At 34.8% G+C, this 144,179-nt stretch overlaps 1 long non-coding RNA gene across 1 annotated transcript; it reads left to right on the top strand.

Annotated features, from left to right (window-relative positions):
- Window positions 1–56,419: 56,419 nt before the first annotated feature.
- LOC129459703 (uncharacterized) lies at window positions 56,420–122,937 on the top strand. Its single transcript, XR_008650031.2, has 3 exons — window positions 56,420–56,523; window positions 99,525–99,615; window positions 122,889–122,937. It is a non-coding gene; the product is annotated as an uncharacterized lncRNA (long non-coding RNA).
- The last annotated feature ends 21,242 nt before the right edge of the window (window positions 122,938–144,179 follow it).

Below are 144,179 nucleotides of genomic sequence, written 5' to 3'. Positions count from 1 at the left end.
CACCACATAAACAGAATTAAAAGCAAAATCCAAAATTATATCAGTAAACACAGAAAAAGCTTTGGGTAAGATCCAACATCCCTTTATGATAAAAACCCTCAACAAAGAAGGCGTTGAAGCAACATACTGAAAATAATAAAATCCATGTAAGAGAAATATACACCCAGTATCACACTGATAGTGCAAAAACAGCAAACATGCTGCTTAAGAACTGGAACAAGACAAGAATGCCCATTCACCACTCCTGTTTAAAGCTAGCTTATTTATTAAAGATTTTACTTAATTTACATAAACTTGAAAGAGCATTTGACTAGTCTTTTCTTTCTTCCTGATGAAGTATTTGATTCAAGTACTTTTACTTTCTTAAGCCAATTAGTTGGAGCTCTTTTATATATTTTTAGTAGTGAAACATTCTGTACACAACACATAGATACACAGACATATTAGGTATGATGATGAAAATATATCTTACAGATTCATAAAAACCTTTTTTTCTACCTTACACTTTCAAATTTTTGATAACCTATTTTGCTACCCTACGCAATTGTCAGCTAAATAGACTTAAATTTGCATATTAAAAGAAACAACTCAGGTGAAAATGGAATAGCAAAATTTACTTCATAAGATACAGAGAAAAAATGTCTAGTGTGTTAGGAATTAAAATGGATTTAATTGCCCATTAAACATTAAATTATAGAAATTATAAAGGCCTTTTAAATACACACACACACACACACACACACAAAGATCCTATAGCTTTTATTTCAGAACTTTAACCATGAGATATATACAAATTCACTGGCTTGTAAAAAGAACCTGTTGGATCTAAACAGTGGATTTTATCTTAATAGAAAAATAGCAGCAGATTTAAAGCAGGCAGAAAAGAACAATAGAGAAAAAGAAAACTTAGAAACGCTATAGCTTGCAGGTCGACCTTAGGGGTCTTTTTCTTTAATGTACATGTGCATAAAGACCACATTACTTCCATTTTACATAAACTCTGGTTAGTAGAGGTGTCATAAAGTCTAACGGGTGCTTGAAAAGGTAATTCTCCTTGTTTTCTCCTCATACCTATATTACTTATTTCCCACTTTTTTTCTTAAAAGGAGAAACTGAGCTGTTGCCTAGGGTTTTTGTGTGGTAGATTGATGTGTGCTGCTTGTGGGCAAGACTCCACAGTGTGTCACCACTGTGTGGTATCCGTCCTCTTACATGTCTCAGTTTATCTCTCCAAAGGTCTATGACCTCTGAGAGGGCCCAAAACGCTGAGTGATCAGCCCTTCTATGCATTTCCTGGATGAGCCTTTTTTAAAAAATTAATTTTTGTTGGAAATTTCCCTGCAGGGCTACTGCTCATTGTGGGGGATCAACCTTGCAGACACTACCATGAGGCCTCCAGTCACCCAGGAGCACCTTTCAGCTGGGAGGAGCAAATGTCCTTTCTCTCTGGAGCTGAGAAAGCTCAGTCTTTTACCTATGAAAACAACAGTTCATTCGGTTTCTCATGCAAATATTCACGGACAACCCAAATTGAGATTAATTTTGAGAGAAAAAGCAATACTGAATACCCCTTAGAATGCATCTCTGAATTAGAATTAGGATCCTTAAACAACTTCTTAGGAGAGGAATACTACTACTACTAATAAAACAGCCAAGGCTACTTCTTGTCAACTGTGCTCAGTCACCCCTACTTTGTAGCTCTTGTCTGCCATTACACATGCCAAGGTCAAATCCTCTCACAGTACAAGGTAATCTCTGGTACCTCCACAGCCAAAAAGGTCAGGTAATGCAAAACAGGAAAACAGAGCTGTAGACCTAAGAAGAATTTGCCTATGACTCTTGAAACTCCACAAAAAACAGAATACCTCAAAAGGGGTGAGTGACACCTTTGTGCCATTAAAATTCTTTAATGGGGTTTGAGTCAATAGAAGCTTTCTATAGACTTGTTCCTTGTTGTCTTCTGCCATGATTGTGAGGTCCCCCAGCCACATGGAACTAGAAGTCCATTAAATCTCTTTCTTTTGTAAATTGCCCAGTCTCGATTAGGTCTTTATCAGCAGCATGAAAATGGACGAATACACCATCTTGGAATCAGTGAACAGCCCTCACCAGACAACAAATATGCAATAGCCTTTATCTTGGAACTCTAAGCTTCCAGAACTGTGAGACAATGCATTTCTGTTCTTTATGAATTTCTCAGCTTTTGATATTTTGTTATAGCAGCATAAAATGGAATAAGGGAACACTGCTTCACATATATATATACGTATATATATATATATACGTATACGTATATATATATACGTATATATATATATATATATATATACACACATACTTTTCAAAGGAGCTGTCACCTCATTATTTCAGCAGATTCTATTATTAGTATACAAAAACTAGGACAGGAAAACAAGGGAACCGAGACAGAGGCAAATGAATGTTATCCAAGCACTCATTATGTGATGATGGTGCCACTGCCGCTAGAGGTAAAGGAAAAAAAGTGCACCTAAAAGGCAAAAAATATTTGAACATAACTTATTAAAAAATGTCATAACTACAACAAGGTATGTAGATTATTTACAAAGGGCCTTTCAATAAAATACTACTAATGATGATGAAAAGTTAAAGAACACTATTATAGAATACAGTCAACTGTATTCATTATAGATTTATAATCTCCAAAAATGCATTACCCTAAATTTATCTTTATTCCTTTGGATGCATTAATCTCGAATTATGCCAATTTTAAAACATGTAATGGGCATTCTAACTTTTATTTATTTTATTAAATGTTATTTTTGGAAAACTAAAATGCTGTGTTTAAAGATACAGATGTTAAAAATGCTGTTAACTGTAAATATTAATTCCAATCAAGGTTTGTAAATCAAACCATAGTGAATATATTTTTAAATAAAAATTCTGATAATTAGAAACTTTTAAATTGAAAACAGGTTTTATGTTTTCTCAAGCATTGAACATTTCACTCCATAAGTTAACTGGGAAAGAGACAATATCAAATTACACAAAGATAACATTGCTTGGTTCAATACTTTCAGGTGTGAAAAATGGATGCTGACATCCCACCTCTAATTTGTGGTTATCACAAGGGTCTAGTTATAAGAACATTTGCCATATATTGTCTTAAAGTTTTGAGACCCTAGGGACTCTTCAGAACAAGGATGCTAGCAGTAATTGGATTCAGGACTCCTTGTGCAATACTGTTTAGAGAGACATAAAGATTCTTCAGTCAAAATGTTGAAAAATGTCTGTTTCAAGTGAAAGTTAAGGTCATGTACAAAGGCTTAAAATTTTCTGCAAAAGAAATAATTTTCCTTATACAAGGATTATGATTTCTAAGAATCCTATGGTAAAAAACAGGCTTGCAAGAATAATCATAAGGGACTACAAGGAAACAAAGTACTAAGAACAGAGACCCATACTTTAAGACAATGTTAAGGGTTGGTTTATTTTTGTAAGCTTTCTTTGTTTTACCAGTGCCTTTTTTATAAAGAATATTACATTTACATATTAGAATTCTATCTTTTCACAATTTCAACACTATAGTTTTATATAGTATGCCAAAATTAACTACAATAGGATATACAAACACATATATACACGTACTTGCATACAAAAATAGAAAGTTGCGTAGCGTATATATGTGGTACATATGCATAGAGATGCCTAATATATACATGAAGTATATATTCATGTGTGTGCATGTGTATACATATACATATATATTATACACAATGCTCTTATTGAAGTATATGTATTCAAAAATTCTCAACAATTCCTTTACAAACTTTCATAAAGTCCTGACTTAAAAGGCTCTCGATGTTTATTTTTATATAGAATTAGCAGAAGATAGTTTCCTTTACAGGATTCTACTTTAACCAACTTTGTTCTGCCTAGGTGGGTTAGATATTAACATGTATAGTCACTCATCTGCGTGGATGCAGTAATTTATCTCACTGGTGCATAAACCATCTTTAGTATCTACATTTTTTCAAGTTACCTTTCTAACAGTAACCTTAAAGTTTTTTTAGAATCTTGTGATTTTAATTATATCTTAGATTGATTGTGGCATAAACAATGGTCTGAGAAAAGGCGAATGTATGGAATAAAATGGATTCTAAAATAAATGGAAAAAATCTGGCATACTCTCACCTAGTGGGGGTAGATGATCATCTGCAAGAATACCACACATTTATTTTCTGGTGGAAGTCTGAATTAATAAGCCTGTATTACAAATACTGTAAAATACATACTAATATAAATCTCTTGTAATTAGACCAAGGATGGGAGAGTGCGGATTCAGAATCACTATCACCCCTCAGACACTATGCAAACTTAGGCAAGCCCCTTGGAAACCTTGAGATTGAAGTCCACATCACAAACAAAATAGTTAAACAGTTGATCTCTGTATAACAGGATATTGTAGTTAACCTGTTCTAAAAATTTTTAATTACATTGGTTATGAAGCCTAATATTTGTTTTTTAGCATTTAAATTTTATTAATCTACTTTCTTTCTAAACTTAGTAGTTATCTGGCTTACTATTTTGACAAATTGTCGATCTGCATGTGCTTTTAAACACGCTTGTAATTTTCTCACCCTGTATCATAAAATTCCTTAGTCTTAGAAATTTTATCTAATTTCATGGCTATTTTCAAAGACTTAAAGTATACATTAAGAAAAACTGGAGTTCTGAAACTTTTAAAGATTCCACAATTTGTGACATATATATTTATCACCATCATCATCATACCAAACGCATGTGTGTAAAGTGTTATAGTTTGTATATAGATATGTACATACAAATATAGTATGCAGAAATTCTTCTTATGTATTAAGCATGCATTAACTTTTTTAGTCCTCATAACAAACCATTGTGGTAGATAATATTGATATTCATTTTTTAGAGATGAGAACAGTAAAGTCCCAAAGGTTGAAATATTTGTTCAAGATGATGCAGCTGTCAAATGGCAGCTATTCATTTTGAGTCTTTATTAATTTATGGAAACATCATTCTAAGAAGGAAAAGCATTCATTATTATCATGAAATTGAAAGCAATGCCATTGACCCACTGTGTCACTACTGGTAAATCACAAGTCTGTCTAGATTTCAGTTTTCTAAGCTATAAAATGCAAAAAAAAAAAAAACAAACCCAAAAAGCATTAAATCATTGTAAATAATCCCTTAGCTCTTAGGTCAATCATTTTAGATTTTGTTTATTATTTTAAATCCTGGTTAGTAAAACCTGCTTACAACAACTTGTACTAGTCATCTTTTCTCCTTATCTAAGCCTTTAAGGGGTAGTCAAATTAATAAATATGAATTTAATGCTCTCAATTTACCATACATTTATATGCTCACATATCCGTTCACTTATTTTTTAACCTTCGCTTACTTATTAAATATTCACTCTGATTCAGTGTCTTTGCTCTTCACTGGGGTATATGGAGATGGCACTATCTACTTGGAAATCACCATGTATGGAGGCGGCAACAGTAATGAAATAATCACAGCAGTAATTTCACAATTGTAAGTTGATAAATGCTGTGAGAACAAAGTTTAGAGTGTTAGGAGAGTACTTTAAAGCTGGGGGAATAATTATGGCTATGTATGTGCAGGAATATGTGTATAAGCTGTGCAGTGCTGGTTCTAAGGAAAATCACTATAATACTTAGATATACTATACAATAATATACATTTTATGTATAGAGGCAACATCTCTTTCATTTAACCACTCCATTTTGGTACCAAAAGATTAATATTCAAATGTCTAAAACCATCAGCAGTCAGGATGGGCTAGACTATGCAATGGTAGCAAACAACTCAATATCTTATTGATACATGAGACTAAATATTTATTATTTCTTCACATTAAATGTCCATCAAGGAGCAGGTTGGAATCTGCTTATTGTCACTCAAGAATGCAGGCTCATAAAGTCTCATTCTCAATATGAGTATTCCTGGTCACCATGACAGATGGAATAAAATGTGTCAAATAATGCATCAGATCTTAAAGCATTTACCTAATATAGCAGACACTACTTCCCCCTTATTTCATTGATCAAATAAAGTCACTTCTTCAGAACTACCATTATATTAGGAGAGAAAGTACAATCCTACCATGTAACCAGAAGGAGAATCTGAGTGCTTAATGAAATACCTGAGAAGTACCATAAAATCAATTCCAGGAATATTCATCTTTGCTTTCCAAGTTTAATAAGGGATCTTTTTGAATATTGGCTAATATTTACACTACTAAAAGTCTCACTGAATTGAGGGTACATGGTAAATATAGAATTTTTGAACAGGAGGTGACCTCAGGGATCCCCTAGTCTTGCATCCTTCCTTTGAGGGAGAAAACTGAATTGCTAATGAGTTAACATATATCCAGGGCTTATTATGTGGGCTTAGAGATATTTAATTAATGAATGGCCCAAAGTTACAGAAATATATAATATCAGATCCAGAACTCTTAACCCTGCACCCCAGCCTGATCTCCCAGGGTTCTTTCCACTGTGCTATTGTGTGCCATCTAATCTAATAAAATGGATTATCTTATTCCTGGTAGAGGTTAGATGAGCAAACGGTATTAAAATGAACCATACAAGTAATACCAAAACCTTACTTTAGCAATTAACAAAGATTAGATGTTTAGAAAATGAGGCTCAGATCATGTTTTTTAAAAAGATTCATGGTATATTCCAATGAGAAAAGTGTTCAAATACACTTATTTGAATGGTTTTGCTAAGAAAGATACTAAAATTCTGGTCCCACAGAATGCTTCAGAGTGGAATAAAAATTTACAAAATGCTTAAAAAAAGAAAAACAAACAAACAAACAAAAAACACAGCTGATATGGGAGCTTTGAATAGTGATAAAATAAACCTGAAGGAGGGTGTGAATATCTCACTAGTGACATTAGCATGGGTTCTGTTATGAAAAGTGGTTGAATTTTGTTTATAAAAGAATAATTCCTATTTTTATTTCTTTGGATACCTAAGTTCCATTATTTAAAATGCCTTTTTATCCACCTGATGAATATTTTATTCATTCTTAAGTCCCAAATCACACATCACTTTCTTTGAGAAGTCTTCCCTGACTCCCTTAAGTTGTAATAATCACTCACTCTCTGTGCAATATCTGTATGCTTTTCCTGCTTTGCATTTATCATGCTTAACTGTCGCTGTTTATTTATGTCTCTGCCTCTTACTGAATGACAAGTTCTCCTAATACAGAGACTATGCCTTATTCCTCTCTAAGTCCCCAGTATGTGCCATGGTGCATAGAACATAAAACATTTCCAATTTAAGCTAAACTATTTATTATATCTTGTGAGTAATGTTTTTAATAGCAAAACATAGGTAATTGTTTGATAAGAAAAATATATTAAAAGCTGGAAAAAAGTTGTGACTCAAAATAGGGAGAAACTTGTTCAGAAAATTGTTACAAATGTATTCCAAAGGATACTATTGCATCAGATGTATTAAATTTATAATCAGAACTACAATATTTTTTATTTTTGGGGAGGTTGTTTTAGAGGTAGGAGCAACTATCAAGATTAAAATGTAGATAGCTAATTTGTATTTTGTTGTATAAGATTTACTGATTGAAAGTATTCACCAGTGGTGTACTTCAAACGCTTTCAAACCCATCATGAGTAAAGCACAACCATTCTTGTCATTACTTCAACAACTCCACTACTCCTAAGAAGAGTACAATTATATGTAATTTTTCTGCATAAAGGCTTTTCTAGGCTCACCTCTTAGATGAATTTTTCATTTCTCTTAATTACTGTTACCTCAAAATTGAAAAATATGACAGTTTAGTCAACCACTGATTGTAATATGTAAATTGGAGTTTTAACTTAATCAGTGTTATATATGCAGAACTGAGAAGAATAAGGATGAACTAACTTACCATAATTGCTCGGTTTCATAAACAATCTTATTGAATAGTAAGTTAATTCAATTTGACATTCTTGGCCTGGAGGTTAAAGTGGAGGGGAAAAGTAAATTTGCCTGCTCAGAGTTAAGATGGTACATGGATAAATGTTACACCACAAAGAAATGTGCAATTTATTTAGTTTTTATGTCACCTCATTTTTTCACTGTAAATAATATGTAGCATGTTTTTCACCCTATTTTAAAAGACTTCTATGTAAAATTAGAACTGGTGTTGGAAAACTTTATTTTTAAAACATTTCAAAGACTAGTAGGTCCATTTGGAGTACAGTTATAATGATGTAATTTTGAAGTAGATGGCTCTGAAAGAAAGTTTTCTTCTCTGGACTTAGTTACATGATATCCTCACTGAAATGAGTATTGCTTCAGAATATTGTTCAGGAAATAGCAATGATCAAAATGCACTCAGGGTAAAACTTTTGAGTTTAAATCTTTCATTTTAGTGTCCTGATAGAAAGAATCAAATAATTCAGTTGGCTTATTTTGAAATGAGCTAATTGCTTTATAAAAGCTCACTTTCATTTTAAGAAAAACCCTTAAATGTTAGCAACACTAAAATAAATATGCCACTCCTGTCGAAGAGTCATGAGTGAAACTGTTGGTAAAAGAGGGGAGAACCTAAGCTATTAGTTTTCATGAAAAACAAAGTATTGGCCAGAAATTAAACTATAGTTTAATGCAGATAAAATTATTTTGTTCAGCCATGTCTGCTAGAAGAAGAATAATGTATGTAAAATAAAATAAAACTCATCTGCTTCCAATAGGCTGTCTTCAATGTCCCTGAGGAAGGCAGATGCATCTGCACCTGTCAAATGCATTAACTTTATCACAAACTGAGCTTTGGCCCAAACTCCATTTAGTTGCCTGAAATGGTGACTGTATGTGAATCACAGAGGCTAATTTGGATCTCCAATCCCTGGCAGAAAATAAAATCAAGTTGAATGGCTTCTTTGACCCATTTCCTGTAGGTCTTCACCCCAATTTGGACCTCTAGATCTTACCATTTTAAAGACAAAGGAAGATGAAGAAAGAAGCCTTCTCAAGAGGAAAAAGAACATTTTTATCCCTAGGGATTGGGGCAGAAGATTTAGTAGTTAAAAGTGTTCAGAGATAAAATCTATTTATTAAAAATTACCAAATGGGTATATATTTATTCATTTCTCTGCATGATATTAAACTTCCCTTGGATTAAGATAGGCTACCTGAGAATCAGGTTTTTGAATCACTCCTTTTCATCTAATTATTTTTAAAAAATGTTCTTTGATGTGAGTACCTTAATCTCTGTTGAAGGATATAACAATCTATGTTTATTCTTAGCATGTGGTTAAAATATTGCTCAGAATATATTCTTTATGGGGGCAAAAGAAAATAACACTTGTCTATTTATATCATTTGTGCTTTTCTAGAACATCAGATTTATATTCACCTCATGCACAGTGTGAATTTTGTCTTTGCTATAAAGTTTGGAGGCAAGTTTTTGGCCTCTACATAAAAAACTAGAATTTAAGGATATACTACCCTTATTCCCTAAGTCTTTATATTTTTGTTTAAATTTTCTTGTATAATTTAATGTACTTTATGTTGCTGTAATGAATCTTTTAACATAACACCAAATTATTTCTGAACAAAAGATGTGTTTGCGTGTCTAAAATATTTTATGCAATTAAGAATCATGATATTTTCAATTTCATATTCTTAAACTAATGTTTTAGTTTTTGTGACTGCACAGAAATTACTTTTGACTAAATCTTAGTAACTGTATAATTTATAAATTAATCCATTTCTTTTTGATTAACAGACAAGAAGTTTGTTCCTATGCAAACGATTTGGAAAGAAATATAAATGTGAGAAAGAAATAAAGTTTTATAAAAGAAACATTAAAAGGAAAATAAATTATAGAAAAAATATAAATGTAAGGTCATTTACTTAATAAAAATGGGAGACTATCTTTAGATAATACATGTCTTGTGCAGGCTAGTTGCTTGTCTTGGAGAAATAGAGTATAATTTTTAATTTCCCAAAACAATAAAATCAGGCTTATGGAGGTATAAACTGGATAAAATAACAGTATTTAAAACTGTATTGCTCAATGACTTATGGCAAATGTATGAAGTCATACAACCATCATAAAAATGAAAATACAAAACAATTCTGTTGTCATAATAAAGTCCCCTCATGCCCTTCATTATCACTTCCCTCATCCCAGGCAACAGCCTATGGCCATGACTGATTTGATACTTGACCCTATAGTTAAATCTTTTTCATAATATCACATAAATAGAATAAGATAGTACCTAGCTTTTTGTGTCCGATTTTTCTAACATAATAAAATGCTTTTGAAATTTAACCATGAGTTTGCAGGTAGCAATAATTCTTTCTCTTACGGAGTAGATTATTCTATTTTACTCATCCATTTATTCCCATGTATCCATCCAAACTTAAAGTTGATATTATTCCTATATTTGAAATATTATTAATAATGTTACTATGCACATTCACAGTCTTGTCAGTACATGTTTTCATGCCTCTTAACTGATAACTAGCAATGCAAGTATTGGGTTATATAGCAAAAAGCATGTTTAATTACATAAGGAAATGAAAAACTGGTTTTCAAAGTAGCATTCACAACAGTTTCAGTTATCCTACATTATCACCAACAGTTAGTACTATACATTTTAAACTTGAACCATTATGTTAAGAATCTGGTAGTATCTCACTATGATTCTAATTTAGGTTACCGTATTGACTATGATTAGAGCATATCTTAATGTGATCATTTGCCGTATTTTTCTGGTGAATGTTCAAATCTTTTGCCCAGGCTAATTAACCATGTATCCTGCCACATTGCTAAACTCACTTATTTAGTGCTAGTAGCTTTTCTTGTTGTTGGTAATTTGGTATGTTTTATGCAGATTTTCATCCTTTCTGCAAATAAAGAGAGTTTTGTTTCTTTTCAATCTGAAGAACTTTTATTTCCTTTATTGTCATGTTATATTGGCTAGGGCAATGTTTAATAGAAGTGGGAGCAAATATCTCTCTCTTGTTCCAAGTTGTAGGGCAAAGGCACTCACTTTTTCATAATGAATTATGATGTTTGCTACATAATTATTAATTATAATTTTTGGTAGTGAACTGTTATTACGTTAAGTTCTCCTCTGTGTTGAGTTTGCTGAACACTTTTGTCCCTGAATCAATATTGTACTACATCAAAGGCTTTTGCTCCATGCATTGTGATAATCATGATTTTTCCTCTTTAGTCCTAATACATACAGGAAATTAAATTAACTGATTTCAAATGTCCACATACTCTTGCATTCCTAAGACAACATGTTTGGCGATAATATACTATCCTTCCTATATTACTAGATTTGATTAGTTAATATCTGGTTAAGCTTTTCTTTAGTTTATATTCACAAATAATATTGGTCAGTAGATTTATTTTACATTATGTCTGTGTCCAGTTACGATTTCAGGTATTGCTGGCTGCATAAATCACATAGGAAATGTTCCCTCATTGTGCATTTCTGAAAGAGTTAATACAGAAATAGTGTTAAATGTTTAACAAAATTCATGAATGAAACTAATTGGACCTGGATTTTTCAGGGCTTTTAAAGTTTTGCTTTTGTTTTCTATCTTTTTAGGGGTTAAAGAGATTAAATTAAACTTAATGTAATAGATATACAGCTCTTCACATTATCTGTCCCTCCTTGAGTGAGTTTTGATAACTTATAACTTTAAAGGAGTGTAGATAATGTAAATATTACTGACATAATAAAGTCGTTGTTTTCCTTTTAATACTCTTACTGTCTCTATGATCTGTAGCAATCTTCCTTCTTTTTTTCTGACATTAATTGTTATTTTCTTTTCTTTTTTTAAACTAATCTGTCTAGTATTTTACTGGTTATATTGATTTATTCAAAGAACCAATATATTATTTTGTTGAATTCCTTTAATCATTTTTATTTTCTGTGTCATTAAATTTGCCCCTTATGTTCATTATTTCCCTTGTCTCCATTGTGCTTAGTTTGCTGTTTTCTTTCTAGTTTTTTTCAGGTGGATGTTTGAGTCATTAATATGAAAATTATCTTACTTTTCTTACTTAAATATTTGATTTAATAAATTTATCTCTAAGCATTAGTTTAGCTGCATCCCACGAATTTTGATGTTTTCATTTTTGTTTAGTTCAAAATACATTTAAATATGTTTTTGCAATTCCTCTTTTGATTGGTGGATTATTTAGAAGTGTTTTTAACTGACAAATAGAGCCAATTATCATCATTCATGTTCATCATGTTTTCTAAAGTCACAGTGAACACTGAATTAGTGAATACAGAATCATTACTCCTAGAGGAAATATTTGAAGTGTATGGGGTGTGTGTGTGTCACATATCTCACCTAGATTATAATCTTATATGCTAAAAACAATTCATCTTGCTTCTGTATTATTTTTTTAAAAGAGTCAATCAGGTTGAGTCAGGTGCGAGAGCTGGGATTCAAACCTTGTCCAAATGCCCCCAGAGACAGATCTAGCCTTTTTTCAAAGAGCCCAAACAAGAAGACAGAGTATTACCTTATTCAGTCTCAGCAAGGAATGTGTGCATCCTAGCAGTGCGTGCAAATTTTCAGAGCTCTATGTTAACAGATGCCCCGTCAAATGCTGGCAGTATTGATTTGAGATTTCCAAGGAAATTTTAGCAAGAAGGCAAATTTGCAAATACGAAATCTGCAAATAACAAGGATCAACTTTTGGAGAGTTTACTATTGTGTTTAATTTACTTCCAGGTATTTCAAGTTGTTTCCTTTTTTAATATGTATGTATGTATTTATTTATTTTTGTAAATAAACAAGTTCTTAAGTGGTGATTTCTAAGAGTCTGGTGCACCTTTCACCTGAGCAGTGTACACTGTACTTTTTTTTTTTTTATTGTACTTTAAGTTTTAGGGTACATGTGCACAATGTGCAGGTTTGTTACATATGTATCCATATGCCATGTTGGTGTGCTGCACCCATTAACTCGTCATTTAGCATTAGGTATATCTCCTAATGCTATCCTTCCCCCCTCCCCCCACCCCACAACAGTCCCCAGAGTGTGATGTTCCCCTTCCTGTGTCCATGTGTTCTCATTGTTCAATTCCCACCTATGAGTGAGAACATGCGGTGTTTGGTTTTTTTGTCCTTGGGATAGTTTACTGAGAATGATTTCCAGTTTCATCCATGTCCCTAGAAAGGACATGAACTCATCATTTTTTATGGCTGCATAGTATTCCATGGTGTATATGTGCCACATTTTCTTAATCCAGTCTATCGTTGTTGACATTTGGGTTGGTTCCAAGTCTTTGCTATTGTGAATAGTGCCGCAATAAACATACATGTGCATGTGTCTTTATAGCAGAATGATTCAGAGTCCTTTGGGTATATACCCAGTAATGGGATGGCTGGGTCAAATGGTATTTCTAGTTCTAGATCCCTGAGGAATCGCCACACTGACTTCCACAATTGTTGAACTAGTTTACAGTCCCACCAACAGTGTAAAAGTGTTCCTATTTCTCCACACCCTCTCCAGCACCTCTTGTTTCCTGACTTTTTAATGATGGCCATTCTAACTGGTGTGAGATGGTATCTCATTGTGGTTTTGATTTGCATTTCTCTGATGGCCAGTGATGATGAGCATTTTATCATGTGTTTTTTGGCTGCATAAATGTCTTCTTTTGAGAAGTATCTGTTCATGTCCTTCACCCTATTATCCCTCACCTGCCTCCCACCCCTTTCCCCCAAGTCCCCAAAGCCCATTGTATCATTCTTATGCCTTTGTGTCCTCATAGCTTAGCTCCCACTTATGTGTGAGAACATACAATGTTTGGTTTTCCATTCCTGACTTACTTAACAGAATAATATTCTCCAGTTCCATCCAGGTTGTGGCAAATGCGATTATTTTGCTCCTTTTTATGGCTGAGTAGTATTCCATGGTGTGTGTGTTTGTGTGTGTATGTGTGCATACGTGTATATATATATATATATATATATATATATATATTTTCTTTATCCACTTGTTGATCGATGGGAATTTAGGCTGATTTTATATTTTTGCAATTGGGAATTGTGCTGCTATAAACATGAACGTGCAGGGAAAATACTTTGTAATATTTCAGTTTCTTTAAATGAATCAACATTTTTTGTGGTCTGGTACATTATACCTCTTCGTAAATATTCTCCATGCATTTGAAAAGAAAGTTCAATTTTATCTTGTTTATTGGAGTGTTCTATATCAATTAAGGAAGTAGTTTGATAGTGTGTATCTGTTTCTTTTATTATATGTAAAGTTTCCTGGTCTGTATGTGAGTTTTTTCGTTTTCTGAGATAGTGGTGTTGAAATATCTGATTCAGTTCTACCAGCTTTTGCTTTATGTATTTTGACAGACTGTCTTTAAGTCCATGTAAAATTAGGATGGCTATATCTTCTTGCTTAATTGCTCTCTTTTCTTATTTAAGGTTCCTTTTTATCCCTGAGGTACTTACTTGCTCTAAATTCTAAAGTGTCTAATATTAATACAGCCACTCCAGTTTCCAGGTATTTTTATACTTGATCATACATACAATTTTTTTCCATGTATGTCTTATATATAAACATATATCACCAATAATGTATATATAATGTATTAAATATCTATATATACATTAAATATATATATTTAATACATTAAATATATATATTTAATACATTATATATACATTATTAAATATATATTAAATATATATATTTAATACATTATATATACATTATTGGTGATATATGTTTATATATAATGTATTAAATATATATTTAAATATGTGTATATATTTAAAATGCACAATTGGTGATTTTGACATATGTATGAACTCATAAAAACATCAATAAAATCAAGACAATAAGCATCTATCACTCCCAAGAGTTTTCCCACCCTGCTATTTAATCTCCTCTTCCTCCTCTGCACATTCATATTCTCCCATTCCAAGCAACAACTTATCTGCTTTCTGTCACTATAGATTAGTTAGTATTTTCTAGAATGTTACATAAGTGGATTCATGCACAATATTATCTTTTCTAGCTGTCTTTCACTCTGCAATTATTTTACTATTTATCCATGTGGCTGTGTATATTTAGTGCTACATATCATTCCATTATATAGATACACTGTAATTTGCTTAATTGTTAATTTGTTTCATTATTAATGTTGAAGGCCATTAGGGTTGTTTCAAATTTAGAGCTATTACTAATAAAGCTGCTATGAATATTTATATGCATGTCATTTTGTAGACATACATTTTAGGTTTCTTAGTTAAATCTCAAGGATTGGAATGCCTGTTTTTTTTTGTGGTAGGTTATGCTTAAAATACTGCGAATCTGTTTTATGTTTGGACCATTTGCCATCCTTTGCTGTAGGAAAGTTTCACTTGATCCACACAATAACCAACATGTTGTATTTTCAACTTTTTAAAAAAATAACCATTCTAGAGAACTTTTACATTTCCACCTTCATCAGCAACGTTGAGCATTCTTTAAAATGCCCATTTGCCACCTACATACTCTTCCTTGGTAAATCATCTGTTCAAAACATTTTCTCAGTTTTTATTGAGTTGGTTGTCTACTCATATATTTTTCCAAACCTTTAGTCTACATTTTCACTTTCATAGAAATGTCATTTAAAAGCAAGTTTTAAAATTTTATGATGTCCAATTTACTGATTATGAAAAAGGGCATTCTTTTTGTGTTTTCACTGAGAAATATTTGCACACTTAAGGTAACTAAGATTGTTGACATTTACATTTTCAGGAATGATCCATTGCAAGTTAATTTTGTTGGGAAATAAATGTTGTTTGGTATTTGTTTCCTTCTTTTCCTCTCTCTCTCCCTCTCTCCTTCCATCCTTCCTTTCTTTTTTTATGTATATCCATTTTTTTCCAGCACCATTTGTAGAAAAAATCATTCTTTCACTATTAAATTGGCTACTTGCAATTTTGAAAAAATAAGTTGATGATGTATGTCTGCATCTATTTTTTGATTTTCTGCTCTGTTTCATTGATCTGTATGCCTTTATCTCAATAAAACACTGCTCTGATTACTTTTGTAATATTCATTTAGTAATTCTAATTTATCTTTTCATATAAATTTTAGAATAAGCATGTCTATTTCTGTAAAAATAAGGCTCTTAATATATTTGTTTGGATGCATTCAATATATGAATTAGTATTTGAATAAAATACTGTCTCTTAATCAGTGAAGACGGTATGCTTCTTTATTTATGATATTTATTTTTTCCAGTAGTGTTTTGAACTGTTTACTGTCCAAATATTGCACATATTTTGTTAGTGTTATATTTTTGATGGTCTTGAATATGTTATTTTAAAAATGTCTAGTTCTGATTTTGTATGGCTACTGTATAGACATTTAATTGATGTTTGTGTATTGGCAACATATTCTGCAAATTTTCTGAATAATTTTATTACTTATATAGTAGCTTTTTATAAGTTTTAAGGGGTTTTTACATAGATGATGATATTATTTTCAAATGAAAAACATTTTTTCTTTTTAATTTGTTTGAAGCTTATTTATTTTAATTTTTATTGGATAGAATCTGCAATAAATTGCTGAATAAAAATGGTAACAATTGATATGCTTTCCCTTTCCCTAATCTTAAAGGGAAAGCAGATAGTCTTTCACTGTTATTACAATTATATATGTAGATTTTTCATGGATGCCCTTTATCAGTTTAAGAAAATTCTTTTATATTTGTTTACTGAGATTACTACAGATGCTGGGTTTTGTAAAACAAACAAGCAAACAAAAGAAAAAATTGCAGTAGTTGATAAAATGATAAAGTTCTTTTAAACTCCAAAATTATGAAATTTTTCAGATGTTGAACTGATATGCCATCTTGTGATAAAGTATCCTTTTTATACATTGTTGCATCCTATTATTTAACATGTAAGTAGAATTTTTGCACCTATTCATAATAGATTTTTTTCTTTTCTTGTGAGTGTTTTTGGTATCAAGATAATGCTATTCTCATAAAAAGTATTTGGGAATTAGTATTATGATCATCTGTATCTTCCTGAGCAGTCACCAGTAGATAGTTCTTTCACAGTTTGTCAATTTCATGTAAGTTGTAAAATGTATTGGCACAATTTTCTCAATAATAACCTTTATAAAATTTTTATTATGTGTAACATAAATAATGATTTCTGATCTCTTTTCTGATACTGAATATTTTTCCTGATTACTTTGGCTAGATAGTTATCAATTTTATAGATGATTTCAAATAATACATTTTTGGGTTCATTGATTTTCTCTATTCATTTATTGTTTTTTATTTCAGTAATTTCTGTTGTTACACAAATTATTATTTTTTGTTGTCTTATTAAAGATTAATTTGGTCTTTTTGTTTTCTAAAGAGAGGACAAGCTCATTTATTTGAGAGCTCTCATTTTTCCTAAAATAAGTGTATAGTGCTATAAGCATTTTTCAAAGTATCACTTTATCTGTTTGCTACAAAATTTGATTTTTTTTTCATTTTTACTAAGTTCAATATAGTTTCTACCCCTTTCTTGATTTCCTTTTAGACACAGGAAGTATTTAAAAATTATGTAATTTCCAAATATTTGGGGAATTTTAAAAAATATATTTCTGTTACTGGTTTTCATATAATTCACTTGTTATCTGAAACCATACTTCCTTCTTTTATATGATTTAAAACTTTTAAAATTTATTTATACTAGTTCTAAGTCCTAGAGTATGACTTATATTTGTAAATGTTCCATGCGTACCAGAAAAACGATGCATATTTTGGTAGTGTTTTATAGATATCAACCAGGTGAAGTTGGCTGCTGATGTTGATTATGTCTTCCATATGCTTACACTGTTTCTTTCTACTTATTCTGTCAATTATCAAGAAGGTGTTATTGATATCTCTGACTATAACTGAATTTTTCTATTTCTCTTCTCAGGTTTATTAGTTTTCGAAGTAGTTTATCATGTGCATAAATGTTTAAAATTGTAATGTCTTTTTGGTGATTGTCACATTCATCAGCATAAATTTATCTTCTTTAACCCTGATAATATTTTTGATTGGAAATATCCTTCATGTGGTATTAATACAGCCAATCTGAATTTCTTTTGACTAGTGTAAATATGGCTTATCTATGCGTAAACTTTTATTTTAACCTACTTGTCTTTATATTTAAATTGGTCCTGTGTAGATAACATGTGTTTGAACCTTGCCTTTTTGTCCCCCAATCTGAAAATATATATTATCGGAATGTTTCAACTATTTTTAAACCTACTATCTTGCTACTAGTTTTCTATTTGTCTTATTTGTTTTCTTTTTTAAAATCTTTTGCTGCCTCATTTTGGATTATTTGGGTAATTTAATGATTCTATTTTGTCATTTGTATTAGTATAACGTATGGCTTTATTATTGTGTGTGTTTGTGACCCATATTATGTTAATGTTCTCCAGCTAAAGAACACCAGAAACATACCTGTGATGGTTAATTTTATGTGTCAACTTGACTGGGACACAAGGTACACAGAAAAAAACAGTACTTTCTTCTGTGATTCACCCAGTAATATCACCCAGTGCTTCTGGGTGTTATTAACATTTGAATTGGTAGACTCAGTAAAGCAGATACTCTTCACCAATATAGATAAGCCTCATCCAATCTGTTGAAGGCCTAAACAGAATAAAAGTTAGTAAGGAAGAATTTACTTTTTGCTGAATGTTTTTGAGCTGAAATATTAGTCTTCTTCTGAACTTGGATTGGCACATACACTATCAGCTGTCCCAGTTTTCAGACATTAAGGCTTAGACTGTAACTACACTACTGGCTCTTGTAGGTCTCTAGCTTGGAGACAGCAGATTGTGGGTTCTCAGTCTTCATAGTTGCATGAGTAAATTTGGTTCTCTGGAGAACACTAACCAACATAGTGGAACTCTTGATTTCACCAATGGGGGAAAAAATACATCATGGGGAACAATGGAGCATCCCAACAAGAGGGTATTAGAAATAATTCATCACATAATTTGAGCTTGTATTAATTGATTCTGGGAAGGATTTACTAAAGCTGGGATTTGCTATGGATTGAAGCTTACAGGAAATGGAGGAATTCTATGCTTGGGTATCTTAACTTCATATTTAAGGTAAAAGAAGTTAAGTAAAGTTTAAAGATGTAAATTGGTAAAGAAACAGTAGTTATTTATATTAACTAGACTAAGATGTTAAATTATTTTTGTTGTTTGGACAGTGTTTATGTTTATTGTATGTGTGTTCGGGACTATGAGTCCCAGTCTGGTTCTTAGATTTCAAATGTTATATTTCTATTTCTCTATTTTCCATTTCTGAATTCAGCATTTTGCTATTTTACCTATAAGACATTTATTGCAGTATAGTACCGTTTTCCCTCTTACCCTTTTTTATTATTCATACAACTTACTTCTATATGGTTTAAACTCTACACTATATTATTATCATTTTTCTTTTAGATATTCAATTGTTATTTAAAGAGACTTTATAAATATATGTATAAATACATATATTTACCATTTCTTGTGTTCTTCATTTCTTTGTATAGATTTCCATCTAGTTTCATTTTCCATATTCTTGAAATACCTCTTTTAACATGTTTTGCAGTGCATATATATTGATAATAGCTTTTTTTAAGGTTTGATATATCTAAGAGAGTTCTGACATTTTTCTTCATTTTTAAAAGACATTTTTGGGCTAATGAATTTTAGGTTTTGGTTTTATTTTTTTTCTTCTTTCAGTCCAGAAGTACCCAGCTATTTGGTTAAGCATTATTCTGAGTATCTGTGACTGTGTTGAGTCAGTACACTCTGTAAAGTAGATTATTATGATGATGAGTGATAGGGTAGTTTTCTGTGTGTTCATAGTGCTTGGAGTTGAGCTCTTTGGATATATTCATTTATAATTTTTTCCATCTTTTCTATTGGTTCAAGGGGTCCATGTTCAGGTTTGTTACACGGGTAAATTGCGTATCGTGAGCTATCTATTATTTTAATCAAGTTCAGAAATTTTATCTTCTATAGTATCTGCGCTGCTGTTAAACCCATTCAATGCATGTTCCATCTTAGAAGTTGTTATTTTTCACCTCCAGAAATTCAACTGGGAACTTTTTTAGAGCTCCCTATTCTGTACTTAATATACCCAAGCTTTTCTTTAGTTTTTTGGATTTATAGGAAATGGTTATAATGACTGTGATATTGTCCTTGTCTATTAAGTTTATCATTGATATTGTTACAGTAATAAACAGTAATAAGGCATGAGCAGGGCAGGCAAGGGCTCCCCCATCAGGAAAGTCAGGAGACCATTCGGTGATGGTCAGGTGGTTGTTAAACTGCCCTTCTAGAATAAAAATTGGTTGCAACCATTGCTATGGAAAAGCAGTCTCCCAATAGAAAGAAACACCAGAACCTGGTGATCAGCAGCTTCCCAATAAGATCTCAGGAGCTGGGCTAGTGGGCTTAAGCATGAGCACCATGAGGCAAAATGGTGGAGTTTAGCTGCTATATGATCTTCCTCTAGGAACACTCAACTGGTAAGGGAAAAACGCCTCAAGTGAGAATGCATACAACTTCAGTAAACACACTGTACATGCTGCCCCTCCCAAGTGCTGGCAGGCCGCTGTGCAGGCAGACAGCCCACCCCAACAGAAGAATCAGGGGATAAGAGATGCAACCCTCTGGAGCATGCCAACACATACAACCCTCATTCAAAGGTCAAACCACACATGTGAATCTTTCAAGTTGCCCACTTGGCCCTCTTCCAAGTGTACTTTACTTCCTTTTGTTCTTTGTCTAAAACTTACTAATAAACGTTCACTTCTGTTCTAAAACTTGCCTCACTCTCTTACTCTGCCTTATGCCCCCCACTTGGTCAAATTTTTTCTTCTGTGGAGGCAAGAATTGAGGTTGTTGCAGATCCCCATACAGATTTGCTGCTGCTAAAAACATCATTTTGTGATGTTTCAATCGTCTCCTACATATCGTTTTTTTTCCTAGCTTGTTGTATATGTGCCAATTTTTGATCGTATGTTAGACATGACAAGTTTTATCTTGTGTATTGTGTATTTTTTATTCTTTTAAATAGCCTTGATCTGTGCACTAATTTTTACTGTTATTTGGAATCAAATCAGCTTTTCCTATTTGAGTTTTCCTTTAAACGGTTTCAGACAGGACCAGAGTAATCTTTATTTTAGATCGGTTTTGTCCTATTATTGAATATCATCTGAATACAATACCTCATGCTCTATAAATTAAGAGTTTTTTTCATTATAGAATATAAAAACACAAAGTATTCCTGCCCTTTTGAAAGTTTAACTGATAGTTCCTTCTGCTTCCTTTTTTTCTTTATACACATTGCTGTGGTTTTGCTCAACTGAAGATATATGACAAAGCTTGTGCAGATGGACAGAGCTCTCTTTCTTTGCAATTCTCTCCTCTTTGGTACTCTGTCTTGCACTCTCTAGCTGCCTTAGCTTCGCTAGAATCTGAGTTCTGTCTCCCCACTCAGGAAAACCACTGGGCTCTGCTTTGTTCACACCTTCATGCTCCGTGGCAGGAGTCCCTAAACTCCAGGCTGCGGACCATTACCTATCTGTGGCCTGTTGGGAAATGGCTTCACAACAGGAGGCGAGCGGTGGGCAAGTAAGCGTTATCGCCTAAGCTCTGCCTCCTGTCAGATCAGCTGTGTCATTAGATTCTCATAGGAGCGGGAACCCTACTGTGAACTGCACATGTGAGGGATCTAGGTTGCAGTGCTCCTTATGAGAATCGAATTAATGCCTGATGATCTAAGGTGGAAGAGTTTCCTCCTGAAACCATCCCCCACCACAACGTTGTCCGTGGAAAAAGTTGTCTTTCATGAAACCAGTCCCTGGTGCCAAAAAGTTTGGGGACCACTGCTCAGTGGCATGGGGGTTTTTCAGGGAGGAGAGGGTATATTATGGGGCTAAGATCATTTGTTTTCCCATTTTTAGCCATACTGTCATGGGCTGACTTTTATCTGGCATCTGAAAACCCTTGTTCCATGTATTTTGTATTTTCTTAGTTGCATCAGAAAGGTTGGTAAACACAGTACATGTTATGAATCTTGGCCCAAAGCTCAAGTTCTCTCCTATTTTTCTCTCCTTTTCTGCTCTTTACATATCAATTGGAATAATGTAAATTAATTTGGATTTAATTTAACTGCTGTGTCTCATCTTGTGCTAAACCCTTCAAAGGAATTTCTAACCTCTGATGTGTGTTTTCACTTGTATCATTTCCTTATGCTCTTCTTTTTACACTCTTAAATGTTTACTAAATTCCTCATTTGTTCAGGCACATTCTCCACATTTCCTACTAGATTTTCCAAGATGTTATTTATTTTCATTCCTAATTTAGAGTTCTGATGTCTGTATCATTCTAGGTTTTGTTTTCTCATAGCTGTTTATTTCTTGGATTGTTTCTTCATTTTCTTTTCCTTCTTGTTTTTTCTTCAGTATTTCTATAATGCTTTATGCTGAGTGTGAAAAAGAACCACAGAGAATAAGGTAAATAGGATTTGAGCTAAGAAATAAATATGCCACTTTTTTTTTTTTCTGGCACTTAGTGATAGTGATAGGGTTTATATCTATCTATTCCATAGATGGAATTGTATAGCATTTTATTATTACCTGTATCAGAATACATAGTTTTAAATTTCTTGGGTGGGAGGCTTCTGTTATTTTGAGTGTAAGGTGATTCAAGGAATGTCCAAAGCCTTTTTTTTTTTTTCCAGGGGCTCTGTTCCATCTTCAGCTTTCAGCAGAACCTACAAACTTACCCCAGGTGAGAAGGGTCTATGCTCTTGCTCCTCCTGCAGAAGGTTGCTGTTATTTGTTATTTGGCATCAGTCTCCTGATGCACAGAGGAAGGTTTTTTGGTTTCATTGGTCCCAACTTTGTGTAGAATAAAGTCTGTGCCCCCAAGCCTTGGAAGTGGATCTTTCTCAGCATTCCTGCTTCTTGTACCATGAAAAGCATATATTACCTTATATTTGTGGTTCATCTTGAATGGGAGATAATGTTCTGCCTTTCCTGCAATGACTGTAGGTTTCCACAGAGATACACCCACTATATCTTTTGCATAATCTATGATTATGCAAGATTGTCTTTTAAAAATTCCAGTTCTGTATGAATTATAGGGGTAACTGAGGAAATTTACATGTAGATATTTTTATTGTGTATTTTATCAATTTGAATTTTCCTGTATGCATAAATCGTTTATTAGTTATGCAGAAGACTGGCTTTGTTGTTATTAAATACAAACTAAAATAAATAGAAGTAAATATGATCTGTGGAACTCACTTTAAAAGATCCCAACAAAGAAAAATAAATGTACACCTACAATATATGTACATATATACATACGTGTGTGTGTGTGTGTATATATATATATAGAGAGAGAGAGAGGAAATAAATATGGCAAAAAGTTAGTAACCATTGAATCTATATGAAGATTACTCAAGATTTAATGTCCTGTTCTTTCAATTATTTGAAAGTCAAAGTTTTAAAACAGTTTTGAAAAATATAATACCTAGCTTCCCCTGGAGAATAATAAATACTTCATGAACTATAAGGTATTCTAAGTCAAACACACATAATAGGCATTTGTCACAAACAGTCATACAAAACTGTAGAAATACAAGTTTGTAAAGAGCATTGATATATATATATATATTAACTTATGGCATCAATTTATATTTACAAAACTTGAATTATTAAAATATAAATGTTCTGTCTTTTCTGTATACTACATAATAGTTCATTATAACTGATCTAACACTGTTTTACAAGACTAACAAAAATAATAAAATTATTTATTTAAAATAATAAAATAACATTATGAGAATAATGTCTCTCCCAAAACAAAGTGTTATAATTTTTTTGTCTAAAAATCCTAGAAACTATTATTATCATATCAATAGCCATCACCTACTATGTGCAAGAAACACAAGTAAGTAGGCATTTAAAAGGTTATACACATAAATAAGTCACACTTTGTTCTGAAAGAGATGAGTAGTTTATTTTTAGTTCAATATCTTGGTGAATTTCTTAATCCATTTGCAATGTTTGGTTATAAATTTAAAACTGATTATTTTCTACAATGGGCAAATTATATGTTTAGAAATATGCAGCTCTGCTTCTTTGTAACTAAATATATTTTTGTTTTGTGATCAGCCAAAGGGAAGAAAGTATTTGATCTATTATTAAGTTGACATTGTGTTCTTCAAGGAAAAAACAACTCTCATGTTTAATGAGTCATTTTACATTCCAGCTGTCATTTATGTGAACTAGTTTTATCTGCTATTTTAGTATTAACATAAGAAGTCTACTAAGCACAGAGAATATATGTTACTCTCAGACTAACTAAAATACATTTTAAATGCTCTCTGTAAAGATTGATTTTATTAAAATTACATGAGTATATAAGATCTAAATATTTAAGGACATTTTTAATCTGTGCATTTAAATGTTGATTAGTAATGACATATGTGATTGGTTGTTTATCTGTGATAATGTAACAGTAAGGGAGAAATTCTAACACTTTTCACTCAGAAATCTGATGTTTATAATATATTATTACATAATTATGGCATAATATCCTAAGCAGCAAATTTGGAGTATTTCAGAGAATTTTGTCAAACAGGATTAATAACTAGTATCTAATAACGAGATACAGTTTATGCTTCATTGAAACTCCTTTAAAATTGCACGGAAAAGATTAGTAAATGAATGAAATGTAAGCACATCTCTTTCACCAAAGATTTTAAAGTCTTAGTAATAAAATTACTGTATAAGTACTCTATTAGTTTGTTTTCACACTACTATAAAAAACTGAGACTGGGTAATTTACAAAGGAAAGAGGTTTAGTTGACTCACAGTTCCATATGGCTGGGAGGTCTCAGGAAAGCTACAAACATGGTGGAAGGTGAAGGAGAAACAAGTACCTCTTCACATGGTGGTAAGAGAAAGAGAGAGAGAGAGCACAGGGGAAACTGCCACTTTTAAATAATCAGAAATCACAGGAAATCCCTTACTATCATGAGAATAGCATGGGGGCAACTGCCCTCATGATTTAATCACCTCCCTCCAAGTCTCTCTCTTGACACGTGGGGATTACAATTCAAGATGATATTTGGGTGGGGACACAGAGCCAAACCATATCAAATGTCGTGGTACATTAAGGTTCATTTCTACCTGAAGTCTACCCCAATTATGTCCTGGTGAAAAAAATTTAAAATAAAATATTATTATTAATTGCATTTGGTTTAAAATTGTTTGAGAATGAATGAACAGGTATTATTTCCTGTAAATGAAAGACACGATTTTAGTCTTTACTAAGTAAATGTACATTTTGTTGTCGTAAATGCAGAAATTTAAATATATAGTATACATATATATACACACGTATTTATATAGCAAGAATGAGGAGGGAATTAGAACAAAATTAAAAGAAAGAGTAAATGGGATAATGTCATTAGAAAATGTCTGTAAGCTCTGTATAAAATTAAAGGATAAAATTTTTAAAATTGTTTTAACTATTAATGTTTTATATATTCCTAAATTACAGGATTCATTCACATGTTAATATTTATTATAGAAGATAGATTCTAAATTCAGTTATTCCTTTCATTTCATAATGCTTTTTCCTCCATAAGTTTTATATAAAATTAAATAAATATCTTAATTTACTAATTATATAGAGTGAATTTTTTTTTAAAAAAAACAAAAGAATGAATAGGAAGATATTAGATATAGAATTTACTGAGTGATAATGTCAGAGGCTTTTGACCCAGAGCAATTCCATCTTGAATATGGGCTGGGTAAAATAAGGCTGAGACATGCTGGGTGGCATTCCTAAAAGATTAGACATTCTAAGTCATAGAATAAGAGGGGAGGTTGGCAAAAGATACACGTCATAAAGACCTTGTGATAAAACAGGTTGTAGTAAAGAAGCAGGTTCAAACTCACAGAAACTAAGATGGCAACGAGAGTGACCTCTGGTCATCCTCACTACTACACTCCCACCAGTACCATGACAGTTTACAAATGTCATGGCAACGTCAGAAGTTACCCTATATGGTCTAAAAAAGGATGCATGAATAGTTCACCCCTTGTTTAACATGTCATTAAGAAATAACTATAAAAATGGGCAACCAGCAGCCCTTGAGGCTGCTCTGCCTCTGGAGTAGTGATTCTTTTGTTCCTTTACTTTTTAAATAAACTTGTTTTCACTTTACTGTATGGACTTGCCATAAATTCTTTCTTGTGCGAGATCCAAGGACCCTCTGTTAGGGTCTGCATCAGGACCCCTTTCTGAAAAGCATAACAAGCTGCCCCCACCTCATCCTGTGGTATAGGACTAAAATTTAAATTTAAAATTAATTTTCAATTAATTTTTAAATTAAATTTTAATTTTAGTTCTAAAAATTTAATTTATTTAATTTAATAATTAGTCTTGTGGCATAAGACTAATTTTTATTTTCTTATTTTTTTGTTTATTCCACATTGTTTTATTTTTAAAATAGTGTACATGTATTAATTTATTTAAAATATTGAATTCTATTTTTAAAGTTCAATTTATTAAGAATTATGTGATATACATAGATTACCGTATTGTCAAGAATAAATATAACATAAAGAAATTTTTAATTAAGTCAAGAACAGAAAGTAGCAATTGTTAAAATAAATAAAAGTGAAAGATCTGGGTATGTACTTTGGATACATATATGAGAAAAAGAACAGGGGAAACATTAGAAGACGTTGGGTAATATAATTTGCATCACTGTGAAAGGGTATTTTTCACACAAATATAAAATATCTTAACTGTCTTGTCACTTTTTATGTGTCAGCCACATTTTAAATCCCAAAGATACAAAGAGACTGAAACATGAAATCAATTTAAAGCAATTCTTAGCTTAATAGGGCAGATCTTTTGCATAAGAGGAAGTGATTTATGATAGACCCATGTACATATAAAACACAATTAGAAAATCTTGATTAACAATAAAATATAAATATTTTTAAAATCTAAAGTTATTAGAGAGATGCTGAATCAACAAAGAGTGAAGGCATCTAGATTCTGAAGGGGAGAGAAAACTACAGAGGGGTGAGCTCACAACTTCTGCTATTATTTTTCTTAGGATACTTGTCACTTTGAGGCACAGAAGAAAAATGTAAAAAAAAAAAAAAGACAATTCTATATGTTATTTAGGCAGAGGGACACTACTGGAGGACAGAGAAACCATGGAGCTGGAACAAGTATCATGGAATTGAAGAAAACAGAGTCGGAAAATTGAGGGTCAAGATTCCATTGAGAAGGGAAGGGCACAGAACTTGGACTGACATACAGACAATTCTCCCCTCAACATGTATGAAGTGTGAAGCTGCCGGAACTCAGGGGCTAAAAAAAGTGAGCCTAAACAGCCTTTACAAAGCAGAAAGGAGTTTTGTCACTCTCAGTTTTCTGAGGCAAGAAGGCTAAGAGTTCAGAGGAGAAATTCTCAGTTGGAAGTGTTGGTGGTTGGGTAGATAGATTGCTAAAAATTTGAATGCACCCACCACTCAGCTGGGAGCCCAGCTACATTAAAATTACCAGCCAACATTCTATTGGCCTAGCAGAGGAAAGAGTGAGCCTCTCTGAAGGAAAATAACAGTAACATTTTATGGAGCTTCTGTAATTATCTTATAGACCATGTTTTGCACTCAATAAAAAAGAAAAAATTACTAGGCATGCTAAAATACTGCACCGTATACAACGGCTTTGAGAGACAGAGTCCTGATTTGTGATGTTTGCTAAATTGTGTAGTGTTAGTAATTTTACTTTAACCGATTTAATGTTATGAACATGAGTTCACTTAATGCAAAATTAGGAAAAGATGATCATTACTGGCTTTCAAATGGGTATAAATCAGTTTTGAACATTACTGAATGTGACACAACTTGAAGACAGATATACAACAACAGACACCCCAGTATCTATTCATTGAAGCCTCCTGCCAAAACATTAAAAATAAGAGTTATTAACCGTTGAAGAAAATGGGGGAAAATGGATAAAATACATAAGAGAAAAATGGATATTCTACATCTGAAAAACAAATTAACTAAAAATAAGAAATTAATATTTGGTTTTAACAGAAGAAAAAAACAAAAAGTAAGATATGATTATAAAATTATAAGTCATGTTAATAGACAATATTCAAATAGAAGTACATAGAGAAGAAAAGATAGAAATATACAGATAAGAATATAAATGAAAGGTCTTCCCCATGTATAATTGATGCCCCATAAAATGTAAAGTCCTATAGAAGTGTGGCAATAATAAAAAGTTAGTAGCCATATTGTTAAAAAATATTAAAAATATAAATCTATAGATTCAAGGAGGATTTTGACCTCTAGCAAGGGAAATTATAAAGAACCACATACAGCAGCGCATTACAGTAAAACTGTGAAGAGGGACATAGGAATGAGACAATTTTAAAATAACAAAAGAAGGGAAGAGAATATTTATCTTAACAAGAATAACAAAAATACTGACAAATGATTCTCGACACAAGCAATGGAAGCCAGTCATTGGATATTATTTGCTAATATATATTTAAGGTGTTTTGCTTATTTCTTCATCCATACCTACAGGTTACAACTTTTCCTTGATTCATGCTTAGATTCTGCAAGTCTAGGTTAAGTGTCTCTCTTTGCAATCTTATAAACAGATTTATAATGGCTAATATCAACGCAACTTCTATCATTCTCTTCTGCCATCTAAATCTTGGGGAAAAAATAATGTCAGCTAAATTCTCACTCTAGATTGTCACCTTGGATGTCCCTACAAGCAATTGGAACTCATTATCTTTGGCTCTAAACTCAGTTACTCATTCTTTGTCTTTCCTCATATTCTACAATTTCAACATAAGTTATTCTTGTTAAATTCTAAATGAATTTCAGGTCTCCAAGAAGCCTGGCTTTTTAACTCCTAGAAGAATTTCTCAGGCATCAGTTTCCTTCATTTATATGCTAATCCTACCCTGTTCTGTTCTGTCACAACAGTGTTAACTATTTGTGGGACTATAAAATATATAACCACTAGAACATAAGCCCATACACTAGAGGTTAATTGCTATTGTGATCAACATTATATTTCTAAAACTTAGCACAGTGCCTGTTGCATTACTAGTTCTCAATAAACATTTAATTAATGAATTAATAATTTTTAGCTTCTGCATATGTTCTTACAACAACTCTTGTCACCTAAATTAACCCGCATCTGTGGCTTCCTTGCAATGGGGAAAAACCTAACTACATATGAGATACTTGCAATTCCTAACAAATATTATATTTTCCTTTACCTCTAAGCCTTTGCTCCTAATGTTTCCTCTCCTTGAAATGTTCTTCATCTGCTTTCTTATTTAACTCAATCTTGTTTATTCTTTAAACGTAGTTTAGGTTACAACTTTTCCTTGATTCATGCTTAGATTCTGCAAGTCTAGGTCAAGTGTCTCTCTTTGCAATCTTATAAACAGATATATAATGGCTAATATCAACCCAACTTCTATCATAAACCATTATCTAAGGTACTATAAATATGTTAATGGTAGAAATCATTTTAATTTTGTGTAAGATATATAATTTGTGGCCACTAAATATTTGTTGAGTAAAGAAGGTAAGTGACAAACCTTGGCTCTAATTCAAGGAATCTCCATTACCTGTTCTTTTCACTGAAAAACAAGTGTCAAGTGTTTAAGAAATCAAATTTCTCCATTAATCTTACCTTTTAAAATTCATGTTACTGTTTTAGTAATTATTTTAGTAGATGGATTATTTTTTCAATATTACATTATTAAGCAATTGAATATTTGCTAAACATGGATTCTGAGGCCTGAAAGATACTAGTATAGCCCTAAGGGGAAACAAAAAGTTGTATATAAAAACCTGCTAATCACATAAATGATGCTGATTGGTAAATGAATATAATATAGTATAGTAACAGAAGTATATATTGACTCCAGTGTTAATATGGATGAAGGAAAAATCAACTCTACTGGTAAGGAGAGTTAAACAGAAGCTTTTGGTGGGGAGCAATGGTGAGTTTGATAGTTAAGAATTAATTGTTTTCAAAGAAGTAAGATAAGGAAATTAAATGCTTGGGGAGCATATGTTTAAATTAATGGAGAGAAAAAAACCTCAGCACATTTAGAACATTATGTGTCTCTCAATACTGTTTGAGTATAGCATGTAATGGAGGAGAAATTTGGGAGTGAATGTGAAGATGAGGCAAGCAGCAGATACCCTTGGGATCATGTGTTATGTTATACTAAGAGTTTCTGACTTTTCTGTGCAGATCATAGAAGATCTTTCCTAAATTTTAAGTAAGTGAGTGATATAACCAATGATGCAGAAAGAGCACCCTGTTAAAAATTTCTACACTTTGGAGAGCAAAGACTAGAATAGAAAGAACAATTTAGAAGCAGTTCTAAGGATGAAGGTGGAATGAACTGAAGTAAATGCAGTGAGTATGAAAATAGTTTCATTCTGAGGAAAAAAATAGGTAATAGAATTAGGCAAGACATAGTTGTCTATTACATATGGGGAGCAATAACACATAATTGTGGAAAAAAATTCCTAGTCTAAACAGCCAGCATAACAATTCTGCCATTATCAGCAAAAGATAGAACAAAACAAAGTGGAATATACAAATCTTAATTTTATGTAAAGAAGTTATCTGCTAGTAGTAATGAATAAACAACAATCATCATAATTTCATAATGTTGCTTAATATTGTTTGTTGTAGCTTTTAGGCTCCCATGATTTTTTAAGCCATTACAGATAAAATAAAAATGAAAGTAATTCATTGTGAGAGTCTAAGAATGCTACTGATATCATCATGAAATTTAACTAGAAATGTGTAACTTGTTGATATAGTTTGGCTATATCCCCACTGAAATCGCATCTTGAATTGTAGTTCCCATAATACCCACATGACATGTGAGGGACCCACTGTGAGGTAATTGAATCATGGTGTCAGTTACCTCCATGCTATTGCCATGATAGTGAATGAGTTCTCACGTGATCTGATGATTTTATGAGGGGCTTTTCTCCCTTTGCTCAGCACTTCTCCTTCCTTCCACCCTGTGAAAAGGTGCCTTTCTTCCCCTTCCCCTTCCGCCATCATTGTAAGTTTCCTGAGGCCTCCCACCCATGTGGAACTGTGAGTCAATTAAACCTCTTTTCCTTGTAAATTACCCAGTCTCAGGTGTTTCTACAGAGAAGTGTGAGAACGGGCTAATACACTTGTCAAAGGTATTTTAATATAATGTGTGTGACAAAAGAACCAATATTCACAAAATGTGGTTGTAGTTTTCTGTTTTTGTCTTTTTCATTTGAATTATCCTATATCAAATTCGTTAAGACAGAATTTACAAAAATATAGCAATATTTGTCCCAGAAAATGAGGGGAAAATAGTATCTTCACAGTTATTAGGACCAGAGTTTGTTTTTCCTAAAGGGTAATAAATGGCTGTTTACATCTGGAGATAAAATTCTTTGTCTTTTTCCCTTCCTCCCTCTCTCCCTCCCTCCCTCCCTCCCTTCCTTCCTTCCTTGCTTCCTTCCTTCCTTCCTTCCTTCTTTATTCTCTCTCTCAGGTTTTAGGAGTGTTTTTCTCATTGTGCTTTCATGTAAAAGCTATTAAGTAAACTTAAAGTGACAAAGGAAATTGGAAAGTCAATCAAGTCAATATTGTTGGTTAACTTGCTGAAGAGTAATACATGTAATACCAAATAACAAACGTCACAAGTCCTTCTTCTGTAAGGACTGATGCAAATTTTTTCTTGCATGCTGGTTGCTAAGCAACAGGCTTGAAAATGTTTATGTTAACCATAGATACAATGCTGTGCAGTCTAAAAAGCATAGGCATTTCCCCCATTATTTTTGAGCTATCATATCATATTATGCAAACCATGCTCTTAAAATAACAATGTTCTGTATAAATGAAAATTCTATGTATGATATTCAAACACATATAATTTAAAACTTCTTTCAAATCAATAACTATTGTGGCCACACAATTATAGTTAAAAATAAAAATATGTAATTAATTTCGATGGAGGTGGTAAAAACACTTATTTTTTATATATGTGAAAAGCAGTCAGAAATATGCATGAAAAAACTCAGTCACATCACAAGGATAATGTAGGAATTATACTATAATTTGTTCAAAAAATTAGAAGATACTGGATATTATTAAGTAAAACTGACTTAAGTTATAGTATTTTATATGTTCATGATTTATTACAGTTAATACATTTCATGACCTTCCCTCTATATGGAATTATCATATCAATGTGTAATTACCCAAGGGATCAGGGGATAGAACTCTAAGAAAAAAAAAAAGTAAGATGCACAAATTAGGGGATTTGAAAAAAAGGAGATGAGGGTTGTTTATGGCATTATAGATATAAGATCTCCAAATCAAAATTTCAGGGTTATAAATCACAGCAGAATGAGCTAGGGAGATTATACAAAAAATAAGTCTACAGTTTTAAGAATGAGCTGTCTTTGATACCTCTGTACATTCTGAAGGATAAGAAACATGACTGACATATTTTTTTCTACGATATGATATCCTGAGAAACAGGATGTTAAGAAAAATAAATAAATTCTAATCTCACCCAACCATTGTGAAGTTTAATATGAAATGCGGATTGGGATGTAGGCTATGGAACCTAAACCATGAGCAACATTTCTTATGATTCCAAATTTTGAATAAAATTTGTTATTATTATGACATGACTCTTGGAAAACTGGAGTCTGGAGTTGTGTTGAACCATAGGTTCAAGTTTGTTTAAGTATTTCAATAAGTAGCAATTTTAATATTTTTATAATACCTATTAATATATGTTATGAAAAGAATAAAGAGTAAAGATGATGTATCACCTGTTTGGAAAAGTAATACTGGATAAAAAGAAAAGTTGCATGAAAACACACACACACACACACAAAACAAAAAGAAGGCCAGGCATGGTGGCTCACTCCTGTAATCCCAGCAATTTGGGAGGCCGAGAAGGGCAGATCACGAGGTCAGGAGATTGAGACCATCCTGGTCAACATGGTGAAACCCCATCTCTACTAAAAATGCAAAAATTAGCAGAGCACGGTGGCGCGTGCCTGTAGTCCCAGCTACTCGGGAGGCTGAGGCAGGAGAATGGCTGGAACCCAGGAGGCAGAGGTTGCAGTAAGCTGAGATGGCGCCATTACACTCCAGCCTGGGGACAGAGCGAGACTCCATGTCAAAAAGAAAAAAAAAAAAAGAAAAGAAAGAAATATTTTTTAAAAGTCTATGCCAACACTACTTTAATTGAAGTGGAATATCTAGTATATACATTGTAAGAGATGACAGTAATATAAATGTATAACAAAGTGTTAAGTTCCCACTGTATTTTGTGCTACTTGTTGTGTAATTAATGTTAGTTGTTATGTTTATTATCCAGCATACTCGTCATTGTTAATTATGTTTATTTATTTGGAATTTAAATTTTGAAATAATAGAAGAACCTATATCAATTAAGATGACTGCATAGCCCTAGAACAAAACCTTAAATAGAAACATTTTGTAACTTTATCTAACAAGTAATCTAGATATAAATATTTCCAATAAGGATGCAGTAACTCTTTGGTTAGTAATCAGGCTTTTACTGTACTTCTAAAAAATGATGTTAGCTTTTTGTTTTTAGGTTTGCCATCTCATAGCCTAAAGATGGCTGCTAAAACTTCAATTATCACATCTTCACAAAAACTGCATTTAAGCAAGAAAAAGAAAAGGGAATGTTCTCTTTATTTATTTTTCATCAGGAGTGAGAAGCCTCCTCAATATCCCACCTATCAGACTTTTTTGACTCACGGATTAGAATCCGGTCACACTTTCACTCCGTACTAGGAACTTATAGAGGACATAACATGACTAAGACTGTTTTAGACAAATAATAATACATCCCTGGGGGGTTGGTGAAGAGGCTTGTGTTAATTAAGCATATTGCTACTTGAACAAAATTTGGTTTAATAAACTGAGGAAGACAAATTGTTAGCCAACAAATAGTGCCTTGAACTGCTTTCAAGTAACTGGCACTTTGTCAGGGAGTGGGGAAAGAAATAATTTGTGTTTTTGTAATGAGCAGATAGTAATATAAATTACTGCAGAAGAGTTGACTGCTAATTTCTGAGTAAATATAGTATCAACATTCACTCAAAAATATTTGAGTAAATATAATTTTTATTTGTATATTATTGTATTCTTTTAAGTCTAGCTAATGTTAATGTCATATTAATTTTAATGTAGAATTATAATTTCGAACAGTGAATTATCATTTTAAATGAAAAAAGGGCTAGATATTTTACAATATAATAGTGACTTAAAAATTCAAAAAAAAGTTCTTAAAGTGAGGTATGCATTTAACATGAAGAAAAATATTAATTAGAGCTAAAAATGAACATTTCTAAGAATACAATGTTTATGGTTTTGATTCTGTGTGTTACTAGTAAAAGCTCATAGAGCCTTTGCTGATAAATCATTCATTACAGTTATTAAACCCAAACCCTAGCATAAATGCATGTGATTATGTATAAAACATCTGATGATATTGAATATATTAAATATATTAACATGGAATACTGTAGAGAAGCACAGAGGGATATTCCTAAATGCAAGCTATTTCATTTGCTTAAATAAATAGAATTTTTAATGCAGTAGAACCACAGATGATTACTAGAGTAAATTTCACATTTCTTTCTAGATAGTAAAATTTTTGCAGGAAATAAAGTTTCCCTCCTGATCCATATCAATTTTTAAAGGTAGACAATTCAGTTTGCTATGAAATATATCCCATGAACCATAACAAAATTCAATTTACCAGGAAAATCTATTTAAATTAAAATAAAAATGAATCTTCACATAATCCCTTACTTGTACCATAATGATGGAAAATGAACAGGTGTGTAAAATGAACACTTATCCTGGTTATTTTAATTTATATTTGATAGAAATTATCTTCCATAGAGAATAAAAAGTATATGGAAAGGTTATATTACTTACTTCTTGTGACCAGTAAACTTATTCAGTCTATCATAGAGAAACAGAAGGCTATCCATATTTTCTCAGTCATAGAAAATGCAACTGCATAATGATTTTCTTTAAAACCAAGTCTGAAATATATAAAATCTTTCCAATTTTCATACAATTGTCTTAAACAATTTTTTCAAAGTTGCTGAAAGTGCCAGCTTTCCGATAATCATATACACATTTGTATATAGTAAAAATTGACATGGTCTTTCTAAAATTAATATTGAAAAGCAAATAGATAAAAATAGGGAAATATTAAAAAAGAAAAGGATGTAATTACACTATCAGATGTCAAATGTTATAAAGTTACAGCATTTGATGATTTTGAGCAGGAAAATGATTGAAACTGACTTATAATGGTAAAAGGATCACTGTGACTTTTTGTCTCCTTAGTTTTACCTGACAACGTGCTTTGTTGTCCAGCCTATATCTCTTTCTGGCAGTGTTTCTGCTGGTGTAACATTCCCAGAAAATGTGTTGTTCTCCGTGTAATTCATAAGGATTTTAGAATAAAGTTCTTCAGAAATCCTTCCTAGATAAATTCATCTTTATTCCTGGCATCTGCTAAGATGGTTAATAAAATTGCTGCATTTCAGGCTTATTCTGGTCAGTCAAAAATGTTCTAGCCAAACCCTTGGCCTGCTCTCCAGAACATGCTTTTCCGAAGGTGAAGTTTTAAAATTTTAGATTCCTTTGCAATCTGGCTCGACCAGGAACTTCCCAAATTATTGAATGTTTGCTCCTTTTTTCTTAGGAATTCATCTTGTAATTTATTTATTTCCCCTCAAGTTTCATTAAAAGCAGCAGAAAAAGAAAAACAAGCTGCAGCTTCAACAACTGCCTAGAAGTATCCTCAACTAAATATCCAGTTTAGTCTCTTACAAGTTCTGCTTTACACCCAACAGTTAAAAAAAAATCAGCCAAGTTTATGTCACATTATGACAAGGACTACCATTCCTCCAGTCTCCAATAACAGCTTTCTAATTTTGTCCTGAATTCTCATGAGAGTGATCTTTAACATTCGTGTATCTACCAAGCATGTCTTCAGGGTAATTTAGGCTTTTCTATATGGCTATCATGTGCATCAACGTTCTTACAGTCTCTCCCTATTATTCAATTCTAACACCATTTCCAAATTTATAAGTATATATTTGTTACCTTACTTACTAGTTCCAGAATCTTAGTTTCCTAGGGAAGCCGTAATGAATTAACACAAGCTTGGTGGGAAAAAAAAAAGATGCTCTAACAATTTTGGAGATCAGAAATCCCAAATCAAGGTGTCAGGAGGGCTGGTCCCTTCTGGAGGTTCTGAGGGACAATCTTTCCCATGTCTCTCTCTTACATTCCAGTGGCTGACATCAAGTCTTGGTGTACCTTGCCTTGTTGATGCATCAGTTCAATCTCTGACTCTGCCTTTACATGGCTCTGCACTGTCTCTCTGTGTTTCAAATTTTCTTCTCCTTTTCCATTTAAGTACAGGGATCATTGGCTATACTCCCTATCCTTAATCTGGGACATTCTTAATTATATCAGCAAAGATCACATTTCCCAATAAGGTCACACTGACAGGTACTAGGGGTTAAGATTTGGACATACCGTTTTGGGGCAACTATTCAACTCATTCTACTGGCCAACATCATGTTCCTTCTGACTGACAACTTTGTATTTTGAACATTTTTTCAAGGTCATTCTGTTGGTAATAAATTTTATCTTTTTTTTGTTTGAAATAGCCTTTATTTATCTTTTTCTTTTGAAGTATAATTTTCCTGGATAAAGAATTTTACCTTGGAGAGTATTTAAAATTCTGTAAAAGTTTTAGCACTTTAAATATTTTACTCTGTACTCTTTCTGTTTTTATAATTTCTATCAAGCAGCTTCTTCTAATTTTTATCTTCATTCCATTAGAAGTAAAGTTTGTTAGTTTTCCTTTTGACTTCTTTCAAGAATATCTCATTGTCTTTGTTTTTTTGCAGTTTGTATATGACATGTTTTGGTGTAGATTTTTACCAACTTTTCAATTTTACTTTTTTTGCCCTCTAATTTGTATTTTGTTCCCTGAGCTTCCTGGATCTCTGACTTGAAGTATTTCATTAATTTTTGAAAGTTATGAGCCATTATAACTTCAATTATTTCTTCTGTCTTATTCTTTTTATATTCTAACAATTATGTATTATATCCTTTGATATTGTCCTTTCAACCTTGGATTTTTTTTTTTTTTTTTATCTTTCAGTGTTAAAAGTTAGTACTAACCCATATTTAAGCTCAATGATTATTTATTTGTCCATACCCAATATGACCCCATTATAAATGTTCATTTCCACTATATTTTTTTATTTCTACCATTTCCTTTTAATTCTCCCTTTGAATTGCCTTCTTTCTGATTAAATTACCTGTGTGTTTCCTATGGTTTAAATGTTTTTGTACTGGCCAGAATTCCATTTGTTGGAAACTTAATTACCAGTGCAACAGTGTTGAGAGTTGGGACCTAATGACAGGTATTTAGCTCATGAGGGATCCTCCATCATTATTGGATTAATGCCACTATCAAAAAAAAAAAAGGCTTGTGGCCAGGCGTGGTGGCTCATGCCTGTAATCCTAGTACTTTGGGAGGCCGAGGCGGGTAGATTACCTGAGGTCAGGAGTTCCAGACCAGCCTGGGCAATGTAGTGAAACCCCATCTCTTCTAAAAAATACAAAAATTAGCCAGGCGTGGTGGCAGGCATCTGTAATCTCAGCTACTCATGAGGCTGACATAGGAGAATTGCTTAAACCTAGGAGGTGGAGGTTGCTGAGAATTGAGATCATACTATTGCACTCCAGAGGGGGCGACAAAAGCAAAACTCTGTTTCAAAAAAAAAAAAAAAAACAAGGCTTGTGGGTGTGGTTTCACTTCTCTTTTGTCATGTGTGAACCCAGAAAGAAGGCCAATACCAGATGCTGGCACCTTGATCTTGGATTTTTTTAGTTTCCAGAACGATGATAGAATAAACATATTTCACTTATAAACAACCCTGTCCTACGTATTCTGTTCTTGACACTGATGATCTAAGACACTGTTCTTGCATGTTATCTTATTTTTTCTTTTGAGTCAATGCCATACTAATTATAGTTGTTTTAAATTACCAGCCTGATAATTCTAATATTCCTATCATATATGTGTCTAGATATGGTACACCTAGATATCTGGGTCTAACTATCTCCCTTCAGATTATTATTTCTTTTCTTTGAGCATGGCTTGACTTTTTTTTGAAAACAGGACATGATGTGGCAGGTAATACCAACTGAGTTAATCAGACCTTTTATGTGAAGTTTTATGTTAATCTGGCTAGGGGTTGGACTGCCATTAATGTTGTAGTGAAAGATGCCAGAGGATTTCGATTCCTCTTGTGTTTATGTTTCTGTTTCCACTGTTGTCTTTGGGGTTCTTAAGTGCCACATCAGATAGAGTGTGAATCTTAATGCTGTTTCAGTTGTAATCATTATTATTATACTGGAGTCCTACTGGTGTGATCATTCAGTGTGGAGGAAGAAAACAGTTTCCTTATCTTGCTATTAATTCTTGATTTTTTTCAGTAGGCCTTTGCCCTTGGGCTTCAATCTTCAAATCTTCACAAGCGTGTCTTAGCATTTTTTTTTCTTTTTACTCCTTAGGTGATATAGGAAGTCTAATGGGATCTGGAGTAGGAAAAATGCCTTTTTGTTTAGTAGGCTAAGATTCTGGTAGTCTTTTCCCCTGTAGAGTATGCTTTTAGCAGAAGAACACTCTGTGTGTATTTCAAAGTGTTTTTTTTTTTTCTTTCTCTACTCCTGCCAAACCCTTAATGGGATCTTTCTTGGTTTTTCACTATGTGAATTTGGGTGGGTTTCTGGAGTTAACACCCATGAAAGCTGCCCTCTTCTAAGACTGTGGCCCTCAGGAATTTCTCACTCTCAAGCTAGTATACACTCATCTCTAAAAGTTCATCAAACTGACCATTTAAAAGTACCTACCAGTTTATGGCTCCAGTGGGTTTGCTTCAGGTAATCAGACATCATTGGTTTTCAGATTGTTCACTGTATTAGTCTGTTTTCACACTGCTATATAGATGCTAGCTGAGATTGGGTAATTTTTTTAAAAAAGAGGTTCAATTGACTCAGTACCACATGGCTGGGGAGGCCTCAGGAAACTTACAATAATGGCAGAAGGTGAGGGGGAAGCAGACACCTTCTTCACAAGGTAGCAGGAGAGAGAGTGAGTGAATGGGGAAGAGCCCCTTATAAAACCATCAAATCTCCTGAGAACTCTTTGACTATCAGGAGAACAGCATGGAGGAAACAACCCCTATAATCCAATTGCCTCCCACCAGGTCCCTCCCTCAACACATGGGGATTGATTAAAATTCAAGATAAGATTTGCATGGAGACACAAAGCCTAACCATATCATTCTACCCCAGGCCCCTCCCAAATTTCATGTCCCTTTCACATTTCAAAACCAATCATGTCTTCCCAACAGTCCCCAAAGCATTAATTCATTCCAGTGCTAACTCAAGAGTCCAAGTCCAAAGTCTCATCTGAGACAAGACAAATCCTTAGTGCCTGTGAGCCTGAAAAATCAAAAGCAAGTTAGTTACTTCCAAGATACATGCATTGGGGTACAAGCATTGGGTTAATGTTTCCACTCCAAATGAAAGAAATTGGCCAAAACGAGGCACCATAAGCCCTATGCAAGTCTGAAACTTGGCCAGCCGGTCATTAAATCTTAAAGCTCCCAAATCTTTTTTTAACACTGTATCTCACATCCAGGGCATGCTGATACAAGGAATGGGCTCCTACAGCCTTGGGCATCTCCATCCCTGTGGCTCTGCAGGGTACAGCTACTGTGGTTGCTTTCACAGGGAGGCATTGAGTGCCTGTGACTTTTCCAGGTGCACAGTGCAAGCTGTTGGTGAATATACTTTTCTGGGTTCTGGGGGACCATGGCCTTCTTCTCACACCTCCACTAGGCAGTGTCCCAGTGGGGACTCTATGTGGGAGCTCCAACCCCACATTTCCCTTTTGTACTGCCCTCACAGAGATTCTCCATGACGGCTCCACTCCTCTAGCAGACTTCTTCCTGGACATCCAGGTGTTTCCATACATCGTCTGAAATATAGGTGGAGATTCCCAAAGCTCAACTCTTGACATCTGTGCACATGCAGGCCCAACACCACATGAAAGCTGCCAAGGCTTAGGGCTTGTGCCATCTGAAGCAATGGCCTGAGCTGTAGCTTGGCCCTTTTTAGCCAAAACTGGGGCTGGAGTGGCTGGGAAGGAGGGGACCATTGTTCTGAGGCTGCAAAGAGCAGCAGGGCCCTGGGCTCAGCCCATTAAAGAATTTTTCCCTCCTAGGCCTCAGGGCTTGTGATGGTAGGAGCTGCCATGAAGGTCTCCGACATGCCGTGGAGACATTTCCTCATTGTCTTGGCTATTAACATGCAGTTTCTCATTATTTATGCAAATTTCTGCAGCTTGAATTTCTCCCTAGAAAAATGGGTATTTCTACTACAAGGTCACACTGCACATTTTCCAAACCTTTACATTCCGCTTCCCTTTTAAACATAAGTTCCAATTTTAAACCATCTCTTTGTGAACACATATAACTGAATGCTTTAAGAACAAGCCAGGTCTCATCTCAAATGTTTTGCTGCTTTGAAATTTCTTCTGTCGGATACTCTAAATTATCTCTCACGGATTCGAAGATCTCTAGGGCAGGGGCAGAATGTTGCCAGTCTCTTCGCTAAAGCATAGCAAGAGTGACCTTTGCTTCAGTCCCCAATAAGTTCCTCATCTCCATCTGAGACCACTTCAGCCTGGACTTTATTGTCCATATCACTATCAGCATTTTAGTTGGAACCATTCAACAAGTCTCTAGGAAGTCCCAAACTTTCCAACGTCTTCCTGTCTTCCTCTGAGCCCTCCAAACTGTTCCAACCTCTGCCTGTTACCCAGTTCCAAAGTTGCTTCCAGTTTTTCAGGTTATGTTTATAGCAACACCAGACTCTGCTGGTACCATTTTCCGTTTTCACACTGCTATAAAGATACTACCTGACACTGGGTAATTTGTAAAGGAAAGAGGTTTAGTTGACTCACAGTTCTGCATGGTTGCAAAGGCCTCAGGAATCTTGCCATTGTAATGAAAGGTGAAGGGGAAGCAAGCATCTTCTTCACAAAGTGGCAGGAAAGAGAAAGGAGAACAGGGAAACTGCTATTTTTAAACCCTCAGATCTCATGGGAACTCCCTCACAATCATGAGAACAGCAAGAGGGAAACTGCCCCCATGATCTAATTACTTCCCACCAGGTCCTTCCCTCAACATGTGGGGATTACTATTCGAGATGAGATTTAGGTGGGGACACAGAGCCAATCCACCTCATTTACCTTTTTCTTTTCTTTTGAGACAGGGTCTGGCTCTGTTGACCAGGCTGGAGTGCAGTGACATGATCATTCCCCAGCTCAGCCTCCCAAGTCACAAGGACTACAGGCGCATGCCACCATGCCTGGCATATTATTGTATTTTTTGTAGAGATGGGGTTTCACCATATTGTCCAGGCTGGTCTCAAACTCCTGGGCTCAAGTGATCTGCCCTCTTCAGTCTCTCAAAGTGCTGAGATTACAAGCATGAGCCACTGCACCTGGCCTGTTCACCTTTTTCTTGTTCCTGCAGAAGGGAGGGCCAACTTCTAAACTGTTCACATATTGGATCTTAAACCAAAAGTTTCTCTATTACTTTTAAAAGCCAAACCTCTTCTGATAGTTATCTCTTGATATTCTGTCCAGTTTTCACTTCATGTTCAATTCCTTTTAGCATTTCATTAATTGAAAATACGCAAATAGTACCATAATTCCCTAAAATCAATAGTCTTAGACGCATTATGAAGATTTATGATTTATTTATTTAAAAATTATGAAGAAAAATCAATGATATATTTTCATATGAGAGTAAACTAATAATACTACTAGGATGGGATTAAACACTTAAGAATTCAACTTGAAGAGGCTATCACAAATAAAAGACGAGTTAAGTGAATGTTAGTAAGAATAATTATTGCAATTGATTAGCACATTTAAAACTCATTTACATCAATGAATTTATAAAGATAAAATATATAAAAACTAGTCATAGTGAATGAATTCATTATTCGGGGAAGGTACACCCTGTTCAACAAATGGTGCTGTAATAATTGGAAAGCCACATGTAGAAGAATGAAACTGGACCCTCAGTTCTCACTATATACAAAAATCAACTCAAGTTGGATCAAGGACTTAAATCTAAGACCTGAAACCATAAAAATTCTAGAAGACAACATTAGAAAAACCCTTCTAGACATTGGCTTAGGCAAAGACTTCATGACTAAGAACCCAAAAGCAAATGCAACAAAGACAAAGATAAATAGATGGTACTTAATTAAACTAAAAACCTTCTGCACAGTAAAAGAAACCAGAGTAAACAGACAACCCACAGAGTAGGAGAACATTTTTGCAATCTACACATCTGACATATGACATCCAGAGTCTACAAGGAGGTCCAACAAATCAGCAAGAAAAAACAAACCCATTAAAAAGTGGGCCAAGAACATGAATAGACAATTCTCAAAAGAAGACATACAAATGGCCAATAAATATATGAAAAGATACTCAATATCACTAATAATCAGAAAAATGAAAATCAAAACCACAATGCAATACCACCTTACTCCTGCAAGAATGGCCATAATCAAAAAGTTAAAAAATAATAGATGTTGGCGTAGATGTGGTAAATAAGGGAATGCTTTTATACTGTTAGTGGGTATGTAAACTTGTACAACCACTATAGAAAAGAGTGTGGACATTCCTTAAAGAACTAAAAGCAGAACTACCGTTTGATCCAGCAATCCCACTTCTGGGTAACTACCCAGAGGAAAATCATTATACGAAAAAGATACTTGCACATGCATGTTTATAGCAGCACAATTTGAAATTGCAAAAATATGGAATCAGTGCAAATGCCCATCAATCAATAAGTGGATAAAGACATTGTAGTATATATACATGTAACATGGAATACTACTCAGCCATAAAGAAGAATGAAATAATGACACTCATAGAAACCTGGATGGAACTGGAGACCATTATTCTAAGTGAGGTAACTCAGGAATGGAAAACCAAACATCATGTGTTCTCACTCATAAGTTGGAGCTAAGCTGTGAGGATGCAAAGGCATAAGAATGACACAATGGACTTTAGGGACTCGAGGGAAAGGGTCGGGGGTTGGTGAGGGATAAAACACTAGACATTGGGTACAGTGTACACTGCTTGGGTGATAGGTGCACCAAAATCTCAGAAATCATCACTAAAGAAGTTATTCATGAGCCAGGCACAGTGGCTCACCCCTGTAATCCCAGCACTTTGGGAGGCCGAGGCAGGCAGGTCACAAGGTAAGGAGATCGAGACCATCCTGGCTAACACAGTGGAACCCTGTCTCTACTAAAAATACAAAACATTATCCAGACGTGGTGGCAGGAGCCTGTAGTCCCAGCTACTGAGGAGGCTAGGAAGGGAGAATGGCGTGAACCCAGGAGGCGGAGCTTGCAGTGAGCCAAGATCAAGATCGCGCCACTGCACTCCAGCCTGGGTAACAGAGGGACTTTGTCTCAAAAAAAAAAAAAAAAAAGTTGTTCATGCAACCAAACACCACCTGTTCTTCAAAAACCTTTTGAAATAAAACAGAAATAAAACCAAAAAAGTAAAAAAGTGAGAAATAAAAATCTTAACCATTTATCCTTTGTTTCTTAATAGTTATTACTACATATTTAAAGATAAATTTTCTTTTTGGAGTAATATTTTAGTTTAAAATATAAAGAATTTATGTGATCAAAAATACCATCATTTTGAAACCACTCATATATGAATGAATTTAGGCATCATCAATAAGTGTCTAATATTACAAAATAAAAAACAGGATCAGCCATTATGTCCTTCCGAATATAAGACCATAAGTCCCTCTATAAAGTACTCTTTTAAAAAATATGTAACCTGAATCTAATATTCTGTATATGTTATTACCAGTTTATAGAAAATACAGAGGACATAAAAATATGTTACTATACACTGTGAGAATGTAATCTGGAAAACTCAAACTACTGAAAACACTATTAAATTTAACCCATTTCTTCAAAAACAATAATTACAAAAAATGCAATGAATAAAATTATAGTATGCTTTAAAAATAAATTTAAAAAATGAGAGACTATTAAAAGATCATTTCTGAGCATTCTTTTTCTAGACCTAAATATAGAATATATTTTATGATTTGTGTTTTATCTTTGCTAATATCATTGTTTATAATTTTTGGGCAATTTTGAAGCTCTATGAATATGTCTATAAAAATGTGTATTGTATAGTTTTTTTTTTGTTTCTTTTTTAGACAGGGTTTCACTTTATTGCCCAGGCTGGAGTGCAGTGGTGAGATCATGGCTCACTGCAGCCTTGACCTCCTGACTCAAGCAATCTTTTCACTGCAGTCTCCTAAGTAGCTAAGACTACAGGTGTGCAACACTATACCCAGCTAATTTTTTTATTTTTTATTTTTCTTTTATTTACAGAGGTAGGGTTTCACCATGTTGCCCCGCCTGGTCTGGAATTCCTGAGCTCAAGCTCTTGGCCCACCCTGGCCTTCCAAAGTGCTCAAATTACAGGTGTGAGCTCCCACACCTGGCTTGTATAGTTGTAAGTCTATAAAACCAATCAAAGATGCCAGGAAATAAGACCAAAATCATATATAAAATTATAAGAGAGCTATACCAGATAATCCAAGCTTAAAAATTATAACAGGAGAGCATTTAGAGAATAATTTAATAAAACATATGCAATATTGATAGTGTTTAAAATATCAAACCCTTGAAACAGAACAGCACAATTGGATTACAGCATATAACATTTTCACTCTCATTCCACATTGCATTTAGATAACACCTCCTCAAAGTACCAAAATTAATAGCCTTATGTCTTTTGTATAGACCACACGAATATAGAAAAAATTGTAGAAGGTTTTAAGAGGAATATGCAATGATAATGATATGATGATTATGATGAGTTTTGCTTTCTGAGGTCATTTCAAATACATGAAATTTAGAATACTAAGCCAAATTTAAAAATTTAAAATTCTCATAATAACCTATTATATAAATTTGTTTTTCTTCATTTCAAATTAGTATCAGGTAAGAAAAATCAAAGAACTAAGATATTGTTAAGTTCTTCAATTTTATGTTATAAATAGCATGCAGTTCCATAATTAAACTTTATGAAGTTTTAGTGGAAAGATAGATTCTCTGAGCTCTCCTTCTCTTTCATAGCCTAAAGCTATTTTTCTGAAATAACCCAAGAGGGAGAAAAGTTTTTTCAAAATGGTGATTTTTGATGGAAAATCTTTTGATTATCATGTCTGGTTTTATTAACAGGAAGAAGTATCCTCCTTTATTAATTTAAGCCAAGAAAGTGTATCTTTCTCTAAAAGCAGTTATTCCCTCCTGTACAAAATTCATGGCTTATAATTGTATCAGTCAGCTTTTGCCATAACAATGTTGCATAAAATACATTCCAAAATTCAGAATAATACATCAATACGCATCTATTCCCATGTTCGTAGTTCTAAATGGAGCTATAAGTCATCACATTTAGGCAAGGGTCAGTTGTGAATCTCCTCTACAGACACAGATCAATGATGCTTGGCTTTTACTACACGTTTAATTAAATCTACTTTGCCTGTGTTAATATCAGCTGAAGGAGAACCAGTAAAGCAAGAAAGAAAGGCCACTCACATGAGCATATTTTAAACCCCCCATTCTATCATGCCTGTTAATATCCAATTGGCCAAAGCAAGTCACATGGTGTATGACATCTATTCAGGTAGAGGTTAAGAACTACAAAAATATAATTAAATCTATCACTTGTCCACTCTCTTAGTTACAGTCATACATGATTCTTCCTTACACAAAATTCATCTACTTGTTCCCAAAGGTTTACCAACTGGTACCCAGAATCTGATGATCTACATTTGGTCTGTAATCAGTTATTTTTATATAGGGACCTAGTAATGGAAAATACAAATTATTCTCTACCTATATGTCCAACACATGATTGTAGAATAGGAATAGGATAAGTGCAATAAACACTCTGATTTGAAAACAGAAAAAAAATGGGAAATATACTGAGGCCACTGATCCCCAGGAGTTCCAAACTCCTTCTGGGCAAACATTATATCCTCCTTATCTTAAGGTAGAAAATTTTCTTAGCCAAACCCTTGTTTCCACTTTCTGACAGAGGTTCTACTGTCAGAAGACCTTTTCATTTGCCTCGTTGGCACATTTAATTTGTTCCCTGCCTATAGTAAGTGGAGGACTTAAAGTCTTTTTTAACATCTTGAAAAACTAGCAACATTCTTACAAATACAGAACCCTCAATTTTTGTTTTAATGTATTCAATTCCAGTCAACTACAGGTACCTGTAGCCTTATTAAATCTTTTGGAGACATTATTTTTATCAAGCTTTTGAGAGATCAAATACTTCATATTAGGAGTCTGTTTACTCAGGTATAAGAATCTCATAAGTGCCACTTTACTTATCTCAGAAGACTTAAAAATGGTATAGCTGTCAAGCCCTTGGTTTTGTTTATTTATTTGTATAAGAAAATATTTTAATGGTCTTGTAGTTTTTTTGAGCTTTGCCCCAAGGTTTTTTGGTTTCGTTTTTGCTTTTTGCTTGGGAATTTTTCCTGATTAGAGAGGATGGAGATTAAAGACAGTATTACAGCTGACCCTTGAACAACATGGGTTGGAACTATGGGGGTCCACTTACACTTGAACTTTCTTCGGCTTCTGTCACACCTTGAGACATCAGTACCAACCACTCTTCCTCTGCTTTCTCCTCAGCCTACTCAATACGAAGATGATGAAGTTGAAGACCTTTATGATGATCCACTTCCACCTAATGAATAGTAAATATGTTTTCTCTTCCTTATGATTTTCTTAATAACATTTTTTTCTCTAGCTTGCTTTATTGTAAGAATACAGTATATAGCCCAGAAGCGTTGGCTCACGCCTGTAATCCCAGCACTTTGGGAGGCGGAGGAGGGAGGATAACCTGAAGTCAGGCGTTCGAGACCAGCCTGGCCAACATGGTGAAACCCTTTCCCTACTAAAAATACAAAAAAAAAAATTAGCCAGGCATGGTGGCGGGTGCCTGTAGTCCCAGCTACTCTGGAGGCTGAGGCGGAGAATGGCGTGAACCTGGGAGGCAGAGCTTGCAGTGAGCCAAGATCGTGCCACTGCACTCCAGCCTGGGCAACAGAGCTAGACTCTGTCTCAAAAAAAAAAAAAAAAATTAACCGGGTATGGTGGCGGGTGTCTAATCCCAGCTACTTGGGAGGCTGAGGCAGAAGAATCTCTTGAACCCAGGAGGAGGAGGTTCCAGTGAGCCGAGATCACACCACTGCACTCTAGCCTGGGCAGCGAGAGCAAAACTCCATCTCAAAAAAAAAAAAAGAATACAATATATAATACACGTAATATACAAAGTGTTTGTTAATAGACTCTTTGTTATTGGTAAGGCTTCAGATTGGTTCCCTTGATCTCTGCATTGTTTAAGGATCAACTGTATTTTCAAATCTAGCATGTCCCAGCATTTCTAAGCTCTCCATAATCCTTTTTAATTTTGCTTATAAACTAACCTGTCTTTTTTTTCCCCTAAGCCCCTATAATACTTTTCTCAACTCCTAATACACAATCTGAAAGCCCATGCCACGTATTTTACATTATTGTTATGGCAGCACTCCACTTCTAGGTGCCAATATATTGATTTGTTAGCTATTAACTCAATAATGCTTAGTAACTGTATACTCCAAACCTTAGTAATGAGAGGTGACAGCATACTGGCAGTCCTCCCAGCCCTAGCTCGCTCTCGGCGCCTCCTCTGCCTGGGCTCCCACTTTGGTGGCACTTGAGGAGCCCTTTAGCCCACCGCTGCACTGTGGGAGCCCCTTTCTGGCCAAGGCGGGAGCCGGCTCCCTCAGCTTGCAGGGAGGTGTGGAGGGAGAGGTGCGAGTGGGAATCGGGGCTGCGCGCCGTGCGTGCGGGCCAGCTGGAGTTCCGGGTGGGCGTGGCTTGGCGGCCACCCCACTGGGAGCAGCCAGCCCGCCCTGCCGGCCCTGGGTAATGAGAGGCTTAGCACCCAGGCCAGCGGCTGCAGAGGGTGTACTGGGTCTCCCAGCAGTGCCGACCCACCAGCACTGCGCTCGATTTCTCACCGGACCTTAGCTGCCTTCCCACGGGGCAGGGCTCGGGACCTGCAGCCCGCCATGCCTGAGCATCCCACCCCCTCCATGGGCTCTTGTGCGCCCAAGCCTCCCCGACGAGCGCCACCCCCTGCTCCACAGCGCCCAGTCCCATCAACCACCCAAGGGCTGAGGAGTGCGAGCGCACGGCGCGGGACTGGCAGGCAGCTCCACCTGCAGCCCCGGTGCAGGATCCACTGGGTGAAGCCAGCTGGGCTCCTGAGTCTGGTGGATGCAGGGTGACAGGCTAGTCAGAGAGGACACCGGTGGCAGCCAAAAGATCTTTATTGGAGAGGTAGAGGTCAGGTCGCGCGGGGGAGAGAGAGAAGAGAGAGAGGAGGAGAAGAGAAGAGAGAGAGCTGCTGGTGTGCTGGGTTTTATATCCCTTGGGCCTACTTGGGGTGGGCCCAAGGGAAGGTGGGAGATGCTTCTTCCTGACTGGTCCTCCTTTGGCGAGTTCAGACAGTGCCCGGTCAAGGAGGGGAGAAGAACCCGGAACCGGCACCATTAAGGTACCCCTGTTACCTAACATTCCTCCCTTTTTTGTTTCTTTAGAAGTGGGGAAATGGGCGTTGTAGTTCGTCTGACTACTTCCTGCTGAGCGGGGGCGTCGTGGGGGAGGGGTATGGGAGGACTGTGGGGGTTGTGTACGGGGCACAGCAGGAGTATAAGACCAAGCAGTAGGGCGCTGTATGTGAACATCTCCTCAGTTGTGAAGTCCATGAATGTTCCTTGTAGCCAGCCAAAGGGCAGGGAGGGGTCTGTGATGAGCTAGCAGTCTTTTTGGAGATCATCTAGGAACTGGTGGATCCGAGACATGGTGCTCAGAGTCTGTCTCTGGAGTCAGCCGCTTCTTCGCTGCTTGCTAGGAGTTGATAATGTCTAAGGAGAAGCTGGATAAAGGTTTGGTTAGAGATAGATGAGACTTGCTGTCTCATGAATTTGAGAAGGCACGGAAGGAGAGCACAAGAGGACCCATGAGAGGGCCTAGAATTGGGAGGATCCAGGCTAGGAGGCAGTCTTCAGGGTGTCCCACAATGATGGGGACGACTTTGCCCCTATTAGTTTCTTCCTAATGTTATGTAAGTTTTAATGTTTGTAAGAAGATGCAAGTACCGCCTTTTTCAGCGGTGGGTAAATCTAGAGCTCGGCGGTTTGAAGTGTTACCCCTGCTAGGGATGTGATTTGACGTTGTAAAGCAGCTAAGGACTGGGAATCTTGAGATCAGAAAACTGAGACAGGCTGTAACCTAGGGAGGCAGCCCCTAGTCCTGAGCCTAGTAGGGAGGTGGTGAGGGATAGCCGGAGAATGAATGGTAGGAAAACTGCTCTCTTGTGTCGGTGAATCTGTGAGGGGTCTAGGTCAGGGTGGTCAAAGTGGTATGCTGATGAGCCTTCAGAGAAGGGTAATAGGGTGAGTTGGGGAAAGAGAGTGACGGGAACACAGGGGCCACCAGTGGAAGAATTGATAGACTTGTGTGGGGAGCCATTGCACCAGCCTTCAGGGGCTGGGAAGTTTGGAGGAGCGGTGGTGTAGGTGTAGTTGGTGGGGGGCAGGCAGGCGCCGCTGGGAAGGGCGTCTGGTTGATCTGGGCCGGCGGCCGGAAGGCGGGGTGGAGGGTGGTGGTATGGGGGGGCTCGTCAGCTGGGTCGAAGTCGGGGGCAGAGGGAGGGGTTGGCAGTTTAAGAGCGGCAAGGAGCTGTTGGGGTTTGCAAGGGAGGCAGAGGTTAGATGTGTCCCATAGGAGGAAGAAGCCATGAATATATGGGATCTCTACCCATTTTCCTGTTTGCACGCAATAGTTGTAGAGATCGCGAAGAAGATCAGGATGGAGAAAGCCATAAGGAGGCCATTTGTTTTGGTTGTCTAGGGGATAGGTGGGCCAGTTTTGAGTGCAAAATTTAATTAGGTGTTTTGGTTTGATGTCTGAGGCAAGGCAAAGGGCCGACAAATTATTTAAAAGACATTGTAGGGGGGAGTCAGCCGGCAGGGATGCAGAGCCTCCCATAATGAGAGGAAGGAATAGACGGCGATGAGCTAGGCAGGGCGTCCCCTGCTGGCTGCTTGCCGCGGAGCGAGTCAGAGCCTCCGGATTGATTGTCACCGAAACGGAACGACTGAGGAGCCTCTGAGAGGCGGGAGGCCGTGGGTCACCTGGTACCAAGATTTTTAACGAGCGAAGGAGAGGGGCCCAGGCCAGAGACTCGAGGAGGAAAGGGAGAAAACTCCGTTCCCTGCACGCCAAGGCAGAAGTGAATGATAGGGGCCTACCACTGCCGTAAGGGCATGGAGCAAAATGTGTCCGTCACGGGAGCGGCTAGGGTCTGGCGATTTGCCTGAGAGGTAGGCCCGGGAGGGGAAAACTTACCGAGATGAGGCCGGTGGTGGGCGAAGAGCTTGGCGAACAGGAAAATGGGTGAAGGCTGGCCGGAGGTCTAGACTGAGCCTGGGAAGGGGATCGGGGTCCCACCTAAAGGTGGGGAATCCCGATCCCAGTCATGGCACCAAAATGAAGGACGACAGGCTAGTCAGAGATAACACCGGTGGCAGCCAAGAGATCTTTATTGGAGAGGTAGAGGTCAGGTCGCACGGGGGAGAGAGAGAAGAGAAGAGAAGAAAGAGAGGAGGAGAAGAGAAGAGAAGAGAGAGAGCTGCTGGTGTGCTGGGTTTTATATCCCTTGGGCCTACGTGGGGTGGGCCCAAGGGAAGGCAGGAGATGCTTCTTCCTGATTGGCCCTCCTTTAGCGGGTTCAGACAGTGCCTGGTCAAGGAGGGGAGAAGAACCTGGAACCGGCACCATTAAGGTACCCCTGTTACCTAACAGTGGAGATGTGGGAACCTTTATGTCTAGCTCAGGGATTGTAAACACACCAATCAGCACCCTTTGTCTAGCTCAAGGTTTGTGGATGCAACAATTGACACTCTGTGTCTGGCTGCTCTGGGGGGGCCTTGGAGAACCTTTGTGTCCATACTCTGTATCTAACTGATCTAATGGGGACGTGGAGAACTTTTATATCTAGCTCAGGGATGGTAAACATACCAGTCAGTGCCCTGTCAAAACAGACCACTCGGCTCTACCAATCAGCAGGATGTGGGTGGGGCCAGATAAAAGAATAAAAGCAGGCTGCTCAAGCCAGCAGTGGCAACCCGGTCGGGTCCCATTCCACACTGTAGAAGCTTTATTCTTTTGCTGTCTGCAATAAATCTTGCTACTGCTCACTCTTTGGGTCCACACTGCTTTTATGAGCTGTAACACTCACCGCGAAGGTCTGCAGCTTCACTCCTGAAGCCAGCAAGACCACGAGCCCACTGGGAGGAACAAACAACTACAAAGGTGCTGCCTTAAAAGCTGTAACACTCACCGCGAGGGTCCGCGGCTTCATTCTTGAAGTCAGTGAGACCAAGAACCCACCAATTCCAGACACAGTAACACAAGGTAACAATATTATTTATTTTCATTTTCATAGGTCTCCAGCTCTGTTGTGAATCAACAAATCTAGGCTGAGCTTGGTTGGAGGCTGTATTTCAAACTGTGGATCTGGAGGGGCTTTAGCTCTTCACTATGAATTGGGCTCAGGCTGAAATGCTAGGAGGCAAGCCTGTCTACTCAGACACACTCAGGCTCTCCTTTTCTATCACATCTCATAAAATCCCCTTCAGAACAACAATTCATGTGGTAAAGAACATGAATGCACAGAGGTATAAAATATTGGGAACCGTATTGCAATCTATCACAATAATATCACTAAATTTATAGTATTTTTTACATTAATTGCCATAAACTGATTTTAATTTAGTTCACTAAAAAATTATAAAGTTTTGATAATAATCAAACTTAGCTTTTAAAAAATATATAAACCAGGCTTCAAACTTATAAACCTGTTATAATTTGAAATATCATGAATAAATTGCTTACCAATTTACCAATGGAAATATTCTGTTATCACTTGCATAAACTCTTTAACCTTTGAACACTAATTTTAACGCAATTTGTTCTTAATACATATACAGAAATAGAGGAACCTCAAGGTTAATTCTGCCTGCAAAGAGACAAAATACAGCACAGATTTTAAACCAGATTTACTCACAGTTATAAACCTTAGTTTAGAACCAGTTTCTCCCTTGGGCACTCTTTTAAGGAAGGTCAGTGATGACATAAATCATCTCATTTTTGCTCACAGTCTCTTTCCCATTCACATTTTTTATAATTATTTGCTTACCCTTGCTTAATTTTCTCTTTAATCTTCTACCATTTACCTCAACAAATCATTCTATTTTCCCTTGAAGGCAGAGTCAGGGCAAATTGTCTTTATCCATCTTCCTTCTCCAAATTTCCAAATAAAGACTGGTACCCAGATTCTGGAAAGCATAACAGAGATAATCTGAAATAGATCTGACCTTGGTCTTCCATATTACCTTTGAGTTAGACCCTCTTGCCTTTCCAAGGGTAGATGACAGAGTATGGGAGTACTCATGAAATGTGACTGATCTTACAATTCCCACAGACAATATAATGTTTAATTATCTTCCCACTTACAAGTTAGAAAAATATACAGATTGTTCTCTCTCCATATGTGTTTACACCCCCACATCTGTAGCTGGCACAGCATTCACTCTGTTTAATGACCATTGCTCTTGATCTTTCTCTTCTACTGACACAACAAGCTGATCGCCCTTTTATAGCAACACTCTGTCAATCCTGGTAATCTAAATGGTTTGCCCAGCACAGATCTTGCTTGTAACTGTATCTAATTAATTATGAGGTCTCCAGGAATAAAATGAACAGGACATATCTTAGTCAACTTGGACTGCTATACAAAACACTATAGCCTGTGTGGCTAAACAATAGAAATGTATTTCTCAGTTTTTTGGCTCAAAATCTTAAATCAAGGTGCAATCATGGTTGGATTCTGGTGATGACCCTCTTCTTGGCTGGCAGATATTCCCCTTCTCACCGTGTCCTTACACAGCAAAGAGAGAAAGCTCTGGTATCTCTTCCACTTTCTGTAAGGTTACTAATCCCTTCATGAGAGTTCTACCCTGATAACTTCATCTAAATCTAACCACATCCTAAAGACCTCATCTCCCAATAACATCACATTGGGAGCTAGGGATTCAACATATGAACGTGAGGGGGGAACCGAAACAATCATTTCATAATAGATCTCAAACTAAGGCTTTGCTTGGACTATACCCCTGAAACAACATTATCATGATCAACAATAATTACAAATACCACATATCCAATATGCCCAAGAAAGGCAAAACTGAGCCACCTGCAGTTATAGATCTTTGATCAATTCCCAGACATGGGTCAGTTAAAAGAGCTAAAGCCTCTTCATTGAGTATAGGGCTAATACATTCAGGGAGACCTACAATAACTTGCAGAAATACAGTGTATATTTTTCTCTTTATCTCCCCAAAAGGAGCTCATATACATTAAACAGAATAATGGTGCTGTAGAGAAAGGAAAATGCTTAGTCATTCATGGATTATAGAATGCTAGGCCTGATCTATCAGAAATCCCTGTTAAGTCAAAAAGGTAGAATAGTTCTTTATGGGGATAAAGTGACAAAGTTTTGCTTCAGGTCTGCTTCAATCTAAGAGAATGTTTCAAAACACAATTTGGTTCTTTTCCCAGTTCTAAGGAGATTAGTTGGAATAGAAATATGTGACAAAACCCGAATACCTACATTTGCTATCAAACAATTTTAGGAGCTATTGAAGGATGATCAATAGCCAGACAATGGAATCTCACCCTCCCCTACCAAAATAGTAAGTTAAAACAGTACTAAAGACTACTTTCTTGGTAGATTCTAGTAGGCAGAAGCAGGCCAATGTTCCTACTGCAAAAAAAAAAAAAAAAAAAAAAAACAGGGAAATTTGTGTAAATTACAAAAAGCATATTTTCAAATGCATCGGATACCATGGAAGAAATCAAATTTAGATAAAAATTACAGTGAGAGAATAACTTTTCCTGAGTGACCTGATAAACTGTAGTCTTTTTTTAGACGCCTGTGGACATTTGCTGCCTCTGGGCACAGGCTGTGGATCTGGCTTAGCTCAAGTGGAGAGATTCTGCTGGCAGAAAGAGAACCCGTAAAGCTTTTAGTTGACATGCAATGCTAGAGTAACAAGGCAGAAAACTGTGAGGCCTTAAATGCTTGACCAATTCTCTCTACAGGATGTTTTCCAAGCTCTGGGACTATGTGGGAATCTGGGGAGTTAAGAAAAATGTTCTGAAATGCAGACCAAAATGCCCTGCACTCTACCATGCTTAAGAAACAAAGTCCTGCTGAGCGGAAGTAGCTGAATTCAGACACATGGTTTCAGTCTCTTCATGATATGTGTCTTTGAACTTTTAGGACAGAGAGAGTGTGAAGTTTGGCTAGGAAGTTCTAAAGGGCAGAACTTGATGCTTTATTTTTAAAACTTCAGAGCTATTCCTTTTTTTTATGGGCAAATATATCATGCTAATATTTCTAGCAATAATGAAAATAGACTTTGAATGGTTTTGAAATATTTTCCAGTAATTATGAAACTCTGACTTGTGGAAAGCATGTGTTGCTAAAGCAGTCACCTTGCATCTCCTTTGGAGACTGTTAGAAATGCATGTAAGCCATAGATACAAATCTCTGGTTTATGTGAAGACAGAGCTATTTTCTCCATCAGATTTGCAATATCCAGTGTTCACTTGACCTAGTGTGTTCTTTCCCTCACTTGTCTCTGTCCTTCTCTAGGATTTTTAGCTTACTTATTACCTGTTCAAACAAACTGGCCAGATTACTGGGAGTAGGCCACCCTTCATTTCCTGCTTATGCACTCTGTTTATTTCTAATAACTTATAAGAGTGTATAGGTAATGTATATATTCTGAATTCATTTTCTCTTGCAATTTTCCTCTCCAGAATATTAGCTTCAATAGAGCTAGGATAATTTTTGTCTTTCTTCTTTGGATGTGTCCCATAACCCCTAGCATAGCCAGGTACACAATAATCACTGAATAAATTTTTGTTGAGCTAAACTAACAAGTCAATATGGTATTATTGTAAAATATATGTTGTGACAGTCACTATGCTCATTTTCACTTTATTTTTGCCATACACATCTTCAATAATTTTGGCACTTGTCAATGTCACAAGTTGTATTATTCTGTCCATGAAAGAAAACACATATTCACAAGCACAATGTATTATACAACTTTTGACATGTTATTTTGTTAAATTATAATTCTATAAATAAATAGACCTTCCCCTGAATACAAATGGTTATTGAGCACTGAACTATTATTACAGTCTTATTAAATAAGCAAACACATTTCATATATGTTGTTTTAAATGATTTTTTGTTAAGATTAAAAACCTATATAAGTATCTTCCAATTTCTCATTGAATGGGAGATAATAGTGCATGGAATTCCAGTATGTTATTCATGCTTTGATGTCTGTTTACAGCCATCCCTTTGATAAAACAAGTCAGTGTTAAGCTTCAGTAGGCTGAAAAATTTAACGTGATTAGTTCTCATTAATGTCAGAGTTAAGCTTTTTCCTTATAATAAGGGCAGATCCATTCAAACAAGAATCTTGCAGAAACCAAGTATCTGTCACACAATGATTGTCGTTTCTTGCACCATTCATTTCAGGTTAGCTAATAGAATGTAAAAGGAAAAACTATACAAAAAATAAAGTTACAAATATCTATGTAAATATAACCAGTTTTATGAAATAGATGCATATACAAAAATGAAATTTGTCTAGTATATATATTTAACCATACTTTTTAATAGCATGAGTTTAATTCTGATATTAGAAATTATAGTCAATATAAGTGATTATGAAATTTGCAAAATAATATAAGCTAAATAATAATCTCCAATAAATTTAAAACCCATCGAAAATACCCATTATCATATTGGTATTTCTTTTCTTACCCCTAGTACTGGCATGCCCAAGAATGACCAAGACTAAATCATTCCCTCAGGATTCTTACAAGCATTTGCTAAAGGAAACCCTCCAGGAAAATAGAGAATTCTACAAAAAGGTAGGTTGAGGACCTTGAATTGTGATTTTGATATAGGAAATTCAATGACTCACAAGTTTTTTAAGCATTTAATAGGCCAAGTAAAATATTTAAAGTAAACACTGTTTTTCCATTATATGGGATAATTTAATGACTAAAATATTTTGCATATCTTGTTTCACAAATAAAATCACAATAAAAAGATTAGAATCTAAGCCTTCCTGGGAATTCCTAATTATTTTCAAAGTAGAGAAAATGTCGAAGAATTGCGTGTCAAAGCATATAAGAAGTTGACATATGTTGATAAATTAGCACCAAAAAAAGTTTAATTTAATAAAATTTTACCTCGTAATTACAAGGGCAAATTTTTAAAATAATTCTTACGAGCACCACGGGCCTTTTTTTTTTATTTATAGCCTAATATTTCAGGACTTGAATTATATTAAATGTTGTAACATTGATTGCAATTTATGTTCTATATTTCTTACGTATGTATTTATTATTTAATAATCTTTGGTTATTTTGTTATTTTTGTTGCAATTTTCTACTGGGATACAACAACTCTAGCTCCAGAGACTGTGAACTTTTATCACTAAATTATACTGCATTGCCTCTTTATAACGGACCATAAAGTAACATACCAGAGAAATTCTATAAGCAAAGTAATCAGTAAAGCTGTATTAAACACATTCATATAATAAAATGAGGAGTAGGAATGTTAAACAGGAGAAAATATGACACTACTGCAGTGAGCATTATATGTGAAAATAAGGTAATTCCATATTTACTAAAGACAGAATTAACTATAAATATATAATAACCTGACTGCAATAAGTAATCTATAACTACATAAATCTGATGTCTTTTAAGTTAGAAAGATTAGACAGAACAAAATTGGTATGCATCTTTCACACAGAAATAAACACTACTCTTAACCAATGACCTTCAAAATATATATATATATATAATATAGCAAACATAGCATCATACTGAATTTGATATTGCCTACCAAGAGAGAGTTATCAAATATGATGATTAGCTTCATGACTTCCACACTGAGTATTAGTCATTGGTAGAAGTAAGAATCAATTGAATTTATGAAGTTGAATATCGATTTCCTTTGGGACATGTTGACTACATTGGTGGACATGTAGGACAGTAGTTCAGAAAATAACTCTACTACGGTAAATATTTGAAAATAATAGAAAGTAAATTAAACAGTGGCTGTGGTTGAGATAACCGAATAAAAAAAGAGAGAGAGTGATCGGGCGCAGTGGCTCATGCCTGTAATCCCAGCACTTTGGGAGGCCAAGGCAGGTGGATCACAGGGTCAAGTGGTTGAGACCATCCTGGCCAACAAGGTGAAACTTCGTCTCTACTAAAAGTACAAAATTAGCCGGGCGTGGTAGCTGGTGCATGCCTGTAGTCCCAGCTACTCGGGAGGCTGAGGCAGGAGAATCGCTTGAACCTGGGAGGGGAAAGTTGCAGTGAGCTGAGATTGCACCACTGCACTCCAGCCTGGCAACAGAGTGAGACTTCATCTCAAAAACAAAAAATAAAAAACAAAAAAAAAAGAAAGAAAAAGAGAGAGAGCAGTGATCTCAAAATTAGGAGCAATATTTTATTTGGCCAAAGTAGTATTTTATTTTATTTATTTATTTATTTTTTATTATTATACTTTAGGTTTTAGGGTACATGTGCACAATGTTCAGGTTTGTTACATATGTATCCATGCACCATGTTGTTTTGCTGCACCCATTAACTCGTCATTTAGCATTAGGTATATCTCCTAATGCTGTCCCTCCCCCCTCCCCCACCCCACAACAGTCCCCGGAGTGTGATGTTCCCCTTCCTGTGTCCATGAGTTCTCATTGTTCAGTTCCCACCTATGAGTGAGAACATGCCGTGTTTGGTTTTTTGTCCTTGCGATAGTTTACTGAGAATGATGGTTTCCAGCTTCATCCATGTCTATACAAAGGACATGAACTCATCATTTTTTATGGCTGCATAGTATTCCATGGTGTATATGTGCCACATTTTCTTAATCCAGTCTATCGTTGTTGGACATTTGGGTTGGTTCCAAGTCTTTGCTATTGTGAATAGTGCCCCAATAAACATACGTGTGCATGTGTCTTTATAGCAGCATGGTTTATAGTCCTTTGTGTATATACCCAAAGTAGTATTTTAAAAATCAGCATGTGTGATTTTAGGTAAGATGTATATTCTCCAGTTAGGCAGGTTTCACCCTACTTACTGTATTTTATCACGAGTGCCCTCACTCAATTATATTACAGGCATGTCTCCTGAAGTCATTTCAGCTTTCAACCCTCATAAACGACCCAAAACAATAAGTAAGCTTAGGACTTGGCTTTGGGGAACTCAAAGAAATTCACTTGATTTGTGAATGCACTACACTTTACAGTAATCCATATCAAAATATTTGTGGTGAAGGACCAGGTTTCATTTTGTGTTTTATATATAAAACAAATATATACATAAAAAATACATAACATATATATATATATATATATATATATATATATATATACACAGTATACAGCCCAGGAGCAGTGGCTCATGCCTGTAATCCCAGCACTTTGGGAGGTTATGTATAGGTTATGTATTTGTTATGTATTTGTTATGTATATATTTTGTTTATTTGGTTATATATATATCTCAAAGTGCTGATTTAAATATACATTTAAGTAAATATATATTTAAATAAATATATAAATAATATATAGCATTACATATAATAAACTATATATGAATTAATATATATATTAAATTAATATATATTTAAATTAAAATATATGTATAAGTAATATGTGATGTATTATATATAATAAAAATATATATAAATTAAAATATATATTTAAAAAAACACTTTGAGGCTTGACACTTTAATAAGTGAATTTGTTTTCTAGGTCTGTCATAACAAGTTACCATGCACTGAGTAGCTTAAACAGCATAAATTTATTGTTTCACATTTCTGAAGTTCTAGAAATCCAAGAGGAAAGTGTCAACACAGTTGGTTCCTTCTATGAGGGCTGTGAGGAAGAATCTGTTCCATACCTCTCCCCTAGCTTTATGTAGCTTCCTGGCAGTCTTTAGTGTCTCTTGGTGTATAGAAACACAGCCAGGTATCTGCCTTCCTCTTCACGTGGCACTCTCCCTGTGTGTTTGTCTCTCTGCCCAAATTTACCCTTTTGAATAAGGACACCAGTCATACAGTATTGAGAGGCTCACCCTAATAACCTAATCTTAACTAGTTACATCTGCAAAAAACATTTTCCAGATAAGGTCACATTATGAGTTACTGGAGGGTTAGGACTTATGAGTTTATGGACACACAATTCTACTCATAACAATCATTATAATAATGTCATAGAAGTGTCCCTTTGCTTTAAACGTTTGAAAATGCTTTTTCTAGTTTCCATATTCATTTTATGGTACACCTGCAGTTAAGAATACACAGATTAGTTTCAAGGAATAAAACAGTGTTTGAAGAAAAAAAAGAGAAAGAGCCTAAAATTCAGATGGTTAGGAAAGATAAATTACAATAAATGTATATCAGAAAAAAAAAGTTTTGCTTTGGTATTTTCAGGATAGTTCTTCTCTTGTGACCCGAGTATCTTTTCCCAGGTATGCCCTTGCCTCTAATTTCTGTCAGAGGCAAATCTTGTAACCTGGTGTTCTAGGATTCTTTCAACCCTTTTGAAACTCTGCCTCCAGACTTCCTACTATAGTAGCCCTAGAGAAATCCTTGCTGCATTAGCTTCAGACAATTTCACTGCTCAGAAAAATGATGGGCTACTGTTTTGGCTTCTCAGTGTCCTTTCTCTCCCATATTCCCATACTTAAACATTAATGACAATAGCATCATCGTCTTCATTATGTGATATATCCTAAAGATATTTGACTGTCTTCCAACATATATGTTTTCAAGTATAGTGTATTAATAGAAAATGTGAGGTATATCAAGCCCAAGGGATAAGGAGACAATTGCCATTGAACTCATAGTTTATTACTCACAGTTCCCCAAAGGAAGGACATGCTGTGCCACTGGGATCAGACAGGGATGCACAAGGGCTGATCGCAAAGCAGTTAGAGAGGAGGAAACTGTGGGACAGAGCCTTTATCATGATTTTCATAGGAGGGAATGGGTGACACATGGTAAGCACGGTTACAACTGGCTAGTTTCAGGCTCTGCAGCATAGTAGCTGTCACTAGTTGTCTGGTACCTGACTCTAGGGTAACTAGGAGAAATATGCAGTGGCTGGCAGAGTAAAATCCAAGTAAGGAAAGTGGGTGAGAGTGTGGACTTCAGATTGATTGGTCTGTATTTGAAAAGTATGTCCCAGGGGAGGACACTTCCTGAGGAAAGGAGAGAAAGACATGAAGGACACCAGAGGCCAAGGCACAGTGATACAGGCATATTATCAGGTTGTTCAGAATAAGGTGTGTCTGGCATCTGCATGTAGTGCAGATGTTAAGGCATCAAGTTTACAGAAAGTAGAAACATGGTGAATATTAAAATCACACAAAAATCTTAGTTCCTCATCTGTTGTAGTCACATTCATATCTGGATATTCTGTAACCTTAAACTAAGTTTAAAAGTTAACTGTCACTGTTCTGTAAATAAAATGTTAAGACAAGTGTAGAAGGTACAAACAAATAATGGTCTAATACATTTTTCCAAAAGGAGTAGATTAAGTTATCACTGCTTTCTCCCATTACCCATTTCATGTCTCCTTTTTCTCACCTTACACTTTTTCTTTCTTTTTTTTATTATACTTTAAGTTCTAGGGTACATGTGCACAATATGCAGGTTTGTTGCATATGTATACATGTGCCATGTTGGTGTGCTGCACCTATTAACTCATCATTTACATTAGGTGTATCTCCTAATGCTATCCCTCCACCCTTCCCCCACCCCATGACAGGCCCTGGTGGGTGATTTTCCCCACCATGTGTCCAAGTATTCTCATTGTTCAATTCCCACCTATGAGTAGAATATGCAGTGTTTGGTTTTCTCTCCTTGTGATAGTTTACTCAGAATGATGGTTTCCAGCTTCATCCATGTCCCTACAAAGGATATGAACTCATCCCATTTTATGGCTGCATAGTATTCCATGGTGTATATGTACCACATTTCCTTAATCCCTTCTATCATTGATGGACAATTTGGGTTGGTTCCAATCTTTGCTATTGTGAATAGTGCTCCAATAAACATATGTGTGCATGTGTCTTTATAGCAGCATGATTTATAATCCTTTGGCTATATACCCAGTAATGGGATGGCTGGGTCAAATGGTATTTCTAGTTCTAGATCCTTGAGGAATCACCACACTGTCTTCCACAATGGTTGAACTAGTTTACAGTCCCACCAACAATGCAAAAGTGTTCCTATTGCTCCACATCCTCTCCAGCACCTGTTGTTTCCTGACTTTTTAATGATGGCCATAACTAACTGGTGTGAGATGATATCTCATTGTGTTTTTGATTTGCATTTCTCTGATGGCCAGTGATGATGAGCATTTTTTCATGTGTTTTTTGGCTGCATAAAGGTCTTCTTTTCAGAAGTGCCTGTTCATATCCTTTGCCCACATTTTGATGGCATTGTTTGGTTTTTTCTTGTAAATTTGGTTAAGTTCTTTGCAGATTCTGGATATTAGCCCTTTGTCAGATGAGTAGATTGCGAAAATTTTCTCCCATTCTGTAGGTTGCCTGTTCACTCTGATGGTAGTTTTTTTTTCTGTGCAGAAGCTCTTTAGTTTAATTAGATCCCATTTGTCAATTTTGGCTTTTGTTGCCATTGCTTTTGGTGTTTTAGACATGAAGTCCTTGCCCATGCCTATGTCCTGAATGGTATTGCCTAGGTTTTCTTCTAGGGTTTTTATGGTTTTAGGTCTAACATGTAAGTCTTTAATCCATCTTGAATTAATTTTTGTATAAGGTGTAAGGAAGGGATCCAGTTTCAACTTTCTACATATGACTAGCCTGCTTTCCCAGCACCATTTATTAAACAGGGAATCCTTTCCCCATTGCTGGTTTTTGTCAGGTTTGTCAAAGATCACATGGTAGCAGATGTGTGGTATTATTTCTGAGGGGTATGTTCTGTTCCATTGGTCTATATCTCTGTTTTGGTACCAGTACCATGCTGTTTTGGTTACTGTAGCCTTGTAGTGTAGTTTGAAGTCAGGTAGCATGATGCCTCCAGCTTTGTTCTTTTTGCTTAGGATTGTCTTGAGTATGTGGACTCTGTTTTGGTTCCATATGAACTTTAGTTTTTTTCCAATTCTGTGAAGAAAGTGATTGGTAGCTTGACGGGGATGACATTGAATGTATAAATTACCTTGGGCAGTTTGGCCATTTTCACGATATTGATTCTTCCTATCCATGAGCATGGAATGTTCTTCCATTTGTTTGTGTCCTCTTATTTCATTGAGCAGTGGTTTGTAATTCTCCTTGAAGAGTTCCTTCACATCCCTTGTAAGTTGGATTCCTAGGTATTTTATTCTCTTTGAAGCAATTGTGAATGGGAGTTCATTCATGATTTGGCTCTCTGTTTTTCTGTTATTGGTGTATAGGGATGCTTGTGATTTTTGCACATTGATTTTGTATCCTGAGACTTTGCTGAAGTTGCTTATCAGCTTAAGGAGATTTGGGGCTGAGAAGATGGGGTTTTCTAAATATACAACCATGTCATCTGCAAACAGGGACAATTTGATTTCCTCTTTTCATAATTGAACACCCTTTATTTCTTTCTCCTGCCTGATTGCCCTGGCCAGAACTTCCAACACTATGTTGAATAGGAGTGGTGAGAGAGGGCATCCCTGTCTTGTGCCAGTTTTCAAAGGGAACGCTTCCAGTTTTTGCCCATTCAATATGGTATTGGCTGTGGGTTTGTCATAAATAGCTCTTATTATTTTGAGATACGTTCCATCAATACCTAGTTTTTTGAGAGTTTTTAGTATGAAGGGCTGTTGAATTTTGCTAAAGGCCTTTTCTGCAACTATTGAGATAATCATGTGGTTTTTTTCTTTGGTTCTGTTTATATGATAGATTATGTTTATTGATTTGCATATGTTGAACCAGCCTTGCATCCCAGGGATGAAGCCAACTTGATCATGGTGGATAAGCTTTTTGATGTACTGCTGGGTTCGGTTTGCCAATATTTTATTGAGGATTTTTGCATCAGTGTTCATCAGGAATATTGGTCTAAAATTCTCTTTTCTTTTGTTGTGTCTCTACCAGGCTTGGGTATCAGGATGATGCTGGCCTCATAGAATGAGTTAGAGAGGATTCCCTCTTTTTCTATTGATTGGAATAGTTTCAGAAGGAATGGTACCAGCTCCTCTTTGTACCTCTGCTAGAATTCAGCTGTGAATCCGTCTTGTCCTGGACTTTTTTTTTTGTTTGGTAGGCTATTATTTATTGCTTCAATTTCGGAGCCTGTTATTGTTGTATTCAGGGATTCAGCTTCTTCCTGGTTTAGTCTTGGGAGGGTGTATGTGTTCAGGAATTTATCCATTTCTTCTAGATGTTCTAGTTTTTTTGCGTAGAGGTGTTTATAGTATTCTCTGATGGTAGTTTGTATTTCTGTGGGATCGGTGGTTATAAAAAAGTATTAACGTGCACTTTTTCTTGTCAGAAGTCTTTAGCTGACTAATTTGCTCAAACCCACACGTCCAAAGGTCTGGGTGTCAGTAGTTCTGCCATTATTGAGTTGGATATTTTAAATTAACTTTTATGTGTGGACATGGATATAATAAGAAGTATTCCAGAAATATAGCTCTTCCTGTTCTCATGGCTACTTACTTATTTTCTGAGATGCCAAAATGGCAAATCTCTTATTGAATGCCTACACAATATGACATTATGCTAGGTGCTGAATACATGAACTGGCTAAGACAACAGCAGTTTCTCATAGTTAAGTTGGCTATATCTATATAAAACATTTGTAATTAATAGAGTGGCTAGGATGACCATAATGACAAGAGCCAACAAGAAAAGAATAACAAATGCAGTAGGAGAAAAACTGTAATCTTAAATAACGTATCACATAACATATACTAGAAACATGCTCGTTTTTAGAGAGCAGCAAATGAATGAGGTCCTTCGGCTTTGAGCTACTCACTGTGTTCCAGCTTTACTAATATTTGATCATGCTGACTCCAGTATGGACAATATATTAGAAAAGAGAGACTGAAAACACTTATACACAGAGACTCACATGCCCTTGTTTATGAAGTTCTTAAATATTTACAAATTTTTCTTACCTAGCTTTACATATCCCTAGCGTAGTTTTCAATAACTTTTTGATCAGGATATACAGATACAGAGCTTCTAACAGAAGTGAAAGGATCAAGTGATCAGCCTCTATGTTATAGTCTGTAGATTCTAATGTCAAGTGTTTTCATCTTTGGATGTTTGTAAGGGAAGAAAAGAAGCAGAGCCACCAAAAGTAGGAAGTGACAACCTTCAATTATTTTTTTCAGTCACTCACAGTAGCAAATGTCTTGTCTTGTATAAGAACATGTATCAATATTGTAAAATATTTTATTTTTCTCATTTTTGTTGTCAATCCTGTCATCTTAGGCTCTCTGTCAGTAATTATCAGGATGAAGACTGATAGAGATGCCCTAGAAAATAACAATAATGGAGAAACTTGTCCTTGGAGAACACTGGACTTAGGATGAAAACTACCACCATCATAACAATAATTATATTGTAGTAATTATATGATAATTGAATAATTATTAATAAGGGATATTATACATTGAAATGACATGCCAGGTATCAGATATGGTTATTGCATTATTTAATCTTTACAGCAAGCTAATAGTTTCACTACCTTTTCAAGAGAGGACTGTAAGAAAGTATTGAGATTGAAAGGCATAGAGGGAAATATTAGCTATTTTAAATTGTATTTTAATAAGACACAATGAATAAGCACTTATTGTAAAACTAAGTCAATATATAGGACTCTGTATTTACTTATTGTAAAACTACGTCAATATATAGGACTCTGTAGGTTATTTGTAGCTTCAAATATTTCTCAATACAAAATTCCATGAACAGAAGTGTAATGTCTTGAACATGTTTAATGAATAAAATGTTTTGTGCATCACATAATTAGAAATAATTCATACATTAAACATCACATTAAAAGGTATCAATGGTAGAATCATTAGAAATGTCATGTGTGGCAGGCTGAAAAGTGACCCACAAAAAAATCGTATCCTGATTTGAGGGGAGCTATGAGTTTCCTTATATGGCAAAAAAACATGTATTTTTAGATGTGATTATGTTCAGGATCCTGAGATGGAGAGATATCCAAACAGGCCCTAAGTGCAATCACAATCAGATGTATCCTTGTAATAGAAAGTCAGGGGGATATTTACATAAACAGAGGAGAAAGAAATGTTAAGACGGAGCAGTAAGAGATTGTAAAATGTTGGCCTTGAAGATTGGAGTGATGTAACGAAAACTCAAGGAATGACCACAGCTACCAGAAGCTGAAAGAGGCAGGGAACTGATTATTCTCTACAGCATCCAGAGGTAGTGGCCCCATTGACACCTTTAATTTCAGCCCAGTGTTACTGAGGGTTGATGATAATATGCTTCAAGGTTTTAGACTACTCACATCTGAAGTATGAGTAGAAAGTTCCAAAAGAGTAAACTGAATTTAGAACATAGATGAAAGAATCTATGCAATGAAGGAAAAAAATACAGTTCTGTTTTCCTAAATGCTTTCATATTGATCTGGTGCAGTCAGTTCAGCATCACACTAGAGGTGACTGAAATCATGACTGTAAAATAATTATTATAGAGCCTGGCATAGTGTGTGCACTTAGTACTTAATAAAAGAAACATGTCGATACAGTGGAAAACAGCCTTTAAAAAATGCCAAAGACAGATGTAAGACAAAGTTCGCGAATGGCTGTGTTAGGAGGCCAGGGATGATAGAAGACAAGAACGATAGTTCCTTCTACTTTAATCAAGGCTGAAAAAGCAAATGAGCCAACTTAATTAATGTGACCCTGAGTGTGTTTTAGCACAAATGTAACAGGTTCGTCTTCTTCCTCTAACATTCTCTCCTGAGTACAGTGTCTCTCTGCTAGAAGTTGGGTCATAATTTGGACATAGAGAATTCAAGTTCTTAGAATACATCTTCTCATTGCATCTAGGTGCATTCTTCTTTCTCTAAAAATTGACTTTATTCCTATCACATGGATTCATTTAGTAAAATTATACATATGCTTCAAGGTGCAATTCAATATATTCCTTGACAATGATCTCCCATCATGTCATGGTCAATCATTTATTATGGAAATAATCTCAATGTGAAAATCATTAGTTAACATATCCATCTCCTTCAGCAAACTATGGTTCTGAGGAGATCATATACTATGTTTCATTCACTATGCTATGTCCAGAATTTTCCTCAGTATTTGGCACACAGTTGACGTATAATAAAGCAGGTCTTTGAATAATGTCATTTTGTTTAATGACTGTTTTCTTACAATGTGATGAAAACAAAACAAAACAAATTTTTGTCCAGAGCCACTCTCTGTGTGCATTTTGCATGTTCTCCCAATGTCAGTGGGGTTTTCTTCAAGTAATCAGTTTTCCTCCCACATCCCAAAGCTGTGCACGTTAGGTGAATTGGCGATGTTGCTATGTTTGAGTATTCGTTTATTGCCTACATTAAATGCTTTTATCTTTTGACTAAATTTTCAGAGACTATAACTAGCACAAACAACAACACTGAAAGATCATAGCCAAGAAGTATTCACTGTTTAATGAGTTCTTGCACTTTATCCTAATTTAAAATATAAGATACATACAAAATGTAAATGGTCTCATAACGCTCCTTCATATCACCTCTTGTAAAACCAGTTTTTTAATTTATTGCACAGTGGATGAAGAACAACTGGAAAACCTCTGCTCAATTTACAGTGTCTTGTATAACTTATAAATTTTGCAAAACTTTCAGCCACTTTACTCATGTTGACAATAGCTATAGTTGAGTTTTTAATTGTATTTAGAAAATGACCCAATGTAATCACATAACATGCTTGGAAGTCTATGTTTTATCTACCTCTCTTCCCAGGGGTTGCTAATTGGTGAGCAAATTCGCCAGAAGTTGTGATGAACTCAAATCAGCCAGTAGGGCATTGCAAATAATCCCATGGTGATGGAAGTGGATACAATGTTGGAGATAAAAATAAGGGAGATAGAAAGACAAAGCTCAATCAGTTTCAGTTTGGACCTCTCTAAATTTAATTTCTCGCAACTATAATATGACGTGGTGCCTAAAGCTATCATGAAGGCCACACAAAACTCTAGGATGTTTCCTGCAGCTTAAAGCTTTATGTTATGCGTTATCTTTTGTGGCAGAATTTGCTAATCACTGTTTTTAAGTAATGAGTGTGAGATAATTATGATAGCTTGAGAAGTGTAGTAAGTGTAACTACAGAAATTTTAACAAACTTATGGTGTTTTCTTAAAAATAAAGACCAGTAAACCATTTTATTGCTGAGTGCGGTAAATTTGGTCCAATAATAGTTTGTCCAGTTTTAAGGATGAAAGGAATGAGGTATGACCCATGACCTCAGTAAAAAAAAAAAAAAAAAGTGTGAAAAGGCCATAAAAATGACAAACATGCACACGTGTGTTTATTGCGGCACTATTCACAATAGCAAAGACTTGGAACCAACCCAAATGTCCATCAATGATAGACTGGATTAAGAAAAAGTGGCACATATACACCATGGAATACTATGCAGCCATACAAAACGATGAGTTAATGTCCTTTGTAGGGACATGGATGAAGCTGGAAACCATCATTCCCAGCAAACTATCGCAAGGACAAAAAAGCAAACACCACATGTTCTCATTCATAAGTGGGAATTGAACAATGAGAATACTTGGACACAGGGTGGGGAACATCACACACTGGGGCCTGTCGTGGGGTGGGGGAGGGGGGAGGGATAGCATTAGGAGATATACCTAATGTAAATGATGAGTTAATGGGTGCAGCACACCAACGTGGCTCTTGTATACATATGTAACAAACCTGCACGTTGTGCACGTGTACCCTAGAACTTAAAGTATAATAATAATAAAAAAAATAAAGTGGGTCTCCTGTAAACAACAGCAACAACAACAAAAGACAAACAAACCCATCCAAAGCAAAAGAAGTGATGTTAAAAAGCAATCAGTGAAGCCTTTTTATTTCACAATGTGTAAAACGTAAATAAAAATGACGAAATGTAAAACCAGTACCTGTATTTCAAAATATACATTTAGCTATATTTTCTATAATTCTAAAAGTCTACATTAATTTTTCTCTTCTTATTGTGTGTTCTTCTCCTTACTAAATACCTATACTGTGTTTCAGGGGTGGAGCCTTACCTAAATATTTATGGCAGCAGCCCAAATTTGGGCCATTTTTCCGGACTCCTCATCCTTCTCATTCATCTATTCTTTTCATAAATTATACTGCCTTAATTTGTATACTCCAAAAAATTGTTGATGTGAGTAATCAGTAGTTCTCATTGTATGTCCATGAGTAAATGTACTACATATATAATCCTTCATTGAGACATCTCTTCAAAACAAAACCTTATCCAAAAGTCAGGATTCGGGGTCTATAATAGGAAAGAATCCTTAAAATAGGTATACTTTTCAAACCCTTTTCATGTCACATTTTGCTTTTCTGGCAAGTTTTAAAGAAATTGGAAATATAACAATTTAGAGACTCAAGCTTTGCCACATATATTGGTGGATTGTGGGGCAATTTCTATGTTTATTTATCTGATTCACAGTTCTTATTCTGGATATCTAATATACAAACTCGCAATGATCACATACAACATATTTTCTGTCAGGGTGAATTATGAAAGATGTAAAATAATGCATTTTGGGTGCTAAAGTGCTACATCAGACACCTTAATTTGCTGTAAATAAGACCAAATTAGAGTTTAAAATGAGAACATTGCTACCTGATGCTTCTGGTAGCAATGCAGCATCCTAACAGCATGTAAGCCATCACAAGATTTAGAGCTCAACTCAATCAGTGGCAACAAAATTAGAAATAAATAGAGAAGGATCAATATAAAGTGTTGTCTGGAATAATGAAACAACCCTTGGCTGGAAAAATCTATTTTATTTTTCTTCTCTTAGTTTGGTGATCAGGAAATATCTGACTGAGCCCAGCAGAAACTGTTTACTTTGTTTATAAAGAAAAGGAAGAATCATTGTAAAATACTATATATTATATGTAAATATAAACAGAAACCTATATTATATATACGTACATATCTTCTTTTAAAATCAATTGACAGAACAATGGGACATTTCAGTAACACAGGTTTATCATTAAAATTATTCAAATTAATTAAAATTGATAAACCAGTTTTAAATAAATTTACCATTTGACATGTTATTGCCTAACTTCATTATTTTTCCTTGAATGTATTCCTTCAGGCTTAGGAGGTCATGATATTATTTTTGCAAACCTAACTTCTAATGCATTTTAGTGTCCATATATGTGATATATCATGGAAAGAGAACAGTAACAATCAAGATTGCTCATTGTACTTGGAAGTTTTGAGTACAAGATCTAACCTGTGAGCTGGGGAGCTTTGAGCTGCCTGATTAATATGATCAGGGGCCAGGATATGACAGTAATGTGACCTGTTAAAATCTTGGCTACAGCTTCATCCTGATGGTTCAGCATTGATGGTTAGTGGAAGAACCCGCATTGTTATGGTATTATTACAGGGCTGGAGTTTAATCCTTGTGGTTGCAACTATGTGGCGGAGCAATCCAAAGACAGACTTTACCATGCCAGCCTTTGTGTTTGGTGAAGCATCAGTCTTTCCCTTTAATGACAGAGCTAGAGATAGAGTCTTAGTATCCAAGCATTGCAACTGACGAGGTCGAGTTTTCTAAACCTAACTTAAGCCAGTTTCTGTAACATTTTGAGAAAGAGAAAATACTTTTCATATATATACATATATATAAAATGTATATATAATATATGTATATATAATATATATGTGTATATATATATGAAAGGTCACTATATGTGTATATGTATATATAATGTATATCTGTGTATTATATATATATATATATAAAACCGGTCACTTGGCAGATGATCAGTCTTAGGCTATTACCTCTTACACTTCAATATCTTTGTTTGAAAATGACTTATAATACCTTTGACTATTGAATAGTCAGTAAACTGTGAGCTTACTTGAAATTTTACCTATAAATTTGATCTATGGATAGAGAGACTTTTCTCTTGAAAATATTTTTTTTTTTTTTCAAGCTTGGGGTTACAGTATATCTACCAAAATCAAACATAACATTTAAATTCTATTGAGCATGGCCGGGCACCATGGCTCACGCCTGTGATCCCAGCACTTTGGGAGGCCAAGGCGGGTGGATCATGAGGTCAGGAGTTCAAGACCAGTCTGACCAATGTGGTGAAACCCTGTCTCTATGACAAATACAAAAATTAGCCCAGCACAGTGGCAGGTGCCTGTAATCTCAGCTACTCGGGAGGCTGAGCCCGAAGAATCACTTGAACCCAGGGGGCAGAAGTTGCAGTGAGCCGAGATCATGCCACTGCACTCAGGCCTGGGTGACAGAGTGAGACTCTGTCTTAAAAAATAAATAAATAAATAGATAAATAAATAAATTCTATTGAGCACAAAAAAACTACTAAGTGGAAATTTAAACACACACACACCAGAAAAAGCTTTGCAAGGAAAGGAAGGGTACCACCACCAATTAATATACATTTCCTTTAACAGATTTATAAAGCAAGAAGTTATCTTCTCACTGGAAGTGATCCTTTAGAAAAACATTAGTTGTTTTGATGCTCCATTTTTAAAAAATTCATATAAATGTATAATGACAACCTTTTTATTAATCATCCAATAAGTGCATTGTTTGTACATAGAATATATAAATATGTACAACTATTATGTATCTATAAAAATTAAAATTAAGTGTGATGCATATGCACGCACACCCATAGGAGCACAACCAAAATACCCCAAAAGTCATTCTATTGGTTCAAAGTATTTGAGTAAAATATTATCATATGTAGAGGGAGAAATTTAGAATTATTTTTCAATTTTTAAAAATGTTTGATTTTGTACTCTTTTTATATATAAAAGTGATGAGATAAAAGAAATATAATTCATTTTCTTCATTTTTAGTACACAATACAGAAAATTTTATAATACTTCACCTGTTGTTTCACTGCATTCTTACTGAAATTACATTAAAAATGTAAAACCTCAGATATTTTCATTTAAATATTATTATATTCAGAGTGATTGTACTGGAATGCCAACGATTCTAATGCCAGTTTTGGTTGGCATTCATTTAAAGTATGTGGTTTTATAAAACTGTTGTCATAGAAAAAAATTAACATAAAACATTTTAATGCTACAGTCTCATCTATCAATGGTTCCAGTTTATGCATGCAAATTCAAATGAGCTTATATTTTTGTTAATCTACTAAAGCCAGATGTTCAATAAGTCATTTCAGAAAATAAACAATTTGCTAATTTTGTAGCTAGAAGTAATGTAATCAACAAGGTTGAATTAATGCTTTTTGTAGGCTGCAATGTCTGTCATAAAAGAAGCATGCAGACATAATTACCACCTTAGACCTTTGTAAAGGTGAAGAAATGTTGCTGCTGTACCTCAGAGGTGGGTGATAATGAGAAACAGCTGATTCATTTTCTGTGCCTTTGAGATGGCCACCTGTGATATCACCTCTTTCTCAGGTATTCAGAATTAGGTCACAGTCTGTTATCAGATTTCTTAAACAGTATTTGCAGAAAATTTATTTCAAGAAATAAAACCTACACTACTCAAAAATTATTGTATAGGATATTCTGAAAACATGTAAAATGAAATTCAAAACTAGATATTTTTCTTAGCCAAAATAGTATACTTCAGTTGTATCTTTAAATCCTTACTTAGTTGGTTGGATTCTAGGTATTGGGAGAGGTCAAGCACTAACAAAATTAAAGTGAAGGGAAAAGGATAGTTTCTTGCTTTTATCTATATTTTTCTTTTTTTATATATATTTTTTGCCTCCTTCTTTTGTACAAGAAGGAATAGATGTGTGTTCTATCCTAATTGAAGATGTGAGAGTGAATTTAGCAACAGTAACGTGACTCAATTTTTTCCTTTTTAAGTACATTTTTCCCACCATAGATTAACTCTGCCTGTTTTGAATCTTATATAAATAAAATCATACTGCATGTACGCATGCACTCAGTTTCTGTTTTCTTTCAGATATTTGTGATATTTATTCATTTTGTCATACCTAGCAGTAGCTCAATCTTTTTTGTTGCTGTGTGGCATCCTTTTGTGATTTATCATAATTTATTTAATGTTTACTGCTGATAAATACTTGTTTTTTTAAGAATTGATAAGTGAGACCTAATAAAACTAAAAAGCTTTGGACAGCAAAATAAACTGTCAACGGAGTAAACATACAACCTACTGAATGGGAGAAAAATTTTTGAGAACATCTGACAAAGGTCTAATATCCAAAATCTATAAGGAGCTTAAACAAATTAACACACACAGAAGAAACAGCCCCATTAAAAAGTGGGCAAATGACACGAACAAACCCTTTTAAGAAGAAGACATAGATGCGGCCAACAAGCATATGAAAAAATACTCAACATCACTAATCATTAGAGAAACGCAAGCCAAAACAATAATGAGATACCATCTCACACAACTCAGAATGGTTATCATTAAAAAGTCAAAAAGTAACAGATGCTGGACGGGTTGCAGAGAAAAGGGAACATTTATACACTGATGGTGGGAATGTAAATTAGTTCAGCCATTGTGGAAAAAAGTTTGGCAATTTCTCAAAGAATTTAAATAATTACTATTCAACCCAGCAATCCCATTATTGGATATATACTTAAAAGAACACAAGTCATTCTACCATAAAGACACATGCAAGTATATGTTCATTGCTGCACTAGTCACAATAGCAAAGATATTGAGTCACCTAAAAGTTATCAACTGTAGACTGGATAAAGAAAATGGGGTACATGTGAAATACTATGAAGCCGTAAAAAAACAAGGTAATGTTCTTTGCAGTAACATTAATGGAGCTGGAGGACATTATCCTAAGTGAACTAATGCAAGAACCAAAAACCAAATACTGCATCTTCTCACTTATAAGTGGGAGCAAAACATCGAGTATACATGGACACAAATAAGGGAATAACAGACTCTGGGGCTTCCTTGAGGTTGAGGATGGTAGGAGGGTTAGATTAAAAAAAAAAACCTATTGGGTACTGTTCTTATTACTTGAGTGAAAAATAATCTGTACACCAAACCGCTGTGACATTGCAATTCTTCTATATAACAAACATGCATTTGTATCCCTGAACCTAAAATAAAAGTTAAAAATAAAATAAAATACTTGCTTTTTTTCTAGTTTATGCAATTATAAATAAAGCTGCAATTTATGTTTGGGGGCAGGACTTGTGGTGGATATATTCATTCATTTCTCTTGGGTATATACCTTGAAATGAAGTTACTTTGTTTAGCTTTAGTAGGTACCACCAGACAAGCTTCCAAGACTTGTTTTTCACCATGACTTATTCTAAGAATAAATTTTCTCTTATTCTATTTAAGTAAATGTCTTCAATTTCATTAATTATATCTTCTGTTGTTTCCAGAATGCTGATAATTTTAATGAATTCTTAATTATAGGTATTGTATTATTTTCAATTCTTTACAATTATTTTAATACTTTTTCTATAGATTGAATATCTCTATTGAAAATCTTCACATTTTGAAATTTTATCCTTTTCTCCTATTTTCTTGAATGTATTCTCAGTGTTTTAAAGTAATTTCGGCAACTCTTGTGGGAATCGTCTGTAGGTCTGTTTTCATAGTCTGTTTTTATTCCTTTTTGATCATGTGGTCATACTTTATTTCAAGTTTCTGAATTTTCAATAGAACCCATATTATTGTGGATGAAAACATTTTAGAAGGGCTAGGTGATATGACTTTTTATATGGGATTTATTTTTCTCTTGGCAGGTAGAGTACCAGTGGATCTCTTTGATACTATATTGGGTTGGTTTTAGATTATCACTGGATGATGAAACCAAAATTGATGTCTACAATTTTTTAAAAATTGAAACTATCTCTTACTATATTAAGGGAGAATAGTTTCTATTGGACACATAATTTCCAAATAGAGCTGAGAACTCATCTTCCATAGGGACTTTGGTGAGGGCAGAATTCATGGATTGGTAGACTTTCAGAAGCATGAGTGAGCTGACATCAACCACATAGGTTGTTATTTGAAAACAGGCTGTTTATCAGTTATCAAGCATATAGATGCATATTTATTGGAATCATCTGTTTATGATTAGCTGACTACCATAAATGAGAGATTTACATTGATTTATTGGCTTGTAAAAATGTGTTCACTGAGTTGCCACTGATCAATGAAACTCAGGTTTTGATAGCTATTTACAACCATGGCTACAGAATAATCAGTTTTTGCTTAAATTTGTGGGAAACATTTTCATTCTCAAGGGTTGGCTGGGTCTGGTTTATTTTAGTTTTGCTTTCACTTACATGGTATAGCTATAACTTCTGTGGTGTGCCTCTTACTTTTTAGAAATGATCCTGCATTCTACAAAGCTGTTTAAACTGCGTCAAGCTCCAACATCTGTTTCCTCAAGCCGGCAATACTACTGCTTTCGGCTTGTACTCTATTTCTATAAAAAATTAAGAAAAAAGTCCTCAGAGAAAACATAAGATGCGTATATAGCTTATCTTATATGCTTAATGTTTCTTAATGATTATCTATGCTCATATCCTTCCTCTATTGGTTATTCTCCAAAATTTCATATATATATATTGTCTCACTTTACAGTTATTTGCAGCAAAAAAGTCAGTTCAAAATAAGCTAATCTATCTTTGCTGAAACTGAAAGTCTTAGAAAAGAAAATTAATTTTAAAAATTAACTCAAGGGAGGCAGAGCAAAATGGCAGAATAGAAGCCTACACCATTTGTCTCTCCTGCCATGAGAACATCAAATTTTAACATCTATCTGCACACAGAAAGGCACCACCACAAGAACCAAAAATCAGGTGAGCAATCACTGTACCTGTTTTTAACTTTATATCACTGAAAAGGCTTGAAGAGAGTAGAAGAGTTAGTCTTGAATTGCCAATCCCACCCCTCCTCCATCTTCAGCTGTGCAACAAAGAGAGTCTGTGCACTTGAGGGAGGGAGAACACAGCATTTGGAGGACTTTACATTGAACTCAGTGCTGTTCTGTCATAGCAGAGAGGAGAGAAAAGCCATGCTGGGCCCTGTCTGTGCCCATACATGGAGGGAGCATTTGGACCAGCCCTAGAAAGGGGAATTGCATATCCCAGAGGTTAGAATTTTAGTTTCTCAGCAAACCTTACTACCATGAGCCAAAGTGTTCTGTGGTCCTACGTACACTTGAAAGATATTCTAGGACACAAGGACTGCAAGTCTTAGGCAAGTCCTAGTGTTTGGCTGGTCTTAGAGCCAGTGGACTTCGGCTTGTGACCTAGGGAGACACCTCCAGGACGGCTAAGGGACAACTTGTGTCACCCCTCTTCAGGCAGATCAGCTCGAGAAATGAAAGTGACTCCTTCATTTTGCCTAAGGAGAGGAGATCAAAGAGTAAAGAGGACTTTGTCTTGCATCCTGAGTACCAGCTCAGTGACAATAGGAAACACCACCTGGCAGAGTTGCGAGGCCACCATTCCATGCCCTAGCTTCCAGATGATATTTCTAGACACAGTCTGGGCCAAAAGGGAACCACTGCCTTGAAGGGAAAGACCTAGTCTTTGCAGGATTTGTCACCTGCTGATTAAAGAGCCTTTAGGCACTCAATAACTAGCAGTGATACCCAGGTAGTACGCTGTCGGCCTTGAGTGAGACTGAGATGTGCTGGTTTCAGGTGTGACCTAGCACATTCCCAGCTGTGTTAGCTGTGGAGAAAGACTCCTGTTTGAGAAAAGCAGAGGGAAAAGTCAAGGGGACTTTGTCTTGCACCTTAGGTACCAACTCAGTCGCAGTGGGGCAGAGCAAATAATAGGCACTTGGAGTCCTCAAGTCCAGGCCTAGGTTCTTGGGCAGCATTTCTAGACCTACCCTGGGCTAGAAAGGAGCCTACTCCCATGAAGGGTGAGTTCTAGGCCTGCCAGCGTTTACCACAACCTGACTCAAGAGCCCTTGGGCTTTAAGTGCACATTGGCGGTGGCCTAGAACAAACCCCCACAGGCTGGCAGTGGTGGTAAGCACAAGGAGAGGCTCCATTGCCTGTGAAAAGGAGAGGGAGAAGTGGGAAGGACTTTGTCTTGTGGTTTGAGTGCCAACTTAGCTGTGGTAGAATAGAACATCAGGTAATTTTGTATAGTGTTTGACTCCAATCCCTGGCTCCCAGACAGCATCTCTGGATCCGCCTGGGGCCCATGGGAACTCACCACCCCAAAGGGCAGGATACAAACCGTACTGGCTTCACCAACTACTGATCTTAGAACCCTACATCCTTGGGTGAATATAGGTGGTAGCCAGTAATGGTTACTGCAAGCCTCGTGTGAGATCCAGTGCAGTACTGGCTTCAGATCTGTATCAGTAGAGTCCCGTGGCAGTGGCTACAGGGGTGCTTTTATCATCACATCCCTAGTTCTAGATGACTCAGCGCAGAGAGAGAGACTCTATTTGATTGGGAGAAAGTAAGGGAAAAGAACAAGAATCTCTACCTCACAATCCAGATAATTTTTCCACATTTTATCCAAGACCACCAAGGTGGTACCTCTACAAGCCTGCGAAAACCACAACATTATTGGGCTTAGGGCCCAAGTTCCTTCAAATACTTGTAAAGTCTTCCCAATAAGTACAGACACAAACAAGCCTAGACTGAGAAGACTATAATAAATACCCAGCTCTTCAATGCCCAGACACAGTCACACATCTGCAAGTATAAGCACTATCCAGGAAAATATGACCTCACCAGGTGAACTAAATAAGGCACCAAAGAGCAATCCTGGAGAAACAGAGATATGTATCCTTTCAGGAAGAGAATTTATAATAGTCATTTCAAGGAAACTCAAAGAAATTCAAGATAACACAGAATAGTAATTCAGAATTTTATCAGATAAATTTATCAAAGACATTGAAATAAACGAAAAAGATCAAGCACAAAGCCTAGACATGAAAAATGCAACTGACATACTGAGGTGCATCAGAATCTCTTAATAGCAGAATTCATCAAGCAGAAGTAAGAATTAGTGAACTTGAAGACAGGATATTTGAAAATACACTGTGAGAGGAGAGAAAAAAAAAAAAGCACACATACAAGGTCTAGAAAATAGCCTTAGGAGAGCAAATATAAAAGTTATTGGCCTTAAACAGAAAGTAGAGAAAGAGACAGGGGTAGATAATGTATTCAAAGGGATAATATCAGATAATTTCCCAAACCTAGATAAAGATATCAACATTTAAGCACAAGAAGGTTATAAAACACTAAGCAGATTTAACCGAAAGAAGACTATCTCAAGGCATTTAGTAATAAAACTCCCAGTGGTCAAGGACAAAGGATTCTAAAAGCAGCAAGAGAAGTGAAACAATAACATACAATGGAGCTCCTATACATCTAGCAGCAGACTTTTAAGTGGAAATCTTACAGGCCAGGAGTAGCATAATATATTTAAAGCACTAAAGGAAAAAAAAAGGCTCTTACCCTAGAATAGTATATCCACCAAAAATAGCCTTCACACTTGAAGTAAAAACAAATACCTTCCCAGACAAACAAAGGTTGAGGTTGAGAGACTTCATTGACACCAGACCTGTCCTACAAGACATACTAAAAGGAGTTCTTCAATCTGAAAGAAAACAATATTAATAAGCAAGAGGAAATAATCTGAAGGTACGAAACTCATTGCTAATAGTAAGCACAAAGAAAAACAGGTTATTATAACACTGTAATTGTGTTATGTAAGCTACTCATATCTTAAGTAGAAAGACTAAATGATTAATAAAAAAATAATGACTACAACTTTTCAAGGCATAGACAGTACAATAAGACACAAAGAGATACAACAATAAATTAAAAAGCAGGGACAGAAAGTTAAAGTGTAGAGATTTTCTTAGTTTTCTTTTGGCCTGTTTATTAGTTTTTGTTTATACTATCAGTGTCAACTTGTCATCAGTATAAAATAATGGGTTATAAGACATTATTCTGAAATTGAAAAAATACAATAGATGTACAAAAAATAAAAAGCAAGAAATTATTAATGGCAATAAATCATACCACCAGAGGAAAACACCTCCACTAAAAGGAAGACAGGAAAAAATGAAAGCAGGAAACAAGGAAGAGAAGACCACAAAACAACCAGAAAACAAATAACAAAATGGCAGGAGTAAGTCCTACTTATTAATAATGCCATTGAATGTAACTGGACTAAACTAACCAATAAAAAGATAGAGAATAGCTGAATGGATGAAAAAACAAGACCCAATGATCCGTTACTTACAAGAAACACTTCATCTGTAAGATTCATGAAGGCTGAAATTAAAGGGTCAGAAAAAGATATACCATTCAAATGGAAACAAAAAAAGAGCAGAAGTAGCTATACTTATATCAGACAAAAGATGTTTCAAGATAAAAAAATGTAAGAAGAAACAAAAACGGTCATTATATAATGATAAAGCAGTCAATTCAGCAAGAGGATATAATGATTGTAATGATTATATAATGATATAATGATTGTAAATATATATATGTGTATATATGTGTATATATATGATTTATATATTTGTATTTGATTTATATATTTATATTTATATATTTGTATATGTATGATTGTAAATGTATATGTATATATATATGTAAATATATATATGTAAATATATATATAAATATATATATGTAAATATATATATAAATATATATATAAAATACTGGAGCATATAAAGCAAATATTATTAGAGATAAAGAGAGAGATTCACCTCAAAACCTCAATACAATGATAGCTGAAGACTTCAACACCTCATTGTCATCATTGGACAGATCCCCTAGGTATAAAATCAATAAAGAAAAAATGTACTTAATCTGCATTATAGAACAAATGGACGTAATAGATATTTATATAACATTTCATCTAATGGCTGCAGAATACTTTTTCTCCTCAGGCCATAAATCATTCTTAAGGATATATCATATGTTAGTTTACAAAATAAGTCCTAAAACATTTTAAAAAACTAAAATAATATCAAGCATATTCTCTGACCACAGTGAAAGAAAACTAGAAATCAATAACAAAAGGAATTTTGGAAACTATATATAGAAATTAACTAATATGCTCCTGAATGACCAGTGGGACAATGAAAAAATTAAGAAGAAAGTTGAAAAATGACTTGGGATAAGTATTAATGAACACACAACATAACAAAACATATGGGATATAGTGAAAGCAGTACTAACTGGAAGTTTATAGCTATAAGTGCCTACATCAAAAGAAGAAAATGTTCAAATAAATGATCTAATGGTGCATCTTAAAGAACTGAAAAAGCAAGAGCAAACTCAACCCAATATTAGTAGAAGAAAATACATAATGAAGATCAGAGCAAAATAAATGAAATGAAGAACACATACAAACAAAATATAAAGGTGCTTTTTTGAAAAGATAAACAGAACTGAAAAAACTCTATGCAGACTAACGATGAAAAAAGAGAAGACTCAAGTAATTAAAATCAGAGGTGAAAAAGGAGACCTTCAACTGATACTTCAGATATTAAAATGATCATTAGTGACTACTCTGAGCAATTATATGCCAATAAATTGGTAAATCCAGATGAAATAGATAAATTCCTATAAACTTACAACCTACCAAGATTAAACCAATAAGAAATCCAAAACATGAACAGATCAATAAAGAGTAATGAGATTGAAGCTGTAATGAAAACTCTCCCATTAAACAATATCTTGGGACCCAATGGCTTCACTGCTGAATTCTAACAAACATTTAAAGAAGAATTAGTATCAATCCTACTCAAACTATTCCAAAAATAGAAGTTCACAATACTTCCAGTCTCATTCTATGAGGTTAGTATTAGCCTGATATTAAAACCAAAGGCACATCAACAAAATAAAACTATAGGTTAATATCTCTGATGAATATTGATATAAAAATGCTCAACGAAACACTAGCTAATGAAATTCAACAATACATCAAAGAGATTATTCATCTTGGCCAAATGGGGTTCAGATAAATAACCCTGCGGTTTATCCTAGGGACACAAAGATGGTTCAACATATACAAATCAATCAATGTGATACATCATACCATCAGAGTAAAGGACAAAAACCATATGACCATTTCAATTGATGCTAAAAAAACATTTGATAACATTCAATATCCCTTTGTGTAAAAAGCCCTCAAAAAGCTGGGTATCGAAGGAACATACCTCACCATAATAAAAGACCCACAGCTAGTATCATACTAAATGGGAAAATTCTGCAAGCCATTACTCTAGATCTGGAATACAATAAGGATGCCCACTTTCAACATTGTTATTCAACATAGTACTGGAAGTTCTAGCTAGAGCAATCAGACAAAATAAATTTAAAAAAAAGTCATCCAAATTGAAAATGGAGTAGTCAAATTATATGTTTGCAGATGATATGATCTTCTATTTGGAAAAACCTAAAGACTCTACCAAAAAAATAAATAAATAAATAAAACTATTAGAATGGATAACAAATTCAGTGGCAGGATACAAAATCAACATACAAAAATCAGTTGTGTTTCTACATGCCAACAGTGAACAATGTGAAAATGAAATTGAAAAAGTAATAACATTATGAGGGAGAACAACACATACTGGGTCCTGCTGGTGGCAGTGATGTGGGGAAGGAGGGCATCAGGAAGAATAGCTAATGGATGCAAGACTTAATACCTAGGTGATGGGATGATCTGTACAGCAAACCACCATGGCACATGTTTACCTATATAACAAATCTGCACATCCTGCACATGTATGTACCACTGAACTTAAGAATAAAAGTTGAAGATTTAAAAAGTAATCTCATTTTCAATAACCACAAAAAAAGTACCTAGGAATCAACTTAACCAAAGAAGTGAAGGCTCTCTACAATGAAAACTATAAAACACTGATGAAATAAATCGAAGAAATACAAAAAAATGAAAAATATTCAATGTTCATGAGTTGGAAGAATCAATATTGTTAAAAATGTCCATACTAGCCAAGACAATCTACAGATCTAACATAATTCCTATCAAAATACCAATGACATTCTTAACAGACATAGAAAAAAAATCCTAAATCTATATGGAACCATAAAAGATGCAGAATAGCCAAAGTTCTTCTAAGCAAAATGTACAAAACTGAAGGAATCACATTACGTTCAAATTATGCTACAAAAGTATAATAACCAAAAACAGCATGGTACTGGCGTAAAAACAGACACATAGACCAAGGGAACAGAACAGAGAACCCAGAAACAAATTCACACACCTATAGTGAACTCATTTTCAACAAGGTGCCAGGAACATACACTGGGGAAAATACAGTTTCATCAACAAATGGTACAGGGAAAACTGAATAGCCATATGCAGAAGAATGAAACTAGACCCCTATTTCTGGCCATATAAAAAATCAAGTCAGAATGAATTAAAGGCTAAATCAAATTATGAAACTACTACAGGAAAACACTGGGGGAAACTCTCCATAACACTGGACTGGGCAGAGATTTCTTGACTAATATGCCACAATCACAGGCAACCAAAGCAAAAATGGACAAATGGAATCAGATCAAGTCAAAACCTTCTGCACAGTAAAGGAAACAGTAAACAAAGTGAAGAGACAACCCACAGAATGAGAGAAAATATTTGCAAACTGCTCATTTGACAAAGAATTAATAACCAGAATATATAAGGAGCTCTAACAACTCTACAGGAAAGAAATATCATAATCTGATTAAAAATAGGCAAAAGATCTGAGTAGAGATTTCTCAAAAAAAAGACAAGTGACAAACAGGTATATGAAAGATGCTCTATATCACTGACCATCAGAGAAATGCAAATCAAAACTACCATGAGATACCATGTCACCCCAGTTAAAATAGTTTATATACAAACAACAGGCAATAACAAATGCTGGAGAGGATATGGAGAAAAGAGAAACTTCCTACATTGTTGATATGAATGTAAATTAGTATGACCACTATGAAGAGCAGTTTAGAGGTTCTCATAAAATTAAAAATAGAGCTACCACTGCTGAGTATTTACCCAAAAGAAAGGAAATCAGTATATCAAAGAGATATCTGCACTCCTGTGTTTATTGAAGCACTCTTCACAATAGTGAAGACTTATAAGTAACCAACCTAAGTGTCCATCAACAGATGAATGGATAAAGAAAATGAGGTACATATAAACAATGGAGTACTATTCAGCCATAAAAAGAATGAGATCATTTCATTTGTAACAACATGGATGGAACTGGAGGTTATTATGTTAAGTAAAATAAGCCAAGCACAAAATGACAAACATCACATGTTCTCACTTATTTGTGGGATCTAAAAATCAAAACAATTGAACTCATGGAGATAGAGAGTAGAAGGAAGGTTAGCAGAGGCTGGGAAGGGTGACGGTGGGGAGTGGGAGGAGCTGAGGGTAGTTACTGGGTACAAAAATAGAAAGAGTAAATAAGATTTAGTATTTGACAGCACTACATGGTGAATACAGTCAATAATCATTTAATTATAGCATTTAAAACAACTTAAAGAGTATAATTGGATTGTTTGTAACACAAAGGATAAATGCTTGAGGAGACAGACATCCCATTTTCCATGATGTAATTATGTATTGCATGTCTGCATCAAAATATCTCATGTGCTTCATAAATATATGCAACTACTATGTACCCACAAAAATAAAAAATGAAACATTTAAGATGTAGAATTGATTTATATTACATGGCAGCATGCTTTCTCTAGAATTAACTGAGTTTGACTATGATATACAGAAATAGCAGCTACATATGAGTGAACAGATCCTTTGAGATACAAAGCCTACAACCATCAAATAAATGGTAATTGAACATAATTCAGACTCTCAGAGTAATAATTTATTATGTTAAATCAATATTGATTGATTGCACTAATGACCCCATTTAAGTGTTCGCACTGAATATGTCCTTTCTTTTGTAAGTAGAAAGTAGTCTACTTTCACTCTTTTTGTTAAACCGTATAACCTGCTTTGCACAATGAGACTGTAGCAATTTTAATACAAGCAAAATCTTGAAAATTATTTGCACATTTTCACTCTCTCTTTATCCTGTCTGAGAACCAGACAGGATAAACTGGAGGAGGACAATAAATTACATGGTGGAGCATCCCAATTGCAGCTATCTTAGGATAACAGGCCTCCAGCTAACCCACCTGCTCATTTCAAACACGTAAGTCTAGGAGGGATAAGCTGAGCTTCATCCACTTCAGTAGACCAACCTGGCTAACGCACAGACTCGTGAGAATAATAAACACCTGATATTTTAAGCCATTTTATATTAGGGTAAATTGTTACTCAGAAATAGCTAACTGATGCACAAAATGAAAATGTCTATAACATTTTCTGTAGAAGATATAGGAGTAAGTTTTTGTAAACATTAATCATCCCCTTTCAAACATATCTCTCTCTCACACACACACACACACACACATACACACACACACACACACACACATACACACACACACACACACACACGATTTCTTTCATTTTAAAAAACTTCCCACACAGAACTAAACTGCATAATGCAAAGGTTAGGACTTTTTTTCCAGTGAAATTCAGTAGCTTCAAGGTATAGAAAAGCCTAAAATGTAATATATTGAAATATATTGTTGAATTAATATTAATAGATGACATTTGTGTATATGGTGGACATCTCATCTTAAAAACGAAAATGGTTAAAACCAAGGATAAAGTGAGACAATTAGCATTCCTTGAAATATGTCTAGCAATCATAGTAACAAAACTAAATAGAAGGGCTAAATAGCAGAATTAATATGTTAGAAATAATGAGCTATAAACCTGAATTTTGTTCTTTTTTTTACTAAAAAGTAGTAAATGCAAGACAATGTGAGAGACAAATAAGAAAGGAAGGTTAAAATAGAAGATATAAAGATTAGCTGCAACAAGAACAGAAGAAAAAATGTTACCAAAGTAACAATAACAAATCTTTTTCCAGAGGTGAAAACAGATATAAGTAAATAAGATATCTAGAGTGTACCATCCAAGTAATAAACAGGATGAATATAAAGACCTAGGCATACGACTCTAAACATTTCAATGCCAACAGCAACAAATAATAATAAAAATGAACAAATAAATGAGCAAATACATATATACATGCGTATATGGTAAGTGGAGAATCTATGAAAGTATGGGAATAAAGTTAGCTATAGCCAACTCATGTGCAATACGACTTATAAAAAGCAATGATGAAATAATTACTTTTTCATTCATCAAGAAATTTAATGGACCAACCATAATTTTTTAATCGTGGTCCCAGTTGCTTGAAATACATTCATAAAGAAAACAGAAAAAATACCTCCACCTGCCTTCTTATTAATTTTGAACCCTAAATGTCAATGACTAAATGAACATTCAAGTGTCAGGGTAAAATGAAATATTTTTGACATACAATGCTTATGAAATTTATTGTGAACTCTAGTCATATGAAATATAAGAATGCTACATACCTAAAAAGCACTACATCCCAAACTCACTTATGAATATAAAAGCCTTAAATAAAATATTACCAAACCAAAGGCAATGACACCTTTAAAAATACTTTAAAATAGGGTTTATCTCAGAATTCATTGAAATGCATTATATGCATTAATAAATCTAGTGCATTTACTACAAAATGTTTTGATTTATATTGCTGCATAACAAATTATCTCAAGCTTAGCATCTTGAAACAATTTACTTCATTACCTCACAGTTTTACAGCTCAGAAGTTCAAGCATAGCTTAACCGATTCTTCTGGCAGGATCTTCCAAGGCAGTAATCAAGGTGTCTCATCTGAACTCCTGGGTGCCCTCCCAAGATCACAGGGTTGTTGGCATTATTCACTTCCTTTAGTTGTAGAATCGAGGTTCCCAGTTCCAAGAAGTTGTCTCTGTCCATTGAGAGTTCAAACCAGGCTGTTAGCTTCTTCATGTCCAGAAGAACATTTCTACTGTTCTAGTCTCAGATTTCTACTGTCTGATCTCTAGACCCTCTTCCAAATGGCTAACCTGATTACGTCAAACTCATCCAGTACAATTTCTCTTTTGATTAACTTAAAAGTAAACTGACTTAGGAACCTTAAATGCATCTTCGGTATCTCTTTATTTTTGCTATATTATGATACTTAATGTAATCATGGGAATAATATTACCTTCCCTTTGCTATATTCTAAAACGAAGTTACAAGTCATTCCTGCACTCAAGGATATTAAACATGGATACAGGTCATTGGGGATTATCTTAGAATTATTTCTCTAATTTATAGTAATATACATTAATAGATCTATTATTATCTTCATTTAGCCACTAATTTATCCATTATTATACATTAATATAGGTAGATAAAATTAGCATATGATTATTTCTGTAGGTTCTTAAAAGGCATTTGACAAAATATTACCCCCAATTCTGTTAAAAAGACAGTCAATAATTTGGTATCAGCTAATATATCCTTAGCATGTTAGAATTAATATATCTCAGCACTAAAGCCAGACACTAACTTAATGCATAAATGCTAAGAGCTTTTCCACCTGATCAGAAACAAACCAACAAAAAAGGATTTATCTTATCTTCATTACTACTTAACATTATGTTGGGAGAAAATTCTTCATGGTATCTCTAAAGATCTGTATCAATTTTTTTCCAGAATATATTCTCAAGTTTGTTTCTATGATAAACAGTTTGGAAGCAGGAATAATGTCACCCTACAGAGCAGAGGGTAGACTTGTTCACTGACCAGAATAATAAAGATAATATGTATATCTTATCCTGGAATAAAGGTTGGACAGGTTTGTTTGTATTCTCCTTGTAAATTTGGGGATGTCCTAAGTTGAGAGTTCATCATTTGTGACACAAAGCATTGTGGCTGCTCCAAATCACCCATGCGGAACATTGTAGGCTGCTCCAAATCACCCGTGTGGAACTCGGAGAACAATAACCAATAGAAATATGAAGCCCCTTCTGTCCGCTTTGGTGTAAATAATAAAATACTTTGTATTTGACCCAGAAGTCTCATGTTGTCTATTAGCAAAGTAGGAACTGTGGCATTCTAATTTGTTAGTTGGCAAGTAGTTAAAATATCAGATCCTTTGTCATTTTAGCCACATCAATTTGAAAATACTAGCCACATCAATTAGATGAGACAAAATCATTGAAACTGGAAAGAAAAACATAACATAAACTTTATTTAAATATAATCTGAATATACATCTAGGAATCTTCCCCAAAATCACTTTCACAATCCAAATAAGAAAGTGGCTGATTTCACAATCAACACACTAAAATAACATTCATCGATACAAACAGAAAACTAAAATGTGAGGAAGAAATACTAAAAGAGAAGATTTATCCTGCCATATGCAACGAGTTAACTTCCAAATTTATCTTTTTTTTGGATTAATTATGTAAATATATCAAGTAAAACAAACAAAAAAAGCTATTAAAAGAAGCTATGAGTGAGTTTCTCTCTAACTAGGGAGGAAGGAAACTTCTCTATCTGGACTAAAAGTCCAACAAAAATAGAAAATATGTAAGTTCAATTTTATGTTAAAAAATACTTGGCAAAAACAACCACAGGAAAAAATAACATTAAAATTTTGTTTTTCAGAATCTCAAATCAAGTGGAAAGATTATTTCAAGATTTTAATGAAATGATAACACTTGAACAAAGTTAAGCTCTTAAGGGACTGTTTGCTTGCAAATCAAAGCTTAGTGACCTCCCAGGTTCTCTAGTCTCAGTATTCAACAATTATATTTGTTTTCATAGGTACCTCTTGCTTTCACAGTCTAATATTGAATTGTTTTATTTGTATTTATATTTTATTGATTAATAGTCTTTAAGTTCAGCATTCATACAACTTTCGTGTATCCATCTTTCAACATTTATTTATTCTAATATTTTTGAAATATTCCATTAAGCTCATCCCCATTTCACCCCAAGTATTTTGGAAATATTTCTACAATTTCATTTATCTCACCCCATATCAAGAAAAATACATGTTTTATAGACTCCGTCTTTTTCTCTTACTTTGAAATTTTTCCCATGATATTTTTGATGTTTTCAAAAGATAGTAATCCAGGAACATATATTGAGTCATTATAGACAAGAAGGTTAAGATCACAGCTCTTTAGGGCCAAGCTCTGTGACATGATCAAGATACACATCAGTACATCTGCTATTGGAGAAATTATTTTTTCTTTCATTCAACTAATGTGTTTATATACTTTATGTTCCAAATTCTAAACAAGGCTCTCAGTATCCCAAACATGTCATTTGGCCTTAGTGCATAAACTCTTCACCAGGAAGCACTGTGTATTGCTATTTATGGAATGGCATATTTAACTGTAAGTTCTACATCAGTCATGTGTTTTTATGATAAAGTTTCAAATCATAGAAGTACCATGACAAACTCCTGCTGTGGTGTACTGTGTATTGCACCATACTGTGGACAAGTAGAAGGCTATTTTCTGGTATATGTTTATTTACACACACACATGCACACACACACAAATACAGAGACTTTTTTGAGAAGAACCAAATATTTAATGGCATATGTACTTGTTTTATTTGTTTTATTTCTTTTATAGCAACTTTTAAAAGTCATGTCATACGTTAGAGATTTTTCTTGAATTTTATTTTTCTTCGACTTTAGTGAAACGTGTCTTACGTGTTTATCTTCCTGAGACTTTAATCGTCACATTTTTATTTTTCTAGTCCTCAAGTTGTTCTGTGAGATTCATTCATTATTTTTTACTAGTTTACTTATTTTAAAATGGCAGTACCATAGACCCTTGTCATGATTTTCACCTCGAATGTGGCAAAGGCATTCTCAGAATAATCATTTTATGGTAAGGTAACTTTCAGTCTTCTTAATTTTATTTTCAAGATGAACACCTATTGATCTTCATTTTCTGGATTACAGTAGAAGACTAAAAAACAAAATGTGCCATGTAATCAAATAATATTAAACTGTTCTGACAGTTATTAGGAAAAAGATGTCTTGAATTCTTTTATTTCTAAAAAGACATAATCTTTAGTACATTTTTATTCTTTTTTTTTATTATACTATAGGTTTTAGGGTACATGTGCACAATGTGCAGGTTTGTTACATATGTATCCATGTGCCATGTTGTTTTGCTGCACCCATTAACTTGTCATTTAGCATTAGGTATATCCCCTAATGCTGTCCCTCCCCCCTCCCCCCACCCCACAACAGTCCCCGGAATGTGATGTTCCCCTTCCTGTGTCCATGAGTTCTCATTGTTCAATTCCCACCTATGAGTGAGAACATGCAGTGTTTGGCTTTTTGTCCTTGCGATAGTTTACTGAGAATGATGGTTTCCAGCTTCATCCATGTCCCTACAAAGGACATGAACTCATCATTTTTTATGGCTGCATAGTATTCCATGGTGTATATGTGCCACATTTTCTTAATCCAGTCTATCGTTGTTGGACATTTGGGTTGGTTCCAAGTCTTTGCTATTGTGAATAGTGCCGCAATAAACATACGTGTGCATGTGTCTTTATAGCAGCATGATTTATACTCCTTCGGGTATATACCCAGTAATGGGATGGCTGGGTCAAATGGTATTTCTAGTTCTAGATCCCTGAGGAACCGCCACACTGACTTCCACAATGGTTGAACTAGTTTACAGTCCCACCAACAGTGTAAAAGTGTTCCTATTTCTCCACATCCTCTCCAGCACCTCTTGTTTCCTGACTTTTTAATGATGGCCATTCTAACTGGTGTGAGATGGTATCTCACTGTGGTTTTGATTTGCATTTCTCTGATGGCCAGTGATGAGCATTTTTTCATGTGTTTTTTGGCTGCATAAATGTCTTCTTTTAAGAAGTGTCTGTTCATGTCCTTTGCCCACTTTTTGATGGGTTGTTTGTTTTTTTCTTATAAATTTGTTTGAGTTCATTGTAGATTGTGGATATTAGCCCTTTGTCAGATGAGTAGGTTGCAAAAATTTTCTCCCATTTTGTAGGTTGCCTGTTCACTCTGATGGTAGTTTCTTTTGCTGTGCAGAAGCTCTTTAGTGTAATTAGATCCCATTTGTCAATTTTGTCTTTTGTTGCCATTGCTTTTGGTGTTTTAGACATGAAGTCCTTGCCCACGCCTATGTCCTGAATGGTATTGCCTAGGTTTTCTTGTAGGATTTTAATGGTTTTAGGTCTAACATATAAGTCTTTAATCCATCTTGAATTAATTTTTGTATAAGGTGTAAGGAAGGGATCCAGTTTCAGCTTTTTACATATGGCTAGCTAGTTTTCCCAGCACCATTTATTAAATAGGGAATCCTTTCCCCATTTCTTGTTTTTGTCAGGTTTGTCAAAGATCAGATAGTTGTAGATATGTGGCATCATTTCTGAGAGCTCTGTGCTGTTCCATTGATCTATGTCTCTGTTGTGGTACCAGTACCATGCTGTTTTGGTTACTGTAGCCTTGTAGTATAGTTTGAAGTCAGGTAGCATGATGCCTCCAGCTTTGTTCTTTTGGCTCAGGATTGACTTGGCGATGCGGCCTTTTCTTGGTTCCATATGAACTTTAAAGTAGTTTTTTCCAATTCTGTGAAGAAAGTCATTGGTAGCTTGATGGGGATGGCATTGAATCTATAAATTACCTTGGGCAATATGGCCATTTTCACAATATTGATTCTTCCAACCCATGAGCATGGAATGTTCTTCCATTTGTTTGTATCCTCTTTTATTTCATTGAGCAGTGGTTTGTAGTTCTCCTTGAAGAGGTCCTTCACATCCCTTGTAGGTTGGATTCCTAGATATTTTATTCTCTTTGAAGCAATTGTGAATGGTAGTTCACTCATGATTTGGCTCTCTGTTTGTCTGTGGTTGGTGTACAAGAATGCTTGTGATTTTTGTAAATTGATTTTCTATCCTGAGACTTTGCTGAAGTTGCTAATCAGCTTAAGGAGATTTTGGGCTGAGATGATGGGGTTTTCTAGATATACAATCATGTCATCTGCAAACAGGGACAATTTGACTTCCTCTTTTCCTAATTGAATACCCTTTATTTTCTTCTCCTGCCTGATTGCTCTGGCCACAACTTCTAGCACTATGTTGAATAGGAGTGGTGAGAGAGGGCATCCCTGTCTTGTGCCAGTTTTCAAAGGGAATGCTTCCAGTTTTTGCCCGTTCAGTATGATATTGGCTGTGGGTTTGTCATAGATAGCTCTTATTATTCTGAGATACGTCCCATCAATACCTAATTTATTGAGAGTTTTTAGCATGAAGGATTGTTGAATTTTGTCAAAGGCCTTTTCTGCATCTATTGAGATAATCATGTGGTTTTTGTCTTTGGTTCTGTTTATATGCTGGATTACATTTATTGATTTGCGTATGTTGAACCAGCCTTGCATCCCAGGGATGAAGCCCACTTGATCATGGTGGATAAGCTTTTTGATGTGCTGCTGGATTCGGTTTGCCAGTATTTTATTGAGGATTTTTGCATCAATCTTCATCAAGGATATTGGTCTGAAATTCTCTTTTTTGGTTATGTCTCTGCCAGGCCTCGGTATCAGGACGATGCTGGCTTCATAAAATGTGTTAGGGAGGATTCCCTCTTTTTCTATTGATTGGAATAGTTTCAGAAGGAATGGTACCAGTTCCTCCTTGTACCTCTGGTAGAATTCGGCTGTGAATCCATCAGGTCCTGGACTCATTTTGGTTGGTAAACTATTGATTATTGCCACAATTTCAGAACCTGTTATTGGTCTATTCAGAGATTCAACTTCTTCCTGGTTTAGTCTTGGGAGGGTGTATTTGTCGAGGAATTTATCCATTTCTTCTAGATTTTCTAGTTTATTTGCATAGAGGTGTTCATAGTGTTCTCTGATGGTAGATTGTATTTCTGTGGGATTGGTGGTGATATCCCCTTTTTCATTTTTTATTGCATCTATTTGATTCTTCTCTGTTTTCTTCTTTATTAGTCTTACTAGTGGTCTATCAATTTTGTTGATCTTTTCAAAAAACCAGCTCCTGGATTCATTAATTTTTTGAAGGGTTTTTTGTGTCTCTATTTCCTTCAGTTCTGCTCTGATTTTAGTTATTTCTAGCCTTCTGCTAGCTTTTGAATATGTTTGCTCTTGCTTTTCTAGTTCTTTTAATTGTGATGTTAGCGTGTCAATTTTGGATCTCTCCTGCTTTCTCTTGTGGGCATTTAATGCTATAAATTTCCCTCTACACAATGCTTTGAATGTGTCCCAGAGATTCTGGTATGTTGTGTCTTTGTTCTCATTGGTTTCAAAGAACATCTTTATTTCTGCCTTCATTTCATTATGTACCCAGTAGTCATTCAGGAGCAGGTTGTTCAGTTTCCATGTAGTTGAGCAGTTTTGAGTGAGTTTCTTAATCCTGAGTTCTAGTTTGATTGCACTGTGGTCTGAGAGACAGTTTGTTATAGTTTCTGTTCTTTTACATTTGCTGAGGAGAGCTTTACTTTCAACTATGTGGTCAGTTTTGGAATAGGTGTGGTGTGGTGCTGAAAAAAATGTATATTCTGTTGATTTGGGATAGAGAGTTCTGTAGATGTCTATTAGGTCCACTTTGTGCAGAGCTGAGTTCAATTCCTGGATATCTTTGTTAAGTTTCTGTCTCGTTGATCTGTCTAATGTTGACAGTGGGGTGTTAAAATCTCCCATTATTATTGTGTGGGAGTTTAAGTCCCTTTGTTGGTCACTCAGGACTTGCTTTATGAATCTGGGTGCTCCTGTGTTGGGTGCATATATATTTAGGATAGTTAGCTCTTCTTGTTGAATTGATCCCTTTACCATTATGTAATGGCCTTCTTTTTCTCTTTTGATCTTTGTTGGTTTAAAGTCTATTTTATCAGAGACTAGGATTGCAACCCCTGCCTTTTTTTGTTTTCCATTTGCTTGATAGATCTTCCTCCATCCCTTTATTTTGAGTCTATGTGTGTCTCTGCATGTGAGATGGGTTTCCTGAATACAGCACACTGATGGGTCCTGACTCCTTATCCAGTTTGCCAGTGTGTGTCTTTTAATTGGAGCATTTAGCCCATTTACATTTAAAGTTAATATTGTTATGTGTGAATCTGATCCTGTCATTATGATGTTAGTTGGTTATTTTGCTCCTTAGTTGATGCAGTTTCTTCCTAGCCTCGATGCTCTTTACAATTTGGCATGTTTTTGCAGTGGCTGGTACCAGTTGTTCCTTTCCATGTTTAGTGCTTCCTTCAGGAGCTCTTTTAGGGCAAGCCTGGTGGTGACAAAATCACTCAGCCTTTGCTTGTCTGTAAAGTATTTTATTTCTCCTTCACTTATGAAGACTTAGTTTGGCTGGATATGATATTTTGGGTTGAAAATTCTTTTCTTTAAGAATGTTGAATATCGGCCCCCACTCTCTTCTGGCTTGTAGAGTTTCTGCCGAGAGATCAGCTGTTAGTCTGATGGGCTTCCCTTTGTGGGTAACCCGACCTTTCTCTCTGGCTGCTCTTAACATTTTTTCCTTCATTTCAACTTTGGTGAATCTGACAATTATGTGTCCTGGAGTTACTCTTCTCGAGGAATATCTTTGTGGCATTCTCTGTATTTCCTGAATCTGAATGTTGGCCTGCCTTGCTAGATTGGGGAAGTTCTCCTGGATAATATCTTGCAGAGTGTTTTCCAACTTGGTTCCATTCTCCCCGTCATTTTCAGGTACACAAATCAGATGTAGGTTTGGTCTTTTCACATAGTCCCAAATTTCTTGGAGGCTTTGTTCATTTCTTTTTATTCTTTTTTCTCTAAACTTCCCTTCTTGCTTCATTTCATTCATTTCATCTTCCATCAGCAATACCCTTTCTTCCAGTTGATCGCATCAGCTACTGAGGCTTCTGCAATCTTCGCGTAGTTCTCGATACTTGGCTTTCAGCTCCATCAGCTCCTTTAAGCCGTTCTCTCCATTGGTTATTCTAGTTATCCATTCGTCTAATTTTTTTTCAAAGTTTTTAACTTCTTTGCTATTGTTTTGAATTTCCTCCCGTAGCTCGGAGTAGTGTGATTGTCTGAAGCCTTCTTCTCTCAACTCGTCAAAGTCATCCTCTGTCCAGCTTTGTTCCGTTGCTGGTGAGGAATTGTGTTCCTTTGGAGGAGGAGAGGTGCTCTGCTTTTTAGAGTTTCCAGTTTTTCTGCTCTGTTTTTTCCCCATCTTTGTGGTTTTATCTACTTTTTGTCTTTGATAATGGTGATGTACAGATGGGTTTTTGGTGTGGATGTCCTTTCTGTTTGTTAGTTTTCCTTCTACCAGACAGGACCCTCAGCTGCAGGTCTGTTGGAGTTTACTAGAGGTCCACTCCAGACCCTGTTTGGCTGGGTGTCAGCAGCGGTGGCTGCAGAACAGCGGAGTTTCGTGAGAGCACAAATTCAGCTGTCTGATAGTTCCTCTGGAAGTTTTGTCTCAGAGGAGTACCCGGCTGAGTGAGTTGTCAATCTGTCCCTACTGGGGGATGCCTCCCAGTTAGGCTGCTTGGGGGTGAGGGACCCACTTTAGGAGGCAGTCTGTGGGTTCTCATATCTCCAGCTGCGTGCTGGGAGAACCACTACTCTCTTCAAAGCTGTCAGTCAGACAGGGACATGTAAGTCTGCAGAGGTTCCTGCTGAGTTTTTGTTCGTCTGTACCCTGCCCCCAGAGGTAGAGCCTACAGAGGCAGGCAGGCCTCCTTGAGCTGTGGTGGGCTCCACCCAGTTCCAGCTTCCTGGCTGCTTTGTTTACCTAAGCAAGCCAGGGCAATGGCGGGCGCCCCTCCCCCAGCCTCGCTGCCGCCTTGCAGTTTGATCTCAGACTGCTGTGCTAGCAATCAGTGAGACTCCACAGGCATAGGACCCTCCGAGCCAGGTGCGGGACACAATCTCCTAGTGTGCGGTTTTCCAGGCCCGTTGGAAAAGCGCAGTATTAAGGTGGGACTGACCCAATTTTCCAGGTGCCATCTGTTACCCCTTTCTTTGACTAGGAAAGGGAACTCCCTGACGCCTTGTGCTTCCCGAGTGAGGCAATGCCTCGCCCTGCTTCGGCTCGCGCACAGTGCACTTCACTGACTGCCCTGCACCCACTGTTTGGCACTCCCTAGTGAGGTGAAACCAGTACCTCAAACAGAAATGCAGAAATCACCCATCTTGTGTGTCGCTCAGGCTGGGAGCTGTAGACAGGAGCTGTTCCTATTTGGCCATCTTGGCTCCACCCCGTCCACATTTTTATTCTATTAACGGTATTCATCTATTTTACATTTTTAACAATACTTACATAGATTTGTAGAAGAAAAGTGAAATTTCTTTAGCATTATAAGTGAAAAATAGGTTGTGCTTATCCGTGAGGAAACCCACATTTATTGAACATCTACAATATTCCAGATATTGTCAGTAACTGGAGATAAGGAAGGGCCAAAAGTGCCTTTGATCAGCCTGGCATTAGATGGAAAAAATGGATCGGTTTAAATAAAATAGCATCAAAAGCAATTAACGTGGTATTCAGGGTGTCAAAATATACCAGATGTAGTGAGTTACTATGAGATACGAATTTATTTATTTCAGTAGCCGCCAAAGGTAAACACATTTGACCCGATAACAATGGATTTTCTTCTCTTGCAATTTGTCCTTCACTTTTGCTTTTGTCTTTTGACAGTTGCTTGATGAAGTCCCTTTTGTTTCTTTAGACAGCCCTTGGGTCCTGTTGCCTTCTATACCCTCTTGCTCACCTATGTATTATGCTGCTTTAAATTCTGTCTTATGTTAACTACTGTGGATCTATATTCTTCCTGACAGTTTATCGGTTGATTGATAACATTATCTTAACCTCTGATTTTCTTTATTTAAAACTTATCAGTTTATTGAACATAAAATTGCAAAGTTTATTTTGATTTTTTTGTCCCCATTTTTAGCTACTAATTGCTACACAAATTCTACTCTAAGCTTTTGACTTTCAAAGTTCAGAGAAACTTGATAGTTAGAGATAGCATATACTTTACCCACCATTTATCTTCTGATGCATGTAGTTGTTCATTTCATTACTATGTATTCTTTCAACATCATTATGCATATGACAGGCTGTATTTTTTGGTCCAATGCTCATTGAACATAATAGACAAAGTCATTATTTTCTTAAGGTTAACTTTTCCTTTGTGGGGAAAAAGGAATAAACTAAACAACATAGTAAACAATACAGTTAAGTGTTATATAATAACATAAGGTAGGATAATAGGACAGAGAGTGATGGGAGTGAGGATAAGCTCATGCTGTATTAAGAATAGTCAGATAAATCTTCTTTAAAGAGGAGCTAGCTCCAGATGGACAAAGGGTAAATGTTTATGCAAAGAGCTGCATCCAGTCAGATCAAAGAGCATTTTAGCAGAAGGAAGAAAAAGTACAAAAACCCTGAGGTAGTAATGAGGGCAGTTGTTTGTAGTATAGAAAGAAGACTTGTGGGATTGAATACAGAGTGGTGGTCTTGAAGTGAGATAGGTATAAATGTATTTTTATTTTCACTTGGGAGCTATGAATTTAATGTGTTTTAAAATAATGCACAGATGCTATGTATTCATTCATATTTATTATTTATTTTGCCTGGTCCAGCTTATAGCTATTTAGTATAGCAATTCACATGCATTATTCTTTTATTTAGTCATCAAAATATCTCTGATATTACAAAAGGAGATATGTCAGTGAGTTTTGCATGTGAGGAACCTAAGGAGTTAGGACTTGTCTAACAAACAGAAAAGTGGTGTATTTGGAATTTGTTAGGGATTCTTCATACAATCACTTAACTCTCTTAATTATTACTGGTTTCTACTATTTAGAAACAATGTTGAAAGTGTCAAAAATTATTCCAAAACTCAGTGCCATAAAACAGTAATATGTGTTATGTGTTATCTCAATTCCTTTTTTTCATGTATCTGGGCATGGCTTAGTCTTCTTCATGTTCTCACAGGCTTCAGTCAAGGTGTCAGCTGGGGCTGGCATCATCTAGAGTCTTGGCTGAGGAAGGATCTGCTTCCAAACTCACTCACCTGATTGTTGGCAGGATTCAGCTCAAGTGCTTCAGCAAGGAGGGCTTTAGTTCCTTGCTGGCTGTTGGCCAGTAATTGCCTCTCATTTCTTGCCAAGTGATCCTCTTCATAAGGTAGCTCACAGCATGGTGGCTTGCTTTATCAGAGCAAGTCCTGAGAGAAGAGAAAGAGAGAAAAAAAATAGAAAGTGAGGTAATTCAAAGTTGTTTATCACCCAATTTCTGAAGTGACATTTCATCACATTTGTGGTATTTTGTTTATTAGAAGCAAGCCGGCAGGTCTGGTGTACATGGAAGTGAAGCAGGTTACACAAAGGTCTGGCTATCATTGGGATTCATTTGACAATCTGTGCACAATATCTGTATTCAAATGCCGGCAATATAATTAAGAGAAATACAGCTTTAAATGAGATGTTCTATCATTTTTCAGCTTCCAAAGAAAAACTGTTTCCTCATCTGTTACACGAGATTATGATACTGCCCTTGAACACCACACCATGTAAGAATCATGGCAAGATATATATACACGTGAATGCATGTTAAAAGCATCAGGTCCCATGTAAGGAGAAGTCAGAATTGTTGTTATTAATTAGTAATATAAATAAAAGTTAGTTTGATAGTTGTATTACTGAAATAATATTTGTGACATAGGGTTTGATTAAGGATCCTGCAAAGCAACGTTGCAGAAGCTAAAGATAAAACCTTATTTTTTGAAAAATATGTAGGGTTTAAAGTAAAATATTCAGTAAAGTAAGGGAAACAGTCATTCATTTATTTCACAAGTATTTTTGCAATGCCTTTGTAGTGCCAATCAAACTAAATGTGGTTTGGCAATAGATCCAAAGTGAGTAGTTTAATTTTCCTGTAGTTTGAGAAATTAATTTGGGGGGAATAAATGCCTCAAAAGAATATTAGAATTAGCTTATTGCAAGCCTAATGTTTTATGAAAGTGAAGAGAAGCAGGATTAAAAGTTTACCTAAATCCTAAATCTTACAGCAAGTGAGCTGCAGAGTCATGCCTAGAATCCTGATCCTCTATCTAGGCCAATTTTTTTTTTTTTTAGAAAGACAGTGTTTTTTGTCGTTGTTGTTGTTTTTCTGTTTATAAAGACAGTGATTTTTTTCTGTTGAATATTTTATTATTTCTAACAAAAAATGAATAATGGTAAAGAGCAATGGGATGAAATAGTGGGAATGAATATTTCATTCTAACACATAGACTAAGAGTGTTTATATTTTAAATTTTATTTTTAATACAGTTCTATCCTGTAAAAATATTTTGGAGATTTAAAAATAAATTATACCAACATTTTCCCTGTGTGATTAAAAATGAGAACACATGGATACAGGAAGGGGAACATTACACACCGGGGCCTGTTGTGGGGTGGGGGGAGTGGGGAGAGATAGCATTAGGAGATATACCTAATGTTAAATGATGAGTTAATGGGTACAGCACACCAACATGGCACATGTATACATATGTAACTAACCTGCACGTTGTGCACATGTACCCTAAAACTTAAAGTATAATAAAAAAAATTATTTTACTGAAAAGTGTTGAAAACATTTGACATTAAAATGAAGCACAATTTGTCTTACATATATTACAAGGGAAATATTACTGTCCTTTTCACTTGCACAAATTCCTATATGAGAGCCAGAAAAAAATAATATTTATACTTATTATTTATAGACACTTTTGGAACATACATGGGCAAGTCCATGACAAGAGGCATACATCACTGTGGGTACTTGAAGACTGAGTTAAAGTTGATTCTCACTAAGGATCATGGCCTGCAATTCCAACCATGTTACTGCAAAAGACACTATTTCATTTTTTATGGCTGTGCACCCCCAAACACCAGTATCACAAAACGTTCTTAAGTAACAAACCTACATATGTACCCATTGTATCTACAATAATAGTTGAAATTTAAACTAAACATTTAATCACTGTTTCTCATCAGAGGCTTCTAAGTAGAAAATATTGAACTCATAGAAGAAGAGAGTAGAATGGTTTCCAGGGGCTTAGAGGATGAGAGGTTGGGAAGATGCTGGTCAAAATATATAAAATTTCAGTTAGATGGGAGAAATAAATTCTAGACATTTATGGTACAACATGTTGACTATAGTTAGTAATAATGTATTTTAATCTGAAAATTGCTAAGGGAGATTTTTGTTTTCTAATGACAAAGAATAAATACGTGAGGTAATGCGTACGTTAATTAGCTTGATTAAGTCATTTCACAGTGTAGGTATATTTCAAAACTTCATGTTGTACACTATATGTTATATATAGTATACAACTATATATTTGTTTGGTGAGCTTTGGTGTCAAGGCATGTATTGACGTGCCTTGACACCATACCTTACCAAATAAATCAGGACCTCTGGGATTGGGATCAGGGTACCAATATTTTTAAAGTTCTTTAGGTGATTCTAACACTCAGCTAGAATTGAGAACCTCTGAGTTATCACAGAGATACTGAAGTGAATTCCAGTGTCGAATGCATACACAGTATATACAGAAACTACCTAGTCCAAATACTTTCCACAGAAGGAGGACTTTTCAGTCTTTAGTATTCAAAGACATTTACAGTTACTTTTCTCTTACAGAGCTCTTTTCGGCTAACATTTCTGACGCTTGTGAAGAGTTGGAACCATCAAGTTATCAAATTAATCATGTGTCATCACCTGCTAACATGAAGTAAGTGCTATGTTTCTAACAGCAAATGCTAAATTAATGTCATTTTAGTCACAAGGAGTTCAAAATCAATTTCAATGCTAATCAGTGGTTGAAAGAATAGATTAGCAATGCAGTGAATGCCATTACCCTTTCAAGCAACTCTTTTATGTGATGCTCCCTGCTGAGGTGAATAAGGTTGTGAGGCTGTGATATCAACAAGCAAGGGTATCAGTTAAAAAAAAGAAATAAGAAGTAAAGTATAAAGATCCTGGAGAGGAAAAAGTTAAGTTAAAAACCTATTAAATTAATTTATTATTGCCTACAATAAACTATCATTTCAGCAATACAGTGAATGCATTGCTATTTCAAATAAAAATGACCTCTAAATCAAAAAATGGAAATAACTTGTATGATTTTTGAAGAATTTTGTGTTAAATCATTTTAATTTTAATAGAAAATTCTTAAATTCAAAGCTTTTATTTTTATCTCTACTGTATAATGTTATTTTACACTGATATGGCTAAATCTTCTCCACTATATTATTAAAGTAACCTAATATTATAACATCATAATAATAATAGTAATAATAATGTAGGAGAGAAGGCACCATCTTGATAATACTCCTAACAGAAAATATGATCTTATTATTCTGCTTCAATGATAATATGTAAAGGACTCAAAGCACATTTTCTTTTGCTACATATCTCTTATTCATTTACAGTGTAGGTTTGAATGATATATTGTAATTATACTTTGTATATACAAACATCTTCTCTATGGAAAGAAGTTTAGATGAATATTAAGTGGATTTTCTGTTTAAGAAAATTAAACATTGAGAATGAACTTTTTTGCATGGTATTTCTGTACTATAGAAAAGTTCAGCAAAAAAAAGGTTCAGAAAAACGGGAAAAAAATATATATATATATTTTAGAAATTTTTTTTTAAATATTTTATCTTCTCTTTGCATTTATAACATAATTCACTTCAACAATCACAGAATCCTTTTTTTCCAATGCCACAAACTCTGCTTAGAATTCTGGTATAAATCCATGAATTTTATGTAATGAACTTAAACATAGATTAGAAATTGAACTGATGAGCAAAACAATTTGTGTTTCTCAAAACTAAAAAATTATATTAAGTAGATTCGCTGTGTAGATCTGTACAGCTTATTACCATATGTATTATGATAAATGAAATATAGCATATTTTCTCATATCAGCAGTACATTTTTACTTCTTCTAAACCAGAGTTTATGTATTGCTAGTATTGGGTTTTTGAGTAATTTCCTATAATGTGTACTCATTTTTGAACAATGCTTTCTTAGTATGATCTTTATGTAAGAACAGAGCCAAACAAAGGTATAATAAAGAGGAATTCTCAGGCACCACCTTAATTCATTTCTAGTTACGAACGCTGGGTCTCGTGATGGCATTGTTTTAGTTCTTGTAGCAGGGTTAGTTGTATTTCATGGTCTTCTTTTCTAAAATACATTCATTCTTATCATTTAATATTGACCAACAATAAGTTTGTCTTTTTTCCATCCTGATGCCTAAATTTATTTACTCTTTTCTATTCCCTTTTATTCTTGCTTGCAAAATGGCTAATGCATTGCTTAGCTATAAGTTTCTTATAATGCCTTGTCAAACACAGCAAAGAGCAAAAATTATGTGCTACCAACAAGCTATTTTAACCTCCCGTTACCCACCAATCCTGGGTAAATTAGCTGTATCATATGTTTTCCAGTTCTTTGCTGGTGTATTGCACTAAATATTTTCCACTACAAAATTTAGATACTGTCTCATACCCTGATAATATATATTTTTTTCTCACTACCTACTGCTGAACCCCTAAAACAATGCTAAAAATATTTGATTTTAGTTTTTGAGGCAGTACCTCAGTCATAAGTACTAATTTCTGTTACAGAATGGACTAAATTATGCTGCTTTAAGATATTGACCTTTATTTTCTAATACCTCACCAATCAATATTTATTCTCATTTATATTTTTTCTAATTTTAGTTGAATATTTACAATTTCCTTTTTTATGGAGTTAATTTTTATGTCAAAGTTTTAACTGTTTTTCTTCATAATTTCTTACATAACTTTTCTGCTGATAAATCCCTTGCATTTTTATTTTGGATTGATATTCATCTATATGTTGCTCTAGTTATTAGGCTATTTTATTACTTATAAAATAATTATTGGAAAACAACGACTAAAAAATCTCATCTTATTTTTTAAATTAATATAATTCATTTTTTAGGCAGTTTTAAGTTTACAGAAAAAAATTTACAAAAAGTACAAGGGTTCCCAAATGCCCCCTCTGATTTTCCTGATTATTAACATCTTCCATTACTGTGGTACATTCATTATAATTGATCAAGCAATATTGATATATTATTAATAACAAAAATGTATAGTTTATTTTGTGGTTTGCCCCTTGTTTTGTAGAGTTCTGTGGGTTTTCCCCAATACATAAAGTCCTTTATCTGTCATTACACTGTCATACAAATAGTTTCACTGCCCCCAAAATCCTCTGTGTTCTGCCTATTCATTCCTTTCTCTGCTCAAGATCCTGGCAACTACTAATGTTTTTGCTGTCTCTTTAGTTTTGCCTTTTCCAGAATGTCGTATAGTTGGAATTATATAGTATGTAGCCTTTTCAAATAGGGCTCTTTCACACAGCAGCATGCATTTAAAGTTTCCTTAATTCATTTCATGGATAGATTTCTTTCTTTCGCTAAATAACACTCTATCCTATGGATGCCCCACAATTTGCTTCTAAGTTTTAGCAATTAGGAATAAAGCTGCTTTAAACATTTGGGTGCAATTTTTTTGTGTGGACACCAGTTTTCAACTCGTTTGAGAAAATACCAAAGAGTGTGATTACTGGAACATATGGTAAGACTCTTTAGCTTCGTAAGAAACTGCTAGACTGTCTTTAAAAGTAGCTGTACCATTTTGTATTTGCACAAGCAATGAATGAGAGTTCCTGTTGCTCCACAACCTGGACAGCAATTGGTGTTGTCAGCATTTTGGATTTTTGCCATTCTAATAGGTGTGTAGTGATATCTTATTGTGGTTTTAATTTGCAATTCATTTCCCTTATCATATACTGATTTGCCATTTATAGATCTTCTTTGGTAAAATGTCTGGCCCTGTATTTTGCCCATTTTTTAATTAAAATGTTTTTCTTACTGTTGAGTTTTAAGAGTTATTTGTATATTTGGATAAAAGTTCTTTATTAGATATGTGTTTTGCAAATATTTTCTTCCAGCCTGTGGCTTGACTTTGCATTCTCTAAACACTGTCATTATGAGAGTGGAATATTTTATTTTGATAATGTCCAAATTACTTGATCTTTTTCATGTATAGTGTTGTGGTGTTATATATAAAATATCATCTCTGAACTCAAGGTTACCTAGATTTTCTCTATGTTATCAAGTAGCAATTTTATAATTTTGCATTTTAAATTTAGGCATATGGTCCATTTTGAGATAATTTGATATGTGTAAGGTCTGTTTCTAGATTCCTTTGTTTTTTAAATCATGTGCATGTCTAGTTGTTCCAGCATTATTTTTCCTTTCAGCATCTTTTTTCCATTGGATTGTCTCACTTTATTCATCAAAAATCATTTGACAATGTATGTGAGGGTTGATTTTGGGGCATTTTATTCTGTTCCACTGATTGATTTATTCTTTCACCAATAACACCACGTCTTTATTATCATAGCCTCATATGACTCTTAAAGTTGGGTAGTGTCAGTCCTCTGGCTGTCCTTTGCTGTTGTGTTGGCTCTTCTGAATCATTTCCCTTTAATATAAACTTTAGAATCACATTGTCAATATCTATAAAATAAATCCATAAAATAATTTGTTAAGATCTTGCTTGGTATTGCATTGTATCTTTAGGCTAAGTTGGGAAAACCTGACATATTAACAATATTGAGTCTTTCTGTTCACGAACTTGAAACGTCTTCACTTATTTAAATCTTTATTTCTTTCATCAGAGTTATGTAGTTTTCCTTGTATAGATCGTATACATATTTTGTCAGATTTATACCTCAGCGTTTGCATTTTTGGTGCTAAATTTTAATGATATGTTTTTAATTTCAAAGTTCATTTTTTTCTTACTGATAGGAAGGCAATTGACTCGTGTGTATTAACCTTGCATCTTGAAACTTTGCCAAAATTAATTACTAGTTTCAGTAGGCTTTTTTTAAATTCTTTGACAATTCTTACATAAATAATTCTATCATATGTGAACAAAGATGTTTATCCCTCCTTTCTCATTGATATATCTTGTATTTTCTTTTCATGATTTTCTGCATTGTCTAGGACTTGCAGTAGGATGTTGTATAGTAGTAATGAGAGAGGACATTCATGCTTTGTTCTTATTTCAGTGTGAAAGCACTTAGTTTCTCATCATTAAGGATGATGTTAGCTGTAAAGATTTTGGTATATGTTTTCATGCCAAAGAATCTCCACTCTGCTCCTTGTGTTTCTTAAGAGTTTATCATAAATGGCTATTGGATTTTGTTAAATCCTTTTTCTACATCTATTAATACAATAGCATGGGATTGCATGTTTTTTTCCTTTAGCCTGTTGATATGGTGAATTACATAAACGGATTTTTGAAAAACTGAACCAGTCTTGCATACTGACATAAATCTCAATTGTTCATAGTGCATAATGCTTTTACACATTGCTGAATTCATAATGCTTACATTTTGTTAAGGATATTTACGTCTATGTGTATGAGAAATATTGGTCTGTAATACACATTTCTTATAAGGTTTTTGTCTGGTTTTGATATTAGGGTAACATTGGCTTCATAGTATGAGTTAGGAGGTATTTCATTTGCTTCTATTTTCTGCAAGATATTATGGAGAATCAGCATTATTTCTTGCCTAAAATTTACTAGTGAAGCCATTAAGACCTGGCTTTTTTCTGATTTGGTTATTAAACATTGGCTTAATTTCCCCTGTTATCTATTTGTTTTTGTGTGAGTTTTGGCAGATTGTGTCTTTCGAGGGATTGTCCATTTCATCTAACTGTGGTCATAGAGTGTTTCTTAATATTCCTTTATTATTCTTGAAATGTCCATGAAATCATAATGGTGATGGTCACTTTCATTTCTGCTAAAAATTTGTATATCCTCTCTTTTTTTGGGGGGGGGGGTGTAGCCTGACTAAAGGATTATCAATTTTATTATTTTTCCAAAGAAACAGGTTTAATCTGTTTCTATTTGTTATCTGTTTTTAATTTAATTGATTTCTAGTCTAATTTATAAATTATTTTCTTCTGCTTACTTTGGATTTAATTTTCTAGTTTTGTAAGATAAAAACAAGTTTTTAATATTTCTTCTTTTCAAATAAATGCATTCAATGCTATAAAATTCCCTCTAAGTAGTGTTTTTACTGTATCCCACAAATGTTGACATTTTGAATTTATTTTCATTTAGTTCAAACTATTTTAACCATACATTATTTAGAAGTGCAATTTTTCGGCTGGGCACAGTGGATGGTGCATGTAATCGCAAAAGTTTGGGAGGTCAAGGAGAGAGGATTACTTGGGGCCAGGAATTCAAGACCAGCCTGGGGAACATAGTGAGACATCATCTTTCCAAAAAATAATTTTAAAAAATTAGTTGTGCATAGTGACACATGCCTGTAGTCCTGGCTACTGGAGAGCCTGAAGCAGGAAGATTGCCTCAGCCAAGGAGTTCCAGGTTATACTGAGCTATAATTGTGCCTCTGCACTCCAGCCTGGGCGACAAAGCAAGACTCCTCTGTCTCTACAAAATTAAAAACAAAGGCTGGGTGTGGTGGCTCATGCCTGTAATCCCAGCACTTTGGGAGGCCAAGATGGACGGATCACGAGGTCAGGAGATGGAGGACATCCTCGCTAACAGGGTGAAACCCCGTCTCTACTAACAATACAAAAAAATAATTAGCCCGGCGTGATGGCAGGCACTTGTTCCCAGCTACTCCGGAGGCTGAGTCAGGAGAATGGTGTGAACCCGGGAGGCGGAGGTTGCTGTGAGGCAAGATCGCGCCACTGCACTCCAGCCTGGGTGACTGAGAGAGACTCTGTCTCAAAAATAAATAAATAAATAAATAAATAAATAAATAAATAAATAAATAAAAATAAAATAAAAAAATGCAATTTTATCTTATACATAATTTTGGTTTTTTTTCCAATCTAGTTTAATTTTGTTGTGATACGAGGTTAAACTTTGTATGATTTTAATTTTTAAACATTTGTTAGGTGTGTTTTATGGCTCAAAACTTAAACTACCTTTGTGAATGGCCCATGTGATCTTGAGAAGAAAGTGTATCTTGCTGTTGTTGGATGAAGTGGTTAATAAATGGTAATTAGATCCAATTGATGATAGTGTTCCCCATTTAATTTACATCCCTCCTGGTCTACTGACTGCTGAATTACTGATAGGTTTGTGTTGAAATTTCCCACTGTAATAGTGGATTTCTCCTTAAACTTACACAATGTTTACCTCACATATTTTGATGCTCTATTCTTAGGTATATATACATTAAGGATCATTATGTCTTCTTCTAGATTTGACTCCTTTATCAATATCTAATGCTCCTTTCCTTCTCTGATCATTTCTTTTGCCATAGGCTAGCTTTTGTCTGAAATGAATGTAACTAATCCAGTTTTCCACTGGCCAATCTTAGCATACTATATCTTTCTTTACTTTCAATCTATATGTCCTTATATTTAAAGCATGTTTCTTCAGCCAGGCATGGTAGCTCAAACCTGTAATCCCAGCACTTTGGGAGGCCAAGGCAGGTGGATTTCTTGAGTCCAGGAATTTGAGAGCAGGCTGGGCAACATGGTGAAACCTCATCTCTACAAAAAGTGCAAAAGTTAGCCTGTGTGGTGGCACTTGTTGCGGCCTGTGGTTTTAGCTGAGGAAGATTGCTTAAGCCTGAGAGATCCAAGGTGCAGTGAGCAGTGATTGTGCCACTGCACTCCAGCCTGGGTGACATTGTGAGACCCAAAGTGAGACCCTGTCAAAAGAAAAGAAAAAGAGAAGGACTAGTTGGGTCTTGATTTTTTATCTTTAATTAAGAAATAATAACTACATATATTATGCAGTATAATGTGCTATTTTGATATATGCATACGTTGCATAATGATTAAATCAAGCTAATAAACATATTTTGGTAACCATCACTCTACTCTCTACTTCTATGAGTTCAACTTTTTTAGATTCCACAAGTAAGTGAGATCATGAGGTATTTGCATTTTTGTGCCTGACTTATTTCACTTAGCATAATGTCCTCTAGGTTCATACACATCATCACAAATCACAGAATTTCCTTCTTTTTTGAGAATAAATAGTATTTCACTGTGTATATATACACACCATTTTGTTATTTTTAAAAATGCATTATTATAGTCTTTGTCTTTTATCTGGAGTACCTAAACCATTCACAGTTTATAAGATTACTAACAGACATAGTTGGTTTATCATACCTTATTTTTAACTATTTCTGATCATTCACTTTTTTCTTTTTTTTCTTCCACTTTCTTTCTTTCTACAGGATTCTATTTATCCTCCTTTCTTAGCATATCATTATACTTATTTTAAAAATAAACATTCAATGCTTGCCCTAGAGCATAAAAGATGGACTACAACTAATAAATCTAGGTTCAAATAACACTATAATATTTCACTGGTAGTACAGTTACTTATAGATCTATTTCCAATTCCTCTTTTGCATCTTTTATAAAATTGATGTCTTTCATTTTATTTATGCATAAGCTATAATCCCCAAATACTTTGCTATTACCATGTTGAGCTAACATAATTATGAAGAAGTGAGAAGTGTATTGGGTATATCCATCCCTTTGGAAGTCTGTAAGGATTTGAGTAGCTTAACAACTTGTCTCAGCAAGCAAATTGATGACTTTGTACTAACATGATGATATACTTTTAAATGGTCTTAGTCATCTCACCATTCTATCCAGCAACATCAAACATCTACAAACCATCTTATTTCTTAATACTATGGCATGTATATTTATGATTTAAGCTTTTTTTAAATGAAGATTTTTCTCTTGGTTTACTAGTAAGAGCATTCAATGCATCTAAGTTTCCTTGCCTTACCTCAAAGTATTGCATTGATTATTTCTTTCCAAAAAGAAATATAATCTTTAATAAAATAGGGAAATATTTCTAATAAGCTTATTTATATAATTTATTTTAGTGATGTGTAATGAAGTGATGAATTTAAAATTAGTTATCACTTTTACAATTCAGTACTGAATGCATAAAATGTACTTGCTGTGCAATAAAGTTAGGTGTGATTCTCAGGCATTTCTGAGTTTTTCTAATTTTTTTTTAAATCAGAACATGAACATATTTCTCAAGATAACTGAGAAAAGAAATGCAAAATATGGTCACAAGTTAGGAGCTATTCATAGCAATGAAAACTCCTTACTCTATAAAATAATCACTTTTGTATTCATTTTCATTTTTCGTAGAATCTGATAATTTGTTGTTGTTTTTTTTTTAAGCTACATTTTGCAGACAAATCATTGGAAAAATATCCTGTTTTATCTATACATCTAAGAATTACAGAAGTAGACTGAAAATTGTCAGATAATTCTTTTTTTCAAAAACATGTATGGTTTTTATATTCTTATATAACTTGAAATGCAATGTAATCTTTCCCATAAAATATCCAGAAAATTTGAAGTTTTTGGTAACCAAAAAATGAATATGAAAGAAAACTTTAACAAATAAGTATTCTATTTTACTTTTTATCTATTTTCAGTAGGTTGAAAGTGCATTTCAAAAATATTCAACTCCTTCTCTTTGAAATTCTAGCTTACATTTGGTTTTGGGAGATGATATTTCTACTTTGATGCCAGGAAATATAAAAATATGTATCATTCAGATAAGTATCTCATAAATCATTTTGTGTAAATACTCCCAATGATAGCAGTACATAGTATGAGTGAACTTAGCAAGTTTTAGTGCCTTTTTGTTTCAAGATTTTATAAAATTAAAATGGTAAATGAAATAATAATGTCAAAAATATTGTCTTACTGTAGAATGTTGTATGGAAAATTAAACAATAGCAAAGAAGCAAGACCCAGCCACCCTCAGCCAAGGAAACAATGTCTCCAGGATCAGGGATAGCAAATTAACTACAGAGTGGAATATATGCTTATAATAAAAAATAATTATTATTTTATTTCTGTATTCCATAACACAGAATCAGCTCATACAGTGAGATATCATTAAGTTTAAATTAATCTTTTGGGTTCTTTAATAATGAAAATCTATTTTAGTGTAAAATCTCAAAAAAATTAAACAATACTAGGCAAACTGCTTAACATAGTGTCTGTAACTGATATTGTTTAGTGATAATTTGCTAGAATGCTACCTTTTTATTGCAAATATTTTTTTCTCTAATTTTTCTCCACAGTGAGACAAATACATTTTTAATTTACAAATATAATTTGTTCATTGAAGAAAAATCAAACCAATTTAGTAAAAAAGAAAAAAATATTCCACCAACGCAAGTCACTTTATAGTAATAATGAATATTTAACACCATTTTTAAATGCAGAAGAAGCTCTCACAATCTACTCTTTGAGAATCTAATTTTGGTCTTCTGAAATTAGAAAAGTATAAATGAATAGTGCATTTGTGGTTTATCAATTACATTACTCTGTTGTTTTTGGAAACTTTATCCAGTATTTGTCACAGCTCTCCTGCCTCAGAAATACCGGAAAAAATGTAATGCATATTTTATGCATATGGTTTTGATCTCTCTTTTTCTTTTTTTTCCTTTTTTTTGGCATTTATGAAAAAAGAAATAACAGATTTTTTCCTAAATATATCTATTTTTCTTGCCTAGGCACACAGAAAAATTATATTTTCCAGCCTCTATTCTTTCTTTTCATGCAGTTAGGTGGAGATGTCTGACAAATTTCTGCTTAATAAAATATGAGAAGAATGGATATATGGTACAAACAAATTTGTTTTGTAATATCTTCCTCATGCCATCCTTCATTTCCCTTTTTTTCTACCTGGGCTACAACCTCTTGGGCCACATAAGAAGGAGATCAGCTAGAGAAGATTAAAAGATGGACTGGGTATAATTTTCTAGTGACAACCATATTGGATTGTGATATAAGCGACTAATCAACCTCCAGTGTTAAAATCTTATTTATTTCTTGATGCAGTAGCTAGCCTTATACACCCAAAACCTATAATCTTGTTTAATTTACATAAGATATTATATACGGTGTAATAAAATGTAATTCATTGAAATTGAACGTTAATAATTTAATATCTTAAGAAAAGTTAAGTGAGAGTAAAAATATTTAGTTTTTGTTAATATATTTTATATAATACTATAACCCCCCAAAACATGTTAGCTTACAATCAGTGTTGTTGGTACTTGTTTTACAGACATGCCATGCAGAAATTTTACTTTGATTGACCACTCTCCTTAAGTATGATAACTCATAGGCAAACAAATATTGAGTTTGCTGTTCTGCTTATATCTTATCTAACAGAGAAGTCATTTTGAGGATTATGTAAAATAAAGAGTAAATATAAAACATTATCTTACATAATTTTAAATAATTTAATTAAAATATAATATATAGCCTAGGAAGCACTTTTGGTGCATTTTTAAAGTTTAACATGTTCAGTACTAAGTAATTACAATTATTTTATACACTTGAATGTTATCTTTAACCTACAAAAGTACTATAGATGAGCCTATAGTATTATAGATTGAGCCTACGCAAAGAGATTTATCCTACAAAATTGCTAAACATGCTACAGATGAGTCTCATTACCAAATCAAGTATCATTTATTCTTAAAATAGCATTTACAGAGATTAAATTTAAGAAATTTTAAAATTTGTTAAATAGAAAATAATATGGGTCTTTGCTGTGAAAAATAATAAGATTGTGATATATTGTATGTGTAGAAATTAATCATATATAGGTGAGAAAATGGTTTTAATGGTAGTAAAGCACTAGTCATTTCAGTAGGGTTTTTCTTTTCCAGAAGGTTTATAAGTGTAATTTTTAGTCATTATGATTCTGTAATTGTAATTGTCATGTATGGAATAAAAGATATTTCCAATTTTATAATGTTACTTTGCTCACAAATAAAATACCAATATAGATGTAAATCTACTCCAGGCCATAATGGTATAAATGTTCACTAAAGGCAGTATAATCTACTCAGTCATATTTGTTGTGTCTAACATAAAATATTGCTCTATATATATTATAAATTATAAATGTGATACATTGAAATTTATTTGTAAAGACATCAAAAGTTCTTGTCAGATATACTTCACAGCCAATTTTGTGGCAATCGGGGCAAATGGGATTGTATCTTAATTAGAAAGGGAAACAGATAGTGTGGTCTAATTTAAAAACAACTCTCCATAGGAAAAAAAAAAAAAAAACTGGATCTTGCACCATGCAATTAGGCATATTTCCATCAGTAGAATGGTTCTAAAAATTGATCTCAGGCACTGGTAAAATGATCATTCTTGAACATAAGCATCAGCCAAGAAAATCTTCTGCTACAAGTAATACAGAGAATAAAAACTATATAATATCCTTATTTACCTTCCAAAAAATAGGTTTTTCTTACAATTCAGAGAGATTTGTAAAAAAAAAATCTTTTGCTTTCACACTTTACTATGAACACGAAGCCTAATTATAATATTGTCTCTTTTTCTATTTGAATGTGTCAGTTTTTATATTATGACTTTCACACCTTTACAAGCTAAGATTAAATAGCCATGTCATCTCAGACCACCCGGCAACTAAACTGTGAAAATTAATTTCAATTTCACCTAAGCTCAGCCCCATGCTGTTTTTCTATTACTCCCATACCAGGATATCTGTGACTTTCGCCTACCAAATGGCTTATTTATTTTTACAGAAAATACTCTATAGAATTGTGGTGAGGAACTGTCTTTTACTTCAGTATAACTTTAATAAACATATTCTATGTTTGATGGAAGGGTATTATGAAATGATTTTTCTAGTTTCTCACTACTATTTAATGAAAAGCTTATTAATTATAAATATTAAACTTAAAAGTGCTTAGGTTAGCTTGCAATATATGTAGTAATATCGTATAATAAATTTATAAATGCCTTTTGTATTTAGTATTTTTAGAAAAAAAGTGTTTCAAAATAAGTAAGACAAAAACTGACAAAACTCAAAGAAGAAATAGAAAATAAAAATGACATTTGGGGATTTAATACTACTGTCTATTAATTAAAATAACAAAACAAGATTATGATATTACAAGAAAACTACAGTCTAATATGAGTTTGTTCATATGTGTGTATATTTATATGTATCTATATATGTACATACTGCATGTATAAACTTTTTTATAAAATACAATTAGGATTCACCAATGCATAAAAATGATAGCACACCATGACCAAGTAGATTTTATCCCATAAATTCAATAACAATTTCACTTTGAAAATCAATCAATTCAATCCATCATATTAACCAAATAAGTGAGAAAAAGTTATCATTTCTCTAAATGCAAATAAATCACCTAATAAAATCCAACATTATCTAGATAAAAGTTTTCTTCAAACTAGGACAAGAAAAGAATTCCCTTAACCCCACAAAAGGAGCTTAAATAAAACAAGCAAAGAATCTAGAGCTAATATTATATTTAACAATAAATATAAAATGCTTTTCTCTGAAAATCAAGAACAAGGCAAGGGTAAACATCTAAACTTCTTCTCATTTCTACCTGATGTTACACTATGATCCTAGACAATGCAATGAGAGAGACAGAGACAGAGAAAGAGAGAATGCAGATTGAAACAAAGCAATAAACCTCCTTTATTTGATTTGAGGATATGATCGAGTATGCAGAAAATCCTAAGGAACCTACCAAATATGAGATTTGCTAAGCTCAAATCTAGTGTAATCTTAGCAAGTTCTAAGATGCTAGATCAGTGTAAAAAATCAATTATATGTAGTATAAGCAACTGGAAATATATTTTTAAATCTAAAATTTAAATAATATGAAATTTTATAAATACATTTTACTATATATGTGCAAGATCTGTGAAATGAAAAGCCACAAAATATTGCTGTGAGAAAGTAACAAATACCAAAATAAACCAAGAGATATACCTTGTTATTGAGTTGGAAGAGTTGATGTGGTTAACACATACTTTCTCCTCATGTCAGTCTGTAGTTTACTTTCAATGCCAATCAAAATCCCAGCAAACTTCTTTAGAAATAGACAAGATTATTCCAAAATGTATATGGAAATTCTAAGAACATAGTATAGTCAACTTTCTCCTGAAGCAATCTATAGATTACTTTCAATGCTGATCAAAATCCCAGCAAACTTCTGTAGAAATAGAAAAGATTATTCCAAAATGTATATGGAAATTCTAAGAACATAGTATAGTCAAAGCAATTTTGAAAACAAAGAACAAATTTAGAGGACTAACACTATCTATTTAACTGGAATACTATAAAACTACAGTAATCAAGACAATGTGGTATTGGTATAAAGACAGACATATGAATCAATGGAACAGAAAAGAGAAATGGATGCACACTTACAGTCAGTTGATACCAAACAAATGTGTCTAAATAATTTAATGAGATAGACTACTCTTCTTAACCAATTGTGCTGGAACAGCAGCATATTTATTTCTATAAAATAAACTCCATCTGGAGAGAGCCAGGACAGAGTTATGTTCTGTCCAAGTTAAGAGGATTATCTTCAGAGAGTACATAGTATTTGTGTGGAGTGGACTGCTGCAAAGTCAAACTCTGGAAAAAAATAATTGTTGGCTGAAGGAGCATCAAAATAAACATTGTCAGGGGAGTTTTAGCTGATGGGCCCAAAATCCGTCCGTGAGAGCAACAGTAAGCTTTAAATATTTGCAAAATCCAGAATCTGCTAAGGTCTTTTAAGAGTAACCATCAAGTAGGAAATTTTCTGTACCCTTCATCTTTCTTCTTTACTTTTGCTCTGATCCTGGAGGGGTCGGAAAGAGCAGCTAATGTGAGTGGTAAATGAGGAGCGCAAGAAAGAATGAAGACTCCAATGATATATTCTTCTTTAACCTGCACAAGGTAAGGAGAGATAAACAAAAAAGGCTTACTGTTTTGAGTAATATATCAGAATGCATATAAGAATATTTATAACTCAAGGAAGCACTTCTTGATTTAAGTAATTTAGAATTCTCTATTACTTAAGATCCTGGAAAAAAATTTATTTAAGAGCAGAGGAAACACCTACAGAATATTTTTAAAGAAGATAGAAGAAATATAAAGTCTCTGCTCTGAATACTTCCCAGGGTGCTTATTGTTTGTAAACAACTCTTAGGGACAGAGATCAAAATTTTAATGGAAGTCAGGGATTCCGTGTCTGATCATTACATCATGATGGGATATAATGTGAAAGCAATAGGCTAGATGGTGATTCTAAACTCCATCAGATACTTTCCCTGGAGAAATTTAAATAAAAGAGGCGAATAAGAAAACTCAGTGAAACGATACTAAGAACACTGGAGAAATTTAAATAAAAGAGGAAAATAGGGAAACTCAGTGAAATGATTCTAAGAAAGACACATCGGTAAGACAATTCAGAAATCAAAATGTGGTTGTGATTATTAGTAAGTTAATCTGTGCAGTAGAGAGCTAGAGAAGAGGGCTATTAATAGCATTCAACATATCTGACAATGTTTGGAGTGGCTGTGTGTCTAGATAAAACAAACAACAATACATTTCTGTAAAATGTTTAATATTTGAATTTATTTTGGGGCATAGGAGTTGTCACTGTATTCTGAATAAGAAAGAACTGCAGTCACTGTCAGGAGGACTAGGAGAATAATTTTGTGTTTCTACACAAAAGTCTTTGTGCTTTTTAAAATATTAGCTTCTATCTCCAGAGATAATCTCCAGAGATAGCCCAGTTTTCTTACATTCTACATACAGAGTTTGACAACTGATAACAAATGTATATAATAGATATATTTATGTAATTTTTCTATCTCTTTTTCTCTCTCCACACACACAAACATATGCACACACTCATAATAATATCTAAAACCACACACATCTTTAACAATGCCGATGGCTGTATAGCATCAGCATTTCAATATATCATCACTCATTAATAATTTACCTTTTGACACATATTTATTTTTAAAATAAATTTTATTGTGAATATTTAAGGTACACACATGTTTTACTATATATCTGTATATATAAATGATATATATAAATCATATATATATACACACACATATATATATATAAATGATTACTATAGTGAAACAAGTCAACACCTCATCTCGTAAAATTACTCATTCCACCCTCCCCTGCACTGTGGTAAGGGCACCTATAATCTACTCATTAAGCAGAAATCCTAAATACAATGCATTATTGTTAACTTTAGTCTTCATGGTGTAAATTACATCTTTAGACCTTTTCCTCTGCTACTTTGAAGCATTTGACTTAAATCTCCCTAATTCTTTCTTCCCCACTGTGCTGGTGGTAACCACTGTTTTATTCTCTGTCTCTGTTCATTTAATTTCCACTTTTTTAGATTCCATGTATGAGATCTCCAATATATTTATTTCTGTGTCTGGCTTATGTTACTTAACAAAATGTCCTCCAGATTCATCCATGTTGTGGCAAATGACAGATATCCTTATTTTTAAAAGCAGAATAATCCAGTGTGTGTGTGTGTGTGTCTGTGTGTGTGTGTATGTACGTGTCTGTATACACACATACTATGGGAATTGATTTTTAAAACTGTGGTGTATATATATGTGTATATATATGTATATATGTGTATATATACGTATATATATGTATATACACACACACACACACACACATACATACCACAATGTTTTAAATTCATTCATCCATTAGCAAACATAGGTTGTTTCTGTATCTTGGCTATTGTGAATAGTATGGCCATGAATATGAGGATACAGATATCTTTATAAGGTGGTAATTTCATTTCCTTTGGTTATATACCTAGAGGAGAGATTGCTGCATCATATGAGAATTCTATTTTTAATTTATTTTGAAATCTCTATACTATTTTCCATAATGCCCGCACCACTCTACAGTCCCACTAACAGTATACAAAGGCTTCCTTTTCACCCTTGCCAACACTTATCTCTTTTTCTCTTATCTTTAATGGACATTTACATCATGTATAATTTCTTTTTTGTTTGTTTGTTTAGAGACAGGGTCTTTCTCTCCATTGCTCAGGCTGGAGTGCAATGGTGTGATCATAGCTCACTGAAGTCTAGAACTCCTGGGCTCAAGTTAACCTCCCTCCTCAGCCTCCTGAGTAGATAGAATTATGAGCACTCGCCACCACATCCCACTAATTTTTTAAAAAGGTTTTGTAGAGATCGGGTCTCACTATGTTGCCCAGGCTGGTCTCAATCCTCTAGCTTCAAACGATCCTCTTAGCTTGGCCTCATAAAGAGCTGGGATTACAGGTAAGAGCCATTGCACCTGAACAATGTGACAGTGAAACAGTGAAAGAATGAACGTAACTCACTCCATTTTGGTTTAAGGGGCCTTTACCCATTCCTACCTGTAGAGTAGGATAATTTTAGAGCACTTGGATAAAATGCAAAACCAGCAATCTTCTAGTTTTTGAAACTAACTCGGATTTAAGGGCAAGTGTGTAAACGACTAATTATGGTTTGTTAAAGATTTATAGGAGCACTGTGGCTTGACCAAAGACAAATAAATTCCCTATGTCCTAGGACCCTCACTGGCACTCAGATGTTTGAGGTCATGGGTCACTCTTGATTGCAACCTTTCTTCCTCCTACCCTTAACAAAAAAGTGCCTGATACTGGGCACGGTGACTCACGCCTGTAATCCCAGCATTTTGGGAGGCCGAGGTGGGTGGATCACGAGATCAGGAGATTGAGACTATCCTGGCTAACACAGTGAAACCCCATCTCTACTAAAAACACAAAAAATTAGCTAGGCGTGGTGGTGGGCGCCTGTAGTCCCAGCTACTCAGGAGGCTGAGGCAGGAGAATGGCGTGAACCTGGGAGGCGGAGCCTGCAGTGAGCCAAGATCGCACCACTGCACTCCAGCCTGGGTGACAGAGTGAGACTCTGTCTCAAAAAAATAAATAAAATAAAATAAATAAAATAAAATAATAAAAAATAAGCCTGATATTTGTATTAACTTTGTACTAACTTAATATGGTACTTTCACCATCTTCTTGGTTACTACTCTGAATAAACTTGCTTTTCTTCCCACTAGCTCTTGTCTTTTGGGTTTGGTTTTTGATTGGTGAGAAGCCAAATCTGGGTTTGACTATCTTTGTAAACCAAAAATAAAATTCGAAGGACCCCCAACCATCTGAATGGACTTTCTCCTCATTCAGGGCTGGTTCAGGCCATAATGGGAAGTGAGTGTCTAACATGTCTCAGTATACCTCTCCAGTGTTAACATCAACATAGACCTTTAAGTCTGATAAGAAGCATTTACATCTATTCTCTCTCAAGCCTGCTACCTGGAGGCTTCATCTGCATGGTTAAACTTTGGTCTCTACAACCTCTTATCTCAATCCAGACATTTTCTTTCTATTGATCCCAGGTCTTCAAACTCAACCAACCGTCAACAAGAAATTTTTAAATCTGCCTATAATCTGAAAGCATCCCCCTCACCCCCTTCCAAGTTGTCTCAATTTTCTGGACCGAACCAATATATTTCTTAAATGTATTTGATTGAAGTCTTCTGTCTCCCTAAAATGAATAAAACCAACCTGCGCCCTCGACCACCTTGGGCACATATTCTCAGGACCTCCGGAGAGCTGTGTCACAGGCCATGATCACTCATATTTGGCTCAGAATAAATCTCTTTAAATATTTTACAAGTTTGACTCTTTTCATTGACATAGTCATAGATACTTACATATAAATATTTGTACCGATCATTGTTTTCCTTTGAAATGATGCATATTTAGAAATTGTATTACTCCAATAAAGGCTCTCATAGCAATGCTGGATCGTTTTACCTACACTCTGGGAGATTCTTATTTTCTGGGGAGGTGGTGTTTATTGGGCCTCGCCTGGGTAAGCATTCTTTATCCTTTATTTTGTAAAATACATTTGATAAATACTCAGTAAAGTAATACTTTTATCAGTGTTGCTCTCACAAAAATACTTTATGGAATTTAGAATAATTTTAAAAATAACTTTTGAAAATGGTTTCTAGTTTATACTTTGATTTACGTTATTTGTTTTAAATTAAGCAAGTGTATGTCAGAAATTAAAATTTTGTTTATGCCTAGAAGCAATTCAATTAAACTAATTTTTGGCCGTACTGAAAAATAATTTCTAAATAAAAGTTGCACACAAATTGTAAAGAGCCATGCTGAAGCATACACTTTAGAGATGACCAAGACAGCCTTTAAGTTCCCCTTCAATTTGACTGTAATCTAGAATTTTTTTTTTTTGAGAAGGAGTCTCACTTTGTCACCCAGGCTGGAGTGCAGTGGCTCAAATTAGCTCACTGCAACCTCCACCTCCTGGGTTCAAGCAATTCTTCTGCCTCAGCCTCCCAAGTAGCTGGGACTATAGGTGTGTGTAACCACACCTAGCTAATTTTTTTGTATTTTTAGTAGAGATGGGGTTTCAACATGTTAGCCATGATGGTCTTGATCTCTTGACTGGTGATCTGTCTGCCTCGGCCTCCCAAAGTGCTGGAATTATAGGCGTGAGCCATGGAGCCTGGCCTGGACTCAAGAAGTCTTTTTTTTTTTTTTTTAATACTTTAAGTTTTAGGGTACATGTGCACAATGTGCAGGTTTGTTACATATGTGTACATGTGCCATATTGGTGTGCTGCACCCATTAACTCATCATTAACATTAGGTATATCTCCTAATGCTATCCCTCCCACCTCCCCCACTCCACAACAGGCCCCGGTGGTGTGTGATGTTCCCATTCCTCTGTCCATGTGTTCTTATTGTTCAATTCCCACCTGTGAGTGAGAACATGCGATGTTTGGTTTTTTGACCTTGCGATAGTTTACTGAGAATGATGGTTTCCAGTTTCATCCATGTCCCTACAAAAGACATGAACTCATTATTTTTTATGGCTGCATAGTATTCCATGGTGTATATGTGCCACATTTTCTCAATCTAGTCTATCATTGCTGGACATTTGGGTTGGTTCCAAGTCTTTGCTATTGTGAATAGTGCCACAATAAACATACGTGTGAATGTGTCTTTATAGCAGCATGATTTATAGTCCTTTGGGTATATACCGAGTAATGGGTTGGCTGGGTCAAATGATATTTCTAGTTCTAGATCCCCGAGGAATCGCCACACTGACTTCCACAATGGTTGAACTAGTTTACAGTCCCACCAACAGTGTAAAAGTGTCCCTATTTCTCCATATCCTCTCCAGCACCTGTTGTTTCCTGACTTTTTAGTGATCGGCATTGTAACTGGTGTGAGATGATATCTCATTGTGGTTTTGATTTGCATTTCTCTGATGGCCAGTGATGATGAGCATTTTTTCATATGTCTTTTGGCTGCATAAATGTCTTCTTTTGAGAAGTGTCTGTTCATATCCTTCGCCCACTTGTTGATGGGGTTGTTTGATTTTTTTCTTGTAAATTTGTTCGAGTTCTCTGTAGATTCTGGATATTAGCCTTTTGTCAGATAAGTAGATTGCAAAAATTTTCTCCCATTCTGTAGGTTGCCTGTTCACTCTGATGGTAGTTTCTTTTGCTGTGCAGAAGCTCTTTAGTTTAATTAGATCCCATTTGTCAATTTTGGCTTTTGTTGCCATTGCTTTTGGTGTTTTAGACATGAAGTCCTTGCCCATGCCTATGTCCTGAATGGTATTGCCTAGGTTTTCTTCTAGGGTTTTTATGGTTTTAGGTCTAACATGTAAGTCTTTAATCCATCTTGAATTAATTTTTGTATAAGGTGTAAGGAAGGGATCCAGTTTCAGCTTTCTACATATGGCTAGCCAGTTTTTCCAGCACCATTTATTAAACAGGGAATCCTTTCCCCATTTCTTGTTTTTGTCAGGTGTGTCAAAGATCATATAGTTGTAGATATGTGGAATTATTTCTGAGGGCTCTGTTCTGTTCCATTGATCTATGTCTCTGTTGTGGTACCAGTACCATGCTGTTTTGGTTACTGTAGCCTTGTAGTATAGTTTGAAGTCAGGTAGCGTGATGCCTCCAGCTTTGTTCTTTTGGCTTAGGATTGACCTGGCAATGCAGGCTCTTTTTTGGTTCCGTATGAACTTTAAAGTAATTTTTTTCCAATTCTGTGAAGAAAGTCGTTGGTAGCTTGATGGGGATGGCATTGAATCTATAAATTACCTTGGGCAGTATGGCCATTTTCACGATATTGATTCTTCCAACCCATGGGCATGGAATGTTCTTCCATTTGTTTGTATCCTCTTTTATTTCATTGTGCAGTGGTTTGTAGTTCTCCTTGAAGAGGTCCTTCACATCCCTTGTAAGTTGGATTCCTAGGTATTTTATTCTCTTTGAAGCAATTGTGAATGGGAGTTCACTCATGATTTGGCTCTCTGTTTGTCTGTGATTGGTGTACAAGAATGCTTGTGATTTTTGTACATTGATTTTGTATCCTGAGACTTGCTGAAGTTGCTAATCAGCTTAAGGAGATTTTAGGCTGAGACCGTGGAGTTTTCTAGATACACAATCATGTCATCTGCAAACAGGGACAATTTGACTTCCTCTTTTCCTAATTGAATACCCTTTATTTCCTTCTCCTGCCTGATTGCCCTGGCCAGAACTTCCAGCACTATGTTGAATAGGAGTGGTGAGAGAGGGCATCCCTGTCTTGTGCCAGTTTTCAAAGGGATTGCTTCCAGTTTTTGCCCATGCAGTATGATATTTGCTGTGGGTTTGACATAGATAACTCTTATTATTTTGAGATACATCCCATCAATACCTAATTTATGGAGAGTTTTTAGCAGGAAGAGTTGTTGAATTTTGTCAAAGGCCTTTTCTGCATCTATTGCGATAATCATGTGGTTTTTGTCTTTGGTTCTGTTTATATGCTGGATTACATTTATTGATTTGCGTATGTTGAACCAGCCTTGCATCCCAGGGATGAAGCCCACTTGATCATGGTGGATAAGCTTTTTGATGTGCTGCTGGATTCTGTTTGCCAGTATTTTATTGAGGATTTTTGCATCAATGTTCATCAAGGATATTGGTCTGAAATTCTCTTTTTTGGTTATGTCTCTGCCAGGCTTTGGTATCAGGACGATGCTGACCTCATAAAATGTGTTAGGGAGGATTCCCTCTTTTTCTATTGATTGGAATAGTTTCAGAAGGAATGGTACCAGTTCCTCCTTGTACCTCTGGTAGAATTCGGCTGTGAATCCATCAGGTCCTGGACTCTTTTTGGTTAGTAAGCTATTGATTATTGCCACAATTTCAGAACCTGTTATTGGTCTATTCAGAGATTCAACTTCTTCCTGGTTTAGTCTTGGGAGGGTGTATTTGTCGAGGAATTTATCCATTTCTTCTAGATTTTCTAGTTTATTTGCATAGAGGTGTTCATAGTGTTCTCTGATGGTAGATTGTATTTCTGTGGGATTGGTGGTGATATCCCCTTTTTCATTTTTTATTGTATCTATTTGATTCTTCTCTCTTGGAAGCACTAAACATGGAAAGGAACAACCGGTACCAGCCACTGCAAAAACATGCCAAATTGTAAAGAGCATCGAGGCTAGGAAGAAACTGCATCAACTAATGAGCAAAATAACCAACTAAGGTCATAATGACAGGATCAAATTCACACATAACAATATTAACTTTAAATGTAAATGGGCTAAATGCTCCAATTAAAAGACACACACTGGCAAATTGGATAAGGAGTCAAGACCCATCTGTGTGCTGTATTCAGGAAACCCATCCCACGTGCCGAGACACATATAGACTCAAAATAAAGGGATGGAGGAAAATCTGTCAAGCAAATGGAAAACAAAAAAAGTCAGAGGTTGCAATCCTAGTCTCTGATAAAATAGACTTTAAACCAACAAAGATCAAAAGAGAAAAAGAAGGCCATTACATAATGGTAAAGGGATCAATTCAACAAGAAGAGCTAACTATCCTAAATATATATGCACCCAACACTGGAGCACCCAGATTCATAAAGCAAGTCCTGAGTGACCTATAAAGGGATTTAAACTCCAACACAATAATAATAGGAGATTTTAACACCCCATTGTCAACATTAGACAGATCAATGAGACAGAAAGTTAACAAGGATATCCAGGAATTGAACTCAGCTCTGAAAAAGTGGTCCTAATAGACATCTACAGAACTCTCCACCCCAAATCAACAGAATATATATTTTTTTCAGCAGCACTTCACACCTATTCCAAAATTGACCACATAGTTGGAAGTAAAGCTCTCCTCAGCAAATGTAAAAAAACAGAAATTATAACAAACTGTCACTCAGACCACAGTGCAATCAAACTAGAACTCAGGATTAAGAAACTCACTCAAAACCACTCAACTACATGGAAACTGAACAACCTGCTCCTAAATGACTACTGGGTACATAATGAAATGAAGGCAGAAATAAAGATGTTCTTTGAAACCAATGAGAACAAAGACACAACATACCAGAATCTCTGGGACACATTCAAAGCAGTGTGTAGAGGGAAATTTATAGCACTAAATGCCCACAAGAGAAAGCAGGAAAGATCCAAAATTGACACGCTAACATCACAATTAAAAGAACTAGAAAAGCAAGAGCAAACACATTCAAAAGGTAGCAGAAGGCTAGAAATAACTAAAATCAGAGCAGAACTGAAGGAAATAGAGACACAAAAAACCCTTCAAAAAATTAATGAATCCAGGAGTTGATTTTTTGAAAAGATCAACAAAATTGATAGACCACTAGCAAGACTAATAAAGAAAATTCACTCTTTCTAACGATACAGTTTGGTGCTGATAATTGTATTAAATCGTGTAATCTCCACTGCAAACATGTTATAGACATGACATCATTCTAAAAGGTTTTCTTGCTTCCCTGTAAAATTCATGACCCACTGTTATGGGCCGAGCTGCTCTCCTCAAAACACATATGTTGAATTCCTATCCCTGAGTACCTTCCAATGTGAATGTATTGGGGATGTGGTCTTTAAAGAGGTAATTAAGATGGACTGTGGACACACATGCGGGTTCTAATTTTTAACTGGTATCCTTATCAAAAGACATCAAGACACAGACCCACACCAGAGGAATGACCATATGAATGCAGAGGGAAAAGATAGTTATCTACAAGCCAAGGACAGAAGCCTGAGAAGAAATTCACCCTGCCAACGCCTTGATCTTGGACTTCTAGATACAACTATTAGAATATACATTTCTGTTATTTAAGCCACTCAGTCTGTCGTACTTTGTTATAGCAGCCCTAGGAAACTAATACATCTATCCTCACCCTCAAGGTCAGGTTATCAGTCATCCACCAGGTGTCATAATATTGACCTTTCCAAATTTATATAAATGATGTCACACAGTATGTAACATTTTGCGTTTAACTGTTTTTACTTACAATGTTTTTGAAACTCACCCATCTTATTGCATGTATTTGCATTTTATTCCTTTTCTTTTATGCCTGAGGAGTTTTCTACAGGATAAATATAACACATGTTTTATGTCTATTTTCAACTGGATAAACATTTAGGTAGTCTTCCATATTATGGTTAATATAAATAATGCCACTATTTACATGCACATGTCTATTCATGTGTGAAGGTACTTCCCTTAGAAAAACACCTGGAAGCGAGATTACTAGGTTCTGTAAAAACTAATTTTTAACCTTATACAATACTGCCATATCAAGCTTTCAGAAGTTGGTGTCCATATTGTTTTGCATTTCTACAGCGATACTTGCATGATATTTACAGCTGAACCTTATTCTTGCAAACACTTAGTCGTATCAGGAATTTTATCTTTATTGTATTGGATGTATTGTCATTTGTAATTGTAATTTTAATTTGAATATCATTAATGACGTGATATTGACCATCATTTCATGTACTTATTTGCCAGCCTTGTAACTTTTAAAGTGTTTCTTTAAATAATTTATCCATTTAAAATTAGATTTTGTACTTCTTATTGATTTTTGAGATATCTTTATGTATTCTTAATATAAGTCAGTTATCAGATTGGTGTTTTTCAAATATTTTTGCAGTCTGTAGCTTGCCCCTTCATTTTCTTCAAAGAGTAAAATTTTTAAACTTCATTAAAATCATTATTTTTTTTATTTGCAGGATTTTTCTTTTTTATATAGTGTTTGAAAATCTTTGCCTAACCCAAATTCACAATGATTTTCTTCTATATTTTCTTCTTTAGGTGTCATAATTTTAATTCATGCACTTAGGTCAATGTCTACTTTGAATTTCTTATGATATAAAATATGTATTGAGATTCATTTTTCCAGATATATGAAGTTGTTAGTAGAAAGTTATTATCTAACTGAATTATCATGGCAGATTCTCAAACCAATTAACCAGTGAAGTATGGGTCTATACGTGTACTCTCTATTGTGTTTCTTGAATCTATCTTCTTTCTAGTATCAGTGTACCTTTAAAGTAAGACTTGAAATTAGGTGGTGTTAGTATTCCAAAATTGCTTTTCTTTTAAAAATTATTTTTCTTCTTCAGTATGCTTTGCCTTCGTCTGTAGATTTTTAAAGTCAGCTTCCCAATTTACTCCAAAAATCTTGCTGGGATTTTAATTTGGAGTGCATAGAATCTACAGTACAATCTGAGTAAAATTGTGATCCTAATCATAGTGTGTGTTTCAGTTGATGAAATTGGTATATTCGCCCATTGATTTTGGCTTTATTAAAAATGTCTTTCTGAGGTTTTGTAGGATTTTTTTTAAATTTTAGGTTAAATTTATTTCTTAGTATTTTGTTTTATACTATTATATATGGATTTATTGTTTGTTTGCCTGCTGGCTTATTTTATTTGCTCATGTTCACTGTTGTTATGTATAAAATTAATTCTTGTATATTGACCTTGTATCCTGCAAACTTTCTAAATTTACTTATCAGTTTCTACAGCCATCTTTAAATAAAACCAAATTAATTCTTAATTTCTAATAATTATCACCATTACCTCTTTTCCTTATGTTATTACATTGGATCTCTAATAAAATATTCAATAAAAATGGTGAGAGCAGGCACCTTTGCCTTTTTTTTTTTTTTAGAGGAAAACATTGTCTTTCATCATTAAGTACAATACTAAGTTTTCCATAGATGTTCTTTAAGTGGTTGAGCAATTTTCACAAGACAGATTTGCTATTGTATGCTACTATATGCCTTTGAAAATATTACTTTGGAAGTCATGTATACTACACTGATTAGGATGGAGTGGAGGATGCACAAGTGGAAACGGAAATACAATTAAGAAATGAGAAGAGTGGTCAAGATAAGAAAAGTATCTCCTGCTAGTCTAAAATAAATAGTTGGGGAGGTGAAGAGACAGGAATTGGTTTGAAGAATTTTAATAGGTAAAATCAATAAAATTTGGTGACTGAGAATATGAGAAATGGGGAGAAATAATTGTTGAGTTTTTTAATGTAACAATTTGAATAGTTGCACCAGCCACTGGCGTAATGCTGGAGGATGATTATGGTTTTGGAGTGAATGATGGATAGCATAATTATGGTTTTGTATATATGGAGTAGATATTCTTAGTGGAAATGTGAAATGCACTATTGGCTATATATTTCTGGAGCTCAGGTGAGAAACGGATACAATATTTTAAGAATTATTGACATAATTGATAAGTAAAGCTTTGATTCAAAAATATATAACATCATTTATTTTAGGCTTTAGAATTTATTTTAGCCTCTTTAGAATCTCTCTTTTAGTGTGATAATATTTAAAACTATTTCGATTCTTTTCATCCTTTCTATATAGGACACAATTTTGAAATAATTTAAAGTTGTCCTTAGCATCACTGAGACACTTTTACTGAATTTACTGTTTTCTTCCTTGCCGTTTTAATCTTTTAAATTTTCTCACTTATTCCTTTGGTGCCTTTACGCTTATAGTAATGTTGCATTGGTAAACTTTTTCTGTAAAGGTCAGAGAATAAATATTTTAGACATTATAGGCCACAGACACTGGAGAATGATTATGGTTTTGGAGTGAATGATGGATAGCATAATTATGGTTTTGTATATATCTGTTATTTAATTTTTTGACAGCCTTTAAAAATATAACAATTATTCTGAGTTGATGTGCCAATACAAAAACAGGTTACAAACTGAAATTGGACTATGGGCCATCATTTGCCCATATCACAATATATGAGGCTGCCCTCTTGGCAGCATGTTATGCTCTAATAGATTCTTGCCTACCCTTTACTCATTTCTATCAATCAGTACTGAGTACTATTCCCTTCTGACCATAAGTATTTCCTATTTAAGCATAGTTTACCATCCTTTATCTGAATTTTATTTACTCTCTAAAATTGAACTTTAAAGACTTTCTTGACCCCACCCTTAAGATAAGTTAATTACTCCCTTCTCTATGCATCCACTTTACTTATTGCATATTCCTTTTATTAAATTTTTAAATGTCTATGGTAAACTTTGGTTTTATTTTTATCACTCCTATTAAACATTGTCCCACTGAAGGCCAGATTAATGTCATTTCTTCTAGATGCCTAAAATGAAATCGCAGGTTAAGAGAAGTTACTTAATATGCATCTGTAGATATGTACTGAATTGAACTGAATCTCTGTATTTGAATCTATTTGCAACTATTGCTAATACACTGTGCTTATTAATGTCATTAAATTGTGTGAGACAGCATAACATGCACATAGCCTACTTGTGTAGCATGTGCACACTGCATGAAGCTTCATTTCTTATGTGCCAAATAAAATTTAGCATTAGTTTTCTAGTCTGTTATAAGTAAATAGTGATATTTGCACTAGCAAAGTGCTAGTATTGGACCAGTCAAAGGGTGTTGTTATTACTATTATTAAGTCTTTTATCCAAAAGACATTTGCATTTTAACTAGAAATATCAATGGCTTAGCTTAAATGAATTATCATATAAAGTGCAATAATTGGTCATTAAGTACAATGATTTTGTCAAAGTAATATTTTCCCTCCCTATCTAAAATTTGAATTATTCTTGGTTTTCTTAGCTATAAAACAGCACTTACTATCACATAGATTGTAAACAAGTGACAGCTAAGCTTACTGTCAAACTTTGTAAAGAATTTATAATGGTGCAACAACATTGTAAAAATAAAATAAAATATTGTTTGATCCAAAAATACAACAGTAATTTAATTCAGGGAATTTTAAAATTTCTAAGAACTGTTCAATCTCTTCTGGCCTACTATACACACATAACTATTCCTTGGGGAGTGGTGGTGCTGACAACTTATGGAAGAACAAATATTTGTATGTTTAGATTAGATTTGGAAAAGCTACAGGATTCTGAAGTGTTTAGATGATGCAATTATTCCAGAAACAAACTTGATTCTCTCTAATAACATAGTTATTTTCATATGATGTTTCCACCATTGGAAATATTGTATCACCAAAAAATTTTTTTAAACTTAACCAAATAAATTATATTAGAGAAAAATTTAGTAGTTGTTTAATTTATCTCACAAAAATAACCATAAATATCAGCTTACTTACTAAGGACAAAATGCCCACAACCAATAATAACATTTAATGCATTATGAAATGTAACCTCATGGAAAAAAAAACACTGTAATTACATTTGGTAACATGCCACATCTTAATTAGGGCTAATTAAATTGCACTATTAGCAATTTTGGCTTATTTGCCTTATTAAAAAACAACAACTACGATTTAGAGGATAATTACAATATTTATAAGATAAAATTGTTTCTTCATCAAATTTTTCTTATTAATTCAGATAGATAATATTGTTACTCTCTAAATAAACTTATGGATTATGTTTAAATATAATGCATCGAACATAACTGAAGAATGTAAAGACCTTAAAGAGTATAAATATAAAATTTTATTTTAAACTAGTGATTACGATGTTGATCATTTTTTATACAGATTATTCTTAACACCTAAGAGGGTGGTCTTCTATGTTTAAACAGCCTTCCTTTTTTGAGCTTCTGTTGGCCTCACTAATCTTATGATAGCAATTCAGTTGTACCTGCTTTTATTCAGCCATGGTAAGCTCTTTAAATCATGGATTTCTTTCTAATTTTTACAGATCTCAACCAAAATCCCTCAACTTAATCAAGCTCATGTCTATTGCTTAATTGCTTTATAATTTTTTGGCTTCTGTTGTGGGAGGCCTTATTCTTTATGAGTTTTCAGATCCACTACTTACACCTATCACTAGCATTTTATCACCTCTGACTAGCATGACCCAGCCCTTGTTAAATTATGTATTTCTCTAAAACTGCACTAAATAGCCAGCCACCCAACCACCAGTACAACATAGGGTAAAAATTGTCAGCTAGCTCAGGATATCTAAATTTCACTTGTAGCTCCCACTGTATGACACTGAGTGGTGTAAATAAAAGCCCAAATCCTCAGTTTCTTCAACTTTAAACTGTAAGTGGTAATAATTATATTTAAATATTAATAAAATAATGTAATTATCCCATGTTCTATCTATTTTTATTATTTGCTTTGATCTTTTACATTTTGGTTCTCAGTCAAGTTTGTGTATTTATTATCATCATCATTGTCAATCTGTCCATTCTCTATGCAGAGACAGAGATCAATCACAAACTATCATAGTTATGTGACACCCCAAAATCCACCCTAGATAAACGTGTTTAGCAGGAGGAGAAAGTGTCTCTTTGACCTGGAAGGCAAGTCAGATATTACCGAAATGGCTTGCAAGTTATAAAGATATATTTGCCTCTTTGCTTTCTCAATATCTTTTCCCTCATGTCTTGGCAACTTAATCCTATGCAGCTCTAGTTCAGGTAAATGGTGAGTTGTAGATAAGAGGATACAAGTAAACAAGGTCATAGCAAGAAAAGAAATCGAGTACATTTGGTACACAGACCACTAGATATTGAAGCAGAACTTTTCCTCAGCAAAGCCGCAATGAAACTAAATGATTCTCTTTGGAGAGACTCTGAGCAAACCATTTTAATATGAGCTGTTTCTGGCCAAATAATAGTCTCAACAACTCTGAGGTTTAATCAAATAGCTAAGAACTTTGGAAATAGGGAACCAAACTTCAGTTATGATCAATTTTTCTTTAACACAAATCAGATTCTAGATGTTTATTACTTTGCTGTGGGGCAGTAAAAACAGTACATGATCCAAGCTCATATTTTAATTTTTTAGCCTGTAATCATGTGTCCCTGGGTAGAAAATTTAATACTGACAAATATGGAGCTAAAATGTTACAATCAATTTTTCAATACTGGTAAAATAAAATATAATATTCCATGTCCTGAGATTTTATTTTATGGTCCTTTTAATTAGAGTGTTTTGGAAATACGTTGGAGAAACTTGTACTGTGAAAAGATAATCATTTCAATTCATATCATCTTTTCAGGATGTACTAAAAATTTCTAGCATTATAATATGATTTGATATAATTTATTTTAGTCACTATTCTTTCACTCTATGCTTATAGAAAAATATTATTGAAACAATCGTAAACACTTCAAAGATAGTAAAATGATTCTTTTTAAAATCACTTTCTTTACAACCTATTAAAGTTCTTGGAAATGTATTTCTTTTGATATAAGAACTTGAACCACAATGCTGAAATAAGTAATGTGCATCTAATATTATTACTATACTAATTATATTTTTTCTGTGATATTTCATCAGAAGATATGAATAAACTTACTATTAAAAACAAATAATTGGCAATATGTACAATAGAATTACTTTCTTAGTAAAATCTATTTAGATTTTTTCCAATGGCATATATGTCTAAATTATCTTAACATAATTATATTTTAAAATTGTGGATTTTAGAGTATGTCATAATTTTTTAACAACTGAAATATACACTAAATATTTACTTCATGGGTGCATTTATGTGTATGTACTTAGACAAACTGATTTAGAATGACACAGGTATACAAAAACATGAAAATATTTTTCAACTTATGTGTTTTAACTAATGCAAATATAGAAAATTATGGCCTTGTTTCCTAGTGTACCACAGATATTTTAGTGCGGCTTCACAATTTTAAAATAGCATGAAGTGATTAATATTCATCAAAAGGAAGTGGGAAGAGAAGCATAATTTTATTCTCAATTAATAGAAAACATGGCGTTGTCTATTTTTATTCTCCTAGCTATTTATCCAATCCCTATGAAAGTGAATGGTCTGCCACACTCCTCGTCTGCTTTCTTGCTGAAAGTGCTTGCTTGTGCTGCCAAGCTCACTACACACTTTCTATTTGGCATGGAAGCACTATCTTTTTCAGCCATGCAAGTCTGTGTTCTGTGATAAAGTTCAGTTATGGGCAGCCTTGCTTACTCTACTCTGCTGTAGAAAGAACTCTCTCTTGCTGCAATATTCAATTGAAAACTGCCTTTTCTGATGCTTGACATTCATCTAAAATTGTACTTGCCATCCTAATGGTTGTCACTTCAATATTTTAACTTATTGTACTTGTTTAATATGAACTAGATATTTAATTCTAATTTAAGCAGCAAAGGAAGTTGCTGACTGCTGCAGTTTTGTGAGGGATAAATTACTATTTATATACTTGATTTAACTGAGCATATATCATTTAAATGTAGAGATTTTTAGTCCCCAATTATGGAGGTAGTCTGACTTGTAATGTGTTGATCCATTCATTTCAAATTCTATAAGATTGACAACAATTATTTCAGTCTATGTGATGGCATAGTACTCTACATCTGCAAATATTTTTAGCATGATAAATGAATGGATTAGTTATTCTATCAACCATTTATTTAATGTGTGACTAGGCATCACCTTAGAGCATCCATTCCTGGTATTTTGTAGGCACCTGGATACTCTCCTGCTTCAAACAACTGAAGAATAAAATATAAAAAATAAAATTTTAATGTATATCTCAACTTCAAGTATCAGAAAATAGAGAACCAAAAATAGCCACTTAGTAAATTATTGAGCAGCAGTTAATGAAAGAAAAAAGAACGTTATTAAATAAAACAATTTTGCAGAAGTCCCAGGTTAGGTATATCTTGAGGGGTAGATGAGATTAAGATTTCTATGTTGTTGTTTATGTATAGATGAAAAAAATGTCTTGACAAAGAGCCTGTATATTAAAAAAAATTGGAGAGAGGACTCTCCATATAGTCAGGTTTTTATAAAGGCTATAACCTGAAGAATAGAATTTTTAAAAAGATGAACTGGAAATAAAATTTAATTACCAATAAAAGAAAATGAGAGTCTGTCAGGAAGAGTTTAGAAATTGGCCTGTGCTTTGACAAAACAAAAAAAGAGTCCAGTTATTACAATGTTCCACTGTCAAGCAGGTTTAGCTACTTCAATTACATAACATATTGAGTGTTTAAAATTGAAAACTGAAATATTAACATAATGTTCCCTAGTGAGTGATCTACTGGATGTCCAGTAAAGGCAAAATTAAAATTTAGTTGGATATATGCACTTTAATCCAACATTAAACAGTATTTTCAGAGATTAAATAAAAACATCATTAGAATTATGCTCAGAATCCAAATTTATAAGCCACATGATTGCAGCTTCAACCATTAAAGAGTGATCTCAGGAAAAAAAAATAGAAACCGGTACCTGACCCACAAAAACTTCAAATGATAAAAATTAGGAAATAGAGAGTATAACATAAGCATGTTAAAAAGTTGTAAAGGGAAGCTCATGAAAATAATATTCATTTAGTTGCAGAAGAGTCAGTAAAGATAATATAAATTTCAAAGGATATAGGATGTGCATCTAGAATTCTGATTTTCAAAGGAAGTAGAATTTGAGGGCCCAATATTTGGAAGAGAAGAGTTCAGATAAATGACCAGGACAATTGGCACCTATGCATTTATCAAGTGATTAAGTTGACCAGGGCAGTAGCCTCAAAAACCACAAAGGGAGTCTTTTAAAAGCAGAGGCAAATTTTTACAACTTTCATGGAGCTGAAAAGATAAAACTTTAGTTCAGCATTTTCAAAGGGAATAAAAGACTAGAAAATACCTCAGTTTCAAATTGCAAAGCATAATGTGGATTATAATAAAATATTAAAAGCTTTACTCCTGAGGTGGAGAAAAGATGGTGGCACCAGCCAAAAACTATAATATTAAAAAGTATACTGAAATTTCAAGCTAATAGACTAAGGTAAGAAAAAAATAAAGATTGGAACAGAGGAAGTTAAGCTGTTACTGTAAGACTGTCTTATTAGGTTCTTAGACAATCGTAGAGTCTACATTTATATTATTAAATTTAAAAGTGAATTAAAAGATAACAGAATATGAGATAAAATACAATTTTTTTCTTATACCACCAATAAACAAATTGAAGTAAAATTGAACACTATTTCTAACAATGCAATGTCTTTTAGACTGTATCTAATAAATAATGTGCAAGACCACTAATCAGAAATCCACAAAACATTATTGAGAAAAAAATGAAGCAGATTTACATCCCAATAGATGTGTGTGTGTCTAAAATGACAAATGAAAAGCTGATATAGGGCTATGATAATATCGTTGTTATTATGCAAATATATGCAAGTAGACCAATGAAACAGAATAGGACAGTGGTTCCCAAACTTTATTGTAGATCATAATCATCTGAAGAAAGATGCAGTAGAAATAGGAGAGGAGGTCCCATTTACACTAAATTCTTGGGTAAAGCTATTGTTACTGGTCTGGGTATAACACTATGAGAAGAACTGAAAGGGAACAAGTCCAGAAACAAGCTCACGTTTATATATTTACTGGACTTATGGCAAAGGCAAGGTGCAAGAATATCCATTTAAATAAATTTTACTGGGCTAATGAAAATTTAATTGGAAAAAAAATAATGACAACCTATTTGCAAAATGGCAAAGAAATATGCACAAAACTTCACAAGAAAGGATAACCAAACAGCTTTTATAAACATATGAAAAGTTTATGATTTTAATTATCAGGAAAATGCAAATACAAAACATAACAAGATATCGTTACCTATTCAAAAAACTCAGGAGAATGATAAAATCTGTCAGTGGCAAGTATTGGTGAGATTGTGTATAAATCCATATCTAGTTACGAGATTGGAAAATTGAATAAGACTGAAGAAAAATAATGTCAAATATGAAGTTTGTAAAACATTCAGGTAGAAGAGAAGAATAATTTAATTTATAACATACTTCTTAATAGCAACAGTGATGACACAATGTAATTTAAAAGTCTGAGAAAAAAATAATCGTCAACCTAAAATGTATTCCCATCTAAACTGTCATTCAGAATTAATCTACAGGAACAAGATGTAGAATTGATCTACAGGAACAAGATAGGAAACTTAAGAGAACAAAACCTGCAGCCTGAAAAGGTCCAGAAGAGTTTTAACACCTGTAAGTTTTGTGAATTGTTCATGAATATGGGGAAAGGCCTTAGTTTGTTTTGGATTTTATGTTAAGCACTTGTTTAGAAATACTAAAGATAATGATTAATGGTATTATTATTTTAGTATTAATTAGTATTTTAGAATAAATAAGCAAAGAAGAGAGGGAAATCGTAATATCTAGAAATCTCAATCAAGTGAATACATGAGAAAAAAGAAAAACAAATGAGGAGTCAGTCCCTGCAGATCAAGACTCCAGACTCACCCCAGTGCCAGATGAATAAGGCCATTACATAATAATAAAAGGATAAATTCAACAGGCATATATAACAATAATTGATATACATACACTCAACATCAGTGCACCCAAATGTATGGAGCAAATATTGACAAGATGTGAAGGGAGAAGTAGACAGCAATGCAATGATTGTCAGATTCTTCATACTGCACTTATCAATAAGAAAATAGCGCACTCGAACTATGCTATACACGAAATGAATCTGACAGATACATACAGAAAATTCTACCCAACAGCAGCTGCTTTCTCACATGCTTCTCAAATGTACATGGAACATTCTCCAGAATAGATCACACGGTAGGTCACAAAACAAGTCTTAACAAATTTAAGATTAAAGTCATGTCAAGTATCATTTTTAACCACAATGGAATAAACCAGGAAAGAATAAATAGAGTGAACTTAAAAAAATGTAAATATATGGAATTCAAACTACATACTCTTGAACAACTATTGGGTCAAAGAAGAAATCCAAAGCAAAAATTTATGTATATATAATTTATACACACACATATTTTTTTGTATATATATATATATATATATATATATATATATATATATATCGAGAGAGAGAGAGAGAGACAAAAATAAAAACACAATATTAAAACAATTTCTAGGATACACCAAAATCAGTACGAAGAGGGGAATCTATAGAATTTAATTGCTTTTTTACTGGTTGAGATTAATTTAATTACCACACATATATTAAGTACTTAATTTTTACAGTCACTTTTCTAGAAAATTGACATAATTTATTGAACAAAACAAGTGACAATCCCTGGACCTCAGTTCTGTTTGGGGAGTCAGATACTCGCAATTCACATCATAATCAGGTCATGTTCACAGAATGTGTGAGATGTGATGCCCTCATGGCCTCCTCTAGGTATGGTGGCATCCTCCCAGATTTTTGACTAGGATGACAGACTCAAGGACCACTACAACATTTAAATAGATGCAAAAAAAGGACATGACAAAATTCAATATTTCTTCATGACACTCTCAACAAATTAGGTAGAACAAATGCACCTCAACCCAACAAAGACCCTCTATGACAAATGTACAGCCAATATCACATTAAACCAGAAAAACAATGTAAGATTTTTCTCTAAGAGCTGGAACAAAACAAAGATGCCCAGCCCCATAACTCCCACTCAACACAGCACTGAAAGGTCTAAGCCAGAGCAATTAAAGAACAAAATCAAAGGCATCTAGATTGGAAAGGAGGAAGTCAAACTGTCTTTGCAGATGATGTAATCTTGTATATAGAAAGCCCTAAAAACTCCAACAAAATACTGCTAGAACTAATAAATTCAGCAAACTTGCAAGATACAAAATCAACGTACAAAAGTCACCAGCATTTGGATACATCACTAACAAGATATAATGCTATTAGTGTATAGAAATATTATCAATTGTTGTTCATTTATTCCAAATCCTGAAACCCACTGAAGTAGTTTATCAGTTCTAGGAGCCTTTAAGCAGAATTTCCAAGGTTCTCTAGGTATATATTCATATTATCAGCAAACAGAGACAACTTGACTTCTTCTTTTCCTATATGGATGACTTTTTTTTCTTCTACTTGTGTGATTTTCTGGCAAGGACCCCCAGGACTACATTAGACAGGAGTGGTAAGCATCCTGCTGTAGTTCTGAAGGGGAATGCTTCTAGCTTTTGGCCATTGAGTATGATGCTGGCTGTAGGTTTGTCATAGATGGCTTGAGTTATTTTGAAGTATGTTCCTTTGATGGTTAATTTATTGAGAGTTTCCATCATAAACGGACACTGGATTGTATGAAAAGCTTCCTCTGCATCTATTGAGATGATCATATGATTTTTGTTTTTAATTCTGTTTTTGTGTGTGTGTGTGTGGTGAATTGCATTTATTGATTTGCGTATGTTGAACCAGCCCCGCGTCCCTGGAATAAAGACTACTTGATCATGGTAAGTTAACTTTTTGATGTGCTGTGAGATTCGATTTGCTAGTATTTTGCTGAGAATTTTTTGTGTCTATGCTCATCAGGGATATTGGCCTGTAGTTTTCTTTTTCTGTTGTATCTTTGCCAGATTTTGGTATCAGAGTGACACTGACTTTGTAGTATGAGTTAGGGAGGAATCCCTCTTCCTCAATTTTTTGAAGCCATTTCCGTAAGATCGTTACCAGCTCCTCTTTGTATGTCTGGTAGAATTCAGCTGTGAATCCATCTGTTCCAGGGCTCTTTTTGGTTGGTAGATAATTTTTATTACTGATTCAATTTTGGAAATTAGTATTTGTCTATTTGAAGTTTCTATTTCTTCCTTTGACTGACTCTACTAAGTCTTTGGAGTTTGTGTGTTTCCGGAAATGTATCCATTGTCTCTAGATTTTCTAGTTTATGTGCATAGAGGTATTCACTGTGGGATCAGCTATAATGTCACCCTTGTCATTTCTGATTGCACTTGCTTGCATCCTGTCTCTTTTTTTCTTCATTAATCTAGCTAGTGATCTGTCCATCTTGTTTACCCTTTCAAAGAACAACATTTGGTTTTGTTCATCCTTTGTATGGATTTTTGGGTCTCAGCTTTATTCAGTTTGCTCTGATTTTAGTTATTTTTTTTTCCTCTAATACTTTTGGGGTTAATTTGTTCTTGTTTTTCAACTTCCTCCAGGTGTGATGTTAGATTTTTAGTTTCAGATGTTTCTAATTTCTTAATGTAGGCATTTAGTGCTATAAACTTTCCACTTAACATTACGTTCACCGCATACCAGAGATGTAGGTATGTTGTGTCTGCTTTCATTTACTTCGAATTTTTTTTTAATTTTTGCCTTAATTTCATAGTTTACCCAAGGGTCATTCAAGAACAACTTGTTTTATTTCCATGCAGTTGTGTGGTTTTGAGAGATACTCTTGATATTGATTTATATTATTATTATAAAGTGACAGAGTATGACTGGTATGATTTTAAGTTTTTAAATTTATTGAGGCTTGCTTTGTGGGCAAGCACATAATCAATCTTTGAGTATGCTGTGTGTGTAAATGAGAAGAATGTATATTCTGTGGTTGATTGGTGGAGTTCTCTGTAGACGTCTAGTAGGTCCAGTTGGTCAAGGGTCAAATTTAAGTACAGAATTTCTTTGTTAGTTTTCTGCCTTGATGATCTCTCTACAACTGTCAGTGGTATGTTGAAGTCCCTCATTATTATTGTGTGGCTAAGTCTTTTTGTAGGTTCAAAAGTATTTGTTTTATGGATCTGACTGCTCCAATGTGAGGTGCATATATATTTAGAATAGTTAAGTCATCTTGTTGGATTGAAGCCTTTATCATTATGTAACGGCCTTCTTTGTCCTTTTTTTACTGTAATTGGTTAAAGCTGATGTGAAAATAGCTGATATGAAATATAAAAACAGCAACTCTCTTCTTTTTTGTTTTGTTTGTATAATAGATCTTTCTCCAACTCTTTACCTTGAGTCTATGGGTATTACAGTTGAGATGGGTCTCAGCAGATGAATGTGTATTTTATTGTTGTTTCTTGAGACAAAGTCTTGCTCTGTCACCCAGGCTGGAGTGCTGTGGCATGATCTTGGCTGACTGCAATTTCCGCCTCCCAGGTTCAAGCGATTCTCCTGTCTCACCCTCCCCAGTGGTTGAGATTATAGGCCTGCGTCACCACGCCCGGCTAATTTTTTGTATTTTTAGTAGAGAAGGAGTTTCACCATGTTGGTCAGGCTGGTCTCAAATTCCTGACCTCAAATGATCTGCCCGCCCCAGCCTCTCAAAGTGCTGGGATTACAGGCCTGAGCCATCTCACCCCGCTGGTCTTGTTTTGTTTTTGTTTTTTGAGATGGAATTTCAGTCTGTCACTCAGGCTGAAGTGCAGTGGCACAATTTCGGCTCACTGCAACCTCAGCTTCCTGGGTTCAAGCGATTCTCCTGCCTCAGCCTCCCAAGTAGCTGGGATTACAGGCATGTGCCACCACGTCAGGCTAATTTTTGTATTTTTAGTAGAGACGGGGTTTCACCATGTTGACCAGGCTGCCCTGGAACTCCCTAACCTCAAGTGATCCACCCGCCTTAGCCTCCCAAAGTGCTGCGATTACAGGCGTGAGCCGCTGTGCCTGGCCCGGTCTTTTTTTGTTTGTTTCCAACATGCCACTTGGTGCCTTTTAAGTGGGGCATTAGGGCCAGGCGTGGTGGTGCACACCTGTAATCCCAGCACTTTGGGAGGTCAAGGCAGGCAGACCATCTGAGATCAGAAAATCGAGACCAGTCTGGCCAACATGGTGAAACCCTATCTCTGCTAAAAATACAAAAAAATGGCCAGGTTTGGTGGTGGGTGCCAGTAATCTCAGCTACCTGGGAGGCTGAGGCATGAGAATCCTTTGAACCCGGGAGGCAGAGGTTGCAGTGAGTTGAGATCGTGCCACTGAACTCCAGCCTGAGCGACAGAGTGAGACTTTGTTTCAAAAAAGAAAAAAAGGTCAGGGGCAGGGTTTAGGGGGCGTGAGAACGATTTACATTCAGAGTTAATTTTGATATCTGAGGGTTTGATTTGATTGTGAAGTTGTTAGCTGTTTGATCACTTCTACTGTGTAGTTCCTTTCAAGGGTCTGTGGGTTATGTACCTAGGTGTACTTTTGTGGTAACGGGTATCAATCTTTTGTTTCTGTGATTAGAACTTCCTTTATAAACTCTTGTAAAGCTGGCCTAGTGGTAATGAATTTCCTTAGCACTTGCTTATCTGAAAAATGTTTTATTTCTCCTTCATTTATAAAGCTTGGTTTGGCAAGGTATGAAATTCTTGGCTGTAGTCCCCTTTCTTTGAGAATGCTGAAAATTGGCCCTCAGTCTCTTCTGGCTTACAGGAGTTCTACTGAGATGTCGGCTGTTAACTTGACAGGTTTCTTTTGTGTGCAATCTGGCCTTTTTCTCTAGCTGCCTTTAAGATTTTTTTCTTTAGTACTTGCCTTAGACATTCTGGTGACCACATAGCTTGGTGATGTTCATTTTGTATAGCATCTGGCAGGTGTTCTCTGGAGTTGTTGTTTTGAATATCTACTTCTCTAGCAAGGTTAGGAAAATGTTCTTGGATTATTTCCTCAAATACATTTTTCAGGTTGTTCACTTTGTCTCCTGTCTCAGGAATGTCAACAATTCATAGTTTTGGTTGCTTTACATAATTTTATATTTCTGAGACTTTGTTCATTTAAAAAATTTTTTCTTTTATTTTTGTCTGCCTGGATTAGTTCAAAAGACCGGTCTTTAAGCTCTACAATTCTTTCTCCTGCTTGGTCTAGACTATGGATGAATCTTTCAGTTGTACTTTAAAATTCCTTAAGTGAGGTTTTCAGTTCTAGTAGCTCTGATTCATTTCTTTTTAAGATGTTTACCTCTTCCTTTATTTCCTGGATTGCTTTAGAGGTTCTTTTGTATTGATTTTCAGCTTTGTCTTGGATCTTGTTGGAATTTTCTGCAATCCATGCTTTGAATTATCCATCAGTCATCTCTTTGCCTCCATTTCAGCTAGAGACCTAGATTGCTAGAGACCTGGAGTGAGCCTTTGGTGATATCACAACATTCCGATTTTTTATGATGGCAGAATTATTATGCTGGTTCTTTCTCATCTGGAGGTTGTTTTGGGTAGTGTCTTTTGTCTTGGCTTCTATAGTCCTATGCACTTTTGATGGAAGGCTTTGTATTAGGCTGTGCAGTTTGACCTACAGGCCAGTGGATGGCGTTTGCAGGTGAGAGCCAGCTGTCACACAAGCAGGTGGGTTTGGACCTGATCTCTGTTACTGTGAGGCACTGTCCTGTTGTTTCCCGTGATAGGTGATGGGCTAGTGGGATGTCTAGTTCCCCGAGGTTCCTTTCCTATGGGAAGGGCGGGATACAGTTCGGCGGAGCTGGAGCCCCTGGATTACTCACAAATATCCTGATGGCAAGTGCAAGCACCAGCCCTAAAGAGGCTGGCTGGGAGGAGCTCCTGGTGTAGTGCACTGAGGTTTTTGTTAGGCTAGTGGTTGGTAAGGTACCTACACTGGCTCCCTGTCCTAGATAGCCAGGAATGTGATTTTTTATTTTTACCTATCACACCCTGTTCCATGGCTCATGACTCCTAGGTCAGAGGCAGACTATAGTCTATCTCCAGACCACAGTGGAGTTGAGAGCCACAGGGAACATCTGTTTTGCTACTCTCCATGGGCGTGGTTTCAAGGCATAACCTCGTCCTACAACCTGACACAGATAGCTTTAATACTTGCCTGTTCTCTGATGTGGCAGTACTACTGCCTCTTGTAAAAGGTTTCCACATTTGATCCCATGCTCATATGTGTTGGTTGTGGTGGTATCAGTTGATTGGGTCAGCCCAACCTCTGGCCCTAGAGGAAGTGGTCAAGTGCCAGCAGAGTTGGAGTGGGGCAGGTTGTTCTCCAGTTCCCAGGTCCCTAAATGGTCCACTAGACAGCTTGCATAAGTCCTAGCAGGGCTGCATTTCAGCCGAGCTAGTGCAGGTGCTGGCTTTGAGCGGGATGAACAGGCTGGTCCCCAGGACACTGGCCAGATTCTCAGGCAGGGGCAGACAGTACACTTAGATGATGGGAACCTGAGGGAATGTCACAGATCTGTTGGGGTTGGGTTTTCAGAGGAGCTCTGAACCACAAGTGGAATGATTTGGTGGAGGCAGGATAGCTGTGCTGTGGACCTTTTACTGGGAAAAGCAGGTCTCCTCAGCTGGGCAATGGAGATTGGCAGCTGTGGAGCATGTGACACACTCACACTTCCCTTCCATCTAAGCAATGTTGAGGTTAACTGTGGGAAGCATGCAGAGGTGCCAAGCATTGTTACCTCTAGCAGTTTTGCTCCAGAGGAACACAGAGGCAAAACCAACCATAGTGGTCAGGCCAGGGTAAGACTGTAGCACCAGAAGCCCAAGCCAATGAGCCTTACCTAACTAGAAGCAGCAGGGGCAGGGGGTTTCACGGTCTTCATCCTGTGTGATTCCCAGGGAAATACAGAACTATGCCTGCCCACAGAGTTCAGGCAGGGACTGGATTGCTGCACTGGAAACACATGTTGGCAAGCCTTGCCTGGCTAGGAGCAGTGGGAGAAAAAGGTCACATGGTCTATCATCCAGAAGGTTCCTCAGGGGACATAGAACTGTGCCTTCCCACAGAGCCCAGGTGGGGGCAGGTTCACTGCACTGGATGCCAGAGTTGAGCCTCGCCTGGTGAAGAAGAGTGGGGCAGTCTGGTCACTCCTCTCCACCATGACTGCTTCCTCTATCAGGGCTACAACAGCTGGCGTCAGTCTACTCAGGGATCCAGGGCCTGCAGCACTCCATGTGGGCTTGAGTAGTGCCTCTGCAAAAACTCCAGGCAGCTCTCTAGAGGTCTGGGAGAGTTATGGGTGTTCTCCCCTGCTCAGGATAGCAAAGGTCTGTGTGGAAAATATGAATTCTCTGGGGACTCTCAATCACTCACCCTTTCCCCATGTTAGGGAACATCACTTGGCTCCACATCAGTCCCAGAGAGGTGGTTTCCTGGCTTCATACCTCTCTGTTCTCTGTGCGTCCCTTACTTCCTTAGTGAATCCTGACATGGTCTTTTAGAAAATCCAGTTGAAGAGCTAGTATTTACTTGCCACTTTGTTTCCTCTCCATGAGAATGGTGCACACTAGCTGCTTTTAGTCAGCCATCTTGAACCTATCTTCTTGATTCTAGAATTTAATTACTACATTAAAAATGAAGAAGAATGTTAAATTAACAACCGAATATAACAATATGAAGAACTAGAACAAAAGAACAAACTAAACCAAGTTAGCAGAAGACACTAAATGAAAGAGCAGAAATAAATGAAATAAAGAATAGAAAAATCAATAAAATAAAATATGGTTCTTTGAAAAAAAATTGACAGACCATTATTCAAATACTCTCATTTTTACTTATTTTTCCCTTTGTCGGAATGCAATGGATTGATTTCGTTCTTCACTTGAAATAATAGCATTTTAAATTGATGTGGATATCTCACTGAAAATTCTTTATAAAACCTAGAATAATTATGAACCAGTTACTAATCCAGGCTTCTTCGAATACCTGCAGAAAGAAAACAACAAAAGCACAACTATGTAATCAATAGTTTTATGTTTAGTGAATATCGTGAACTTTGATTCTTTGATTATAGTGTGATATAAAAATATGTTACTTGAATTATTTTTATAAGTTAATTAGGTGCATTTTTATTAAAGCCAAAACAGAAAGTGTTCAATTTGGGTAACTACAGTACTGAATTTCTCCACTGATGTGACATTTAATTTTATAATTTTTTTAACTTTTATGTTTAGGGATACATTATATAGGTAAATTCGTGTTGTGGGGGTTTGTTGTACAGATTATTTCATCATGCAGGTAATATGCCTAGCACCTATTGGTTTTTTTTCCTGGTCCTCTTTCTCCTCTCACTCTCCACCATCTGGTAGGCCCCAGTGTCTGTTGCTCCCTTCTATGTGTCCATGTGTTATCATCATACAGCTTCCATTATAAGTGAGAACATGTGCTATTTGGTTTTCTGTTCCTCCATTAGTTTGCCAAGGATAATGGCCTCCAGCTTCATCCATGTCTCTGGGGAGGACATGATCTTGTTCTTTGTTATAACTGCATAGTATTCCATGGTGTATATGCACCACATTTTCTTTATCCAGCCTATCATTGATGGACATTTGGGTTGACTCTATGTCTTTGCTACTGGGAATAGTGCTGCAATGAACACACATGTTTATGTGTTTTTATGATAGAACAATACATATATAATATATTTGGATATATGCCTATTAATAATTGCTGGATCGAATGATAGTTTTGTTTTTAGGTCTTTGAAGATTCACACTGCTTTCCACAATGGCTGAACTAATTTACATTCCCACCAACAGTGTATAAGTGTTCCTTTTCCTCTGCAACATCACCATCATTGTTATTTTTTTACTTTTTAGTAATAGTCATTTTGGCTAGTGTGAGATAGTATCTAATTGTGGTTTTGATTTAAATCTCTCTGATGATGAGTGAGTGTGGTTGAGCTTTTTTTTTTTCACAAGCTTCCTGACAGCATGTATGTCTTATTTAGAAAAGTGTCTGTTCATGTCCTTTTCCCACTATTAGTGTTATTTGTTTTTTTTTCTTGTAAATTTGTTTTATTTCCTTATAGATACTGGATATTAGATCTTTTTCAGATGCAAAATTTGCAAAGATTTTCTCCCATTCTGTATGTTTTTACTCTGTGGTTAATTTCTTTTGCTGTACAGAAGCTCTTTAGTTTAATTAGATCCCATTTGTCAATTTTTGCTTTTGTTGCAATCGCTTTTAGTGTCTTTGTCATGAAATCTTTGCCCATTCTTATGTCCAGAATGGTATTGACTAGGTTATCTTATAGAATTTTTGTTTTATAGTTTTGCATTTTACATTTAAGTCTTTAACCCATCTCGAGTTGATTTTTATATGTGATGTAAGAAAGGGCTCCAGTTTCTATCTTCTGCATTATGGCTAGCCAGTTTTCCCAGCCTGTTAGAAATGACAAAGGAAATATTTTCCGTTTTTAAACAGAAAAAACAATAAAATGAAATAAAAAATCTAATTTTAAATGTAAGTTCAAATCAATAATAGGCTAATTAATTAATTTTAACTTATCAAACAGGAACTATACACTTCAGAGTCCACATATTATTTTACTGTATTAAGTTTTAAAATACGAGCACAATTTTCAGTGGTCACATAGAATGACATAATTGAAATAATTTAACTTCCATTTTTTTCATCTATATAATTATACTATCGTTGTTTATTTTGTATTTACCATTGAAAAAAACTAATATGTCCTATCATATTGACCAAGACAAACATTGTACCTGAAAGGAATTAAAATGATTACAAACCATTACAAACTTACTTTAGAAAACAATGACTACAACTGAGTCTGCTTGTTTCAGGGGCCTACCATATAACTGGGAATTCTCCAAATTAACTTCCACGTGGTATACAATATCTAATAAGGGACACATATCAAGAAAATGTAAATTGAATGCATATATATATTTAAAATTTAACTGTAAAAACAATTTTTTTTAACTTTACAATAGCTAAATTTTTCTTAGGTAAGCATATTTTTACTACTGACATTGTTTAAATTTTTTGGATCATGGAGATAATAAAAATATAGAACTTTTACCCAATTTTATTATTTTTATACATTATCTCTTGCCTTTGCATGTCCTTATCACCTGCTCTCAGGCAGGCTGTTACTTCTTCACATGCCATCATATGCTAAAATAGAGGCTTACAATGAATAAAATTTTCTTTAATAGTCAATTCTTTGGCTAAACCCAGTACTCATTGATGTAATATCTCTCACTACAGGGAGCTTGTAAGACTGAATTTAGAGAAAATCAGGAAATTCAAGTATTGGGGTCAAAAAGTAATGGGAAATGAAAAGGAATGGTGGTACCAGATAATGCTCTCAATTTAACAATCGGTTTAAGTAGAGTAATTTAAGAAGCATGTTTAAGTGTTGTGCAATCAGCTGATATTTTCTAATAGCATCAGGAGAATGCAAAAAAAGATAACAGATGGGAATTGTTTCTTGATTGTAGTAAAAATATTTAGAACATATACCTGCTATTTTACTCTTAAAATGTCAAATCTATGAAAAGCCAATGCTTGAGAGATCACATGGCAAAA

This window comes from Symphalangus syndactylus, chromosome 13 (assembly GCF_028878055.3).
Source record: "Symphalangus syndactylus isolate Jambi chromosome 13, NHGRI_mSymSyn1-v2.1_pri, whole genome shotgun sequence".
In the NCBI taxonomy this organism is placed as follows: domain Eukaryota; kingdom Metazoa; phylum Chordata; class Mammalia; order Primates; family Hylobatidae; genus Symphalangus; species Symphalangus syndactylus.
Note: the sequence above shows the minus strand (reverse complement) of the source record. Positions and strands in the feature narration are given on the sequence as shown.